This window comes from Hakea prostrata, chromosome 7 (genome assembly GCF_041222555.1).
Source record: "Hakea prostrata isolate BN-2017 chromosome 7, UWA_Hpros_2, whole genome shotgun sequence".
NCBI lineage: Eukaryota > Viridiplantae > Streptophyta > Magnoliopsida > Proteales > Proteaceae > Hakea > Hakea prostrata.
This window is the reverse complement of record NC_142606.1, coordinates 62,401,784-62,545,962: the sequence shown is the minus strand read 5'-3', so window position 1 is coordinate 62,545,962 and position 144,179 is coordinate 62,401,784. Positions and strand designations below refer to the sequence as shown.

General features: G+C 37.2%; 4 protein-coding genes and 3 non-coding genes across 11 annotated transcripts in view; 1 reads left to right on the top strand and 6 right to left on the bottom strand.

Annotated features, from left to right (window-relative positions):
- Positions 1-6,279: 6,279 nt before the first annotated feature.
- Positions 6,280-6,352, bottom strand: TRNAA-CGC (transfer RNA alanine (anticodon CGC)). The gene has a single exon. It is a non-coding gene; the product is annotated as a tRNA-Ala (tRNA).
- Positions 6,353-6,902: 550 nt separating this feature from the next.
- On the bottom strand, positions 6,903-6,975 carry TRNAA-CGC (transfer RNA alanine (anticodon CGC)). The gene has a single exon. It is a non-coding gene; the product is annotated as a tRNA-Ala (tRNA).
- A 26,257-nt stretch (positions 6,976-33,232) lies between these two features.
- On the bottom strand, positions 33,233-33,305 carry TRNAA-UGC (transfer RNA alanine (anticodon UGC)). The gene has a single exon. It is a non-coding gene; the product is annotated as a tRNA-Ala (tRNA).
- Positions 33,306-51,684: 18,379 nt separating this feature from the next.
- LOC149011622 (putative polyamine oxidase 5) lies at positions 51,685-53,523 on the top strand. Its single transcript, XM_089164400.1, is given in 1 exon segment — positions 51,685-53,523. A coding segment is annotated over 1 exon segment (1,698 nt). The 5' UTR covers positions 51,685-51,825.
- Positions 53,524-57,643: 4,120 nt separating this feature from the next.
- LOC149011621 (uncharacterized) lies at positions 57,644-91,461 on the bottom strand. Its single transcript, XM_089161417.1, has 6 exons — positions 90,657-91,461; positions 59,552-59,604; positions 59,305-59,392; positions 59,098-59,196; positions 58,869-58,996; positions 57,644-58,783 (listed from the first exon to the last, which is right to left on the bottom strand). Exons 1-6 carry the CDS (start codon positions 91,380-91,382, stop codon positions 58,747-58,749), a joined length of 1,131 nt encoding a protein of 376 aa, XP_089017543.1. The 5' UTR covers positions 91,383-91,461; the 3' UTR covers positions 57,644-58,746.
- A 14,694-nt stretch (positions 91,462-106,155) lies between these two features.
- LOC149011620 (beta-galactosidase-like) lies at positions 106,156-114,875 on the bottom strand. 2 transcript variants are annotated; one of them, XM_089160557.1, is made up of 19 exons: positions 114,457-114,875; positions 114,241-114,336; positions 114,037-114,149; positions 113,844-113,910; positions 113,662-113,754; positions 113,424-113,567; positions 113,022-113,110; positions 112,836-112,941; positions 112,657-112,744; positions 112,129-112,247; positions 111,879-112,043; positions 111,253-111,428; positions 111,007-111,116; positions 110,773-110,882; positions 110,554-110,664; positions 110,355-110,465; positions 109,990-110,195; positions 109,571-109,907; positions 106,156-106,732 (listed from the first exon to the last, which is right to left on the bottom strand). In XM_089160557.1, the coding sequence occupies exons 1-19, from the start codon at positions 114,637-114,639 to the stop codon at positions 106,706-106,708; spliced, it is 2,451 nt and encodes an 816-aa protein (XP_089016683.1). In that variant the 5' UTR covers positions 114,640-114,875; the 3' UTR covers positions 106,156-106,705. The 2 variants fall into 2 exon arrangements, with proteins under 2 accessions (XP_089016683.1, XP_089016682.1); XM_089160556.1 differs by lacking the exon at positions 106,156-106,732 and adding an exon at positions 107,740-108,298.
- A 21,661-nt stretch (positions 114,876-136,536) lies between these two features.
- The window catches only part of LOC149011619 (uncharacterized), an 11,584-nt gene continuing 3,941 nt past the window's right edge, over positions 136,537-144,179 (bottom strand). For 2 of the 4 annotated variants that reach the window (XR_016174480.1, XM_089162015.1), the window contains 4 exons: positions 140,834-140,889; positions 140,461-140,616; positions 139,174-139,277; positions 136,537-137,693 (listed from right to left, as the gene is read on the bottom strand). Coding sequence is in view for 1 of the 4 variants with exons in the window: in XM_089162015.1 (XP_089018141.1) it covers positions 139,259-139,277; positions 140,461-140,616; positions 140,834-140,889 (231 nt within the window). In the remaining 3 variants the exon portion in view is untranslated. The remainder of the gene's footprint in view (positions 137,694-139,173; positions 139,278-140,460; positions 140,617-140,833; positions 140,890-144,179) is intronic. The other 2 variants (XR_016174481.1, XR_016174482.1) reach the window with 2 other exon arrangements.

The following is a 144,179-nucleotide window of genomic DNA, read 5'->3' as shown; positions in this document are numbered from 1 at the left end:
CCACCACCACCACTACCACCACCACCATCATCATCATCATCTCGACCAGTCTGACTAGGCGGGAGTGTGTCATCTGGATCGTCATCCTGCCGCTCCTCCGTGCCTGGTGCCATCATCCAATCCTCATCAGCAGTGGCAGCTGCCTCTGCATGTCCCTGACCCTCTTGAGTGGCCATATACTCATTCACATTAACCCCTGAAGCTTTAGCTAGTTCTGGGTTAGGCCTCCCTCCAGGTTGGTCCAATACCGGCTCACCCCTGTCCAACATCCACTGAGTGAGGGTATCTTGCTCATCTTTGGCCACATCAAATATATCATCGAGATTGATGTATTGCCTATTATTCTGAGCCTACTCCCTGGCATATTGCAGCTTCAACCTCATATTATAGTGAATAAATACGAGGTCATTTAGATGCTGGCTTCCCAACCGGTTCCTCCTCTTGGAGTGGACCATGCTGAATGTACTCCAATTCCTCTCACATCCAGAGGCAGAGCAAGTCTGAGACAAGATCCTGATTGACAATCTTCGAAGGTTTGATGCATTGTTGCCATAGAGATACCGCCATTTAACTGCATTATCACAAAAACATTAAGTTAGAACTCAAAAGTCAAAACATTAATGCATCTAAGGATCTAACTATATAAGTATCTAACCTGGATCACTGGTTTCTCTGCCCCATACAGCAGCAGCTCCACTCAAAGACCCAAATGCATCCCTAAACAATTTGATCTGCAATAATACAATCATTAGTATTGATTGGTTATCTAAATTATTTAAACAATAAATACAACTCACTAATCGATTGAAATTCCAAATGTCTCACCTCATTGTGGCAAAATGATTGGAGCATCTCATCTGGTTCCAACTTCGTTATCACCTGTAACAGGGCATCCAATAGGTTTGTGTCCAACCCTAAATGTTGACTATATTGATACTTAGGGTTTAGAAAATATGCTGCATAATTAAAAAAGCTTAAAATTAGTACCAAATACCAATACCTACAATGCTACAAGCCCACAAGTCTACAACTACAAATCAACAACCCAGAATATTTACTTACCGACCCTATGCAGAGGATGCATCAGATGAGCTGTCCATCGTGCATCGATAATATCTAAGAAAGCCCGATGTCCTCTAGGGTTTGCTACCCTTATAGCATCCTTCATATGCTCAAGGGATGCATACAAGTGGGGCATAATGGGTCCCCTCAAGGAAGAGTCCACCATACGCAAGACCTTTACAATAGGATCTATGGTCTGCAACACCACAGTAACACATCTCCAGAAATCATCAGATGATATTGTGTATTGTGCCTCACACCCATTGGCCGTGCTGAATTATCACAAACTCATTAAGTCAATAGACAATAGATATCATACAAGATAATCATAAACTCATAATATAAATATAATAACTTATAAGATGAAATAGTAGATAGTTATCTTACTTGGATCCAGCCCAATCAAACCACTCTTGCGATGCAAACATGGATCTGAGGCCCGACTTCTTATCTTGCATGCTGCTCAAGGCGACGAAATTCGTTGCAAATCGTGTCAGACTAGGTTGCACCAACTCACCTCCACATGATCTCCTCATCATTGCCAAAGCAACGTTATGATTGTAGATGAAGTTGGTTACCTGCCTTGCACTCTCAACGGTGTTGTGGACAATGCTAATTTTTCCAATGTCCTTCAACATTAAGTCAATTGAATGTGCAACACAAAGTGTCCACAAAAGATTATAATCAAGTGAAGCCATCAACACTTCACCGGCCTTCTTAAAGTTGGAGCCATTGTCATTGACAATTTGCACCACATTTTTCCTACCAACCTCCTCGATCACATCCTGCAGGAGACCCATGATAGATCTATGGTCTTTCATATGACCAGTAGCATCGACTGATTTCAAGAAGACAGTTCTCCAATCACAGTATACCATGAAGTTGATGATGGACTTTCTCGTCGGGCCGGTCCATCCATCAGACATGATGGTGCATCCATAAGTATCCCAAAAGGGTTTCATACTATCAATATACTCTGCAGCTCTTGCTTCTCCTCTTGAAGGACGTTGGTCATCAACTCTGTAGGGTTGGGACCATCATATCCAGGGCCTGCCGCTACAATAGTATCAATCATATTCCTATAGTATGGACCCTGTGCTGTGTTTGCTGGGATGTGATTGTAATAAATCCACTTTGACATTACTTTCTTTACCTTCTTTGCCATACCTTTCCATGCACCAGATATCTTGGGCTGCTTGGCCCCTTTTCTCCTGAATGTATCAGGATCCTGCTCCATGATCGGGTCTTGACGGTGTGGATAATCAGATGGTTGCCATGGCAGTGGCACTAAACGGTCTGAACCTGATGTATGAGGGGCCCGCTGACTCTGTGATCTGCCAAACATGCCAAATACACCACCCCTCCCCCCAGAATCAGAAGGTTTAGCCCCTGCAGGCCTAAAGGGACCAACTCCTGTAGCTCTAGCTCTGGCCATATCCTGCTCTTGATGGTGCAATCGTCTACTCTTTGCCATGGCCCGCCGCATATCCCTCTCCTCCTGATCTCTGTCCACATCAATAGGATCAACATCCCTATCATCATCTGAATCATTCACGTATTTTGGCGGTCCCCGCACTACATCATCTAGTGCTCTGTTGACTTTCCTATGATCATCTTTCTTCTTCCCCTTCTGTTTTTGTAAATCCATGAGTGCCTTGATTACATTTGGATGGGCCTTTGTGCATGTAGTCACATCCTTTGAACTTCTAGTGATGTGACCCTTGAACCTACTGATGCCACCTGAGTATATTTTTTGTGACAAAAATTACAATCTGTTTTATTTTTGTCTCTATTAATAGCAATACAATATTGCCATGCTGGATCAGTCCTCCCTCCTACTGCTGATCTCTCAGGCTGTCCCTGTTCCTGTCCCCGTCCACCTTGGAAAGACCCAGTTCCCCTTTGACTCCCACTCGCAGACATGATGATTGTTGCATTCAAATAACATTAACAACATCATCATAATTGTTTATACACAAATAAACAATCATATATGAAATTATGAATATTGCATGTATGATATAATTATAAAAATAGGCTGTCCATATCAAAACCGGCGATGAAGCCACATGGGCAACACAACCAACAATTGAAAAATACTTACATAATTATTCCATAATTTTCAAAATATTTTTCCCTATTTTCCCCCAATTTTTTCCATTTTTCATAATTATTGATATTTTTATTAATAGTTTAATATTTTTTTGAAAAATAAAATAATTAATTTTTGGGTCAAAAAATATTTCGACTCCGTGAGTCCGTAAATCGGCTCACAGAGTTCCACATATTTTTTTTCTATCACCATACAACCACTGTATCACTTAAAAAGTAATCATACAAGATAATCAAAATATCATTTTTTACCCACAAAAATTAAAAAATAAAATACTTTGTGGAAAAGATTCCGACTCCGTGAAATCGTAGATCGGCACATGGTATTCAACACATATTAATTTCAAAATCATCCAACATCATATAGCATGCATTTTGTCAAAAATTACTTGGAGAAGAATGGTTACCTGTTTGATGAAAAAACTCCCAGATCTGTGCGAAATGGCTACTGATCGACAGAAACAACGTGATATCCGGCAACAAGGAAGCAAGATGTACTCGTAGATGTCGAAGATCGGACCAAAATATGGTGAAAAGTGAGAAAAATGAGAGAGAGAAGCTCTGGAGAAGTGAGAGAAGAGAGAAAATGAAAAAAAAAATCGAATGGGAAATTCAGGCGAAATTCTCTCGAATTCCCCATTTTATCGCCAGAAGTTGGCGATATATCGGCAACTTCTCGGGATATATTGCAAACGGTTGAAATTTCGACCGTTAGCGATATATCGCCGAGAAGTCGACGACATATCGTCGACTTTTGGCTTTATTGGTGTCGCTGGGGGGTGTCGTGTCATCCCCCAACGACATGTTGACATATCGCCGACACGAGGAACCATGGTTTCAACCATGCGAATATTCATGTAGCACAAATTGGGAGAAAATATCTAACATTTTTGTAGTAATGTATAGATATTCACTTTTATCATTATTTGTAGTCTCAATTTGATAATTATTTTGGCAAATAGCTTTGAAACTTAATAAGTTTCTTTGAGACTTACTACAAAATAATGAATTACTTATAGCCAATTTCATCTCCCAGATATAATAGATTAACTCTTCCAAAGCTTCCATTCAATGTTGTACTACCGATTATTATATAAACATTGGCTTCCGCATCATCTAATAAAAATAATATATATATATATATATATATATATATATATATATATATATATATATATATAAAGCATATAAGAGAATATTCACATTCTTCATCAAAATGAAACAAAACACGTCAAAAGATATATAGAAATCACTAGAAAAAAATTAAATTTAAGATAAACAAACATATGAGATGAGATTTGAAGAGAAAATAATTACAAACTAATATAATATTAACTTTATTTTATTTGAACTCGACTTACATAATCAAATCTTCAACTATTATCTTCAAAAGAGTTTACAACATTTAAATGTGTAGTATCTTGTGAAGCCATCAAAATCATTCTTTTTATAGACAAAAATTGTTCAAGCATCATGATTTTGGAAAATTCAATTTATCTCTACATTGTTTTTATTTCTTTAATTAAGACTTGACAAAGCTAAATTAAATATTGTGGAGTACGACAGATACATGTCTAATGGCTTTCATAACACATCGATAACAAATATTGTCTTCACTCCTTGAAGAGTTATATTGAGAATCCTTATTATTCTCTTATTTATTTCCATCATAATAACGATAATTATTTCGGCTTTTGCCTCGTTGTCTTTTAAAGTCATGACCATAGTTATAATTTTATCTTCTTTCAGGCATATCATGAATTGCTACATTCACTTCAGGGAATGGAGCAGAACTAATAAGACGAGCTTCATGACTTTTCATTAATAGTCCATTATTTTACTCAGCCACAAATAGGCATGATATCATTCAGAGTATTTCTTAAAACTCCTTTTACCATATTGTTATTGTAATAATAGATTTGAAGCTTGAAAATTTGCTGGCAAGTCTTTATCAATAATATTTTCTCTACAAAATTTCAATAGATAATTAATTTTTAAAACTACTAAACTGTATTTATTTACAATTTCAAATCTTGCAACTTCATGTGCATCTGCAGAACTGTATCATTTACAGTTTCAAATCTTGCAACTTCATGTGCGCAAAACTGTACTCATTTACAGTTTCAAATCTTATAACTTCATGTGCATCTGCAGAATTGTACTCATTTATAGTTTCAAATCTTGCAACTTCATGTACATTTAACAATATTTATGGTGCAAGCCTAACTAACAACCACTATATACAATAAATAAAATCATTATTGGTTAATGACAAACCTCAACTATTAAGGCAACCTAATATTTTAATTGTTTCTTATATTCAATAAAATACATACATTTTTATCACGATACACTTACATTATAAGATGGACAAGGTAAACTCCATTGTTTACAAAAACGCACGACGAGGTCGATCATCTTTTCACTTTGGAATAGAAAGCATAATGATATATAGCTTTTCGTCTTTCTTCTCAAAATGCAATACTTTGAGCGGAGTTGTTCACAATTACTTCAAGCAGAATCGTGCTGATAACGTGTTATAAAATAAAGAGAAAATATAGAATACAAAGAAGAAAGACAAGATTAGTTCTACACTTCTATTGAATTAGTCATTACATATTTATAATAGAACTAGCATCTTCTCTGATATGGTAATATCAAAAGTCTACAAAGAAATACAATATATGATTCTCACACACAATAAGATAATCTTGATATGGAAGGATAGATTGCCACCCAAAATAGAAGGTGCATAGAATGGAAATATTGATTGCCCATATTGTGTAATGAGATGGTTGTGAAGCATGGAAATATTGACTGCTCACATTGTGTAATGAGATGGTTGTGATCTTCACCAATATTGCATCCTGAGGTAGTTGAGATCTTCAGTTGGAAGTACAATCTCTTTGGGGGTAATGGACATCCATTAATAAATATTATCCTGAGGTAGTTGAGATCTTCAGTTGGAAGTACAATCTCTTTGGGGGTAATGGACATCCATTAATAAATATTATTTATAACAGATACCTTTTTTTTTTTAGCCAAAAAAAAAAAAAAAGTAAGTCTTGCCTAATAATCCAAGGATAGGTGCAAAATATTATAAAGTGGAGGTGCGGGGAATCGAACCCCGTGCCTCTCGCATGCGAAGCGAGCGCTCTACCATATGAGCTACACCCCCAGTTGATACCTTTAAATGATGATGATGAATTGGTGGATTTGATAAGCTAGTCAATTGGTTCTTGCACAATTGTTGTTGCGCAGGAATGAATGAAACAATAGAATACTGCTTACTTATAGCTTTTTCTCCTTTTAACACCATTTTTATGAAGAGAGCTCTACAAGCTTTGTTTTAGTAGCCCCTCTCAGGTTGGGCTTGCAACCAAAATAATATAATCTTGATATGGAAGGATAGGTTGGGCTTACAATAAGATAATCTTGATATGGAAGGATAATTGCCACCCAAAATAGAAGGTGCATAGAATGGAAATATTGATTGCCAACATTGTATAATGAGATGGTTGTGATCTTCACCAATATTGCATCCTGAGGTAATTGAGATATTCAATTGGAAGTACAATCTCTTTGGGGGTAATGGACATCCATAAATAAATATTATTTATAACAGATACCTTATTATTTTATTTTTTTAGCCAACAAAAAAGAAAAAGAAAAAGAAAAAAAAGATTAAGTCTTGCCTAATCCAAGGATAGGTGCAAAATATTATAAAGTGGAGGTGCGGGGAATCGAACCCCGTGCCTCTCGCATGCGAAGCGAGCGCTCTACCATATGAGCTACACCCCCAGTTGATACCTTCAAATGATGATGATGAATTGGTGGTTTTGATAAGTTAGTCAATTGGTGCCCAGAAATGAATGAAACAATAGAATACTACTTACTTATAGCTTTTTCTCCTTTTAACACCATTTTTATGAAGAGAGCTCTGCAAGCTTTGTTTTAGTAGCCCCTCTCAGGTTGGGCTTGCAACCAATAATAATTCATTGCCCATGGACCTGAGCATCTGATGTCCATTTAAACTTTGACGTGATGATGTATAATTATGGGCTTGGTTGAGCCCAACTTTGTAGGGCTTGCAAATCTTAATTGTGGCCCAACCCATGGGATAAAAAGTTCCAACACAGGCATGGGAGGTTGAAGACTGTCACACTCCACCCAACCGGATCCGGTCATACTCGAATAACCGTGGGGGTGATGCACCGCAAGACCTAGGTTCAGTGACAATTCCATACAACATATGATATAATATAATTAAAATGATAAAAATAATCAAGTTCAAATATTAAATCCAAAATCCGAAATATCAATTACAATCATCCACGGTTCAAATCCAAAAGACATAAATATCAGAGTTTAATAGAAAATAAAATAGTTTGTTCGCAGAGGAAAGTCTCTAAGGAAGAATCTAATGGAAGGCGACTCCATAAGAACAATCTTCACACGAGCATGACACATCATGTGCATCCACATCTTCTCTGATCATGCTCTAATGGAAATCTCCCGACGATGGATCTTCCATGGGAGTGGGGTCCTCATAACTTGAAGAGAAGTCTAAAAATATACACAAATAAATGAGTGAGTTCATAGAACTCAGTGAGATCAACTAACATCGATGTCATGCATTCATCCATCATTCATAAACATAAGAAAATGAAGTGATTAATAATATAAATAAAATGATGCATGCTTATAATATGATGTTCCTAACTCTATCATGTAGTCTCTATAGTAGTCACACTTTAAGTATAAACATCAATCTCCTTTGGGCGGTCTCAGTCACTCTCCCTCAACAAGAGACGTCTATTGGGTTATCCGCGGTTGTTGGGTAAAGTCTTATCAAGCCATGGTTGGCCTGTAGGTCACCACTCTCTCACATCCCTGTTTGGTATGAGATTTGGCGTGTGTAAATGATAATCTTAGGCCCAATGCAAAGTCATATGGTCTCGTACTACATATAGTCTGGATATCTTCCCTCATGCCTAGTGCCTTTTTGGTTCAATACCTTCCCACCTATGAATGGAATCCTCAATGAGAGGCATCTGTTAGATCTTATTCTTTAACCCAGTGGTAATCCACATATAATAGACAGAATGCTCTCCATGTCCTCTTATGGATTGGTTACCAGTCTTGAGCGCCCAAGAGCCCTTATCTATTATTGTGGTAATGTGAGGATTTGCTCCTCTAAAGTATATTATTCACAAGACCCCAATAGGTTATTTATAGTTACGACCTAGTTAAGTCCTATACTAAGTAGGAAAAGAAAATATAAAACAAATAGAAATAAAACTCTAGACTTATTAGAAAAACTAATCCTATTCTAATTAGAAAACCTCAGTCCATGTTTTCAACACTCCCCCTCAAGTTTGAGCATAGATATTTATCATGCCTAACTTGTTCATAATGTAATTGAATATCTTTGTGCTCAAGCTCTTTGTAGACACATCATCCCGTTGCTCGTTTGAAGTAACAAATGTGATATGGATTAGCCCAGCCTCAACCTTCTCTTTGATGAAATGTCTATCAATCTCCACATGCTTAGTCCTATCATGCTATACTAGGTTATGAGCTATCCTGATTGCTGAGTTACTATCTGAGTATAACTATATAGGAACCTCCAAATTTGTCCCAACCTCTTGAAGCAGCCCTTTAAGCCATAGTACCTCACAAATGCCTTGAGCAATCGCCATAAACTCGCTGTCGATAGTGGACCGCGCAACCGCAACCTGTTTCTTGCTTCTCCAAGTCACAAGGTTACTTCCCACATATACACAATACCCAGAGTAGACCTCCTATCATCTGGACATCCTGCCCAGTCTGCATCTGTATATGCCTCAATCTTCAAATGTCCATGAGCTGAAATTAAAATTCCTTTTCCTGGAGTAGTCTTCAAGTATCTCAAGATCCGATATACTGCATTCAAATGTGAGGAATAGGGATCATGCATATACTGGCTAACAAGACTAACTACAAATGTGATGTCAGGTCTAGTGTGAGATAGATAGATCAATTTTCCCACTAATTTTTGATACCTTATCTTGTCAACTAGTTCTCTTTTCTTTGCCTTCAAGTGTAGGTTAGGCTCAATAGGAGTCTTAGCAGGCTTACATCCTAGCATTCCAGTTTCCTCAAGAAGACCCAATGTACACTTCCTTTGGGATAGGGATAAATTGCTAGTAGAATATGCCAACTCTAAACCTAGGAAATATCTTAGTTTTCCCATATCTTTGATTTAAAATTCAGTTCCCAAAAAAGTCTTTAATGCTGAAATCTCATCCTCACTACTGCTTGTGACCACAATATCATCCACATATACTAAAATTATGGTAGTGTGGCAACCATCTCTTTTAATAAACAAAGTGTAGTATGCATTGCTCTGCTTATAGCAATTAGATATCATTGCCTTTTGGAACCTTAAAAACCACACTCTTGGAGATTGCTTCAACCCATATAAACCCTCTTTAATTTGCACACTTTCCTATAAGTCTCTGTAGTAGAATACGCAGGTGGTATATCCATATATACTTCTTCTTGGAGTTCTCCATGCAAAAAGGCATTCTTCACATCTAATTGTTGTAAAATCCACCCTTTATTATTTGCACATGAAATAATAGTACGAACTGAAATGACTTTACTCTAGAGTGGATCTCCATTTACTTTAGTCTTCCGTGAACTTTATGGTAAGATTTCAAAGATGACCTAGTATAAGATCCATTTGGGTTTGCATACTTTTTGTTTGGTTTGATCTCCAAACCATGTTAGACCATGATCTATTATGATTTAAGACCTTTATCTTCTATCCTCTTTACTTTAGAGTGAATTCCCATTCATTCTAACTCTTTCATGAATCTTGCGATATGATTTTGGAGAAAACCTAATGTAGGATTCATTAGGTTTTCATTCTCTGTGCTATGATTGATCTCTAAACTATGCTAGATAATGTCCTATCATGATTTTAAAATTTTATAATTAAACTCGGAGTAGTTTAAAACCCAAACGAGAAGTTTTTTATCGATCTGAACAATTTTTGTTTGTACAGAGCCTTGGTTGCCCCAGGCAACCCACTCAAGCGACCAAGCCTGGTTTTGGCAAATTAGTGGTTGGGTTTATTGCCTCGGTTGCCCCAGGCAACCCACCCACCCAACCCAAGTGGGTTGTTGGTTCTCTTTTCAACTCTAAACCTCTAGGGTCATTTCTAACTTTGAACCATCATGTTGTTAGGACTTTCTGACAAGCTTGAACTCATTCTTTGACCTAACTTACAAAGGTTGCATATCAATAGCAAGGTGAGGACGCTCACTTACACATAATCCTAGTTACAATCTTGTTTGTTATGGAACTTGAATATATCATTTTATATTGTTGTTATAGGGTTTAGGAATGATTACTATGACTATATAATTCTAGAATATAGTTGATCAATGATGATATGCATGTTTGTTAAATATGTGACTATTTGAATTTAGAATGAATTGTGACATGATAATGTGATTGTAATCATAATGTAATGCGAATGTAGGTTGTGATTGTGAACTGGGGAATACCATTCGGGTGTTTCTGTCTTGGGACATCAGTGGAAGTGCTATAAGACACAATCCTATGATGCCCTTGGCACTTTCCATGATCATTAGATGTCATAACTAGGAAGTCTAGTTTTGTTCGGTTAGAAATCCCGTCATATCATACCCTATCTGCATGGGTATTGATGCCGAGTGATCCATGGCAGCAATGTGGGGTGTGGACGCTCAATACCAGTAGCCAACCCGTGAGAGGACACAACCACATTGTGGGGGCCATTCATTGGTAGGGTTGCATTATAATAGACTTGAGCTCATGGGAGCTCAAGACCGGTAGCCAACCCTTGAGAGGACATGAGAGCTTCCCGCCCATTATATGTGGATGACCAATAGGGTTAAGAGTCAGGGTAGTCCGAATTGATTGGTGCCATAGGATATGATGACTCTAATAGGGAAGGATATCTAACCAATATTGTGAGAGGCATAAGGAGAAGTATCTAAACCTAGGTTGATGTGACTCAGTAGATGACTTGCACTGGGCTAGGTATAATCCTTACACGGGTCAGTCCTCATACCAATGGTGGTGAGAGAGCGATGACGTAAACCTCAGCCATGGAAATAGTCTGAGAGGGATGCCTTGACCCCTTAATTCTTGCTCATGATTTGACTATTGTGTGGAATGATTGAATGATTGTCTGAGACTTGATCTTCGGGGCTGTGGATCACACCTCTGAGTATTTGGGTAATAGGGTACCAACTGGGGGGATGTGACACTAACAAACAGCAAGATCCCATTATATCTTGCAGATAATGTTTTTTGTGAGCTCATAGGGTTGGCGGATCCAAAATAAGTCTGGCAAAGCTAGAGAGTAGGTACAAGTCAAACTCATTGACAAATTGGTTGTTTTGAAGAAATAGTTATATGATTTATGATTGTCAAAGGAAGAAAAGCTTGACCAGCACTTGAAATGTGAGATCTAGTAAGTCACATGCCCATGACTACTAGCCAAATTCAAGTTCTATAATGAAAGAATCATATCTATTCCATCTACTCACTTAAATTAGCTCAAATATAAATAAATCATTAAGGACCCTAATCTTTTTGAGAAGCCTATTCATTTGCAAAAAACTGAGTATAAAAAACCATTTGGCTTTTGCCCTTCTCTTTTTTCCCATTCAATAAAACAACGGGCAGTGTTAAGGAATTTTCTTTAAGATAATCCCCTTATAGCATATCATACCTTATTTTCAACCTTTTCTGGACTTATTTCAGGAAAGATCTCATTCAAATACTATAATGTGCTTTACCACTCTTTCATGGTTGTTGTGTCCAATAGCAAAGACCCAAACACCTAGAATTAACTTTGGGTGAGTTGAAGGGAAGCATTCAATATTAAGGGCATCTAATATTTTATGTGAGTGGTTTCAAGGGCTTAAGCCTTGAGGGATCTAATTTGACCTTACTTGTGTGGTGCATATGATGTGGAGATGTATGTGGTGCTCACCATTGGATGAACACTTTGTGAATTATATTCAATCTCAACCGCTTAAAACATGGTTCGTTTTATTTTAAAGAAAAACTGAGTTGGTTTCACTTAAGTTCGTTTTTTTTTTTTTTTTTGATACTGAAGATAACTTGGTATTACTAAAGATAACAGCTACAGTGTTTAGTAGTATCTATTACTACTAGTGTTCTCCAATATTCTACAGAGGATATATATGCAAGATACAAGAGCCACTGCTGGAGTGCAGGTTGACTAGAACCCTTAATGTTTATACCCTTCATATTACCTACTAAATTTACCAAAATCGGGACATAAGTTATTGGCCACGTATTGTGGTTTTGGGGTGAAAGTAGATCTCTCACATCGTTGTCATCACACCATACTTCTTCAATTTGAAAATTTCTTCGTTGTGCTTGGTCCATTCATCCTTTATCCCAATTAGTAGCGCCTCTATAACATTCCCTTTCTAAGATCCTCCTATACTGATATACATCAGTTGTCTTTTCCAAAATTGCCCCACACTCCATCCAACGTTGTTTAGAACTGTGTTATGTACCCTTGCACAAAATAAAAAAGATATGTGGATTAAGTTAGTAATGGAATTACAAAAGCAGAAATTTGGTTTAAAACTTACAGCCAAGTTGTCGGTGGGTATTGTGTCGACCATTTCCACCGGGTTTAGTTTTAGACCTTGGATCCAAACCGAAGTGTTATGTAACACAGTGTTGGGGTTGGGTTTGATTTTATTGAAGACTGAGTTATTCCTCTCTTTCCATACAAAGTAACAGGTTATTATAAAAATCGACACCATCCAAATTTTAGTAGGTCTTTTAAGTCCTGGATTTATGAGAAAGGAGGTGCATATATCCCTGAGAGACATTTGAGTCAGCCTTTCTGTTTTGAGTCCTAGTGGCCTTGCTGCCCAAATGCGTTTTGTCCAATCACATAAGACAAAGACATGCCACAGAGTTTCCACACTCTTTCCACAAAGTTCGCATGTTGGATTCACCATCATCCACTAAGTGAGTGTTTCTTTAATTGGTAACCCTGCATTTATCAAACGCCAAAAGAACATTTTAAATTTGGGGTGAAGGGGCAATTTCCAAAAAAACTTCCACCATTTTTTAAGTGTGGTTGATGTGGATGTCTCTTGTGTTTGTGAAAGTGTTTTCCCTGCTAATTTGACAAAGAATTCTCCACTACTTGAGATAAGAGAATCCAATCATCAACTTCATTTGTCAGAGATATGTTTGAAATGCCATAGAATTGAGGGGTTTGAGGAAGAGGTAACTCCCTGTGTATAGGACTAAAAGATGTAGCCACTTGTTCAATAGTTGAATTCATAGACTAGAGCTCAGTGTCGGGTGGTAAGTATGCTTGAGCTGCTAAGTCTTTAATCCATGGATCAAACCAGTAGCTTATATTTCTCCCATTTCCTACCTTGCGCCAAACCATTTTTTTTAGACTAGGCAGTATTCCACAAATACTATTCCAAGTCCAAAATCCCTTTCTTCTCATTACCTGTGGGTTAAATGGTGCAGTGTTTGGGAAATACTTTGCCTTCAGTGTTTTTACCCATAATGCTTCTGGATTTTTCAGCATTCTGCACCCTTGCTTAATTAACAAAGCATTATTAAAGTCCTCCATTTTCTTGAAACCCCGGCCTCCTTTTTCTTTCTGTTGACAACACTTATCCCATGCGATAAGCCTCAGTTGCCTTTCCTTTGTTGGGTTCCCCAGCCAAAATTTTTGGCATAAGGAATCAATTTTTTTGCACATTATAGTTGAGAATTTGAAGCACTGCATGTGGTATAACAATTGACTTTGAAGGACCGATTGTATCAGTACACCCCTTCCTGCAAATGAGAGGTTCGCCGCTTTCCACATGGCCATTTTCTTCTTCATTTTGTTGGTTATAAACTGAAGATTTTTTATTTTGGACCGACCATGTATGAGTTGCGATCCTAGATAAACTAAATCTTTTTTCATTTCATTGATTCCCAATGTTTGTAGGATTGCATTCTTTTCAGTAGATGGCATATTTCTGCTAAAGAATGCCCCACTTTTTTCAAAATTGATTTCTTGGCTGTGATGTCAGAAAACAGTTCTAATACAGCTTTCAGAGCCAAGATGTCTTGATTTTCTGCTCGGCAAAACAAGAAAGTATCATTAGCAAAGAAGAGGTGAGAAATCTCAGGGGCGCTTCTAGACACCTTAATTCCTTTAAAGAGATTTAGAGTCCTATATTCATTCAACAACCTAGAGAGGATTTCCATAACAAACAGAAAAAGATACGGACTCAGTGGGCAACCTTGACGTAAACCTCTTGTTCCCGAGAAACTGAAGTACGGATTTCCATTGTGTTTAATGGAGAAGGAAGCAGTAGAGATTAGACACTCAATCATTTGGCACCATTTTTTTTTTATCAAAACCTAGGAACTCAAAAAAATTTGAAGGACATTCCACTCTACTCTATCATAGGCTTTTGACATGTCGAGCTTCAAAGCAATAATTTTTTTTTTCTCCTCTGGTTTTACTCAAGAAGTGAAAGATTTCTTGGGCTAACAAAATGTTATCCGAGATTTGTCTATTTTCCACGAAAGCTCCTTGACATGGGGAAATGAAAATTTTCAACAGAGGTTTTAGTCTACATGCAATTAACTTAGCCACAATTTTGTAGCTAACATTACATAGACCAATTGGTCTGAAGTCGACAGGCGTTCTAGCATGCTCTTTCTTGGGAATAAAGCAGAGAAGAGTATGATTAGCACCAAAAGGTAGTGAAGAATGATTGAAGAAATTAAAGACGAAATCATCGAGATCAGAATTAATTAAATCCCAATGTTTCCATTAGAAAAAAGCATTAAAGGCGTCCATTCCTGGTGTCTTGTGGGGATCCATTGAAAAAACCGTCTTTTTGATTTCCTCAACAGTTGGTGGCCCCGAGATCCCTTCTAAGTTTACTACGTTGGACATGTTCGGGAAAAGTCTTTCAATGAAAAGCGGATCCAAAGGGTTTGAGGAGGTGAATAAATTTTGCATGTGACAAGAGAAAGCATCAACAATTTCAAAGGGAGTACTTACAAGTCGACCATTGTGTTCGATGTTCTCAATCTTCCCTTTATGGCAGTAGATTTTTGAGGATAGATGATAGTACCTGGCATTTCTGTCTCCATCCTTTATATATTTACCTCTTGATTTTTGGAACCAAAACTACTCTTCTGCTTCCAGTGCCAAAGAGAGGGCTTGTTTTTTCTGCGAGATCATATCCCAATCTGAACATATTTGGTTCTCCATTGCCTTAATTTCCACAAAAATGTTGTCAATGTTGCCAAACACATCTTTGTTCCAATGGTTAGAAATTGAGAAAGATTAGCAAGTTTATGGTTTAGTGGAACATTACCTTCACTTACCTGGGTTTTTTTGATTGCAGAGGTAAAGAGCGGATGGCAATGCCAAGCCATTTGAAAGTGAAACAGCTTTCTTCCCTGAGGTTTGTTGTTATCCAAGCACAGTAGAATAGGGTTATGATCTGATCCCGTGGCTGGTAACTTCTTTAGATTGGCAATTTGAAAAAGTGCGATCCACAACGTGGATGCCCAGCATCTATTTAGCTTTTCCTTGATTAAGTTGGGAGGTTTTTGTCTATTTAACCAAGTGAAGGAGTGGGTTGGGGTAGGGATTTCTCGTAGATCCAAACTGAAGACAATATTTTGAAGAGCAGGGAGTGTAGGGGATGGTTTGAAACCGTTTCCCAATTTATCTTCCAGTTTCATGACTTCATTGAAATCCCCAATAATTATAAACAATTTGGTCACAATTTGGATGAATGAGAGGTGTGTCCAAAAAATTTTCTATTGCCATAGGTAGGAGGGGCATAGATGAATATTGTGATCCAATCTCTCCCTTTGAAAGAGCAATTGATACACATGAAAGAATTGTCTTTTGATAAGACAGTACACCCAATTCCATTTTCTTGTAGTGTCCATTCCCCCTTCATTCCTCTCACTCCCTGACTGTCGGAGAATCCAATAGATGAATAATTCTTCAAAAGCTTCTCCTTCATTTTTTTTGAAATTCTCATGATTCACACATTTTGTTTCGCACAAGAACACCAAGTTGGGATTGTGCTTGTTAAGAAGTTTAGACAAGCATTGGGTTGTAAAATTTCCTTTGATGCCCCTAACGTTCCAAGACAGAATTTTCATTTTCAACCGGAGGAAGGTAACCAACAGAAATAAAGCACACACGATCTTCAAGTTATGAACAACCAGTGATTTAAAAACACATAAACTAACCAGAACGCAATCATGGAAAATCAGTAACAGTACCGAGTAAAGGTAGCAATGGTCAAAGACAAGGTTACAAAGACAAAGAATACAAAGAAAGTAGCAATAACGAAATAGAGGGATGAAAACAAGTGTATAATGAAACAGAAGATGAACTCCAATTTCAAACAACAAACATAACACCTAAAAGATAGATAGATAGATATATGTATATATATAAAAGAGTACAATACAACAGAGCTTACAAACTTTATTAAGAAAGTAACAAGCATCAAGATTTGAACCAACTAACAGGATAGCGAGGAGAAGCATGAAGTAAACGATGAATTGATCAAAAAAATCAGAGTAGAGGTGATATGGGAATACCTGAGGGTCGATGGGAGCTGGCCAGAGTCATAACCTCTGGCTAGTTATTTGCTGAGTGAGTGTTGGTGTGGTTTTCATAGCTCTTCTCATTTTCAGACTGCTTTGGGCAGTTCATGGCATTCATTTGGTTGAGCTGCTAGAAGATGTGATGACAGGCATTGATGAGCACATTTATGTGTGAAATCTTAGGGCATAAAACATGCATTTTACACACTTAGAGTGGAGCTACCTTGGGTTTTATGTTGTTTTTGCAGATTTTATGAATTTCTAGGACTTTAGCGAATATCTGGAGTTTTGGGTATTAAACATGCAGTTTTACACGTCAAGAGGTCCGTTCAAATTCTCAAGTGCGAAAGTGGGCCTGATTTGGAGCATGATGGGCTAAAAATGCGATTATGGGCCAACTCCAGAATATCTTGTAAAATTAGATTAGGATTTTTATTTTATTTTTTCTTTATAGTAATTGAGAATTGTATGGGCCCACAAGTAGTCAAAGACTAGGATTTTCTATTTTAGAAGATTTTATTTTGTTAGATTTTATTTATTTCTCTAATTAGTTTTTTTTCTCTCTCTTCCCACTTTCTATTATTTTCATTATTTTATTTTATTCTTTTTCCTTAATTAACCCAAAATCGTTTTTCTAAAAGTATATATTTTTTCTTCCTTCTTTCCTTCTTTCCTTCTTCCACTCTTTCTCTTTCTTCTCCACCTTCTCTACGTGTAACTCAATTTTAACTTTTATTTTTTTTTATTCTTTTTCTCCACTTTCCTTCTTAACGTATTTCTATTTTTTATTTTATTTTATTTCTCCCCACATTCTCTCTCTCTCTCTCTCTCTCTCTCTCTCTCTCTCTCTCTCTCTCTCTCTCTCTATCTTTATTTCTAACGAATTTTGCTCTTTCTTTATTTGTTTTCTTTTTCTATTTTACTCTTTTGTTATTATTATTATTATTATTAGCATTATTATTAGGTATTATTATTTTATTTCTTTGTTTGTAAATTATTCTCCTTCTTCTATAAATATTACCTCCCTCTAAGGTCTAGTACACACTTTACTTTCTCTTTAGTTTTACTTTAGTCTTGCACTTTCTATTCTCTTTATTTTGCTCTAGTTTTCTCTAGTTCTTTGATTAATTTGTAGGCTCTAGTTCTAGTTTTTAGATTGAATGTTTAGGAAGATTGAAGTCGTGTAATTTTTCTTTTATGCAAGTGTAATTCCTTTAGTTTTATCAATGCAATTTCAAGTTCAAGTTCAAATTCAAGTTTCAAGAGGATTCGCTTTCTCTCTGGATCTAGCAATTGCAGATCTAGTTTATTCTAGATTTGGTTGTTAGGGTTGGTTGAGATTCGAATCGTTTATTCAAGTTTTGTTTGGAAGATGCAAGTAAGTAAGATTCTTCAATAGTCTTCTCTCCCCCCCCCCTCCATTCCCGCTTCTATCTACCCCTCCATATTCTTAATTTAGGATTTACTTTCAACATTATTTATTGTTCTCCCTTCCCGTTAGCTACACAATACTGTGCGCTTGCGGTTATTTTATTTTGCAAACAAGTTTTTGGCGCCGTTGCCGGGGAGATATTTGTTCATCTTATTTTTCTCATTCTTAGGAAAATCGAAGTGTTTAAAAAAAAAAATTCAAAGATATTATTCTTAACTTGAGTAGAAACAAAAACGTATAGTAGTCCCCACTCTACTACAGAATCCTCAGGATTCGATTGTAGGTAGCTCCGAAGACTATACGGATTCCCTTGCTGTCAAACCTATACAGCGCTCAGCTATATGGCAACCTTACGGCTTTGGAATCATTGTTTCAATCTTTGTGAAAAGAAAAAAAAAAAAACTCATATTCCGTAAGAGCCTTTAATTGCATTAGGAGGTTAGTGCATGCGTGTTTGGACTCGTGATTCCACCAACCGACTTGTTCGAATATCTACTTTGACCATGGGCGACATATCTCCACTTAAGAGTCTTAGGGATAGATTTTACCCAACTCGGTCTGCACAACCCTCCTGTATACGTTTACCTAACGTAAGGGGTAACAACTTTGAACTTAAACCTAATTATTTGTCTATGTTACCCCAATTTCATGGGTTGCCTGATCAAAACGCATATTTGTTTCTTAGGGAGTTTGAGGAAGTTTGTGTCCTTATGAAGGTACAACAACTCACTGATGATGCCGTAAGACTACGGTTTATTACCTTTGCATTAAAGGACCAAGCAAAAAAGTGGCTTTATAGTCTACCTTTGGATAGCATTACCACATGGGAACAACTCACTGTCCTATTCTTGAAAAAATTCTTTCCTTTCTCCAAGACGAATAAGATAAGAAAGGACATTCTTCAATTTCGTCAAAAACCCAATGAGTCTTTTGCTAAGGTAATGGAGAGGTTCCAAAGCCTCCTCCAAGAATGCCCTCACCATGGTTTAGAATTGTGGCATTTATGCCAAATAATTTATGAGGGTATTGATTATCAAACTAAGCAACTTTTGGAATCTATGTGCCCCACAGAATTTACATCGTTCACTGATGATTCCAAAGCTTGGGAATTTTTTTTAGACCTAGTAGATAGAACTAGAGAATGGGAGTCAACTCAAGAATCTGAAAGGACTAGTAGGGGATATTTTGTTGATAGCCAAGTTCATAAGGATGCATAAATAGATAGTCTTTTGAAAAAGCTAGAGACTTTGGTAGTAAAAGCTGCACCACCACAACCAAATCAATCACTTTTTGTTGACAAATCTGTTGCTATATGTGCATCGTGTCAGTCTCCTACACATGTAATTGAGGAATGCCATAGCTATTTTGGAGGCCAACGTGAAAATGTCAATGCGATGTTCCCAAACCCGTACAGTACACATACAATCCTGGGTGGAAGAGTCATCCTAATTTCTCATGGTCTCAAGGGCAAAACCAAAATGGCAATTATTCCACACAAAATCAATTTGGTGCTCCTCAAAAACAAAGTGCACAATTTTTTCATAATCAAAATGTCCAGTTCCCTCAAGCCCCAAATTTTCAAAATGCCAATCTAGCTAGGCCTGTCAATCCACCTGTTGTGCCTCATATGCCTCTCACTGCACAAAATCAATCAACACTTGGTTTCAATAGAGGTAATAATCCAGAGTTTTCTCGTCTCTCTTCCTTAGAGAAGAATATGGAAGTACGTTCCAACACCTTCATGACTTCTATGCATAATATGGAAAGACAAATTTTCACTCTTGCAAGTACTTTTTCTAAGTGAGAAAAGGGTAAAATGCCTAGCCAACCTGAGTTAGATCCTAGGATTCAGATTCAACAAAGACCATCAAATTTACCAAATCAAGTCAACCAAGTTGAATCCTCCCCTTCTTCTTTAGCTTCAATAAATTCTGTGTCTGCATTGCGAAGTGGGAAAGGGTATTTAACAGGTGAGTCACATATTAATGGAAAGAGCAAGAGTAGTGACCACTGTGATGAGGAGAATGTTCAAGTACCTCCTAAAGAGGGTTTGTCTGAGAAACCCATAGAAGTTGAAGATGAACCAACTACTATAGCCGTACCTAAGTTTGTTGAACCATTAGTTGAAACAATGAGAAAAGAGCAAATTTCAACTGAGAGTTATGTTCCTAAGGCCCCTTTTCCCAGCCGTCTAGTTAATAAGAAGAAGACTGCAACTATGGAGAAAATTTTTTATGTCTTCAAAAAGGTAGAAGTGAATATCCCTCTTTTAGATGCCATATCCCAGATCCCCGCTTATGCGAAAATGTTGAAAGATCTATGCACTCATAAAAGAATCAATAGTGTTCCCAAAAAGGCGTTCTTGGCAGGTAACATCAGTTCCATAATTACTCAACCTGTAGCAGCCAAGTATAAGGATCCAGGGAGCCCCACCATAGTTTGTGTCATAGGCAATACACACATTGAACATGCTTTACTTGATCTTTGTGCAAGTGTGAATCTTTTGCCTTACCATGTTTATAAGCAACTAAGATTGGGATAATTGAAAGCAACTAAAACTACTATTCAGTTGGCGGATAGGTCAATTAAGATTCCTAAAGTGATGGTTGAAGATGTTTTATTGAAGGTGGGAGAATTTATTTTTCCAGTTGATTTCATTGTGTTAGATACTAAACCTTTTTCAATCAAAGATGAAATCCCAATAATTCTAGGAAGACCGTTTTTGGCTACTAGTAATGCTTTAATCAATTGTCGTAATGGCCTCTTACGATTGTCTTTTGGAAATTGAACTGTGGAGTTTAATATATTCAGGATAGGGAAACAACCACAAATTGAGGAAGAAATCAATATGCTTGAGGAGTCTTTGGATTTTCCTAATGATTTGATTACCAACTTTGAGATTGATTTTGATCAGGAATTTCAAGAATGTATGGATGTGTTGGAAGATGATAGTAAAACCTTCTTTTCTAAAGTCTCAAGTTTTCACATGCCTTTGGAGCCTATTAAACCCCCATCCATCTCCATCTCCATTCCTAAATCCTCAATAATTGAACCTCCCAAGCTAGAATTGAAAGAGTTGCCTTCTAATTTGCAGTATGCTTTCTTGGGACAAGATAATATTCTTCATGTCATTGTTGTCTCTGATTTAAATTCTAACCAATCAGAAGAGTTTATCACACTGTTGCATGCTAATAGAGAAGCGTGGAGTTGGTCTCTTACTACTATCAAAGGTCTAAGTTCTTCCTTCAAACAATCTCATATTCATCTTATGAAGGATGCCAAATATTTTAGAAAACCTCAGTGTATGATGCGTATTTTGTTTGACATTGTGAAGGTTTTTCTTAAAGTCTTTAGGGATGACTTTTCTATTCATGGTTTTTCTTATTTGGAGTGTCTTCCCCATCATACATTGATATTGAAGATAAGGCTAAAGCTTCCAATGATAAGAACATTTTGATTGAAAGGTATACCCCTCTTTTGCCTTGTCCTTGTTTATCTTTTCATGCATGCATTGAGGACATTGCATTACTTAAGTGTGGGGGAAATACCTTCTTTGTGAATTTTAACTTTGGCTTTTGGTTAGTGTACATACTATTTCAATTGCTATGATGTGTGAAATGAGAGTGATTTTGGTACCCATTGTGAACACATAAAAACCCTATTGAGAGGAATGTAACTTGTATGTATGTTGAGATGAGAATTTCCTTAGAAAAATAAGAGGCCCTTAACTTAAGGCATTGGACCATTATGGGTTTTGTGGGTCCTTGTTCTTTGGTTAGAGGTTGAGATCGATTTTTTTGTATGGCATGACAAAAGTTCAAAAAGAAGTGAAAAGAAAAGAAAAGAAAAAAAAAAAAAAAGAGTAGAAAGTAAAAGTTGAATTTCTTGGAACTAGACAGGGCACTCCGACTCAGGAATCGAGGTGACTTGATCGAAACTCTTAGGAATGATATTATTGAAAAGAACTCTCGTATCACTGTCTATGTGAGCATATGCAAAGCTACAAAGTAACTTGGGTTTCTGGTGTTTGCTCCACCATGTCATTCAAGCCAACCATAGTGGAGTAAAGTAGAGTTCACTACTCAAAAGAAAGAAGAAGAAGAAAATAATAATAATAATAATAATAATAAAGAGAGAGAAATAAATGCAAGTGGCATCAATGCCTTGGTAGAAATGTTTGGTCAAAAATACTTCAAAACCTTAGTCCTTGGTCCTCTTACTCTATTAGTGGTTTTGCTTAAAGGAGACGTGTACTTGAAAGATATAAGGTGAATCTTTGATTGAGATATATGCTTAGTCTCAAGAATCAATATGGGGTAATAAAGTTCAAGTGTGGGGGATCTTAAATCAATGGTGAGGAAAGTTGTCATAGTTATTGATTCTGTATAAGTACTTACCAATTGTTAGAGTTGAAATTTGCAATATTTTATTTTGAGCTGAATTGGAATTTTGGATGTATATTCTCTGCAAACATCCACGAGACAAAACTCGTCCTCTAGGGGTAACCTAGCGGTTTAAAGGCTTGTTGCACATGCTAAGTGTAACCGTGATTCCTACGAAAGTGAGTTAGGGTTTATTTTGTTGCATTAGTTTTTTTACTTTCATTTGTATTTTTCTTTTTGCTTGAGGACAAGCTTAGTCTAAGTGTGGGGGAATCTGATGAGCACATTTATGTGTGAAATCTTAGGGCATAAAACATGCATTTTACACACTTAGAATGGATACCTTGGGTTTTATGTTGTTTTTGCAGATTTTATGAATTTCTAGGACTTTAGCGAATATCTGGAGTTTTGGGTATTAAACATGCAGTTTTACACGTTAAGAGGTCCGTTCAAATTCTCATGTGCGAAAGTGGGCCTGATTTGGAGCATGATGGGCTAAAAATGCGATTATGGGCCAACTCCAGAATATCTTGTAAAATTAGATTAGGATTTTTATTTTATTTTTTCTTTATTGTAATTGAGAATTGTATGGGCCCACAAGTAGTCAAAGACTAGGATTTTCTATTTTAGAAGATTTTATTTTGTTAGATTTTATTTATTTCTCTAATTAGTTTTTTTTCTCTCTCTTCCCACTTTCTATTATTTTCATTATTTTATTTTATTCTTTTTCCTTAATTAACCCAAAATCGTTTTTCTAAAAGTATATATTTTTTCTTCCTTCTTTCCTTCTTTCCTTCTTTCCTTCTTCCACTCTTTCTCTTTCTTCTCCACCTTCTCTACGTGTAACTCAATTTTAACATTTATTTTTTTTTATTCTTTTTCTCCACTTTCCTTCTTAACGTATTTCTATTTTTTATTTTATTTTATTTCTCCCCCACATCTCTCTCTCTCTCTCTCTCTCTCTCTCTCTCTCTCTCTCTCTCTCTCTCTCTCTCTTATATATATATATATATATATATATATATATATATATATATATATATATATATATTTATTTCTAACGAATTTTGCTCTTTCTTTATTTGTTTTTTTTTTCTTTTCTATTTTACTCTTTTGTTATTATTATTATTATTATTAGCATTATTATTAGGTATTATTATTTTATTTATTTGTTGTAAATTATTCTCCTTCTTCTATAAATATTACCTCCCTCTAAAGTCTAGTACACACTTTACTTTCTCTTTAGTTTTACTTTAGTCTTGCACTTTCTATTCTCTTTATTTTGCTCTAGTTTTCTCTAGTTCTTTGATTAATTTGTAGGCTCTAGTTCTAGTTGTTAGATTGAATGTTTAGGAAGATTGAAATCGTGTAATTTTTCTTTTATGCAAGTATAATTCCTTTAGTTTTATCAATGCAATTTCAAGTTCAAGTTCAAATTCAAGTTTCAAGAGGATTCACTTTCTCTCTGGGTCTAGCAATTGCAGATCTAGTTTATTCTAGATCTGGTTGTTAGGGTTGGTTGAGATTCGAATCGTTTATTCAAGTTTTGTTTGGAAGATGCAAGTAAGTAAGATTCTTCAATAGTCTTCTCTCCCCCCTCCATTCCCGCTTCTATCTACCCCTCCATATTCTTAATTTAGGATTTACTTTCAGCATTATTTATTGTTCTCCCTTCCCCTGGATCTTTGATCAGAGATGCCTACAGTCATGCCTCTCTTTGGTTAAGGCTTCCTTTTCTTTTTATTGCTTTGTTTATTGTTTTGTTATTTACTTTCTGTTATTTACTTTATGCCTATTCATTCATTATCTCGGACCACATAACCGGAGCAAGCCTACAGTCGTGCCTCTGCTTCTGGTGACGGGTGGTGTTGCATCTGCATTTTTTTTCCTATCTTTTATTTATGCATTAGTTATGTTTGCTTTATTTTTTTCGTTTCAATTCGATTGCATTAGATGTATGGATTAGGATCGTTGGTTTAGTTTAAAGTAATTAGTTAACAAAAATTGAATCATTCCACTCTCGCATTACTATTAAGAAGTTGAATTCTAGGTGGCATATCTCCCTGAGATCGACCCGTTAGCTACACGATACCGTGTGCTTACGGTTATTTTATTTTGCAAACAGGTGTCCATCTCATTTTTGAAGTGGTAGAATACAGTTAGTGGTTCAGCACAATTGTGGAGTGTTTGGTCCAGGTTAAGGCAAAGTGAAGCAACATCATTTTGGGCTGAAGAAACTTCAGATACTCTTCTTCTTTTAAGTAGATTAGGACCAACATCAGTTATGAATGGACTATGCCTTGCTCCAGCACCATCAGATTTCCCATCAGTTAGACAAGTACTTGCTTCCTGCCCCTTGGCCTTATTAGTCATGCTTGTCAAGCTCGGTTTGACAACAGCTTCACTCTTATTATCATTTATACCCGCTGCAATAGCTTGGAATCGGTTCTCAATGCTTTCAATTCTTTCCAGCATTGGAAAGGATCGAGTTGGTAGTACCTTGTTCTTGTTTCTTCTGTGCATCCATCATATTTTGCTGAGTGATGAGGTGGTTTTTGATTAGAGCTTCCATTTCAAACTGTCTTTCTAAGAAGATTTGCAGGACTACTTGATTATCTTCTTCCGGTTCAGTCAAGACCTGCTTACCTTTGCTTTTTGGTTGTAGAATTTTTACTTCTTCATTCAAGTCACTCGACTTCCCTACAAATGACCTTGATGCCTTGTACCTATCAGCATCATTTTTTTGTTTATCCTCTGTAGATTTGTCTAGCTCTTTTCCCATTTGTTCTGGGAAGCTTCTTTTTGCAGAGATTGTTTCTTCAGTAGCTTCTGCATTGTTGGCCGATCCTTCTTCATCTAGTACATCTATCTAGTCCACTTCAAATTGGATGTTGGGAACCAGCTGAATACCCCCCACATCATCTTCCTCCTCAAAATTGTTATTTGAGGCGATCGGCAGTGGTATAGTCAGCATACTCTGGATGAAGGACATGGTCATCACCTTTGGAAAGCCTCCGGCCAATGGTGTTGTTGTCACTCCCTCATAAAGTCCTGAATGTAGTGCATCATCAGTTGGCGACACCTCCTCTGTTCCATATTTCTTGCAGAAACCCGTTTGGTGAGAAATTTGGCCACACCTAAGACACAAAACTTTGACTTCATATTTTACATTCAGTGTAACCCATTCATTTTTTAAAGTTCTGAATGTGGTTTTAGTCTGCACTTTTTTATTGATGTCAAAAACGATTCTAACTCTCACAACATTCTCTGGTAAACCAACCTCTCCTGAGTTCAGCTGGACTTTTAATATTCTTCCCACTTTAGAAGTAGCCATCAGAATTCCTTCATAATTCAAACAATCAACTCTTCCACCACCAAGCTGTATCCAGATAATAATTGGTGGTAAGAGGGTGTTTTTTCGACATTCTAGAATGGGATCTAAAGCCAAATGCAAAATGTGGTTTCCACACCACCATGGAGACAAGGACATGACATGGTTTCTATGAGCCTTTGAGGCAAACATAGCCTTGAAGTTCTCCCTTCCAATACTAACAATGGAGGTGGCTCCAAGAGGAAGCCAGAGGTCCAATAGTTTTTTCTATGTTGCAGATATTAATTCCCTGGGGAAGCCCAAGGCATACCCGTAGAGAAAATAGCCACAAGAAGGATCATCAGAGTGGTGAATTTTCAGCAGCCGAGCTTGACTACCTGGAGGTTCCACTGCCTTCCAGGAGTCACCATCTATACCTTTTCTTGTTTCAACAGCTTTGGCAGAGTAGCGAAACACTCCAACAGCATGGAGAGCAGCAAAGGATGAGGGGCAGAGTGGAGGATAATTTGGATAGCCACGCCCATTCTGTCTGTTCATTTTAGCAAGTAAAAATGGTTGTTTTTCACTACAATACTGATGTTCTGTTTTTCACTTTAGTTGGTTAAATGTGCACATTGTGTTTTGAATTATTTTGGTTTGACATCTCACAATTCTAAAACCATGGTTGGGAACCTTTTCAATTGTAGTTAGAGACCAATTGATCTTGGTTTGAAATATAATTTAGCTATTTTCACAAGTTGCCCAATCTAAAAAATCGTCAATTGTAGATTTAATGTTTTTGCTTCATTTTATCTCACTTCGTCATGCCCTAAAACACGGCTCACTCTGCAAGTTTTGAATAAAGAAAGAATAATTGAATAAAACTCAAATAGAAACCAAAGAGCAAGGAAGATCGAAAATCAACTCAAATTAGAAACTGAATATCACCTAAAATCTTTTCAACTTAATCCTTAACTTCACTCACTTTGTTAATTGCTTCTTCTCTTTGAGGTCTGCAGCAACCTACAACAACTAAGAGGAGCAAAGCGACATCAACAATTTAATTATGCTTTGAGTAAGTAAAGGTTGTATGCAAGGTTTTGCTTTTCTTTGTGCCTTCTTTCACCTTTAACAATTCAACCTTTAATCCTTCGATTCGTTCTTTCAAGTAGAAAACTGATTGAAAAGGTCGTATCCCTTTCAAAGGTGGAAATGGTTTCTATTTTTTACATTGATTGTATTTATGTAAAATATTTTTACTGTAGTATCTAAGTTCAATGAAGCCAAGATTTCTTCATATGAAAGATTAACATTTTCTGCTGAATTATTTTAGTAAAAAAAAGAGAGAGAAAATCTCGGTTTGGAGTATGGATGTTCGTTGGGAGCAGTGTCCTAATAAACTTGGATTAGATACTTATGGTATTCAAATAAAATTTCCAATTGTTTGCTATTTGGTGACTGTGATAATTTGTCTTATCTTCAAACGAGTGTTCCTTAATTGGTTGACTATGGTTCTGCTAGTACTATCCAAATTTAATGATTCTAGTCACTCATAATAGGTAGTTATTACTAGTAGTAACACCCAAAGCGAGAGCAAACAGAGCCCACCAAACACCGCCGAACCAACCCGCCACGCGAACGCCCAGCCCCCCCAGCCCCGCCGCGAGGCGAGAGACCAGCCCGGCGTCTCCCCCCTCCCGCACCGACTCGAGGCATCCCCCCCGGTCGCACACCGACGCAGCCACCGCTACCCTCCGCCCGACCCCACACCACCCCCACCCCCCCGCCGCCTCCCCCGGACGGGGAAAAAAAAAAAAAAAAAAAAAAAAACCCCCACCCCCCGCCCCCTCCCGTTAATCCCCCAGACGCCGGACGGCCCACAGACGGGCCCACGGCTCACCCCACTACCACCGCTTGCGCATCCCGCGGCCAATAACCGACAGGGCCCAGTCGGGGAGTTTCGGACCACAAACAACCCGGGCAGACGGACACACACGAACAACCCAACACGGGACAAGCGGGAGCGACAGGCAGCGGCGAGCGGATGGGAGGTTCAAACCCCCGCACCGGCTACCAGCCACACGAGGAGGCCGCCCGGGCGGAGCCCCCAGGGGGAGAAGCCCCCAGGGGGAGTGTCAAGGGTGGGACGGACCATTTGGGCGACCCAACCCACCCGGGCGGCCCCGCGCAGTGGCATTTGCCGCTCCTGGTTCGGTCCGAACCTGTGTACTCATGCATATGTGTTTGTACTTTTTTTAGCTATCTGAATGAAGTACTGTTTACCACAAAAAAAAAAATTACTAGTAGTTTACCCCTTTTGTTGTCTTCACTAAAAACACCAAATCAAGGCCGTCTGCCAAGAAAATTGATTAGTTGTTCATAGGAATCCGATGCTTCAAATTAGACATGGAGTTAAGATCCCTTAATATTGTCTATTGTAGGCATTAATATGGAGTCCTGGCCCAGTTTCAAAGATTAAAGCTATTGACTTTTCCTAGCCATTAAGGGTTCATATCTCATGTGATGTCATCATAATTACCTAGTCTTTTCTACTACTCAAAGCTACTAGAGTATTAACTACTACACTCATAATTCAAAAAGATCCATGCTTTTTAGTTACTACTAGTCCGCTGCAAGATCCATGCTTTTAGAGGTTGGTACGGTGTTTCAAGATGTTACACATTTAGGAGAGTGCTAAGGGAGTAAAGTGTACAGGAGGGGTTTCAGGTTATGGCAGAGAAAAATGAGAAACTTCGGATCACAATGAGATCTAGAGAATTCATACTTCCCCAAAAGGTGAGGGCAAGAGCTTCATGATTAAGTCCCTCAACCCCACCCATACATGGTCTAGAGATACAACCAAAGTCTATACCTTTTACAAGCGTTGCTCCAAAAAATATCAACAGCAAGCGTTTGATCTTATAAGTGATATCAAAGCTAGGAGGTCACGAATTTAAATCCCCAGTGGTGCTATTTGGGGGGGATTTTAGGGCCTTGTTGAGCTATGCTGAAGTTCAGTTATCCAAAAAATCTCGCTTTGGATCTTGGGGGGGGGGGGGGAGGGATTATTGGGACCTATCTAGGTTGTGTATATATATATACTTGGTTTTGGTTCATTTTGTAAGTGAAGTCATTTGGGTTTGGATTTCTGTTTTGGGTTATGTTCCCTCTCTTCTTTCTCTCACGCGAACGGAGGTTCAAGACTCTCTGCCACTGCTGTTGTTCGAGGTGGGTTTCTCTAGAGACTTGATGTGGTTTCAGGCGTGGATAACATCAAGTGGATTGCTACTCTGAGCTCTCTCTTTGCTCTACATTTTCTCTCCAAAATCTGTAATAGATGTAGTGTTTAGACTCTTTCTTGAGTCCCAAATATGTAGATGTTAAGTCGAACTCCGTCATCATATTGTGTCTCTTCCTCTTGATTCTCTTTGCAATTACTGGTTAATCATTACGCAATTACAACAAAATGGATTACGGAGAAGCTATTTGAAGAGTTGAGGGCTGACCCAAATATGTCTACTGTTGCAATGGGAGATATATTAAACAAAAGATATGGACTTCAAGTGCCATACATCAAAGGGTGTCAATTGCGTGCCGAAATCGTTTAACCTTACCGTACCATTAAAAAATCGGTACGGTACGTACCGAAATCAAATTTCTTTGGTATGGTTCCGGTTTTAGGTACTCATACCGTCGGTACATACTGAAATCGTACCGAATTGGTACCGTACCAAATTAAGAGATATAAATTGTAATTTTACACTTAAAACACTTAACCTTTTCCATATCCCTAATTCGTTATTTCAATTTTTCGTTTCATCATTCACTCCTCTTCTTAGATTTACTTGTTTTATCTCTATTAATTAGATTTATTAGCTTTATCTATGTTAATTTCAAATTATATCGATTGGTTGATTACAATTTCATTAGGATCTTAATGAACTAATCACAAAAGTGGCATAAGTTCATTCGTACCAAAATTGTATCGCACTAGATATCGTATTTAAACCGTTTTCCCGTACCGATTTAATATTTTGTAAATGTATTATCTTTTGAACTTCAAGTTCATTAGGATCCTCGCACTTGTAGTTAAAATATGAAATTTAATAATTCTTAACAGGTCAGCAAATCTGGCAGTTGATTCATAATATTTTGTAAATGCATTATCTTTTGAACTTCAAGTTTACATTGCTCAGTGCGAGGATCTAATAGGATAATGATAATGCATTACAATCAATCTCTTGTTCCAACTGTTTATTCTTTCTCCCTCATGTTGGAAAAACTAATTCATCAAAATAATACTCAACAAGTATTGTTATAAATAAATCTTCTATTCATTGGCAAGATATTGAATTATAAGGAGATTCATATCCAACATATATTCCCAACTTTATTTGGGGACTCATCTTTGTGCGCTGTGGTGGAGCAATTGGAACATAAGCCGCACATTCGAAAATTTTAAGATGATAAATATTTGATTTCTAACCACAAGCCAATTGTAATAGGGAGAATTTATGACAACCTTTTGGCCTGATGTGTACAAATAATAATTTGTTATCATAACAATGGTTTGTGGAGCTATTTACTTGGAGACATTTAATAAATGATTTTACCAAACCATTTTGGATATAAACATGAACAACATGCTATTCAACTGTGATCTCAGTTGTTATACAATAATCATAAAGTCTGAGATGTAAATTCATCAACATTATCAAGAGAAACTGTCTTTATCTTATAATCTATAAATTGTGCTCTTAATCTAATTAATTGAGCAAACAATTTCGCAAATACCAAATGTAAGTTCATAATGAACATACATACATGTGACTATTTTAAAGATGCATCTACTAAAATCATATTTTATCTGAATGATCCACATAATGGGTGAATGGACCCATATATATGTTTCAAAAATGTAGAATGTTCAATCTCAACTTTAACTGATTAATATCTAATAATAAATTTTCCTTGAGAACAAGCAATACAAGAAAATTCACTTAATTAAAGAATCTTCAATAGATGACAAATGAATTTTCAATAAAAAAAAATTTTCGCATCATACTTGATCCAAGATGGTCCAACCGGTCATGCCAAATAATAAAACTATTGGAATCAATGTTCACTTGATTTACCCAAGCATGTGTTTCAACCATGCAAATATTCATGTAGCACAAATTAGGAGAAAATATCTAACACTTTAGTAGTAATGTATAGATACTCACTTTTACCATTATTTGTAGTCTCAATCTAATAATTATTTTAGCAAATAGCTTTGAAACTTAATAAGTTTCTTTGAGACTTACTACAAAATAATGAATTACTTATAGCCAATTTCATCTCCTAAATATAATAGATTAACTCTTCCGGAGCTTCCATTCAATGTTGTACTACCGATTATTATGTGAACATTGGCTTCCACATCATCAAAATGAAACAAAATACATCAAAAGAATTACAAACTAATATAATATTAACTTTATTTTATTTGAACTCGACTCACATAATCAAATCTTCAACTATTATCTTCAAAGGAGTTTACAACATTTAAATGTATAGTATCTGTGAGGCAATCAAAATCATTTCTTTTATAGGCAAAAATTGTTCAAGTATCATGATTTTGGAAAATTCAATTTATCTCCACATTATTTTTATTTCTTTAATTAAGGCTTGACAAAACTTAATTAAATATTGTGGAGTACGACAGATACATGTCTAATGGCTTTCATACCACATCGATAACAAATATTGTCTTCACTCATTGAAGAGTTATATTGAGAATCTTTATTATTCTCTTATCTATTTCCATCATAATAACGATAATTATTTCGGCTTTTGCCTCATTGTCTTTTACAGGCATGGGCATAATTATAATTTTATCTTCTTTCAGGCATATCATGAATTGTTGCATTCATTTCAGGGAATGGCCGGAGCAGAACTAATAAGACGAGCTTCATGACTTTTCATTAATAGTCCATTATTTTACTCAGCCACAAATAGGCATGATATCATTCAGAGTATTTCTTAAAACTCATTTTACAATATTGTTATTGTAACAACAAATTTGAAGCTTGAAAATTTGCTAGCAAGTCTTCATCAATAATATTTTCTATACAGAATTTCAATAGAGAATTAATTTTAAAAACTACAAAACTGTATTTATTTACGATTTCAAATCTTGCAACTTCATGTGCATCTATAGAAATGTATTCATTTATAGTTTCAAATCTTGAAATTTCATGTGCATCTACTGAACTGTATCATTTACAGTTTCAAATCTTGCAACTTCATGTGCAAAGAACTGTACTCATTTATAGTTTCAAATCTTGCAACTTCATGTGCATTTCAGAACTGTACTCATTTACAGTTTCAAATCTTGCAACTTCAAGTACATTTAACAATATTTATGGTGCAAGCCTAACAACCACTATATACAATAAATAAAATCATTATTGGTTAATGACAAACCTCAATTATTAAGGCAAAACCTAATATTTTAATTGTTTCTTATATTCAATAAAATACTTACATTTTAATCATGATACACTTACATTATAAGATGGACAAGGTAAACTCCATTGTTTACAAAAACACGCGAGGAGGTCGACCATCTTTTCACTTTGGAATAGAAAGCATAATGATATATAGCTTCTCGTCTTTCTTCTCAAAACGCAATACTTTGAGCTGAGTCGTTCACAATTACTTCGAGCAGAATCATGATGATAACGTAATATAAAATAAAGAAAAAATATAGAATAAAAAGAAGAAAGACAAGATCAGTTCAGCACTTCTATTGAATTAATCATTACATATTTATAATGGAACTAGCATATTCTCTGATATGGTAATATCAGAGTCTACAAAGAAATACAATATATGATTCTCACACACAATAAGATAATCTTGATATGGAAGGATAGATTGCCACCCAAGATAGAAATGATTTTCACACATAATAAGATAATCTTGATATGGAATGATAGATTGCCACCCAAGATAGAAGGTGCATAGAATGGAAATATTGACTGCCAACATTGTGTAATGAGATGGTTATGATCTTCACCAATATTGCATTGAGATCTTCAATTGGAAGTAAAATCTCTTTGAGGGTAATGGACATCCATAAATAAATAATATTTATAACAGATACCTTATTTTTTTTTTTTTAGCCAACAAAAAAGAAAAAAAAGGAGTAGTAAGTCTTGTTTAATCCAAGGATAGGTGCAAAATATTATAAAGTGGAGGTGCGGGGAATCGAACCCCGTGCCTCTCGCATGCAAAGCGAGCGCTCTACCATATGAGCTACACCCCCAATTGATACCTTCAAATGATGATGATGAATTGGTGGATTTGATAAGCTAGTCAATTGGTTCTTGCACAATTGTTGTTGCGTAGAAATGAATGAAACAATAGAATACTGCTTACTTGCAGCTTTTTCTCCTTTTAACACCATTTTTATGAAGAGAGCTCTGCAAGCTTTGTTTTAGTAGCCCCTCTCAGGTTGGGCTTGTAACCAATAATAATTCATTGCCCATGGACCTGAGCATCTGATGTCCATTCAAACTTTGACGTGATGATGTATAATTATGGGCCTGGTTGAGCCCAACTTTGTAGGGCTTGCAAATCTTAATTGTGGCCCAGCCCATGGGATAAAAAGTTCCAACACCGGCATGGGAGGTTGAAGACTGTCACACTCCACCCAGCCGGATCCGGTCATACTCGAATAACCATGGGGGTGATGCACCGCAAGACCTAGGTTCAATGACAATTCCATACAACATATGATATAATATAATTAAAAGGATAAAAATAATCAAGTTCAAATATTAAAATCCAAAATCAAATATCGATTACAATCATCCACGGTTCAAATCCAAAAGACATAAATATCAGAGTTTAATAGAAAATAAAATAGTTTGTTCGCAAAGGAAAGTCTCTAAGGAAGACTCTAATGGAAGGCGACTCCATAAGATCAATTTTCACACGAGCATGACGCATCATGTGCATCCACATCTTCTCTGATCATGCTCTCATGGAAATCTCCCAACGATGGATCTTCCATGGGAGTGGGGTCCTCATAACCTGAAAAGTCTAAAAATATACACAAATAAAGGAGTGAGTTCATAGAACTCAGTGAGGTCAACTAACATCCATGTCATGCATTCATCCATCATTTCCACATCATAAACATAAGAAAATCAAGTGATTAATAATATAAATAAAATGATGCATGATTATAATATGATGTTCCTAACTCTATCATGTAGTCTCTATGGTAGACACACTTTAAGTATAAACATCAATCTCCTTTGGGTGGTCTCAGTCACTCTCCCTCAACAAGAGATGTCTATTGGGTTCTCCGCAGTTGTTGGGTAAAGTCTTGTCAAGCCATGGTTGGCGTGTAGGTCACCACTCTCTCACATCACTGTTTGGTATGAGATTTGGCACGTGTCAATGATGATCTTAGGCCCAGTGTAAAGTCATATGGTCTCGTACTACATATAGTCTGGATATCTCCCCTCATGCCTAGTGCCCTTTTGGTTCAACACCTTCCCATGTACTACAAGCGTTGCTCCAAAAAATAGCAACAGCAAGCATTTGATCTTATAAGTGGTATCAAAGCTAGGAGGTCACAAATTTGAATCCTCAGTGGTGCAATTTGGGGGGGATTTTAGGGCCTCGTTGAGCTATGCTGAGGTTTAGTTATCCAAAAAATCTCGCTTTGGATCTTGTGGGGGAGGGGGGGGAGGGATTATTGGGACCTATCTAGGTTGTGTATATATATACTTGGTTTTGGTTCATTTTGTAAGTGAAGTCATTTGGGTTTGGATTTCTATTTTGGGTTATGTTCCCTCTCTTCTTTCTCTCACACGAACGAAGGTTCAAGACTCTCTGCCATTGCTGTTGTTCGAGGTGGGTTTCTCCAGAGACTTGATGTGGTTTCAGGCGTGGATAACATCAAGTGGATTGCTACTTTAAGCTCTCTCTTTGCTCTACATTTTCTCTCCAAAATCTGTAATAGATGTAGTGTTTAGACTCTTTCTTGAGTCCCAAAGATGTAGATGTTAAGTCAAACTCCGTCATCATATTGTGTCTCTTCCTCTTGATTCTCTTTGCAATTACTGGTTAATCATTACACAATTACAACAAAATGGATTACGGAGAAGCTATTTGAAGAGTTGAGGGCTGACCCATATATGTCTACTGATGCAATGGGAGCTATATTGAACAAAAGATATGGACTTCAAGTGCCACACATGAAGTTGTGGAGGGCAAAAAGGTAAGCAAGATTATGGAATCTAGGTAATCGTTCAGAGTCTTATGCATGGTTACCTGCATACGGCAAGGAGGCCGATTTCTCTTACTAATCCAAGAAGTGTGTTCAAGCAACAGTATGAGAGGAGGAATGATATGAACACTAATTCAGTGTTCCTAAGATGCTTTATTTGTTTTGATGCTTGTAAACAGAGGTTCTTTCAAGGTTGTAGGAAGTTTATCGGCATTGATGGTTGTCACCTGAAAGGCAGATTTGGTTCCCATTGGCATATGGAATAGTTGAAGTTGAGAACAAAGAAAGTTTGTCTTTTTCCTACAATTATTAAGGCTTGCATTACAGGATACAAGTAATGATCCTTCTTTGACATTCATGTCTGTTGTGCAAAAGGAATACAACTATTCCTAGGTCTCTTGTTTACGTTAAAATTGAGTTTGATATGATTACAAATGACTTGCACTTACAAATGTTTGTTTGAATTGTATGCGTATAGGGGTTGGCAAACATCATAATCAAATTTTTCCTGATGCAAATATTAGGTCATGTGCAAGACATTTGAATCAAAATTTTAAGAAAGTATACCCCCAACCAGGAGGCATTATTGGGCAGTTTCTCAGGCATCTACTTTGGTGAACTTTAACTAGGCAATGGAAGCCATCAAGTCAATTGATAAGCCAGCATATGAGTGGTTAAGTAAGAAGCCACCTTCATTATGGTCTAGGCATGCTTTCCATCCTTGATGCAAGAATGATGCTATTACCAACAATATGACCAAGAGCTTTAACAATTTGTTAGGTAAATGGAGGGGCAAACCTATATTGACTTTGATTGACAACATTAGGATGAACATGAAGGAGAAGATGCACACACGGTGCCAAAAAGGATGTACATATGAGGGTCGATTAACTCCAAATGCAAAGACTAAGATTCAAAAATTGCAACAAGATTTGAGGCATTGCAAGGTGTTCTCTTCTTTGAACTTTGAATATGAGGTGCTTGATAAATTTGGAAGAAAAAATGTTGTGAAGTTGAATGAATGGAATTGTAGTTGTGGGCTTTGGCAACTAGTTGTCATTTTATGTTTACATACTGTTGCAACAATTAGTCACTTTATATATAATATTGAACAATACATTGATGCAGAATAACACCTGGATAAGTATACTTTGATATATGTTCATATGATCCACCCCATACTAGATGTAGAGCAAGTGGGGAGCAAAGAGCCACAAAATGAGATTGTACAACCTCTTAACTCTAACGAAAGGAGCAGGTTGACCTCGTAAGAACAGAAAGAAGGACCCTGATGAGGACAAAGAGTCCTAGATGTAGCACTTGTAAGCAGATTGAACATAATATGACTACTTGTCAAAGGGCTACAGTGAAAGAAAAGAGAGCTTCAACTAGTAAGGTATGCAACTCAGCTAAACTAGTTTTTTCTACCAAAAACAAAATGCTTAATTTAGTTATCTATTTTTGTTATTCATTGTTATGCAAAGGCAGAGAAAATCAAAGGACCAACATGCTGGGGATAGTTCTCAAACTGTAATTTTACATCACAAATTTTCAGTATTTATCAATGTATCATTAATCAAATAAATATGCCTTCCTTTTTTCTTTTTCTTTTTTTTATTTAATGCAGACAAATGTTAGTATTTCCAAACTAGATGAGGTCAACACATCATAGAGGGTCACTAGATCCCAAGCTGCTTCAACCACCATTGCTCCACTTGAATCAGCCCAAGAGAAATTTAGAGCCAAAAGAAGAAGACAATGGGAAAGGAAGAAGGCTTTGAAGGACAACTAGATGACTTTATATGGTTTATAGCAGATTTGAACAGTATGGTTGGGTTACTTATAATTGGATATTTTTCACTGTTAATGTGTTTTGGGTCAAGAGACTAAGAGTGTGGATGGAATTATTAAGTTGGACATTTATTTATGTTTTGAAAACAGTATTTGTTGATACTTATGGAGTCTATCAAGTTTTTGAGAGTTCGGTTTTGGAATTAATTGTGTTGACAAAAATTGCTTTAGAATCAACTAAGGGTCCACTTCAAATCTTAATTATACATGGTTCTGTGCATGACATTCTAGCTACCAGGTCCAACCAACTCTGACAAATTCTGATCTGAGTGGTCTTTATGGCCTAAAGCCCTGGGCAGGCTCTCCACAACCCAAAAATTGTGAAGAGTTTGACATCTCAATTCTTAGATTCGATGTGGAATTACCCTCTTCAAAGTACTCAATCACAAGGAAGGGATTAATGTTGTCACAACCAAGGTTTAAAGTATCGGTATCGAGTATCGTATCAGTCAAGTGATTTTAAGAGACATATCGTCCTATATCGAGTATTATATCGCTCTGACTAATGTATTTTAGTGTAATTCAATGGAGAAACGTATCGAGATATATCGTATCGGTTGGGTCAAATATGGATACGTATCGACTAGTATTGTGTAGTATCGTGAGATACTTTAAACATTGGTCACAACATTTAGGTTCATTTATAATTGTTGTCCGTTTTGACCAAAACTTGAATATAATCCTTTGGATTACCCAATGTAACAAATAGAAGCAACTAATAATTTGAAAGAACATTAAGGCAGTTGGTAATGCACAAGAATGAACCAATGAAAATTTTTTTAGCCTTTGTTTGTCCATACATTTTTATGCTAGAAACAAAATCTAATGAAAGGAGAAAATCTTAAATAACCAACATTTTCACCTTATTTACAGGTGCTAGCAGAATACAGAAACTCTGCAAGTTTTACTCTTCTCTGTGATTCGCAGGAGTTGAAAATCTAAGAGAAAAACGAACAAGATATGGAGGGATTTGGATATAGTATAGAATGAAGTAAGGATTCTCAAGAAGTAGAATTGAAATAATATTCTACCCAAAAAAAAAAAAATTTTGAAATAATATAACAATTTATTTTCCCACGTGCTACTAAGAAAACGAATACATCATATTTTCAAGATTCTGTTGACACATATTTGAAAGATCTCTTTACATTTCTTCTTTTCAGAGTAGGGTTCAAATGAAGAAAGAAGATGTGAGCCCAAATCGGGTTTGGATTTTGTCCTTTTTTAAGTCAAAATAAATTAAGTTTAGGGTAAATTTGATATTTAATTTGATTTTTATAAATGGGGTAGTATCGTTTTTTGATTTCTTAATTTTAGTGGAGGACAAAGTATGCATTATATATTCAAACTTAATAGCTACTTAACACCGTTATAAGGAAGGGGGACAACAACAATTTCTTAAAAAATAGAATTTTATTAGTAATAAAATCAAAGTACATGAAGACAACGTCAATTATCCTTTTATTAATTTATTTATTTGTGACAAGTAATTTTATATATTGAGGATGAAGTAATCACATAATATAAGGTGGCACTTAAAAGTGTGGTTCATCTCTCCTGGCAGCCTTACAACCACACATTATATGGGGCTCACAATTAAAAAATAATAAAATATTAAAAAATTAAACCTTTATCACCCTAACCCTGTAGGTCTCCTGTAATTCCTGGTCAACAGTTGTTAGGGGAGTACAGAGTGTTTCCCATCGGAGAGACAATCCAAACTCGAACTTAGTCCTTAATCCTAAAGAAATTTGAACCCAAACCTTCTACTTGAAGATGCTCGATTTTTTTTATTTTTTTTAAACCATAAAAGCCACCCTTTAATTGTTTTAACCACAAAGTTAAAAGTTAAAAACACAATTGTCTTAACCTTCTATCGATCTCTTTTTAAGTGATGATGGTTCCTTCTCAACAGAAATTCCACTAATATCCATTCCATTTGGGTGAATTATTATTATTTTTTTTTTAATATAATTTTTAAATCAGTAAATCAAACCTGATGAATGAGTAAATCTAGAGGTCTTAGGCAAGGAGATCATCTATCTTCTTACTTCTTTGTTCTCTATTCGGAGCTGCTCTCAAGTCATTTAGAAAAAACCAGATTGAATAAGAAGATCGAAGGTATTAAACTCTGCAATAGAGGGAAAAGTATCTCTCATCTAGCATTTGCGGATGACCTCATTCTTTTTGTCAAGCAAATGTTTCTGAGGCTAATCAATTTCTGAAGATCATAAATAGATACCTCCAAGCTTCTAGTCAATAGTTAAATAGACCAAAAACCAGAGCTCACTAAAGCAAGAGTACACCAAACCAAACTAGAAATCTTCTTGCTGAAAAGTTCAACATCATCCCAACTTCTGATCTTGACATCTATCTTGGCATCCCCTTATTCAGTGGAAAAATCAAACATCATCATTGTCAAAGTCTTATTCATAGAGTTAATCTTAGACTTCAGGGGTAGAAAGCAAAACTCTTAAGCTCAGCTAGAAAAACTGTCCTTATTCAATCAGTCACTGAAGCTCTTGCGACTCACTATATGTCATGCTTCATCTTGCCAAAAAAGACCCTCAATGAGTTGGACTCCTCAAATAAAAATTTCTTTTGGTCAAATGGAGATAAATCCCATTTCCACTCTATCAACTGGAAAACAATCTGTAATCCTAAGAGATTGGGAGGCCTCAACATCAAAAATACAGAAATGTGAAATCTTGCTCTTATAGCTAAAAGAGCTTGGGAACTTACCATTGGTAAGTAGTCAATTTGGTACAAATTAATGAAGGAAAAATATTTCAGAAATTGCAACTTTCTACAAGCCAGCTGCTCCTATTAATGCCTCATGGGGTTGGAAATCTATTATCAAAGCAAAAGACTTGATGTTACCTGGCATTTTAAAAATGGTTGGCAATGGAAACAATATTAATCCATGGATGGATAAATGGATTCCAGACACTCCTGCTCTTCAAGCCCCCTACCTCTTCAAGGTGAGACCCCAACTTCTGTATCTTTCTTTATAGATACCAACTCTAACAAATGGAATGAGATCAAAGTTAGAAATTGGTGGCCTAATGATCTGACTAAAAAAATTCTAACCATCCCACTATCATTATCAAATTGTCAAGAAAGAATTCTGTGGGAAAAACCTCTACTGGTTTATTCACAGTAGCTTCAGCTTACAGATTTTTCATGGATAATCATAACCATAGTTCTTCAATACCATGGCTTGTCTTATGGCACCTTCCACTACCCCCCCCTAAAGTCATCCACTTTGTTTGGAAACTGCTGCATGAAAAGCTCCCCACCCCAGCTCTTCTGAATGAAAGAGGGTTTGAAATCCCCCGGATTTCTACCCCTTTAACCCGTGGTTTCAAGACCGAGATCCCGGGCCTTGATTCGGGGACAATCGTGGACCATTCAAGTCAAGTCCAAAGGATTGGAAATGGAACCAATGTTGGTAGATGACCCTTGTAATAACTCAAAAACTCTCCTAGAATCTAAGTGAAGAGAGAAGATTAATCATGATAGTGTAAAAAGGGTGATCTTAAAATGTCCATAGGTCAATGATGGAGAATCCGATTGACGCGAATAAGGTAGCAAATCGAAGATCGTCGAAAGACCTTTCCAACGAGAAAAAAATCATCCAAATCGGAGTTCATTTGGGGGTCCAACCATGGACCATAAGTTTGGGCCATTTGGGTGAACCAACCCCTACCCCATTTTCTATTTGGGGGCAAAATTGGAATTTTGGATTTTTAAACCCTATTTATGTTTTATCTCATCCGTAAACGCATTTTTAGAGGCTAGAAAGAGGCGGAGGCTTTGGAGAAAAGGAGAAACAAAAGAGAGGAGCGATTTCCATTCTTTCGAAGGTGTCTGTGATTGGAATCTTAGCAAAATCACTACAAAATGTTAGTTTTCTTTAGCCCTTCTCTTTAATCATAGTTGGCAAGAATTTATCTTCACTTCTTTTGTGGAGATCTTGAAAGGGAAGGTTGTTAGGTATCTTGTATTGGGAATAATACTAGGATGTAGCCACATGGCTACATTCTTTCATAATACTAGGATGTAGCCAATATCTTGGATGCTTTCCTTTTTGTGTTAATGTCCCTTACTAGTTTGTGGGAGTAATTTTTCTTCTCTTCTTTTGAGGGATCTATGGAAAGGAATAATAATAGGTATCATACAAGCTTATCTTTTCTTATATTAAGGTTCCCCTTGAGTTTGGGAGTAATGGTTTATCACCTTGCAAAAGATTTTAGAATTTGACTCCTCAGGTCACACACGGGTGAATTAGGAGAGCCAAATTTGGGGCTTTTTGAGATGAGTCAAATTTGATCAAATTGAAAGTACTCGTAGGATCCTTTTGTTGCCAATTAGACTTTCCAAAAGTTTTGCTTCATTATAAACTTTGAATTTGTGGCAAATTAGTGACCATTCACTAGTGACCATTTTTAACCTAGTTTTCACATTTTGGTTTTCGTGGGAAAGATTTTAGAATATCCTTTGAAACCCAAATTGGCTCTAATTTGTGATAATTATTTATTTTGCATGAATAGTTAATATATCTTTAATCACTAATTTGTGGGAGTGGATTCTTGGATTTGGAGGAAGAACAAAGTAAAAGGTGAGAAATATACTTAACTTTATATTACATGTGTAATGATGTTAGTAATGATGTTAGTTACTTTTCATTATTGATATCTTGTATTGTTTTAGTATTATCTTGTGGTTATTATATGTCTTTTGTTAAATATGAATTGTTATAATTTATGTTTATTATTACTTCTGATGTTGCTCCTTGCTTTGAAATCTATTATTGTTGTTATGAAATGGAATGGGATAGTATGAGAGGAGAAATATTATTATTTCTTCTACCTTGTATTTTCTACTAGGGTTGTGGGTTCACCCATTGCCCAAGTGACATTATATGATTGCTTATATTGTGGTTGGGAATGGGGAATGCCCTTTTGGCATTTCTGTCATAGGATACCAGAGGAGGCGGTATGACACGCATTCCTATGGTGTCCTTGGCTCTTTCCCGATTATTGATTTACATATTTAGGGCATGTCTAGAAGTGTTTGATTAGATGACCTCATGAGTACTACTACCCTTTCAGCAGGGGTATTGAAGCCGGTTAACCCGTGATGTTAGTGGCTGGGTCATGTGTGTCAAGTAGGCCCACTATCATCATAGAGAGGTAGGGTTGCATATAATAGATAAGGGCTCATGGACGCTCAAGACCGGTGAAATGACCCGTGAGAGGACATGGAAATCATCATGTCCATTATATGTGGATGACCACTGGGTTAATGAATGGGGTCCAACAGATGCCTCCCATTGAGGATTCCATTCATAGGTGGGAAGGTATTGAACCAACAGAGCACTAGGCATGAGGGAAAATATCCAGACGATATGTAGAACGAGACCGTATGACCTTGCATTGGGCCTAAGATTATCCTTGACACGTGCCAGATCTTATACCAATGGTGATGTGAGGAAGTGGTGACCTAATCCCCGACCATGGCTTGACAAGACTTTACACAACAACCGCGGAGAACCCAACAGACGTGCTTGAGTGCCATGAGGGAAGAGTGATGAGACCGCCCAAAGAAGACTGGTGTATGACTTAATGCGTGTCTACCATAGAGACTTCATGATAGAGTTAGGAGCATAATCATTCACATATCATATCGTTGTCATTAATTACATTATTGATATTCATATTATATGTGTGGTGTGAAATCTTGTGAATGAATGTATGATATGATGTTGAGTTGACCTCACTGAGTTCTTTTGAACTCATTCCTTTTATATGTTTTTTTCTATTAGATTATACTGATGGTTATGAGGACTTCTTCCAAATGGAGGATTCGTTGCTAGTATATATTCTTGGAGTGACAGAAGAAGAAGTGGATGCACATGGAGCTTCATGCCAGTATCAAGACTGTTCTTTTGGATTGGATTCCATTAGAGAACTAGTTTAGTTTATTTTTCCGTTGCGAGATAAAACTACTCTGTTTTCTTTTCAAAACTCTGATGTTATATTTTTATTTTGAAGTAATGGATGATTGTAACCATTATTTCAGTTTTGATAACTTTATATGAGAAACTTGATTTATTCTTGTCCATTTAATTATATTATATCATGTTTTGTATGGATTTGTCACTGAACCTAGATCTTGAGGTGTATCACCCCCACGGGCATTCGGGTATGACCGGATCCGGCTGGGTGGGATGTGACAAAGGGTGTAGAATCAACGACACTTGCTCACTTTGCTCCCAAGAAAGAGCAATTGTAAATCATATCTTCCTACATTGTTACTTTGCCAAACAGGTTTGGTCAAAGCTTAGATTTGTTGGTGGAATCGATCCACAAATCTTGTAGATCAAATTTCTAGCTACTTGGTTAAATTCAGCAAGAACATCTTTGAAATGGATGAACTCATACATCTCTTGTTTATGTTATGGCACATCTAGCTAGCTTTCAATAATGCTGCTCAGTCAAGACCTTTCAACAATCCATTTCATATTTGGAGATTTGCTCGATCTATAGCAGCAGAACATTTAGCCCTTCAATAGCAAAATAGAACAAAAAAAGTATTCAAGAACATCAAATGGACAGTGCCTCCTATGCCCTTCATTAAAATCAATGTTGATAGAGCTGCAATCATCAAGGATTCCAACCACAACCAAGCTGGATTTGGTGGTATTGCTCGCGATCAGTTGTGTCATACACTCTTCAGCTTCTACTGCAAATGAGGTAACTCAAAAGCCATTAAGATGGAAGCTGCTACAATCAGAGAAGGAATGAAGCTAGCAATCTCACATAATCTGAAGAAAAAAATGATTATTGAAAGTGACAATGAAATTGTTGTTAGTTTGATAAACAAGAAAGCTGAATCACCTCCTTGAAAGATTAACCACTTCATCCATGATATCATTAGACTTTCTGTTCAGTTTGAAGTTTTAATTGTTTCTCATACTCTTAGAGAAGGTAACTTTGTAGGTGATAAATTAGCTTCTCATGCTGCTGTCTCTCAGATTTCTTCTTTTTCTTACCCCTTTTTGTTCTTTGGCATTTACATTTTGATGCTATTGGACATTGGTAGTTTGTATCATAGGATTTCTCTTTAAATAAATTCAGTTCTTCACCAAAAAAAAAAAATTAAAATTAAAATTAAAAAAAATTCGGTAATTTTGTGGTACATTTCCAACAACCCATTTTTAAAAAAAAAAGTTTTTTAATTAAAAAAAATTCGGTAATTTTGTGGTACATTTCCAACAACCCATTTTTCGAGAAGGAATCAAAATAGCGTAGTTGTCAAGGCAACCATACATTACTCATTAGTTATTACATGGTTATCGAAATCCCAAATCCCAATCCTACCAAAAGAACAAGAATTCCCAGGAAGGATAGCCTTCGAATCGACATCTGCTATTAGTGTTTGGTGTTTGTAGTTGATTACACACCCCATCCCCATACATACATACATACATACGCACACTGACACACCACGCCTGGCACGTTTTCCTACGTGGCACTACCTGCCTCCTCGGCAGATCTCCTCCCCCGGGGCCCACCGAACCGCACCACCCCACTACTACTTTATTCATTTATGAGGCTTCTCTTCTCTTCTCTTCTCTTCACCCTCCCTATATATAATAGAGTCGCTCACCAGCTCGCTCGCATGGTAGTAGTAGTAGTAGGACTAGACTCTAGAGATATCTCTACCAAGTACTACCAAACCAAACCAAAACGCCGTTTCTTATCTCTCTCTCTCACTTACGCACACTTAAACACACGCAGACATGAAAGAAATTCGGGAACGTTCTGAGTGTGAAGGGCACGAAGAATCAGGCGCAAAACGGCCGCGAATGGTGGCGGTTTCTGAGGCGGCTGAGGAGGAGGAGGAGCTGTTGTTGCTAGATGACTTAGCTGGGGAAGAAGAGATGATGCTGATGGAGCTGATGGAGATGCTGGAGAAGGAAATAAGCAGCAGCAGCAGCAGCAGCAGCCCCAGCTCTGTTAATGATAATAATAATAATAAGAATGGTAATGCCAAAATGAATAACACTGAGTCGAGTAGTACATCGTCGTCGTCTTCTTCTTCTTCTTCTTCTTCTTCTTTTGTTACGATCAACGGCAACAACGAAGAGAGCTGTGGGCCGTCCTTCTCTGATTCCTCATCCACTGTCATGGCCAGTATCGATATGGGAACTACTAGTAGCATTGGCTTTAGCTTTTCCTACCTCGTTAATGGCTTCAGATTTTTTACTGACGACTACCAGGCTCCGCCGCAAGTCGCTGAAATATCTGTTTCCACCATTTCCGGTGACGACGACGATGAGTGGTTGGATCGTGTCCTTATCAGTGGATCTCCTTTCGAGTTTGACCAAGACTAGCTAGTACTATATTCTCTTTCTCTTCATTCTATGTCTTTTCTTTTTTTAGGGTTTTGTTTTGAAGCTTTTCACATTTTCTATTGAGAACGACAGAGTCATAATTAAGGCTGCTCTTCCCTACTTTTCCTTCTTCTTCTTCTTGGTTCCTGTGCAGTGTTGTTGAACAGAAAATGAATGAAACAATAGCGATAGACTACTACTGCTTGCTTGCAGCTTTTTCTCCTCTACTCCACCATTTTTAATGGAGAGAGAGAGAGAGAGAGAGAGAGAGAGAGAGAGAGAGAGCTAGAAGAAGCTTCTTTGATTAACAGTCCCTCTCAGCATTAGTCATTCATGGAATGGAATTGGGTTGGTCTGGGCTGCCTGCCTGCCTCAATACCCATGGGCCGGGTGCCCATTTAAGCTATGATGTTGTCATGATGAATAATTACGGGCGTCGTTGGGCCCAACTTCGCAAGGTTTTCAAATCTTAGCATTGAAATGCCCAGAAGCCCATGATGTATAAGAGGCCCAACAAGAGCCCTGAGAGGGAGGGAGGGAGGTTGAAAACAAGGCCCATCCATCTATGAACAAAATAGGAACAACTTAACTACTCAAGGATTAATCCTAAGGACCCTGAAGGTTTGGTTCAGCTTGACTAGAATATCAGATTAGAAACCTAGAAATTCAATAACAATATCAAATGGAGCTAAGAGTATGTTTGGTTCGAAAGAAAAATGAAAGGAATTCTTTTTAACCTTCCTTCTATTTGGTTGCAATTGGAGTAATTGGAAATTCATTTTACCAACTTGTTTGCTTGGCTGTAAAACATTTTGAAGTTTCATGATTATGGTATTTCGTTATAAAATATTTGTTACGCAACATATTACATAAAAACATTACACGCTCTAATTCTTCTCAATGTGTGGCTACGTCTAGCATTAGGTTTTTCACTATATTCAATGTTCTGTTATAAGAGCATATATATATATATATATATATATATATAAGCGCTTAGAAACCTTATGTCACAGCTATTCAGGGATTCAGGTCTAAACTGTAAAGAAACTCCGAGGCCCACAAAAACATAGACCCAGTATGTCCATCGGTAACACAATGAGAAGCATGAGTCATACTCAACAAATTTATTTTTTATTACCCAACACTCTCTATTAAAAGTAGAGAATAAATTACTTTGTGATTTTGATAAGTAAATTAAAATTACATCTTCTTTTACAATGTGAAAGTTATTCTAATTCATGCACCCTGCCACCATGACTATTTTAATAGTTGAACAAAGCTATTTACTATTTATGATCATGCCCACTAATATACACGATCGTTTTCTTTTACTTGCATTTTGTAATGTTTTAAAATAATAGTGAGAAGAACTCAATAAAATCAAAAAATTAACTGCAACTCGAAAAACGATATGGAACAATTAAAGGAAACAACTATTGACTTTGACCACAAAGACTGTCTCATTATTATTTTCTTAAATTAAATAAATTAATTAGACAATAGCTACCTCCAAGTCCAAAATCCTAAATAAATCTTTGTTTAAACTTGTGCTAATAAATTAATCATATGCTGCCATTCATGTTCCAAGATCTTAGATGATTTTAAAAGCAATAAGAGATGAGAAGATCATTTTTCTTTGCAAATGATAAGTACACAAATGCACAATTTTTTATGAAGATGTCAATATTATACAGTTAAACCCAACTGAAAATTAATAGGAAGAATCCAAGGTTTAATTAGCTCTTTGAAATAATAGCCTTTTGGGGCTCTTTGACTTCCACTGTTCACTCATTGACCAAATCTCCCAAGCCTTTGGTATAGATTCTCATAATTTTATGTCATCTTTCAAAGGTATTGCAAGTACAATTATATAAAGAAGAAAATTTTATTGCATTATAGCATGGGTGTTAGAAATTTACAATCATCAAATTTTATGTACTTTTTTTTGACTTCTTCTATATGTCGTCATTTCTGCAAGTGTCAGTCTAGAAAACTGTGGCCGTAAAAAAAAATCGTATTGTATATCATTGATTTTAGTTCTGAATTCAATGTAATTAATTATTGCAATTGACTCTTTGATTTCTATTTTAAGTTTTTCCTTTTCTATAATTAAGTTGTGATATAGTTGGAAATGACAATGTTTATATATTATAATAGATTAGTAGTATTTTCGTTGAAAAAAAAAGGGTCATTTTCATCTGGACCTCCTGAGGTTGTGGTTTATGTCATTTTTAGTCTAAATAAAATTGTAGAATGTCGAAAGCGGATTGCAAGCATCGAAAATGGAAGAGATGGGCGAATGCAGAATGTCGAAGAGGAAACAAAGCGTCTTTCAGGTATTCAAAATCAAGGAAATTCCATCATGGAAGCAGCAAGTGACTATCAGGGCTATGGTGGTGAGTTTACTTCTGAGTGTTATGTTCACTGTCATTGTTATGAAGCTTAATCTCACCACTGGAATCATACCTTTCCTCAACGTCAGTGCTGGGCTTCTAGGTTTCTTCTTCATCAAGACATGGACGACGTTGTTGCAGAAAAGTGGTTTTCTCAAACAGCTTTTCACCAGGCAAGAGAATATCGTTAGATTGTTCTATGAAGGATAGGTGATTCTGCAATCGCCGGCGGTACGACTGCGACTCGCCTGAGAGGCTGAAACTGTAACAGAGTGTTTGCTCCTCCCATGTGCTTTGTTTAATGGAGTAAATACCCCCATTCTTTTGATTTTCGTAGTTGGATTTAATTGTGAAGACATGATACAAATCTTATGATAGAATAGATAGATGTGAGGGTATTTTAGTCATAAAAATCACAATTTGTCTTTGATTGATCTTATTGGATATCTCAGGGGAGGCAGATGCAAAGTGTCCATTTATTTGGACTAAAAATGACATAGACTAAACCTCAGGGGGTCTAGATAAAAATTACCCAAAAACAAATATTACCGAACATGAGAATCTTTGCTTCTTTATGTTTCAATTTGATTAGAATAAAAAATAATACAAAATATTCTAACCCATTTAGAATTTTAGTCCATTTCTTCAGTTGGTAAATCGAGTTTAGATCAAGAGAGGAGGTCAAAGTGGATGGTCCCTCTCTCTATTCAACAAAGATTAGTTAGAAGAATTGTTCCACGTATTATTAGTTATGTGATTAATTCCGGTTATTTCCTTGGTTTTCAATCATTTTATTATTTTGAGAATCACATTTATTGAGAATAAGAATGAAGTAGAACATTAGTATCTGACTTACAAACATTATAGAAATAAAATATCGGTTAAAAGTCATATAATTTCTAACCAAGTAATTTGTGTGAGTTTATAGGTCAGGCTGGTCGCTGGTCAGCCATCACTGTCTTTTGTAGATGAAAATTTTATTTCCATAACAGCCAAAATCGATTTTTTTTTTAAATAGTCATTTTTTTAGAAAATAGAGACTTATATTGAATATAAGAGGGTGTTACATTATGTAGAATCGCATATCTTTTAATGGCAATCATCTCAGCCTGAAGAATAGATATGTTCTTCATTCCACTAATAACAACAAATACAACATCATCAGTAGAGCCTCTCCCTATTATACCAAAACCACCAAAATTTCCTCGTAAGGATCTGTCACAATTAATAAAAACAATTCCAAATTGTGGGGTAGTCAAAAGTGAACGATCTCTCGATTGAGTGCAAAGTTAACTTGAGTATTCCAGGAAGCAAAGAAAGTTTGGTGATGAGGTGAATCAACCACAAATGTTTTGATGTTAGAAAATCGGAATCGGATATCACACCTGGTAACTATTTGAAAAAAGAAACCGATGGATGATTCTTCTATTTCGTTTAGCCCAGATATAGTAAATGGTTGTGATTAGACTAAACCGGTGTATATTAGCTAACACATTGTCACCAGTGAAATGATCACATAATCATTGAATTTCATCTGTCCACCCGAACGTTATTGTTCTGTGATAGCCATGAAGATCCATATATATTGTCAAACTACAAATGAGTATGGCATTTAAAAAACAGGTGATCATGGAATTCAATTTCTATTTTACATAGAGGACAAATTGGATCAGTTGATCTAACTCCAAGATATGATACAATCCTTAGTTGAGAGTTGCAAGAGGCATGCTAACCAGGTGATGAAGGCATATCATTTATGAGTTGTGGGGAACCAAATTAAACGATGCCAAGAAACTTTCGGTTGTTGTTCTCGAGTTAGATCATAGGCATATCGAAGGGTGAATTTGCCTGAGGGTGAATTTGCTTGAGGGTGAATTTGCCTGAAGGTGAAGGTTTCAAAATAGGAGTATCTTCAAGTATTCTCCTTAGAGTCTTGATGCTAGAAATATCATTCCATTTGTGTTACAATATAGGATCATGTATATGGTTGACCCAAACTCAATCATTTGTGAGAATATCCTTAACATGGAAGTATGGGTTTCTAGCCAGTGAATCATCTGCAACAAATTCAAGACTTGGGAGGAGCGGATCATGATGGTCCAACCATCTTTAGGCCATGGATCAAACCATAGAGATAATTTCTCTCCATTTGCAATAAGGTCACGGATGTATCTACTTGCCTTATAGTTTTAAGAACGGCGGTGAAAGATGGTGAGCAGTTTGAAGACAATGGGAGTGGCCAGATAGTGTGCTTTCGAAGCCATTTCTGATGAACAAATCATTTTCAACATGATTCTTTATTGGTGCAGAGAATCAATAATCGTTTGGTGAGAGCAGCCTAATTCTACTCACGAATGCTTCGAAAAATGTTTTCTCTACTAATGGATAAAATACAAGATCTATTTGTTTAGTTTCTTCCTAAAATTGTTTGGAAAAAAGCTTGCCAAAATTGTATATCTTGAAATAATAATTTCTTGAGCCAATCTCACAGTATGGAGAGTTTTGTCCGTTTCCATTGCCTGGTTGGTATGTCTTTGTAGTCTATCAAACAAATGTTCCACATCAACACCATATTTTTAAAAAAAACAAAAAACGAAATGACTTCTTTTTCTTCCACTCGATCCCATATTTGATAATATCTAATGCATCACCCTAATTGTTGAAAGTTATAATTTTTTTTTTTTATTTTTTTTTTTTTTGGCTTTAGTACCGACTGAAATGAGATATTTGTGAAATGTTTCTTTGTTTCTCAATATGGGTTCTCTCCCTATTACTAAAGATATAAGTTTTCACATAATTTTTTTTTGTTCTTATTTTCTATAATTCCATATTCAGTCATAATTATCACATCGCAACTTTATGGTTGATACTTGAATACTTTAATTAGGTCCCATGGATTTTTCCTTGTTGGAGTAAATATTATCTAAAATGTTCAATTGCATGCTATAACTTAAAATAGTAATAAAAAAATTATTATTTCACAATTTCTAGAAAACCTTCTACATGATTCTTTCTCTCTCCATTATATAAAATAGTATAATTTACTTATTATTATTATTATTTTTTGGAAGCTGAGGTTCATCTGGGTTAGCTTGCGCGCACTTTGATTACATCTTCAGAGGGGGAGACGTTGTTTACAAGGATCAAATCCATGATCTCTCCACTGAGAAGTATGAATTTTTACTACTCTACCAATAGTGCATTGACATCCTGAGTCTTCTACAGAAACAATAGTTGAAGAGAAACTCGATACTCTAATCCTTAGATAACTAGAATTCTACCTCTATACAAGTAATTTATCAAAGCCAATTTCAATAACAATTCAATTCCAATCAACCTTCAATTGTATAGATTTGCCAACTATAATAAAAACCCAAGCCCAAGATTCACTACCAACCAAAATAAGATATTGTGAAATAATTCTTCTTTCCATTTTCAATAGAAATAGAAGTAACCTTCTATACCCTTCTTGGTTTCCTTCTTCACCTTCTATTATCATCCATCATAATCACTATATTAATTGGAAACTTTGAGTCTTGGAGAAGACAACTTTGGGGAAGGTGAACCCCAAATCCCAAATCCCTAATCCCTAACCCATCACCTTAAATGTGTAGTTAATAGGCTCCAAGAAAAAGGAGTGTCTCAGTCTTGAGCTCTTTATAAAGTGAAATTAGTAAACTTATGATAAACTAATGATAAATATCAACTTCTATTCCTTGATAGAAAAAAGCTCCTCCTCTGCTTCACTACTTATAAATCCCTGTTGGAGTTAAAATCCAACACTCTTCTCGTGGCTTCCCTCTCTCCTCTGTCTCGTTTCTCTTGTCTCTTCTCCTCTTTAGCTCATCTCCTTCTCTCAGTTTGTTTGTTTTGTTGTGTGCTTGTAAAACCAGAAACTATGGTGGCTAAAAAACCCAGAATCGTTATCATTGGAGCAGGAATGGCAGGGGTAACTGCTGCTCATAAGCTTTATAGTGCCACTCCTTCTGCAACAGAGCTATTTGAGCTCTGCGTTGTGGAAGGAGGAGACAGGATTGGTGGGAGAATTCACACATCTGAGTTTGGTGGTGATCGAATTGAGATGGGTGCTACCTGGATCCATGGAATCATAGGAAGTCCCGTTCATAAGATTGCCCAAGAAATCCATGCCTTGGAGTCAGAACAGCCATGGGAACGCATGGATGGGTTCTCTGAAGAACCAATCACCGTCGCTGAAGGTGGGTTTCAGCTTCATCACTCTATCGTCGAACCCATTTCAACTCTTTACCGAAATATGATGGATTTCGTTCAGGGGAAGCTCAGTGAAGCACGATCCACAGAGAGTAGCTGCAATGGTGGTTTTGATGTGGATTATCATGCAATTTCAGCTCAAGCTCTTGAAATGTGCTCCGGTGAGAAGGGTCTCAGCGTTGGTTCTTTCCTCCGACGAGCCCTTGAAGCTTACTGGGTTTCCTCGAAACAGAGGAACGAAGTCACAGGGTATGGTGGTTGGAGCTTGAACCAGCTGCAAGAAGCGATCTTTGCGATGCACGAGAACACGGAGAGGACTTACACTTCGGCTGCTGACCTCTCAACTTTGGATTTTAATGCCGAGAGTGAATATCGTTTGTTCCCAGGGGAAGAAATCACCATTGCCAAGGGTTATTTGAGCATTGTGGAGTCACTAGCGTCTGTACTTCCCAAGGGTTTGATCCAACTAGGTAAGAAGGTGAAGAGGATCGAGTGGCAGCGTGGAAGTGTCGAAAGGTCGTCGGAGATGGAGTCAAATGGGGTTTGCAGCAGCAGTAGCAACAAGCCTGTGAAGCTCTGTTTTGATGATGGTTCAGAAATGGTTGCCGATCATGTAATAGTGACAGTGTCCTTAGGGGTTCTCAAAGCTGGAATTCGAGAAAAATCAGGTATGTTCAGTCCTCCACTTCCTTCTTTCAAGAGGGAAGCGATTTCCAGGCTTGGGTTTGGTGTTGTTAACAAGTTGTTTCTGCAATTTAGTCAAGGAAGCGAGAATCTTGAAACATTTCCCTTCCTGCAAATGGCGTTCCACCAGCCTGATTCAGAAACCAGAAACCAGAAGATTCCCTGGTGGATGAGGAAGACAACTTCACTCTGTCCAATCTACAAGAATGCTAATGTAGTCCTTTCTTGGTTTGCGGGGAAAGAAGCTTTAGAACTTGAGTCACTCAAAGATGAAGAAATTCTAAATGGAGTCTCTGCTACGGTCTCTAGCTTCTTGTCAGATTCTGAGCCTCAAAACAGCAATGGTAATCATGACAAGGAGATAAAATTCACCAAAGTTTTAAGGAGCCAATGGGGAAGCAATCCTTTGTTCTTGGGTTCTTACAGTTATGTAACAGTGGGGTCGAGGGGGGATGATTTGGATTTAATGGCAGAGCCTTTGCCACAAAGTAGTAACAGTCAGTTCATTGAAGAAGCTTCTTCTCCTCCTCTTCAAATTCTATTTGCAGGAGAAGCTACTCACAGAACACACTACTCTACCACCCATGGAGCTTATTTCAGTGGTCTAAGGGAAGCTAACAGACTCCTCCAACATTATCGCTGTGGTGGGGTTGCATGAGCTCTTGCACCATTACAGCAGTAGAGTTCTTAAAAGATATTCTACTCTATGGCAGAGCAGGAGTGGATGGGAGAGGTGTTGGGTATTTTTTTTTCTTCTTTTTTAATGTATTCAATTGAAGAACCTTCTTTTAGATCTTTATAATTTGCAGTTAAATTACTTTTTTCTTTCCTTTATATTGAACACTTCTGTTTGGGAGTTTCTTATCTGATCTTATGATCTTCAAAGCTAATTTAATTGATCATTTGAGATGATGTTTGTCATTTGTATATTAGAATAGAGGGAGTAAACAAAACAAACGAAAAAGAAAAGCAAAAGCAAAAGTTAGAGCTTGCTATCTTAATCTCATCTAGTGATGTCTCTCTCACTCTCTGTTCTTAATTCCTTTAATTGGGCAGGATCCGATAAACCCGGTCCTTTCCAGCTTGGGATGTCATCCTTTACTCTGCAATTTTTGTTGGCCATTGGAGCAGCTTAGCAAGAGGTGACATGAAGGAAAGAACAGCCATGAATACTACTTAAAAAGGTTACAAGGGACTGGTGATGTGGGATGGGACTCCTTTGTTGGGAGAGGGAACAAAAATGAAAATGACTAGTCAAGATCAAAGAAGCTTTTCATAAACAATAAAGACTCCATTATTTGTTTTAGTTTGGCACCTACCTCCTCGCCAAACTCACAAGCTGTCTTCTTCTTCACCTTCTTTACCCTGCAATTCTCGTGGGTTTCTCAATTCTGTAAATCTTTTTTGTTGATTTTTTGTGCAAAAGTGCACAACAATCTGACACTGGGTCCTTTTCTGATTCAGCAATCCGTGATAAACAAACAAATGAGAATCTACATCTCCCAATATCCTTGTCCCTCCTCGGCTCCTCCTTCCCAACAAGATGTTCTCTTTTTAGGGAAACTAGGTGAAGGTGTAATAAAAAGATTTCTATGACATTAAGTGTAAAGCAAGAATGATTAAGGACAGATTACTTTGCATCCCAGAACCTCTACTTACCTCTCACCTCAAAACGAAGAACTTAGGCTCAATTAGTCCAAGTAACACTCATTGGGTCATCATCTTTTACCTCCATATGGTCCATAGTTGGAGTTTCACTCTCAGAGACCAGTTGATGTGGTCCACAGTTGGAGTTTCACTCTCAAGATAACAACTGGTGTCATCTTGTATTCGATGCATCAACGGGGCAGTTTGCGATGAATATTTTCTTACCACTGTCAGCTGTAATTTGTTAATCAAGCTGCTTTTTGCCTGATTCATCCCAACAATAATGAAACACATACGCGAAGAACCCCAAAACTAGAAGAAGAGAAGTTTCATTTCCAAACATGCTGAACAAACTCATTGCCCACCCACTGCCCCCTGTAATTCCCCATTTTTGAGTTATGGATTCTCTTTATGCAACTGTTAGATATCTCTGATTCTAGAGAAGGATGGTCTTTCTCATGTTGGTAAGACTATCCTTTTTAAATGGTTCCTCATCATGCCAATCCCTGGGATTTGTAGATGGAATGAAATCTCCCCATCTTTGAATAGATCTTGAGAGACATAGCTGATGTGCTTGGACTGTTAGAACTGAAAGAAGATGATAGAGGACTAGAGCTCAGACACCATTTCGAAGGTCCAACACTGAGACTTAAGGCATTATGTGGAAGGGAGCCGATGGTGCATCATCTTCTCTCCTCCCCTTAAGAAACTACTCCTTTTACCCTCTTGTTCAGTCTGTAATTATCTTATGCCAATAGCTTACTAAAAACTAGTGGTATGCTCAACCCTCCCTCTCCCTAAATGGAATAGCTACTCAAGCATGCTAAGGCATCAAAGACCAAAATGAACCCTTAGCTCATTGAAAAATCACATCATCTCAACATGTCCTTAGTTCCAATCCTTGAGTTAAAAGAAAGAAAGGGGGGAAAAAACAAACCTTGGTTGAACAGGAGTAGTCTGTGGTTGCTCAAACCATGACTCAGCAACTGCTCTGATTGAATTATTTGGTCCCACATTTGTCAAAGGGATCAAGGATGCTTTCAAATCCATATATATATCAGAAAAATGATGAGGTCTTGGAATCTATTAAACAATTTGAGATATGATCTCACATGTGGGGGATTGAATAATGGTGAGGTAGTGTCATATGGGGACTTCAGTTCCCCAATACTAGCAACAAAGGAAGATTGAAATTGACATTTTGCTTTTTAATGCAAAGGACAGTTCAGCGGACCATTGGATCAGGATCTGGTCTAGATTTCAATTGAAATCTCCATCTCAACTACTGATTTTTAACAATCGATATTTTGGTCAAAATCTCAATCTGACAACCGACTGTATTGTTGAACGTGTGTCTGTACGTTAAATGCGCAGGACACAAGCAAAGTCCTAGAAATTGGGTCTCGAGGGAAGAGATTATTTAACTATGTTATCGCTTAAGTATCTTATGCTTTACTTTTAAAAATCAAGACATGATTGGTGGAATGAGAGCCAACCATAAACACTGCACACTGCCCTATGTCCCATGTGTTGGTATTATGTGTGGAGACTAAGATAGAGAGAGAGAGAGACAGAGGGGGTGGGGGAATCTAGGTTTTCTCACTCTATAGGTACAACTCAAGTTGCCTATGTAGTAGGTATGGCTTTGATGGGCCCTACCCTCTTTCCCTTTTGATGTCTTGTAGCTTTTCCTCTCTGAATCTTGGCCTTGCCCACCTAAAATAACCCCTAAGCATCCTTCAAATGATTCCAACATTCTACAACAAAATGTACAATTTATCATTCATTCATGATAGCATATGGATTACCCAGAATCCTTCTTTCTAGTATATTGACCTATTACCAGTCAAAAGAAACAATCACAGTAAAAAGGTTCAAATCTCAAGCTGTTGAAGTGGGGGAGGAGCTGGACACACAAAAGTTCAGTTTGGTTTTTTTTGTTTGGCAGTTGTAGTAACTTTGAACTTTGAACTTTGAACTTTGAACCTAGAACCGTTGGTTGTTGTTTGATGGACAGCTGCCTTTCTACCTTTTTTCTAAAAAATTATTGGAAGGATTAAGAGAGCCCCTTTAGTTTAAACTTTATAAATGTTTATGTCATGTTGCACAATTTTCCTCTACAAAAAGGGAAAGAGTTTCTCACTTTATGTTCTAATAATTAGTGAGGGTTCATTTTAAACATTTTCATGTTAAGTTTCAAATATTTATGATATTAGTTTCAAATCTCTCATTGGTTGTAATGCTTAAGTTCTTTCTTATGAAAATAATAAATATGGGAAAAAGAAATATAGTGCAAGATCTACTTGGAAGTTTGGCTATCAACATGATTACAGGTGGGGATAGATCTCCATCTTTCGTGGTATACGTGACCCGTATCTTGGTTAGTCGAAGTCTGTCTTCACTTTTACCACGAGAGTTGAAAATCTAAATTCTCCATTTAATCATTCATTGGTCATTTAGAAAAAGAATAGCATAGAATAATTCTATATTCAAATGGATGTATTTGGAAGCAGAGCAGCTTAAAGAATACTCTCCCAAAATCTATGTACTATTCAAATGAAAATATATGTTCTAAATAATAAAACAAAAATTATATTAAAAAAAATTCATTTCAAAAAATATGCCACCCACTAAGTAGACAAAGTCGTACACAAAATCACTAGATTATCAATACTATAAAGTCCCCTACCACCATCAATCTTTGCCTGCATCGAGATCAGAGGACAAGAAGTTGAAAAATAGAGGACTGACATGAAAACAATGGAGAAATGGAGTCAAGTGGCCCATAGCTGAGAGACATGTCTTTGAATGGATACTCAGATTCTTCAAGAACAAGAACAGAAACTCCCAGTCTTTTTTCTTCCCTGGTTAATCCATATTAAGGGGTTGCTCTAATGCAAAGATCAACACCCCTCAAAGAAGATTTATGGAATCATCTTTCTTCTGGGCTCAACTATCAAAAGGAAGAAAAAAAAATGACAATAATTCAAAGCAAAATATTGGATTCCTTGTGTAGAACATGTGAAAACTAACCTAATTTTGGATATCATCTTTTGAAACTGAATCCTACTGTTAAACGTGGGTAAGGATTGGAATTGAGAATAGAGAGAAGATCTTGTCTGGATTACAAAGAGATACACTATAAAGTACTGCCAGAATTCTTGCTGGGTTAAGCTATTAAGTAGTAGGGGCCATGTTGTGACTTGAGAGAGAGATGGAAGCATAAATATAAAGTATTTTTGCTTACGTGCGTGAGATGATGATGGTGACTGAAAGTATAAAGTAGAAGATTGGAAAGATGGAAGATCTAGGTGTTCCATTTTACCCTTCATAAAAGAACATCTAGATATGATTCGTACTTGAAAATATCAAAAAAGGCCAAAGGGATGTCTGCTGAAGATGTGGAAATGCCACACTGGAACTGATTTAACATAAAAATCTGTGTGAGAAACCCAAAGTATTATTACTAGCAAACTGTAGTCTTTTCCTGTCCTTGTAATATATAATTTGGCTTTAGAAACATTATTTGTTTCTTCAAATAAACAGGGCTCCAAATCAGCCTGTTTTGCTTGGCTCTGATCGAAACTGTTTTATCTTTATCTGCAATTCTGGATCACTTTTGTGTTAAATCATTAGTTCTAGGGCATGGGCAGCAAGGGATAACTAGTCTTGCCATTACATAGCATGTGACCTGATCCATACTAGGTTTATGGGTTCTCACAGAATATGGAAATTCTGGCCAAGACCTACAGATCTGGAATGAAATTGGCGGGAACTGATTCAGATACCAAAACCTTGTTTTGAACCCTCCACCTACATATGGCAGCTCAGATTCGGATTGCGAGGTCAAATGCTTGCTTTGTAAGAGCATTTGGCAGCTGATTGAGAGAAGTTTAGAACGCATTGCATGTTTGTCAGCTCATACTATTTCCACATGAGAATCTTCAGCCTGGAAAGGGTTCAAAATTCTGTACATGTATCCAGGGAGTTGGATTTCAGATTATCAATGACCTGCTCTATTACCAAAATGCGAAATCTTGGCCGTTACAGGGGATTAGCTTTGAGTGGCAAAACCAAACACCAACAGAGATGAAAATCAAATAGGTACATCCAACCCACCCAAAAGGACTTAGCAGAGAACATGTAACCCAAAAACCCCACCTGTGCAAAACTTGGGGGTGTCAGATGTACATACTGCTCTACAAGATGAATCAGGGAAAATAAGCAGAGCATCAGTCAGCTGAACGAACGTGGTGATTTAACTTGTGGATAACCTCAACTTTCCATTTTTTTGCCTGCAAAAGTGTGGTAATAATGCAGTTTAGTGCTAATCATTATCTATTAGCTATTCATTTTGATATTTGTACTTCAATAAATTACCAAAATGCATCCTTCTTTTCTTGTGCTAGTAACTCCTCAAACGAAATATCCGCAAAATCTGTGTCTGTGCTTTCTATCGGATGATCAGAAGCAGCCTCCAACTCCATGAGGGAACCAATTTCAAGCATCTAAAGAGGTTGTAAACAATAAGTAATTCTACAGAGCTTTCTTGGCCAAATAATGAGCAGTTTTACATAACCAATGAATAAAAGCACAAGGGCTTTATTACCTTCTTGTATGCTGGAGAAAGCTTTAGTTGCTGTTGCAGCCGATTATAGACAACTGCATCCTCCTCTAGCCTTTTCTGTTCCGCCTCTAGCTTGTAAACCTGCAATATATTTACGCACAGATATATTTTAGAGATCACACCGAGAGCAAGTCCAGTGGAAACTACTTCCTTCCTCACACTAGCAGCTATGTATAGAAGTATGTCAACCTGCTGACTAAGACGATCAAATGAAGACCTGTCTGCCTTGAATAGTAGAGCCTTTGTTATTGAAAATTTCCTTTGATTGACCTCAGATCTGTAGGTATAACAGAATATAATTCAGGATTCTACGCTTGAAAAAAAAAAGTATTAAATCTACTAGAATTTGAAAACAAAATAATTAACAATAACTTCAAGAAAGAGGCATATAAAACAACTGTACCAAAGCTTCTAACATGAAGATTGAATTACATACTTGTGCTTTAACTCATTCCTGGCTTCAATCAAGCAATTTGCAAAGTGGCACACCTGCACAATTAGACGCAGGTTATTTTAATATTCTCACAGAAAACCCTAGTCACACTCCAGTTACTTGATTCAAAAATAAACATACCTATTATATTTCTAGAATTTTAATTTTGCACATATGCAAGGAATAGAAATTCAAGTTTTTCCTGATCACACCATACAACCCATTTTATTACAGTTACATATTCAGTAAATCTGAAAACACCAGCAACATTAGTTCTAATTCACATGCTCCAAAGCAACAAGAGTAACTACGGAACAACCACACTAAGGTGGATCTTCAGCTATATATTTTAGGTTCTTAGGTGGAGTCAAATGCACTGAGACTTGCAAAATTCAAACAACTATCAAGAGAGGACCCCTCCGTTGAAAAAAAAAAATTATCCAAAAATCGTCAAGCTTTGACTAACTTATCTTTTCATGACTAGAACAACTACCAAGTCTCATCACAACAAAATGCCGTAGCTACTAAGTCTCTTAAAGTTATCTTAGGTCTGCCCCTAGTTCTTCGAACTCCTTCAATCTAGATTAAATCGCTTTTTTACATACAAGGGCATCAATCGACTTTCTTGTAGCTTAAGCTTATCATTCATCGAAGCTACTGCTAGACCAGCTCTAATATGGTCATTACATTATCTTATATTTTCTAGTTTTCCCACTCATCCATCTTAGCATCTTCATTTCTGCTACATTGAGTTTATCCATATACGATGTTTCTTAATAGCCTAATACTTTGCACCATACATCATAGCTGGTCATACAATGGTCCTATAGAATTTTTCTTTGAGCTTTACAAGAATACGTCGATCACACAAGACCCCAAACACACCTCTCCACTTCATCCACGCAATTTTATTTCTTCAGAAAACATCATCCTCTATATCACCTTTTTTTTATTTATGATTGAGTCAAGGTACCTAAAATGATAATTTTGTGGAATCTCCTTAGTACCAAGCTTCACCACCTCATCATTCACACAAAGTTACACACTAGATATTCCGTCTCCATTCTACTTAGTTTAAAGCTTTGTGATCCCAAAGTTGCTCTGCATGATTCTGACTTGGTTTTAGTCCCTACTTGTGTCTCATCTATTGACACAATATCATCAACAAAACACATACACTAAGGAACCTCATCTTTAATGTCTTTGGTTAACTATCTACAGTAGGTGCAAATAAATATCGGCTTAAAGCCATGGTTCAAGATCTCGGTCTCGAGACGAGATCTTAGTTGAGTCTCATGAAATACACCAACTTAACCGAGATCTCGATTTGACCCAAGATCTCAATCCACCCCATGCTTTAAAAACCAGATACCATGCAAAACAGGCCAAGATCTGGACCTACCTCGCCTCCCAACTTGCTGACAACATACAAACCTCATTTATTGCAGGACATTTTGCCGGATTGATGTCAGATCTTGACTTGCAACAAAGTTTAGCACATCCACATCAAGAAAAGAAGATTAAATAAGATCATTTTAAAGAGTTCTTCAACCAAAGCCACAACATCTATTCATGGGCCCAAGCCCAAACTGCAGATCCCCGTGTACATCGAGGGGAAGGTCGTTGGCAACAAAATGTGAACTGACTGTGGTCCAATATTATGCTGAGTTGTGATCTCTTTGGCAGGAGTTGGGTCATTATGGGGATTATCACCCCACTAATCCAGATGATGAGGCTACTTATAGGAAGCATGTTGATAAGATTTATGTATATGACTTCTTGGTAGGTTTGAATGTGGAGTACAATCAGATCAGAGTGCAAATCTTAAGTCGTTCTCCCTTTCCTACACTAAAACAGTCTTATGCCCTTGTTCAGTGTGAGGAAAGCCGTCGATTAGCCATGCTTCATGCTCCTATTGTGGAAAAATCAGCCTTACAGTCTGTTAGCACAAAATCTTATTCGGCTAAGGAGATTGTCAAGTGTGAGCACTGTCACAAACCATATCATACCAAGGGCAATTGTTGGAAGCTCCATGGGAAATTGCTGATTCTGAGCAAAAAAGAGCACAAAGAAGGGGAAAACCCAAGGTTAATCTCTCTAAGACAGTTTCCACAACACCCTCTGCAGACATTGATTTTTCACAAGAGGAGTTAGCTACTCTGCGATGTATTCTACAGTCTTTTACTACCGGTACAACCTCTACTACTACTTCTTCCACTACCCATGCCAACTCCTACCTTGCTACTTCAGGTAAAACTTTACAAACTACCATGTTTCTTCAGTTTCTGCTCCTTGGATCATTGATACAAGAGCCACAGATCATATGACAGGTTCATCCTCTTTTTTCTTACAATATACTCCAACTTCCGGAAAATATAAAGTTTGAATTGCTGATGGCTCCTATTCTTCCATTGCTGGAAAATGGACCATTCAGCATTCTCCATCACTTTCTATGTCTAAAGTTTTACATGTTCCCTCTTTCTCTACTAACTTGCTCTCTATCAGTAGTCTTACACATGACTTGAACTGTAAAGTGACTTTTTTCCCACTTTATTGTGTCTTCTAGGATCTGGTAACAGGGAAGGAGATTGGACGTGGTAAACAAGACAACAAACTTTATCTGTTGGAGCCAATTAGAGGATCTACTTCTGCTCTAACTGCATCTTCTACTTAGATCCATTCGTTAATATCAAACCTTCAGCAGTGACACCATAGGCACGATCACCCCCCTTTAGGAACTCTTAAGAAAATATTTCCTAATTTAGTTTCTTCTTATAAAAATGATGATTTTTTTTGTGAAGCCTGCATTTTTGCGAAGCAGACTCGTTCTACTTATTTACCTTCTCTTCATAATAGAAAATATATTCATTTTGGACTAATTCATACTAATGTGTGCGTCTATTATTGGCCATAGGTATTTTGTTACTTTTATTAATTGTCACTCTCGTTCTACATGGATTTATCTTTAAAAAAAAATATGAAGTTTTTCGATGTTTTTGTGATTTTCATAATATGATTAAAACTCAGTTCAATGCCATTGTCAAGATCCTTCGCAATGACAATGGCACAGAGTATATTGATGGTGAATTTCAGAGATATCTCTCTAATTCTGGCATAATACACCAAACCAATTGAGTTGACAACAGCTGCCCAAAATGGGGTTGCCGAAAGGAAGAATCAACATCTTTTAGAGATAGCCCGTTCACTTATGATTGCTATGAATGTCCCTGACCAATCCTGGAGTTATGCTATACTCACTACCTCTTACCTTATGAATAGGATGCCCAGTAGGATACTTGGTTTTAAATGTCCTAATGAGCTTCTCTAGGGAGCCTCTTCTTTTGTTATTCCCCGAAGGTTTTTGAATATGTATGTGATGCCAGAATCACAGCCCATCAAAGTAAGTTGGCTCCCCGCGGCCTACGCTGCATTTTTCTGGGGTATTCTGCTACTCAAAAAGGTTCCAAATGTTATCATCCTACTTCTAGGAAAACCATTGTCTCCATGGATGTAATTTTTAATAAGTCTTCCCCTTACTACACACCTCTTCAGGGGCAGAGTCCTAGAGGAGAGGTGCTCTTTCCAACTCTAAACTTTTCTATCACACCACCATAACACAACTTAGGAGTTCAAGAAGTGTTTCCTGACCCGGGGGAGACTTCGGCCAGTATACCTGAGGACTCTAATTCCCCCCCCCCGGTTTTCTGAACCATGTGAAGAAACTAGTCAGGGAGAGACCACTCCTGTGAGGCACACTATTGAGGTCTTTCAAAACAAGATTGACCAGAATAAGGAGATGCAGACTTATCAGAGGAAGAATTACAACCGGTCAAAGCAAGTGGAGAAAGGCGACACATTACCACTTCAATCTCCTGCTTCAGAATCAAATTCTACTATTCCCCTTTGAGGTATCTTCTTATAATTTTCCTCTTACTGTTAGAAAAGGAGTTAGATCTTGTACTCAACATCCCATAGCTAAATATGTTTCTTATGACTCTTTGTTTGACTCTTACTGTGCTTTTATATCCTCTCTATCATCTATATCTATTCCTAAAAGTTGGCAGCAAGCCTATGCTAATAAGAGATGGAAGGCAGCTATGGTAGAGGAAATGTAGGCAATGAAGAAAAATGATACTTAGGAGCTGGTTACACTTCCTCCAGGAAAAAAACTCGTGGGTTGCAAATGGGTGTTTGTGGTTAAACAAAATATGGATGGATCAATCGACAAATTGAAGGCTAGACTAGTTGCAAAAGGGTTTACCAGACCTATGAGATTGATTATCAAGAGACTTTTGCCCCTGTTGAGAAACTAAACATTGTTAGAGTTTTATTGTCTGTAGCTGTGAACAAAGACTGAGACTTGCACCAACTAGACGTAAAAAACGCCTTCTTACATAGGGAGTTAAGAGGAAGAAGTCTATATAGAAATCCCACAATGTTTCTCCAATAACAACACTGCAGGGAAAGTTTGTCGGTTGAAGAGGTAAAATTATGGGTTAAAAGAGTTTGGACGCCTCCAAAAGGCAATGACTTCTATTGGGTACAAACAAAGCAATGCTGATCATACACTATTTGTCAAGAAGTCAAGTACTAACATCACACTTCTCATTGTTTATGTGAACGATATTGTCATCACAGGGAATGATGGTGAAAAAATTCAAAGTTTGAAGGACTTTCTTGGTAGAGAGTTTGAGATTAAAGATCTAGGGAAGTTATAGTACTTAGGGATTGAAGTGGCTCGATCAAAGAAGGGTATATTCCTATCCCAAAAAAAGTATGTCCTAGATTTATTATCAAAAGTGGGAATGTTAGGGTGTAAAACAATTGATACCCCTATTGAAGCTAGAGCTAAACTTAAGGAAAAAGAGGAAGAACCAATGGACAAAGGAAGATACCAAAAACAGGTAGGGAAGCTTATTTATTTATCCCACACCAGGCCAGACATAGCTTATACTGTGGGGATAGTGAGCCAATTCATGCATAATTCATATTTAGCTCATATGAAGGCTATTACCAAAATACTGCAGTATTTGAAGGAAACTCCTGGAAAAGGAATACTTTTGTCACCCACTGATAATCTAAAGAGTAGAAGCATACACTGATGCAGACTAGTTTGGATCTCTTGACAAGAAGTCCATTTCAGGTTATTGTACCTTTGTTGGTAGTAATCTAGTTACTTGGAGAAGTAAGAAACAGATGTGGTAGCTTTATTTAGTACCAAAGCTATAGAGCTATGGTTCGTGAAGTGTGTGAGCTACTATGGTTGAAAGGCTTGCTAGAAGATATTGGAGTCCAAGTTCCAAACTCTATGATGCTATATTGTGACAATAAGGCTACTATTAGTATTGTTAATAATCCTGTGCAACATGATCAAACTAAGCACATTGATATTGACAGGTTTTTTGTCAAAGGAAAGCTAGAACAAGGGCTCATCTGCATGCCTTTTGTGAGGTCTAGAGACCAAGTGGCAGATGTTTTCACTAAGGGTTTGAAGGAAGGAGATTTTCTTCCTATTGTATGCAAGTTGGCATGACTAATATCTATGCCTCAACTTAAGGGGGAGTGTTGGTTGAGTTCTACTATGAGTTCAACTCTATTAAAGTTTTTGTTCATGTAAATTTCTATTTCTTGTTACCCAAGTAGGGTATTTATGTAATAGTGTTATTTCCACTTTATTATAAATAGAGGGCTAGAGATCACACTGATCTATTAAGACATTCTACCATAATTGGCTATGTCAACAATGAGCCATACCCAAAACTTCTCTTATAAGCTTATGATGGTTGTATTATTCTATCTCAAAAGTCAAGAATGCGATGGTCTATCGTACTCGTATAGATGGAATTCTATTGGTATTTAAGTTATTTGATGTATCTTATCACTTGTTTTTCATTTATGAGTCCTAATGGTTCTATATTTCATATTTTTTTAACCTTGCATATTCATTCCTGAAGCATTTTAGTTTCAAACTTTGGGTCAAGTTAGAAGTCATACTTAGGGTTGTCTTCTCATAAATATAAGGCCACCATTGTGGTTAGAAGGCTTAAAATAGGCTAAATACCAACTTTGAGCCCAACCTGACCCTTCCCTCCAAGGTGTGCCATCAAGTTCACTCAAGTTGGCCCAGGAAAAATACCAGATCTCGAGCGAGATCTTGCCAACTCAAGCTAGATCTTGCTTATTCTCAAAGGCAAGATTACCCTTGGGAGTGAGATCTTAAACCTTGCTTATACCCAATCCTTTGATATAACCCAACTATAATTGGGAAGTCACCACCTTGTCCCCCTACTATTCTTACACTAATCACAAATAACCATCATATATATCTTTATCCACATCTTTACTTGCAACATTTCTCTTCTTTAGTACTTGCCAAATTAAAGCTCTAGGGACTCTATCGTAAGCTTTTTCTAGGTCAATAAAGACCATATAAAAATCTTTCCTGCACTCTCTAAACCTTTCCATAAGTCTCCAAATAAGGTAAATAGCTTCTGTTTTAGATCTTCCCGGCATTAAAACAAAACAAAAAAATATATATAGTTCTTCGTATAAGTGGTTTTTTGTCTTAAACGGGTTTGAATACTCTCTTCCATAATTTCATAGTATGACCCATTAGTTTTATGCCTCTATAGTCATTACAACCTTGAATATCTCTTTTTTTTTTGATAAATTGGGACCACGATGCTTCTCTTCCATTCATCTGACATTTTTCTTGTGCTCATAATCTTATTAAACAACTTGGTCAACCAAACTAGCCCATAAGTTCCCAAGCTCTTCCATACTTCTAGTGGAATTTCATCTGGACCTCATGCCTTGCCTACTTTATCCTCCTTAGAGCTTCTTTTACTTCAGACATTGAAATTCTCCACATACATGTTCGAAAATTGATGTCATGGCGAATGGTGTAATCATCTGAATCACATACCTAAAGTATGTTCGTTAGTAGGCTAGAGAAAGACTTCCCAACTCTTTTTGATTTCCTAAATTGCTTTTCATCCCCAATGGGAGGAAGTTGTCTTCTATATGATATGTTGGGTTAAAAGAATTGCGATGAGCACTAAACGGTACCTCCAACGATGTAGTTTGAGTTAGTGTGATGCATGCTAGTTTTACCATATATGGACAAAATTGTGTTAGTACAGCCGCAGCCAAATGGCGAGTTGTATTGAACTGTTTTGATAATGGAAGTGTTTAAAATGAAGGATACAGTATTAAATTTTGAGAAACTATTGCAATTTGTAGCTGCAATGAACTTTAGTATGTTGTTGATAGAAGCATTAGCCGATATGAAATTAATTATAAAATTAATTACTTTTTTTTTAAAATTAATGGAGCAAACCTAAACAATATTTACAGAATTACCATGCTTGCTGGGGACGATTGCAAGGAATGGAGGGAAAACGTAAACAACTTTGATAGTTATGGACAATGATCTTGCAATTTCTGAAGGGAAACCTCCTCTTCTTAAGGAATCAAGTACACAAGCTGAAAAGGATCATTTTAAAGAGTGGGAGCAATCCAATTACGATTTGTCTTGCCATTATAAAAGGCAAAATAAGCCAGATCATTAAGGGATCAATTTCCAGATAGTGACACAGAAATTGATTATCTTAAAGCCATATTTATCAAGTCCATAACTATGACCCCCATTGGAAAATCTAACTCTATAAGAAATGACAAAACTAAAGGAGTATCATGGAGAAACATAAACAACCAAGACCACCACAAATGAAGCTAAGTGGTGCATCTATAGGCTACCCAAGCACATTTAAGAGAATACACAGAACTAAGGACCCTCCATGAAAGACCAAACACAGGAGAATACGACAAGAGATTCAAAGTCACCACAAGTTGATGTAAACACATCAGGATCACAAAGTTTCGATTGAACATATAGATAACAATGATATGATTGCTGACCCATTTACCAAAGGAATTGAATTTAAGATTTTTGTAGATCATAGAAGGAACAGGACAAAATGGGAAACAAACAGACAAAGGATCAAGAGAGGATAAAAAAGTACAACCACAGTTGTGCACATCAAAAACAAAGCCAAAAGTCTAAGCAAAAAAAACCAAACACTTCATCAGAAAAATCAGAATAACACAAACAAAAAAAACCATACAAAGTCCAGTAGATACAACATATACATGAAGGAAAAGTTAACAAAAACTAACCCAATCGTTAACTTTTCCATTAATTAAAACCATAAATAAATATACAACATCAATTAATAACCAAAATCCATTACACAACAAGCCAACCAAGGGAGAAGTGCAAGGGCAACATGCACATTGACACAGATCCAAGTTTCAAGTGTTTTAATTGAACTTGCATTGAAACAATCTAGACTTCTACCTAGTTAAAGTTTAATTAGAACTAATGTTAGTGCTTTAATAAAACTAATGTTGAATTTATTAAAGCTTGATTAAGTTTAACTCACTCCTGGCTTCAATCAAGCGATTTGCAAAGTGGCGTTAGTCACAGGTTATTTTAATATTCTCATGGTGAAGTCTCACACTCCAGTTTCTCAATTCAAAAAGAAAAATACCAGTTATATTTCTAGAATTTTAATTTCTGCACCTGCAGTGAATAGAAAATCAAGTTTTTCCTAATCACACCATACAACTTATTTTATTACAATTACGTATTCAGTAAATCTGCATAAACCTGCAACATGGCTTCCAACTCACATGCTCCTAGGCAATAAGAGTAACTGAAGAGCTACCACAATAAAATGGATCTTCAGCCATATAGTTTAGGTTCTTAGGTGAATTCAAATGGATTAAGACTTACAAAAATCAAACAACTATCAAGAGAGAGAACCCTCCATTAAAAAAGTAATTCAGAAATCTCCAAGCATATTAATAACTTAAATCATATTTTCATGACTACGACAACTACTAAGTCTCATCACAACTAAATTTTTATAGCTACCTGGATGCTTGCCCTCTAATCAGCTCTACTCTAAGGCCATAATTGGCACAAAGCCTAAGCTATGTATGTGTACCCTCAACAATCCTATGGTCATTTTAGGTCTGAGCTGACTGTTTTAGCTCCTTCAACCTAAATCAATCCTCTTGCTTACTGGTAGCATCCAAAGGCCTCCATCGAACTTGGTCATGCCATATCAAACGGCTTTCTTGTAGCTTATCATGTGCCAGCGCTACTCCCAAACCAGCTTTAATGTGATCATTCCTTACATCATCCTTCATAGTTTTTTCACTCATCCATCACAACATCCCCATTCCATTATATTGAGTTTATCCATATGATGCTCTTTAATTGCCAAACACTTCAAACCATACAATATAGCTAGTTGTCCAATGGTCCTATCAATTTTCCTTTCAAGTCTTAACGGAATATGATAAGCCCCTGATATCAAGAGTCTATATTCGACAAGGAAAGCACTCCCAAGGAAACGATTGACAGTTTGAAGAGTGAAGAGAGTCCTGTCGTTTTCAGCAGAGTCCTATTGCATTCAGGCGATTAGCAAATTTGAAGCATGAAGAGTCCTTCTGCGTTAAGGTTATTAGAATTAGATTTAGAGAGTCAAGAGTCATAATACATCTAGGTTAGAGTTACATTACAGTTAGGTTACTTTTGAAGAGTCCTACTCGAAGTAGGCTGATTTTGTTAATTAATTCGATAGGAATGTAATTACTATAAATAGGGGGGAGGATGAGTAGAAAGGATATAGAGAGGAGTTTATGTGAGAGCCATTGCTCTTGGGTAGCCATAGGAATCACCTACTGCTGGTAGAATGTATTGTTTCTTATTCAACTTTTATTCAAAGTCCCTTTTTTCTTCTTGAGTTATTCCACCTTGTTAAGTAGCCTCATTCAGGTACCTAACAAATTGGCATCAGAGCCATCGATTCTAGGGGAATGGTCAAGAGTCGAATGGAGCAGAGGGTAGAGGAATTGGAAAGTATCGTGAAAGAGATTCAAGGTCAAGTGGGACTCCTAGCACAAAACATAGAGAAAGGAGAAAAGGCCAATGACGAGTTCAGAGATGAATTAAGGTTCATGTTATCGCAAGGAAAATCAGCAGAGATGCATACCTTAATGCCGGAGGTGACTACAACCGATGGAGTTCCAGATTACAGCAAGCGTACGATCGAACCAGAGAAACCGAGAGACTTCCTTCCTAGACATCTTGAGATGCCAATTTTCACGAGGGAAGATCCGATGGGATGGATCGCACGAGCTGAAAGGTACTTTGATCTGTACAAACTCAGCGATGAAGAGAAACTCAGAACTGCAACCCTTTGTTTTGAAGGTGCAGCACTAGGATGGATACGCTTCCGAGAACTGCAGCAGCCATTGTCATCATGGAGAAACTTGAAAGAATCGATGATCTATCGATTTAACTCAGCACAGCTGAAGACTCCCCAAAAAGCATTGATTAATCACAAGCAAAGTGGAACGTTTGCAGCATATAGAGAAGGGTTTGAGAAATTAGCAGCAACAGCCGGAGCGGTAGATGGAGAATGGTTGAAGGGGGTGTTTTTCGCTTGTTTTAAATGAAGAAGTAAGGGCTGAAGTTCGATTATTTGGGCTCACCAATTTGGGCCAAATAATGGACCTGGCCCAAGCCGTGGAGGACAAAAATGGAGTGGGGAAAAATAAGAAACCTTTTTTGGCCCAGCCCACTCAATCAGCCCAAAATCTAACCTCACATTTTATTAACTTCAGCCCACCCAACACCAATATAAAAGGAACCAATACGGTTCAGGGAACTGGAATGAACCAAAGCTTTAACGGTTCGGTTCGGCCAAACCAAAGAAGTGAACCCGCGTCTTCCTCTTCACAATCTCGACCTACAACTACAGCTGCGAAGGGGAGCTCAGGACGCTCACATTGGTTATCCCAGGAAGAAATCAAAGATAAAATGGACAAAGGGGTATGTTTCAGGTGTGACGGCCCATACTCCAAAGGCCATCGATGCCCTCTGAAGCAACTAAGGTTTTTGTTACTCCACGACGATGATAGTCCAGAAGTTGCAGCAACGGAAGGAGTGATCAATGATGACGATATGGAGCCGGTGCTTGAGACGGAACTCTCTCATACCTCTTTGGTGGGGATTGATTCACCACACACTGAAACTAACGGGACAAATAAATGGCTATGAAGTCATCATTCTGATCGATTGTGGAGCAACGCACAATTTCGTCGCTCAAGAGTTGGTGGAGCCGTTGGGATTGGAAATCCAGAAAACAAAATTTCAGGTTGCTTTGGGCGATGGGACGATTAGCAAAGGTACGGGGATTTGTCGACAGATTCCGATTCAGCTGGGCAGCGAGGTCTTTGTGCAAAATTTTTACCCTTTCAATTTGGGTAGCATTGATATAATCTTGGGCGTAGAATGGCTGCAGACACTAGGGGAAGGACGCAGTAATTGGCGCTTGAGAACCATGAGCTTTGAGTGGCAGGGACGACCCGTGAAACTAAATGGGGATCCAACCTTGCTGCGATTAGAAACAACATTGAAGAGTGTGCTACAGTCGGTTCAAGAAGGCGGTGATGGATACTGGCTACAACCTCAGCATCCCGTCGGAGACGATATAGAGGTACAAGAGAGTACAGCAGTGTCACATTTATTAACTAACTTTGCTCAATTATTTGCTGAACCAACTGAACTTCCGCCACCAAGAAGGAAGCAAGACCACCAGATACGGTTAGCCGAGAGGAGTAACCCACCTAATATTCGACCCTATCGTTACCCACATTCTCAAAAGAACGAGGTCGAAAGATTGGTACAGGAAATGTTAACAGCAGGATTGGTACGACCTAGTGTGAGTCCTTACTCTAGTCCAATACTGTTGGTTCGAAAGAAGGATGGCGGATGGCGTTTCTGCGTGGACTATCGTGCCCTAAATAAACTCACAGTTCCTGACAAGTTTCCCATTCCTGCAATTGACGAACTGTTGGATGAGCTAGGCGGAGCCACAATGTTTACCAAGCTTGATCTGAAAGCAGGATACCACCAGATTAGAATGACGGAAGGTGATGAAGAAAAGACGGCTTTTCGTACACATAATGGGCATTACGAGTTCCTGGTGATGCCATTTGGGCTCTCGAATGCTCCAGCCACATTTCAATCACTAATGCATGAGGTATTTCGAGAACACTTGCGAAAATTTATTTTGGTGTTCTTTGACGATATTTTGGTGTATAGTAAAACCATGGAGGAACATGTGGCCCATTTGCGAACCACCTTTATACTTCTCACACAGCACCACCTCGTAGTCAACCAAAAAAAATGCATGTTTCGGGTTGCTACACTGGAGTATTTAGGACATATCATATCTAAAGACGGAGTCACGGCGGACCCACGAAAGATTAAGTGCATGGTGGAGTGGCTCCAACCTGCCAATCCTAAAGCCTTGCGAGGGTTTCTAGGATTAACCGGGTATTACCGCAGATTCGTCCGAAATTATGGTAAAATTGCCGCTCCACTCACGAACTTATTGAAGAAAGATGCATTTCAGTGGGGTAACGAGGCAACGACGGCGTTTAATGCCCTCAAGACAGCCATGACAACCGTTCCAGTATTGGTGACGCCAGATTTCACAAAAGAGTTTTTGGTAGAGACTGATGCTTCAGGTTTTGGGCTGGGTGCGGTTTTGATGCAAGAGGGCCATCCCATTGACTACTGGAGCCAAGTGTTGTCCCCTCGCGCACAAACCAAGTCTGTCTATGAGAAAGAACTAATGGCAATAGTACTTGCCATTCAAAAATGGCGTCATTACTTGATGGGGAGACATTTCAAAGTACGAACGGATCAGAAAAGTCTGAAATATTTGCTGGAACAACGCATTGTGGCTACTGATCAACAAAAGTGGGTCTTGAAACTTTTGGGATTTGATTTTCAGATATTGTATCGTCCGGGCAGCGAAAACAAAGCCGCCGATGCTCTCTCGCGAAGGTCGCAGGATGATAAGCAGCTTTATTCGATGACAACAGCAACTTGGCAGGAAAGTGAGGGACTAGATACAGCGGTACACGCCTCGGACCGTTACCAGAAGATCGTTCAAGCCTTGCTGAAGGGATCCCAGGACTACCCCAGCTACCAGCTTCAAAAGGGCACCTTACTCTATAAGAATCGATTAGTCATCCCCGATGGGTCACCATTAATTCCCAAATTACTTTCAAAGTATCATTCTACCCCATTCGGTGGGCATTCAGGGTTTTTGAGGACTTACAAAGCGATTAGCACTGTGGTATACTGGGTAGGAATGAAGGCTGCTGTCCTCGAATTTGTGGCTAGTTGTGATGCTTGTCAGCGCAGTAAATATCAAGCCATGAAACCCGCTGGACTCCTTCAACCACTACCAATTCCAGATCGCATTTGGGAAGACATTAGCATGGATTTTATTGGTGGGTTACCCAGGACTAAGAGTGGAGATACCGTGCTTGTTGTAGTTGACCGGCTATCCAAGTACGCGCATTTCATCGCTCTTTCACACCCTTATTCCGCCAAGGATGTGGCTATCTCGTTCAGCAATGAGGTTATCCGCTTGCATGGGTTCCCTCGAACCATCATCTCCGATCGAGATCGTGTCTTCCTTAGTAATTTTTGGATGGAGCTTTTCAAATTAGCGGGTACCAACCTCAAGTTCAGCAGTGCCTACCATCCTCAAACGGATGGTCAAACAAAGGTGGTAAATTGCAGCCTTGAAATTTATCTACGATGCTTTTGCGCTCGCCAACCGAAGGACTGGATTAATTGGTTACAGTGGGCCGAATATTGGTTCAATACGACGTTTCATTCAGCCACAAAAATGACTCCCTTTCAGGTTGTGTATGGACGAGACCCCCCCTCTCTTCTGTGTTGGGAGGATGGTCGATCTAAAGTGGATGAGGTTGATGTGTTCCTCCGAAAGCGCAATCAGGTGTTGGAGGATCTCAAAACAAATCTGCGGGTGGCCCAAGATAGGATGTGCAATTCCGTGGATTCAAAGCGTAGGGAAGTGCATTATCAAGTGGGGGATGAAGTTTTTCTTAAGCTACAACCTTATCGCTTCCAGAAACTCGCTAAACGGCCCAATGAGAAACTCAACCATCGCTACTATGGGCCGTACCAGATCATTGAGCCAGTGGGACCAGTCGCCTATCGTCTACGTTTACCTGATGATTCACGGATCCACCCGGTGTTTCACGTTTCACAGTTGAAGCAGGCACTGGGGCAGCACATTAAGCCGCAGCCGCTTCCAACTTGTTTGCAGGGAAATGGCGAGTTGCAGCTCACACCCGAAGCCTTGCTCAACATTCGTTTCTCTACTCAAGGGTTGCGGGAGGTTTTGATTCAATGGAAAGGACTGCCACCTTGTGAAAATACTTGGAAATCTTATGTTGAAATGCAGTCCCACTTTCCAGATTTTCACCTTGAGGACAAGGTGAAACTTTTGGAGGGGAGTATTGATAAGCCCTTGATACCAAGAGTCTATATTCGACAAGGAAAGCACTCCCAAGGAAACGATTGACAGTTTGAAGAGTGAAGAGAGTCCTGTCGTTTTCAGCAGAGTCCTATTGCATTCAGGCGACTGGCAAATTTGAAGCATGAAGAGTCCTTCTGCGTTAAGGTTATTAGAATTAGATTTAGAGAGTCAAGAGTCATAATACATCTAGGTTAGAGTTACATTACAGTTAGGTTACTTTTGAAGAGTCCTACTCGAAGTAGGCTGATTTTGTTAATTAATTCGATAGGAATGTAATTGCTATAAATAGGGGGGAGGATGAGTAGAAAGGATATAGAGAGGAGTTTATGTGAGAGCCATTGCTCTTGGGTAGCCGTAGGAATCACCTACTGCTGGTAGAATGTATTGTTTCTTATTCAACTTTTATTCAAAGTCCCTTTTTTCTTCTTGAGTTATTCCACCTTGTTAAGTAGCCTCATTCAGGTACCTAACAGAATATACCAATCACACAACTCTCTAGAGGCACCTAGCCATCACATCCATTCAATTTTAATTCTCTGAGAGACATCCATTTAACACCTTCGTCATTTATGTTCGAGACAAGACAAATAAAACAAACACTTCGTAGAAATTCCTTTTGATTAATTTAACCACCTTATTATCCATCCTAAAGGAACCAAGGATACACACGAGATACTCTATTATTCAACTTTTCTTAAAACCTTTTGATTCCAAAGTTAATATCCATAACTCTAATGTGGCATTAATCCCTGCTCTTTCCTCATCTATCAGAACAATATAATCAATAGAAAGCATACAACAAGGCACCTCATCTTGAATTTCATTGGTTTAGTCATCCATAACAATAGTTCACTCACAAACACATATTGTCCATATATATACATGAACCACTTCTGATGCAGAATTGGCAGCATATACAAGGAAGAGAAAAGCCCAATGGTCAAGCCCATCAAAGCCTAAAGATATGATCCAAAACAACCCATGGCTTGCATGGGCTAGGACTATTGTAGTGGGTTAAAATGAGCCCATGGTTTCATGGGCTTGGATTACTTTAGTGGGAGAAGACCAGCCCACATATTTTGAACTAAGCCCAAGTCTAGTTTTGAAAAGTCAATAAAAGGAGCTAGTAGTGGGGTGTAGTAAATGGATGTTTCCATTATTGTTTTGACTAGTGGTGTTGTGTAGTTGAGTTATTAATAAGTAGGTGGTGTTAGCTAGTGGTTGGATGTTACCATTAGTGTTTATGTCTCTTTAGAATGCTATATAAAGAGACTTGTGTAAGAGGTGAAGACACAACTTATGAATTGAAATCAAATTGCTTGCTAGCATTCCTCCTTTTTGGAGAACCCTTGTGTTTGATCAAGGTAGGTTGGTGTTCGATCCAATCGATCCACCTTGCGATGTGAAGCCCAGGTGTTACATGTTACATTGTTATTGTCACTTTCTTCATTATAGTTATGCCCATATTTGAAGATCTATTCAGCCCGTTATAATACCATTCTAGTTTCAGCCCTCTTTCTATTTAAACTCTGTTTCACTTCAAGTCCATCAAATTTGCAATTGTCTCCCTGTGAAAAGGTCCTATTTGGGTACTGCTTTGATCAATCAAATTCGATATCTACATTATTTGGTATCATAGCCATGACAGGGAGTAAAACTTATGGACTGGATATTGACCTTATGGCACAAATGATGGGGATGTTGCAACAATTGAGCAACCAACTCACTACAAGTCACAAGCACGAGGAAGAGAGGCGCTCAGCAATGGAGGCTAGAGTTGTTGCCTCTACTCATGCTCCACACCCTCCACCCATCAAAGAGTTACCTAAATTCAATAAGCATGTTGGTGATTCTCAAAAGGTAAAGCTTGAACACCAGGGGTTCATTCACACTAGCCATAACACAGGGCTGGTATTGGCTCCTATTACGAGAGAAGTTACCCCTCAACCTGAAGTGACATTGCCTCCACTTACCAAACAGTTACCTTCTGATTGTCTTAAGGTGATTCCAAATGAGTTGCCTAATGAGCTACCTCTTATGCACAATATTCTGCATGCCACTGATTTGGTATCAGGTGTTCTTGTTACGAGAGAAGTTACCCCTCAGCCTAAGGTGACATTCCCTCCACTTATCCAAGAGTTACTTTCTAATTTTCGTGAGGTGGTTCCTAATGAGTTGCCTATTGAGCTACCTCTTATGCCCGATATTCTGCATGCCACTGATTTGGTATTGGGTTCGGTGTTACCAAACCTACCGACCTATCACCTCAGCCTAGTGGAGCACAATGACTTCAAACGACAGGTGGATGAGTCGCTACATAAAGGATTCATTCAAGAGAGCTTAAGTCCTTGTGTTGTACCATCATTACTCACTCCAAAGAAGGACGGCTCATGGCGACACCACTCTGATGATGGAGACACTGAACAAATGTTGAGGTTGCCCCAACTCAAACCACCAATCACTAACATCATTGAGGAGGTTTTGGATGACTCTTACAAAACCACTTGTCGTGGCACTGGATACCATGCTTTCCTCGTCAAATGGAAGAATCATCCATGACATGAGAGCACTTGGATTCATGTTGGCAGCCTCGAGAAACTCGATCCCGATTGATGTGAGCGTTACATATCATTCATCCATTTGTCGGAGACGAATGTTTTCAAGCCAGGGAGAGTTGATGCAGAATTGGCAGCATATACAAGGAAGAGAAAAACCCAATGGTCAAGCCCATCAAAGCCTAAAGATATGATCCAAAACAACCCATGGCTTGCATGGGCTAGGACTATTGTAGTGGGTTAAAATGAGCCCATGGTTTCATGGGCTTGGATTACTTTAGTGGGAGAAGACCAGCCCACATATTTTGAAATAAGCCCAAATCTAGTTTTGAAAAGTCAATAAAAGGAGCTAGTAGTGGGGTGCAGTAGATGGATGTTTCCATTATTGTTTTGACTAGTGGTGTTGTGTAGTTGAGTTATTAATAAGTAGGTGGTGTTAGCTAGTGGTTGGATGTTACCATTAGTGTTTATGTCTCTTTAGAATGCTATATAAAGAGACTTGTGTAAGAGGTGAAGACACAACTTATGAATTGAAATTAAATTGCTTGCTAGCATTCCTCCTTTTTGGAGAACCCTTGTGTTTGATCAAGGTAGGTTGGTGTTCGATCCAATCGATCCACCTTGCGGTGTGAAGCTCGGGTGTTACATGTTACATTGTTATTGTCACTTTCTTCAGTATAGTTATGCCCCTATTTGAAGATCTATTCAGCCCGTTATAATACCATTCTAGTTTCAGCCCTCTTTCCCATCTAAACTCTGTTTCACTTTAAGTCCATCAAATTTGCAATTGTCTCCCTGTGAAAAGGTCCTATTTGGGTACTGTTTTGATCAATCAAATTTGGTATCTACATTAACTTCTCTTCTCTAGAACTTGGCAAACTAGATCCCTAGGGACTTTATCATAAGCTTTTCATATGTCTATAAACCATATGGACAAGTGGACAACAAAATTTAAATAGGATCATTATGCTCTCCGGATACAGGGAAACATATAATTCAATCAGGTCGGTACCACATTACAAGTCCAAGTCATGCCAGTAAGTACTCGAATTCAAGTGTGCAGAAGGAAGGTACCAACAGAAACCTGCTTGTCAAGTAGCACCCTCAAGAAATAACCTTTACTGTAGCTTACCAGTCATCATCCACACAAACCCTAGTTACCAGTTCTTTCATACTACTATAGCATATGAGCATTTGAGTTAAACTGACACCGCAATCCCTCCAATTCCCAACAAATGTTCTGTTGACTACCGTATACGATCAGTGGAAGATAAATTAAAAGCCCATCTGAAATCACAAATGTCTACCATTTTCAGGATAGAGAGGGATCAATAAAGTACTAATGATTTAAAGTCCTTCCAGCTTTAAATATGAAACCCGATAGATACTTCACAGCCTCAGATTTTTGTACTCAGAACTTCAGATTCAAAATTTGAATTTCAAAGGTCAAGTTAGGGTTTCAGCCAGGTGGAGAGGACTCAAATCTGCAAGTTCTGATTGCAGAATTGTTCCTAATAATCTTCTATCTATCTGGGTATGAATTGAATGGCTAGGGTTTAACAAATCAGAATTCTGCTATTTTAATTTTCAGCAACATCTCAAGGTTGAAGATGAAATGCAGAAATTTTAAAATTAGGGGAAGAAGATTGATTTGAAGAAATTGAAGGTGGGCCTTAAACCTAGGGCTTCTTGCAACTCTAAGGGAAGTGAAAGGAACTTGATAGGGGCTGGGAATGAATTAGAATCTGCTGCTGTGGGGAAGAAGGGGAAGGTGGGGAGTGTCGTGGTGGCTGTAGGACGGGTTGGAGTTTGCAGGAAACCAAAGGGGAAGGGGCAGGTGATAATTGCGGGGGGGGGGGGGGGGGGAAGGTTCTCTAGGCTCAAACATGAGGGGGGGGGCAGGAGAGACTATGTTGTTGGTGGGGCTCATGTACGGATCTTCTACTTACTTGGGGATCAACAAAATAGACAGGAATGTTGAAGGAACTTGCTGGATTTACTGAATTGATCTTCTGAACTTGATTATTGACTGCTTGAAACAACTTGAAAGCTCTCAATAGACAACTGCAGGGTCCCCCTCAAAGGAACTCTGCCACTAGCTCAGGCAATTAACACTCAAATTCTTTAAAAATTCATGAAATCTGACTATTACAATGCAAGAAGAGGTTACTTATTACCTAAAATAAAAGACTCTAACTAGGGTTGGAAATCCCTAAAGAGATAAGGAACCCAACTCTAGACCAAAACACTCAAAACATAATCAAATTACTACAAGACCACAACCCTAGGATTGGAATGTTATAAAGACACTTGACTTAGGACTCAAACTAACACTTTCAAATAAAAACAAACTCTAAAGATAAGACTCCTTTGGATAAGGAATCTTATGTTATCCACAACTAACTAACTCAACACAACTTAAACTCTCAAACAACTTTCAAACTACTAACTCAAACAAAAAACCAAAAGTAGATCCATGACTCTTGGATCGAGGGGAATCTACCCAAACCCATATTGAGGCCTAAAAGGGGCTGAAAATTCCCAAAATACCCAAAAAAGGCATTTAGCCATCTTGGATTGGCCATTTGGATCTGGATTTTGGAACCCTATTATTATTAATATTATTTTGGGCCGGGGGGTCCTTGTGTTCACATCAATACTCCCCTTCTTGAAAACATTCATCTCCTAATGAATGCATTTGTCATGTACCACAAGATCCATCCTCTGGAGAGCTTGCATGTGAATTCGACCTCTCATCTTGCAGTTAGGAGGAAGTAGTACATACAAGACCACCAACACTGCTCCTAGACAAAATTCTGGAAGAATGAAGGATCGAGGATGTGACCGTCAAGTCTAGGAGCCTCTTTTTCAATGGAGCAAGAAGGCATGAGGAAGTGGCTAGTGAAGCTCTTGGAGTCCTTCTCTGTCACCACCTCTAGGAGTAGCATTGCTAGGGCTTGGTAAGCTCTTGTAGTATCCCTCCTGGGAAGAAGTGTAAGACCCAAGGGAGGGCCTGTCTCGCAAGGAATTGGGGCTGGTATAGCCCCTGAGGTATGGGGGCAGCATGTTCTCCATGGTGCAAGGAACATAGGGGGTCTTCAGTGGTGTAGGTACCTCTTTATCTCTGACTGGTGCTGCTGGTTTGGTCATGCTTCTACACTCTATGAGGCATCTTTGTCAATCAACATGTGCTGGACTTCAATGAGTTGAATCTCCTTTTGGTCCCTCACTGTTCTAGCCTTAGGCTCACCATCGAACCCTCCTACTCCTAATCTGGTTGCAGGAGATATGGACAGCAGCTGTATCTCTTTTGTAATCTCTCTAGGACCTTGATATTGGTCTAAGTAGGCTACCTTGTCATTGTTGTCTTTGAGGGCTGCCTCTGGTCACCATGGGGTCTCGGTGTCAAGAGTTGGTTGGTGCATGTTGGGGACAGCAACTCCCCTTATTTGAGGAGACTCCTTGGCTAAGTGCTCTTCTACTCAAAAGTCAATTTTATTAATCTTCTCTAACAAATCTTCTGGAGGAAGTTTCTAACTGGGTGGGAATGATCTTCTATCTAATGTGGCATGTTCTATAGAGTCACTCAAAGTGTTGCCTTCTATGTCCAAAGCTTCCTGAGTTGGGGCTTCTGGCTTCAATTCTTCCCAGACTAGAAGGGACTTGACTTCAGGCTGATCTTCACTTTGAGGCATATGGCTGAGACTATGCTGATGTGCTTGGCTAGCTCGTACCTTTTTTATTTCTGTGGGTAGGTTTAGTGGTAATAGAACAATTACAAGACCATTGCGGCAAAACTGATAGACATTCTTTCTCCCCAATGGTTACATCATTGTCATACAACCAAGTTCTCCTAAATACAATGTCACGCACCCTCATAGGAATTACATCACACCAAATTTCATAGTAAGCATGAAGACTGATAGGGACTAAACATCTTTGAGAAACTTTTATCCTATCAACATTCAAGAGGGAGACACTATAGGGGTGGGAGTGCTCTTCTAATTTCAAATTGGCCCTTTTTAAGAACGCATCGGACACCAACTTGACACTGCTACCACCATCAATGAGTACTTTGCATGTACGATACTTGCTTTGACTCTTGTGTAAAAAGGACAGCTTCTCTTCCAATCTTTGTCTTCATCTTCAGAAATAAGGAATTTGGAGAGGAAGTTTACCAATGGCCCATAGTCCAAGTAACCTCCAATGCGAAGGCTGTAGGTCAATTCTTCCATGCCTATGGCTATTAGGAATGCATCAATGGTGGTGTTTGGATTGCTGGAAACTGCAGCTCTGATACCAATTGATGTAACCAAGGTCTAGTGTTAGGGGTATTTTGTTAAATTCCATATTACTTAGCGCTTGCCCAAGAAGTTCCAGCGAAAGGGGCAAGGATTTTAGGGTTTCTAATGTGGTTTGGAACCTGCCAAAACTAAATTCCAGATCTGAATCCTTTTGTACTCACAATTTCAGATTTGAAATTCGAATTTCAAAGGTCAAATTAGGGTTTCGACTAGGTAGAGAGGACTCAGATCTGCTAGCTCTGTGATTGCAAAATTGTTCCCAATAATCTTTTATCCATCTGGGTATGAATTGAATGGCTAGGGTTTAACAAATCAGAATTCTGCAATTTCTCAAGGTTGAAGATGAAGTGCAGAAATTTCCAAATTAGGGGAAGAAGATTGATTTGCAGAAATTGAAGGTGGGGCTTAAACCAAGGGCTTCCTGTGACTCTGAGGAAAGTGAAAGGAACTTGAAAGGGGCTGGGAATGGGCATTTCAATGGGATTAGGATCTGCAGCCGGGGGGAAGAAGGGGAAGGCAGGGGAGGGTCATGGTGGCTGTAGTTGGGATCGGAGTTTGCAGCAAACTAAAGGGGAAGGGGCAGGGGATAATTACAATGGGGAGGGGAGAGTTTTCTAGGCTCAAACACAAGGGGAGGGGGCTGGAAAGGCTACGGTGGTGGTGGGGCAGGTGTAGGGATATTCTACTTATTTGGGGATCAATGGAATAAGCTGGAATATTGAAGGAACTTGTTGGATTTGCTGAATTGATCTTCTGAACTTGATTTTTAGCTGCTTGAAACAACTTGAAAGCTCTCAATAGACAACCGCAGGGTCCCCCTCAAACGAACCCTGCCACTCACTCAAGCAATTAACACTCAAATTCTTTAATTCATCAAATCTGACTATTACAATGCAAGAATAAGCTATTTTTATAGCCTAAAATAAAAGAATGACTGGGTTTGGAAATCCCTACAAGATATGGATCCGAATTGTAGACCAAAACACTCCAAACAAAATCAAATTACTAGAAGACCACAACTCTAGGATTGGAATCTTGTAAAGACAATTGACTTGGGATTCAAACTAATACTTCCAAATAAAAACAAACTCTAAAGATAAGGACCCCTTTGGATAAGGAATCTTATCTTATCCACAACTAACTCAATACAACATAAACTCTCAAATAACTTTCAAACTACTAACTCAAAACAAAAAACCAAAAGTAGATCCATGAACCTTGGATCGAGGGGAATCTATCCAAACCCATATTGAGCCCCAAAAAGGAGCTGACAAATGACCAAAACACCTTTGGGGGGCATTCAACCAGCTTGGATTGGCCACTTGGATCTGGATTTTGGAACCCAATTATGGGGGAGTCCTTGTGTTTGCATCCTCCGCCAAATTAAGATTGCTACAAGAATAATCCCATGAAATGGTAAAAAGAAATGGTAAAAGAGAATCCCAGCCTGCTAAAGGTAAGAAGGGTGACCGTGTCAGGTTGCCAGTCAGCATTCATGAAAGTTTATCCAAATATAAAATTAATAGTCCCTCAGGGATAGAATCTCTCCCATCCTTTGGGTAGGAGCTTCAGTTATGATTTATGAATGAGTAGTCACTCTCGAATATGATAAATAGATCCAGAATTACTAGGTATAAAAAATAGATGGAAGTCATGCACTGGTTAACTGCTTCCGACAGAGAACCTCAAACACGACCCAATCCAACTATTTCAGTTTCACCGTTTATCCCAACATCCAAGCAGAAAGCTATGGGAAAACCGTCAGGTCTCAGGGTTTTGTCTGCATTCATGTAGAAGCAAAATTTGCAGCATAAATTTCTTCCCTTCAAATATGAAAACTTATTTTTGGTGACAAATCAAGTCCTTTGGTTCCTCTCTCACTATTATTTGAATAGCTTTAACTCACGTGAAGAAGCCAAGGATTAGTAGAAGAGCAGCTAGAATCCTAAATTGATTCTGTATGCTACTTGCCACAAGATCAGTGACAGTAATAGACAATATTTGAAGACGTCAGCTGATGTGATTAAGATTGTCCAAGTGGGACAATTTTGCCTCAGAAGACTCCATCTTTGCCCATGGTTGTGTTCTATAGAACTGAGACTTCTTATTTGTGGGTTTATTGATGTAATGGGCCCAATTCATAAGCTTGTAAAGTGGGAATGTTAGTGCACAGGATTAGTAGTTAAAACGAGAGTTTAGGATTCTTAATAGCTAGATAAATTCTGTTTTGAGTTTTATATTATTGAAATCTTTATAGAGTGATTAAGAGTCATTTCAAGAGTCAAATAAGGAATTTTATGTCTATATGTAATGACTCCACCTCTGGTTTGGAAAGTTAGCCAGTTAGCAATTCAAGGACCATTGTCATTATGGGTAAATTGACTGGATATATAAACAGTGATAAACAATAAATCCTCATAAACTCATAACATATTCTATATCAAAAATCAGTCAGCGGAAGACTTTAACTTAATCCATCACCAACAATCTATTATAATCGTTTATGAACCTAAATGAAAAAGTTTTTTACTGGTGGCCGCCTTAAGTAGGGGTGAAACTTTGTCCCCCTTACGTTGAAAAAATTACTGGTGACCCACTTTTGACAAAAACCAATATTACTCATTACCCACTGTCATCTCTCATACCTTTGCAGTTAACTTTGAATTTATAAAGACGTTACTGCCCTTAAGGTGGGTAATATGACCATAATGCCCCATCCTCTCACTCACATTGTCCCTCTCCACTTAAATGATTCTCACCTCCAATGCACATATCTCTCTGCACCGTAAGTCCCTCTGCAACTCTCCTTCTCCTACTCTGACAACCGCAAGTCTCCCTCACCACCCTCTCCGGTCACAAGAATCCACCACCATTCAAACATTGCCCTTACTGTTCACTTTCTTCAATATCTCAGGTGCCGGAATTCTACTTCCTCCAACTGAGACAGATTCAAGCCCAACACAGTACAAGTATGGGTATTTGGGGTTGTTTCCTGCAAAAACGATGCACACCAATTCTGTCTCTGATTATGAGTTCAATTTAAAACCCTTCTTCAACTCGACCAATTAACTATCTACCTGCATTGGTTAGCTTGTTAGACTCGAAGGTTGGCGCCGCCGTTCTTAACTTTGCTGAATCACCAACTTTAATTTTCCTCACTACCATGTTACATGCATAAACCCAAAGTGAATTTGGCGGGACAATGAGGTGAATGGTGGTTTTGACATGGTCCTTCAAAACCCCAAAAGTGAATCTGCAGAAAACCTTGATCCATGGATGAAGTTTTTCATGACAATTTCAGGATTTCTCAGGTTTAGTCCAAAAAATTAGGGTTATACATTGCAACCAGCCCATTTATACATTGCATTCAAGATGGATCAGATGTCCTTGATATCTTCCAAAATCAGTTAATGTGGCAGAAAATTTTTCCTCCGAACCAAATTGCATTGCACACTAAGCATTTGTGCTTGATTTCAACCCCTTCCTGGTGGAGGCAAAAAATTGCAATTTCGCAGCAGCATTTTATTTGGAAGAACAATCAATCGGAGTACAATTATAACCGATATTTTTCTACTTCCTCCAATAATCTGATGAATGTAAAATTACAAGTGAGATTGTAAAAGCCATGAAAGAAACTAAACCCAGTTGTCAGTCTGAGGTTCTCACCAGGAGTTGAGGTAGAAGAGTGAATATCTAATCTGATTTGTCCAAGAACATGGGTTTCTTTTGTCTGGAAAGAGACAAAGAAAAAGACGTGGCGAAAAAATTATAGGGCTTTGTGAGTTAGCGACCAATTTCTGTAAAGGACCAACAATTAATCAATTCGCTTTCCAGTTCAAAATTTGAAATCCACAATTGAACCTACAGTTCTCACTCCTCAGCCACCACATCTGTTAGAAGCAGCAGCAGAGTGGCTCGTGATTGACTCTCTAACTTAGACAAGATAGAAATCAAGGAAAAATCTGTGTCTCAAAATCCTTGTTTTTCTCGGTTCTCTGCACTCTGAAGAGAGAAAAGATAAAAATGCTTAAATCTCATCCAAAATAGAATTGAATGTTTGACACATTATGGTCGGAGAAGGAGAGTTGCAGAGGGGAGTTGCGGTGGAGAGAGATAGGTGTGTTGGAGGTGAGAATCGTGTAAGTGGAGAGGAACAGTGTGAGTGAGAGGGATGGGGTCACTACGGTCTTATTACCCCCCCTTAAGGGCAATAACATCATTTTAAATTCAAGCAAAGGTGTGAGAGATTAACAGTGGGGAATGAACAAGATTAACCTTCGTCAAAAGCAGGTCACCAGTAATTTTCCCAATTAAAGGGGGGAGACCAGAGTTTCACTCCCACTTAAGGTGGCCACCGGTAAAAAACTCTAAATGAAATCCTTATTACAATTGCTCCATAAACCACATATTAACCTAATGTAACTGATGGAGGCTGACGTAACCAGGCCCAGGCCACATAAAATCCGTCAAGATTTGGACCACAAACAGGCTGGCGGAATTCTGTCCAGGGGTATTTTGGTCATTTTACCCACTCTTTTGGAGCCATAGTAGGGCTGGTCAGATGCAAACTACTGTCAAGAGTCCATGTCTACTTTTATTGTTGAGTTTGGTTTTGTTTTGGTCAAATTATTGAAAAGTTCTAGTTTGGGTAGGATTCCCAATTAGAGAGGGATTCCCTTAGTTAGAATCCACTCCTTACAAGGATTCTAGATCCACTTTTATTTTATAATTTGGATCATTCCTTGATGAGTGGTGATTTATCCTTGTAGGAGTGAAAAGTCCTTAGTCCAATAGAAGTCTTTCTTTACTTTGTTTTATAAGTTGGAGTCCAATCTTAGAGGGGCTTCCCTCTTAATTAGGAGTCCCTATGAGTTTGCACTTCTATTTAAGAGTCCTTGTTTGTTTCATTTTCCAATTTGAATCTAAGTAGGTTTCTTAAGTTGAGTCCAAGTTGGTTTTCTTTTTAAATTCCTAGTTTAATTTTCCTTCTGTTTAAGGCAATAAATAGAGCCACCCCCATGTTACAAATGAGATTTGAAGAATTAAAAAAACAGAATTGAAGGAAGACTGAGTGAAGTCATGGGTTCCCTAGGAGGGAAGCCCACGGCCGATGTTACTTGTTTTTCTGCAATTTCAAGTTATCTTCATCTTCTTCTACTTGTGGCAGCTAGGGAACATCCCATTTCAGCAACTTTCGAGTGACCTTCCTTCCCAATCAGGTAAGTACAACCCTAGCGCCTTCCCTACCCTTAGCCACCCTAAAACCATAACCCTAATGCCCCTATCACCCTTTTTCTATTTTTCTCTAGACCTAAAATTCAAAGTCAGGTTTACTAGAATCTAACCGTTAGATCTGTCCCAAACTTTAGAAAATCATTCCCCACCCTAGTGAACTTCCCTCCCAATTTCAGCCCAATTGGACCAATCCAAACCCTAATTCCACTGAAACTCTCACGAGTCCCAAACCCTTCAACCAAACCATAAACCCTTTTAGGAATACCTTCTGCTACACCTTCTCTACCTCCCCTCCAATCTCTAACCCTAACCAAGAGGCCTAAGCTAAGTAGGAAACCTAGTTTTGAACTCTAGCTTGACAAATAATTCTGCAAACTGAATTCGGATAAAATAGAATTATTTTCTTAAAATTTCAGACCTAAAACTAACCTGGCCGGACCCTAAAACCTTTCCCCACTTAACCGAGACTTCCCGTATTCATATCCCCAAGGTTTGGAAGTCAAACAAGCTCATCTGCAGTCATATTTGGTCAAGTACAGCTGCTGTCTGTTGAGAATTGACTAAGACCAGACCTGAAATAGTGAGATTTAACCCTAATTGTACTACTGGTTCCATTTAAGAGGATCCTAAAGACTGGCCCAGACCCTGGGTTACATCAATTGGTATCAAAGCTAGCATGAATCAGCAGTAGCCAAAGCCAGGGACGAATCAACATACTGTTACGAAGGAGGAACACAACTCGAAGACTCCTATGATGAGGGATACCTTGACTACAACCCCTTCCATCAATGTCATATCAAAGATCCTCACAGTGGAAATAGAAGAAGACTGAAGGAGAAGTTGTATCTTCTACACCAGGCTCAAATCAGGTGAATATAAAGCTTTGGGAATTGTTAATAGCAGTAGCGGTTCTAATGCAGTGTTTGAGGGGTTTTAAAGAGGGCTAATCTTAAAACTGAGAGGCATCCCCAACCCTATAGAGTCTCTCTTATAAAGAATAAGAGATTAGAAGGTGTCTAGTTCCCATCAATCTCCATTCCTACTCTGAGGAGGTCTGGTGTGATGCAGACATGTAACACCTATGAAGTTTGTCTAATATTATTTTAGGGAGACCCTCGTTGTATGATAATGATGTAGCTATCATGGGGAGAGAAAATTCATACATGGGCCAAAAAAATTGTATTCTTGCCCTTGAACCTAACAGGAGAAATCAGGAAGACACAGGCCCTCAGAGCAACTTAAAAGGACTCCAGTACCAAAATGGAGCACTTTTTGGTTCCATCCCCCTAATCTGAAGGACCCAGTTAAGAAGGCAACCAAAGCCTAACTCCATCAAAGGAATCTAAAGGAACCCAGTCAAGAAGGCAACCAAGGCACCGCCACAAGCACCAAGGTTAAAGCTCCACAACCAGAAGGTGAACCCTCTTCACCAATCCGGAACCTTCTCCCAGAGTGAGTGCCAGAAGAGGCTGATATAAACCACAAGGCTCAAACAGTGAAGGATTAAAAGTTCACTCAAGCACTTGAAGACAAGGTCATGACATCTGAAGATGTGTTACAATAAATTACAAAGATGAGGTCAGAGAAATAACACCATCCAAAGAAGTTTCTACAATAGATTAAAGGGTCAAGATCAAAGCCACAAACCCAACCGTAGATGTACCTACAGAAGACTCCAATAACATGGCTACCAATTTTGAGCGAGTATATTGAATTTGTCTCGCCCCCATCATTCTTTGGAAAGTAACTCCCTAAAGTTGAAGACTTAATTCCTAGTGCTCTGACATTGCAAAGTTCTGCCTAGGAATGGTTCACGCTATTGCAAACAAGTTGTTTCCACCACTACACTACAGAATTCGTGGTCGAATTTTTTCTACCGACTTGGAGCCAAAGAATAACAAATTTAACATGCCCCTTGGTTCTTGAAGAAAAGGCCTCTAGACTCAATGACTACATTCCTCACATTCTCACTTTGCCAATATTTTGCCTAGGAGCAATACAAGCAGGCAACACACATGCTACTCCCCTACCAACACTGCAAGATGCAACGACGAGTTCACATGAAAGATCTTTAGACAATTGATCCTAAATTACACGATAAGCACATTCATCAAGAGATGGATGTTTTCAAGAAGTGGAGAGCTGATGTAACCAGGCCCAGCCCACATAAAATCCATTGAGATTTGGACCACAAACCTAGCCCCATTGGCACACCAAGGGTTGGCGATATTCTGTCCAAGGATAATTTGATCATTTTACCCTCTCTTTTGGAGCCCTAGTAGGCCTAGTCAGATGCAGACTACTGTTAGGAGTCCATATCTACTTTTATTGTTGGGTTTGGTTTTGTTTTGGTCAAGTTTTTGAAAAGTCCCAGTCTGGGTAGGATTCCAAATTAGAGAGGGATTCCCTTAGAATCCACTCCTTACAAGGATTCTAGATCTACTTTTATTTTATATTTTGGATCATTCTTTGATGAGTTATGACAGGATCCTTGTTGAAGTGAGAGTCCTCAGTCCAGCAGACTCAGGATCCTTGTTGGAGTGAGAGTCCTCAATCCAGTAGAAGTCTTTCTTTTATTTTGGTGTATGAGTTGGAATCCAATCTTAAAGGGGATTCCCTCTTAGTTAGGAGTCCTTAAAAGTATTTGCACTTCAATTTAAGAGTCCTTGTTTGTTGTGTTTTCCAATTTGAATCCAAGTAGGTTTCTTAAGATTAGTCCAAGTTGGTTTTATTTTGGAGTCCTAGTTTAATTTTCCTTCAGTGTAAGGCTATAAACAGAGCCACCTCCTCATGTTACACATCAGATTTGATGAATTAAAAAACAAAGTTGAAGGAAGATTGAATGGAGCCATGGGTTCCTTAGGAGGGAAGCCCACGGATGATCTTATTTACTTTTTTCTGCAATTTCAAGTTCTCGTCATCTTCTTCTACTTGCGACAGCTAGGGAACATCCCAATTTCAGCAATCTTCAAGTGATCTTCCTTCCCCATCAAGTGCATACAACCCCAGATCCTATCCCTACCCTTAGCCACCCTAAAACCATAACCCTGCCCCTATCAGTCTTTTTCTATTTTTCTGAATTTCTTCGTAATTTTCAAACTTTTTCTTAGACCTAAAATTCAAGGTTAGATCTACGACAATCTAACCATTAGATCTATCTCAAACTTTAGGAACATCATTCCCCTATCCTTAGTGACCTGCCCTACCAATTTCAGCCCAATCAAACCAATCCAAACCCTAGTCTAACCCTAGTCCTAATTCCTCTGAATCTCTCATGACTTCCAAACCCCTCAACGAAACCCTAACCCTTTTAGGATTAGCTTCTCCTACACCTCCTCTACCTCCCATTCAGACCCTAACCCTAACCAAGAGTCCTAAGCCAAGTAGGAAACCTAGTGTTGAAGCCTAGTTTGAAGAATGATTCTGCAAAAACTAAATTCTGATCAAACAGAATTACTTTCATCAAATTTCAGACCTAAAACTAACCTGGCCGAACCCTAAAACCTTCCTCCACTTAAGCTAGAATTCGCTATTCATATTCCCAAGGTTTGGAAGTCAAACAAGCTCATTCACAAGTCATATTTGGTCAAGTACAGCAGCTTTCCATTGAGAATTGAGATCAGACCTGAAATACTGAGGTTTAACCCTAATTGTACTGCTGGTTCTATTTGGGAGGATCCTGAAGACTGGCATAGAGTCTAGACCCTAGGTTACATCACAGGTCCAACACCAAATTGGTCTATTTCCCTCTAAATCGACACCAAATTACCAACATATCAGAAAGGTAATCTTACAATTATTACCTTAAATCTATCGTTGTACCTAAAGTTTTCATTCATACAATAGGAAAGTGTTCTGTTTGGTAGGCAAGAAACATAACCATTAAGCTAAAAGTGTTTTCTATCGGGAAGCAGTCGATGTGCATTTGTGGGAGCAACAAGAGTGTCAATTAATAGAGATAATAGAGAGACGATCATTCTGCCTTACATGTTTGGATGCAGACACAAGGATCTACTATAAGTTCTATTTTTATAATTAATAAGGAAATTAAAGAGAACGCTATCTAGACCTCTAAAGCCTTCACAGAAAAGATAACCAATAAGAACATGCTATTGCTGATGAAAATTGTTCAGCAAGCTTGATATCTATGCAGATTCAAGAAAATCCCCAAACCTTGGGGATGTAGAAGGCCTTATGACACTGTAAAGGATATCATAGCATAACCAGACTCATCTGAGACAATTAAACAAAATTTCAGAACATACGCACATTAAGATCAGAAGAACACGATCAATACGAGATAGATTATCAAGCATAACATTTGATAAATTGTGGAACTAACAAAAAGAATAACAATAACAGCCAGTTAATTACAGAGCCCTTAAGAAACCTAACGAAGTATGGTTTCTGTCCCACAATGAAGAGCTAACTATCAAACTAGATGGCACACCCAGTTATTTGGATCGAACAAAGAAAGTAAAGAAGCTCTCATAAATTGCCGCAATATCGGTTTAGAAATAAAAATGGAAAAAGCAAAGTAAGCAACATTGGATGAAGTATAACTTAGAACCTGAGTCAGTGTTAAAGCTTGAGCATCGTGGGCCTTGACAAGCTGATCATACTGCTGTTTGATCTTCTTCTGCGTAACACTGGAGAGCGAAGTGAAGGGATATAAGTCATCCAAATCATTCTTATCCTGCGGAAGAGAAGAAAATCCATCTTCAGCACTATCCTTGACCAGGGAATTCTGACGCTTCTTCCTAGCCCTCTTCTTCTTTTTCTTCCCCCTTGAGTCGTCAGTTTTCACCGTATCCTCGGAGATAGAATGAACATCGTCGCTGTTTAGCTTGGATACATCAAAGAGCTTGAATTTCCCACTCTCATCGGAAGGCAAAGGAGAACGAACAGAGGAAATGAACGACGCCAATTTGGAAGGATCAGAGGTGAGAATCTCTAGAATTAACGGATGAATCTGATCGTCCTCACCCGTAGTATCCGATGAAGGGTACCTGAAGTTGGGTTGAGGGTTTTGAATCGATTTCTCAGCTGTTGATGCTGGTTCTTCTACTGCTACTTTTTCTTTTTCTCCACCTTCTTCTTCTATTACAACTTTTGTTCTCTTTAATCTTTTGAATATGAGGAGGGAAAGTATCAAAAGAGAAACAAATGAGAGGGCGATGAAGAGAGAGCAGAACATTGGAGCTTGAAAAAGTAGCAGATGATGCTCTATTAAATACGAGCAAGTGAAGCGAATTGAAGAGAAGGTGGTGGACACCATGGTTATGGTACGCGTCATTACAGAGAAAAACCAGACTTAACACAGGAGAGGGTAATGAAAAATCAAACTCTTCCTATCGTCTAGTTGTTCTTACACGTCTGAGCGGTTCAGAAATCCGAATCACTATTTCCACTTTTGAAAAGTCTTATTCTTATTTTTTCTCTTTTCTGGCCAAAGCTTCTAAATTCCTAATTAAACTAATAAAAGACAGTACAATACAGAAAATAAAATACCTAAAATCACATTTATCGTATCGTTTTGTATATACTTTTACGGTTTTACCAATCCGTTATCGTAGCGTTATGGTGCAAATTACTGTACGCTTTATGCATATGCAAGTAGGCCAGATGTAGCGCCGATACGCGTGGGCCAAGCGTAGGTCGGATGTAGCGCCGGTATGCGTGGGCCAAGCCGAGTAGTCATTGTCTGTTTTTTTTCTCTTGCTCTTGGCTTTCTCCCTATGCATGCAAACTACTGTATGCCATGTGTATATGCAAGTATGCTTTGTACATATACAAGAAAATTATAGAGGGCCTAAGAAATGGTAGAGACACAATTGTAAGAATGCCACTTTTATTTCTTGTGTCTCTCTCTGTCTGATTATCATGGCAACATTGCATCATCATCCTCAGTAGCTTCTCATTGGAAACAAATTTGGAACATTCCCACTCTTCCAAAGATAAAACACTTTATTTGGAAAGCATCGCATGAAGTTTTGTCGGTGTGTGATACTTTATTTCATAAAAATTAATCCCCATCCCCAATGTGCCTTGTATGTGCTTCTTCAAATGAAACTATATGCCATGTTTTATTTTCATGTCATTTTGCAAAAGAATGTTGGCACATGTCCCCCCTTAGAATTGATACCACTGAGTTTCATGGCTCTTCTATGATTGATTGGATCAATTTTATCCATACCAAATTTCATGCTTACAAGGAGATGCATATCATAGATGTTCTTTGGACCACTTTGTCTTGGTGTATTTAGAATACTAAGAACAACTTTATTTTTTATGGCAAAGGCATTTCAATTCCACATATTATGAATTGGTTCTCTTCTCAGGTTAATGAAATTGGTGAATGTCAAGACAATATCATCTCTTCTGTTCCAAGAAATTTCAATTTTCAAAACAACAATCAGCCTCATTTATTATCTTCTCTTGATATACATCAGGTTTACACAGATGGGGCATGGAACAAAACTACTTTACAGGGAGGTCGTGGAGCTTTCCTATGGGATGCAGCTGGATGCTTTATAGGTGCCCAAGCTAAGATCTGCTTTAGCGCTTCAACCATTACTGTGGAGGCAGAAGTTATTAGAAATGGACTTCATCTAGCTTTGACCTCTTATGTTGATAGAGTTATTTTATTTTCAGATTGTCTCTCTTATTTCTATTTTAAATGGTAATAATCAGCCCATTGATTGGGTGAGTACGAGTATTATTAGAGAAATTCAGCAACTTGTTGCAAATTTCTCCTTTGTTGATTTTAGGTTTATTAGCAGATCTTCAAACTCTACTGCTGATACTATTGCTCGTGGAGCAAATCTTTTTGCTCTCTCTAGGTTTTGGTGGTTGGTTCCACCTTGTTTTATTTGTGTAAACAATACTTCTTCCAGGTTTATTACCTAGGATATGTTAATATAATATTTGTAGTTGTTGGGAAAAAAAAAAAATGCCACTTCAAATCCTTCATCTACGAAATTAAGAAAATAAAAGAAAAGATAGGTCGATAACTAAATTTTTGCCTTACTAGGGTTCTCTTTCGGATTCTCCTAAAAACATAAAGAAAATTTAATAAGATTAGAGTGAAGCTCTTACCATATTAGAGACAGAGATTTTATTGATCAAGCAACAAATTTACAAGGACACACAGTCATGTTTGTGGTTCTTTGGAACACTTCAGAGCAATCCTAAGAACCAAATTGTCCAATATAGATGCGATCTAGGGTTTTTATAGCTAACAGATCTCAAAAGTCTTATAATACAATTTGATTTGTGACCTGACAAAAAGAGGAAAAATGACACTATTATAATTTAGGGGACAGAAATGCCCCTTCGATCATTACACTATTTACAGCAATATTCCTCTAAAGAATTTCTCTTTTTCTGATGTTGCTGTCTTTGTACAGAATTTCTAAAATATCAAGAATCTGATGACGTCCCATTTTGCTCTTGGAATCTTATATTTCCTTCTAAGTTCTCACCGAGGCATTCCACATAGTGTGACTACTGTTTTCTCAATTGGTTTGAACCAAAATGTTAATCCATATTTTACAAGCAGGGTTTTTGCTTGACATGCTTATTACCCACAATGTTGCGTTTGTTTGCAAAGGTGGGGTGGGGAGAAAAACACATGTGGGTCCCATGTGTAGTGGGGTGAGGGAGAAGGAAATGAAAGGAAAGGGTTTTGTGGAAAAGTAATGGTGGTGGGTCCTACTTTTTATTTTTCCCAACTTTCCCACAAAGTCCCACCAAATATGTGGGGTTTTAAAATGGCTTAGGGTGGGAAAGTTGGAGTACCACATCACCAGACAAGTTTCCTTGATTCAAGGAAACTTGTCTTTCACTTTCCCACCCCAAACAACCAAACAATCTACCATTTTGGAATTTAAGGCTGCGTTTGTTTGCAAAGGTGGGGTGGGCAAAAAGGGGTGGGAAAATAAAACATGTGGGTCCCATGTGTAGTGGGGTGAGGGAGAAGAAAACGAAAGAAAAGGATTTTGTGGAAAAGTGATAATGGTGGGTCCCACTTTTTACTTTTCTTAACTTTCTCACAAAGTCCCACCAAATATGTGGGGTTTTAAAACGGCTTGGGGTGGGAAAGTTGGGCTGCCACATCAGCAGACAAGTTTCTTTGAATCAAGGAAACTTGTCTCTCACTTTCCTACCCCAAGTAACCAAACAATCTACCATTTTGGGATTTAAGGGAAAAGTAAGAAATCTGCACTCTTTTCAAGAATTTTCCCACACCACCTTTATTCCAGCAAACAAACGCAGCTTAAGGGAAAAGTAAGAAATTTACACTCTTTTCAAGAATTTTCCCACACCACCTTTATTCCAGCAAATAAACGCAGCTTAAGGGAAAAGTAAGAAATCTACACTCTTTTCAAGAATTTTTCCACCCCTTTTTCCCACTCCACCTTTATTTCCTGCAAACAAATGCAGCTAGTATATTCAAGTTAATGCACCAAGTTTTACACTGGCTTGTCTAGTTAACCCAATATTTAAAGAATTTGGTTCTAGCTCAAAACTTGTTATAAAGCCCGATTAAGGGCTTAGACCAGTGTTTTACATAGAGGTTATTCCCTTGAGTTACCCTTTGAGCCAGGTTTAGAGCATCACAATAGACTTAATGTCTTTCTGCTAAAGACAACCTTTTTAGACTGAGTTGTTCTCTAATAACCTTTTATGGTTGTGGCCAAGACCATCTGGTTTTGTTATAGTCCAGATAAACCATGCCCAAGTTTTACGATATTTGGTTTGATCAGGCTATATGCATGGGAGCCACCCTCTGTTGGAGTTTACATTTCAAGAAGATTCTTTTCTTTTTCTTTGTCTTTCTTTTTTCAAATTACTTTGAATTCTAAATCATTTGGAGAAAGGATATGAGGTGGCTGTGACACCTGTGGGTCTTCCTTCAGTTCTAAGTTTTTGCATGATTTCTTCTATCAGGCCATCTTTGAATCTTTCTAAAAAAAGATTTGGATTAGAGAATTGAGGAGTTCTACCAACTGTAGCTTCTTTAACTTCTTCTTCTAACTTTGAAAAGCATTCATCATTTCTCTTGAGACTTTCTTTTAGAGTATTTCTTTCTTCTTTCAATCTTAGATTCTCTTCTTGGATTCTTGCAATCTCTTTCTCTTTTCCCCATTAAAAAAATGCAGATTATTTATTTTGGTAGTTTTCATTGCTAAATCTTTTTTTGCTTCAACATTCTTTTTCCTGATGCTTTGTGGTCATAAAATTTATGTGCTACTGAGCTCAAAGTTTTCAAAGCTGGGGGAGTTGCCTTGAGGTTTGGAGAAATGTAATATTCTGGGCCAAGTTTAAGTCGAAGCTTCCTGTGTGGCTTCTTCAAGTGTGGAATATCCTTTTTAGATGGGCTGTTGGTAATCTTGGATTGCTTTTGGTACTTCTTTCCCAATCTAAAAAGATTCCTCTGATCTTCCTTTGAAAGACAACATAAAACTACGATTTGCCCTTCTTGGTTCTCTTCTGATGGAGTAAGAATGCAATAGCATTTAGAACATTGATTGTTGCTGGTTTGAGTTTTTGTTGGCCAATGCTTTTGTTGATTGTTTGACATGCATTATCCATGGCTAACTTTTCTTTGAGGGATATGGAATATTGTATGTTGAATTGCATGGTTGTTTCTTTGAACAAAATTTGAGGTCCAATAGAAACAGTTTCTGGTGGTGAGACTAATTTGGAAAATCATGCAAAGGTGGTAAAGCCGTCGGGGAGCACTTTGTGCTACCCCGATGGGGAGCTGATCCGGACTCTTCTCCAATAAGGCTATTACAAAATCTTCTTTCTGCATAAAGACTTTAAAAGTTCAATAGGACCATTTCCAATCTCTTAAGAAAAGTCTTGCTCCTTCTTTTGATCTTATAATCAGAGTGTTTAATATTGATAAGACTATATCTAATAGCAATTTTCTTCCTTTACTTGTATTGATAAAAACATATTATATATTTAAATGTACCAACAATTTTTTCTCTCTAATTATTCTGAGGGCTTTATTGTAATTATCTTCAACCATTTATAAAAATGTGTTAGACTGCTAACATATTGACATTTTCTTTAAAAAGTCTAAGTTGATATTTGAATTCTTCTATTTCATTTTCTAATTGTTCAATTTTGATTTTTCATAACAAAACATATGAAGTTTTTCTTTTATATCAGTTTAATTCTGTTTCTAATACTAGGATATAATCCTCTAAATTTCTTTTTCTTCTTTTTTATTTATTTTTTTATTTTAGGTTTTTCAAATGTCTCATTTTAAAATTTGGTTTAATCGGGAGAGAATATCTGCAATTTTATTTTCATTCCTATTTATATGTTCTATTTTTATTTTATATTCTCTATTATGGTAGTATGTTCTAAGTATTACCCATCTTCTTTGTTTTATCCTATTTTCATTTAAATTGTTATAAGCTTTTACTAAGGCTTCACAATCTATTCTAAGGGTAAATGGGTTATTTGTTAAGAATATTTCCATACTTTCTAATATTTTTATTACTGTTTCAACTTCATATTAAATACTTATTAGTCATTTTATGAAAAATATTTTTGAGCTATATCTATAAATTTGTTCAGAGGATTTTGGGGCATATCCATTTGATTTTATTTTCAATATTGCTCCTCATCCTTCTTCACTCCCATCTATTTCTAAAATCATATAGTCCTTTTTTGTTGGAAGTCTTAGTAAAGGTATATTTTTGAATAAGTATTTTATTTTTTGTATAAGTTTTTTCATATTGTTTGTTTCACCTATGTTCCCCTTTAGGAGAAGTTTTATAGTATAGAGGTCCTAAAATTTTTCCTAAGTCTTTTATGAAAGGTCTCGTCTAATTGGCTAAATCTAAGAATGACCTAATCAAGATTATTCCTTTTAATATATATGGGAATGCTAAAATTTTGGTGGCAATAAGTGGTTGAAGATTTAGTGTGCCTTCTCCTAATTCTATTCTTATAAATTTTATATATGTTTTCCCTATTTCCATTTTCTTTTTTGATATTACAATTTCATGTTTCATAAATTATAAAAATATAATTTAAGATGACTAATATGCTTTTGTGGAGTCTTACTATAAACCAATATATCATTAATATAGATAATAACAAATTCTTTGTGTATTAAAAATATATTATCCATTTTTTTAAAAAAAAATAGAAGGAGCATTTTTAAGTCCAAATGACATGACTAACAATTTATAATATCCTTTTCAAATTGTAAAAGCAGTCCATTTTATGGATTCTTTATGCATTTTTATTTGATGAAATCATGATTTACAATCAACTTTACTAAAAATCTTACAATCTTGAATATAACTAAGAAGATAATTTCTTGCATGAATTTTGTAAGCATTTTAATAGGTGTTATCATTTAATCTTTTATAATTTATTATCATTCTAGTTATGCATATTTATTTACTATGAAAGCGGCAGAAAAATGCCTAGAATTGAATTTTCTAATAAGTTCATTTTTCACTAATTATTTTATATGGAGTTTAAATTCTACATCATCTTTGGGAATATATTTTGCTTGTCTAGTATTCATTCTATGTTTTAGATTAATAATTTCTAATTTACATATTGGTTTATCTATTTTTCAATGTTTTAATGGATTTTCATTACTAATTGTTTCTACTTTTCTAAATCTCTTATTACTTGTTGAATATCATTATGTTTTTTTCTAATTTATTGAATAAGCTTCTTTCTGATACTAAATTTTCTAAGTTTATTAGTTTTATTTGACAAAAAAGTTTCAGAGTCATATTTTATTGTATTATAATCTATGTTTGTCTCTAAATATTGTATGGGTGGCAAATGACATTGGTTTCTAGTGTAAGCACAAGTTTGGGTTTGGTTTGGTGTTTGTTTTTATTGTATCTTAACGGGGGGGGGTGATGACTACCAAAGCAAGAAGGGGGAAAAGGTGCCAAATTAGTATGAACTCGGATGTGTGTTTAGGTCTGGGTTGGGTAAGAATCATGGTACAATGTTGGAAAAAGAGCTTGGCTTCTTTGGTAATAAGAGTATTTAATATGGTATTTGGTAGTGTGGGAGTATTGGGTATTAGGATAGAAGCAAGGGTATAATAAGGAGGTATTTGGTCAATTCCTTGATTAAAGGGTGGATCTGGGTTAAAATGTGGCTCTATATCATCTTTAGTAATTTAATCTGAAGAGAGAAGGTTTTTGGTGCAACTGTATCAATATGAGCTAGCTATAATGTATATTTCTTTGTTAGAATGTTTTAGTTTTAATTGAACATTTACTAAAAAATCATTTGTGCTTAAGTTTGGAGAGCATTGAAAATCCAAATTTGGGGATGCATGATTATGTTTGTATTCTAATTGGATAGGAAGTTGAGGTTGTAATCGAGTAATCACAGCATCCATCGTTGTATCTAGTTTTGTGGGAAGCTTTCAGACCCCCGGGTCGTTGGGGCGTTCACTTGAGTCTTGCTGTTGTTTCTCGATTTTGGTTTCTAGGTTATCTAACTTTTTATTAATTATAATATCTTCAAGTAATGTTTCTATTTTAAAAATGGTATTTGGTAGTGTGGGAGTATTGGGTATTAGGATAGAAGCAAGATGCCATGGTTCGAGTGCACAGGATCACAAAAAGTCGATGAGATCTATAGGAAAGAAATAGAAGAGATCGGGGCGGGAGTACGTGAGATGCCATGATTTCCGCATATCACAAAGAGAAATGAAAGATAGAAAAGAGAAAGGAAAGAAAAAGAAGAGATTCGCTGGCTCTAATGGTTTCCATTTCTGCAGAGAAAGAGAAAGGAAAGAAATAGAAGAGAAAGGAAAGAAATCGAGTCCGCCATGTTTCCGTTTCTGCAGAGAGCCATTAGCCATGTTTCCGTCTCCAGAGAAAGAGAAAGGAAAGAAATCGAAAGATTGCAGGTCGATAAGATATTTTAATATTTTTAAATGAGAGAGAGAGAGTATTTAATGCGAGATTTTCAAATTTTGAATTTTAAATTTATTTGATATTTTGAGAATTTATCGCGATATATCGACTTTTTGCCGATATATCGCGATATTTCGACGAGAAATCGTCGACTTTTAGAAAAAATCGTATCGCTGGGGGGTGTCGTGTCGCCCCCCAGCGACACTCGATTTATCGCCGTGTGTCGGCGAAATATCGCCGACACATGGTACCATGGATAGAAGTAGTAGGTATATCTAAATGTGATAAATGTTGTTGTTTTTATAAACAAAATTTACAAATTTTTGCAAAACAATGATAACATTGATATCTATATTTTAGTGATGAATAATATTTACAATCTTTACATGGTCTATTCATATTTCATTTATTTTGTTCCCATTTGTGATTTAAGCATTTTCTTTCAATATCTAAATTCAGGTAGTACATGGAATTGGTATAGTGGGGGATGAATTGATTGTTCTAATCATTATTCATGTTCTGATTCACTTTTAGAGAATTGTATGTTGTATATAATTTCTGAATCTGAGACCTCTTTTTCTAAAAGTGTCATTTTAGTATTTTGTACTAAATAGGATTATTTAGCATAAGTATTTGAAAGTTTTGGACAATTATTACTAAAATGTCGGGTCTCAGCATGTATAACATTTGAGTATTGTTTTATAAGTTCTTCGAGGATTAAATCTTTAAACATGCCTTTGAGAATCTTAAAATGACTTTCTACTTGTGGATTGTTTTAGGGTATAATTTTTCTTTTGGGTAACTCTTCGCTTAGAATGACTTATTTGTGTTATTCGGTTTATTTTGTTTTTGTTGAATCCTATGGAAAGGAATATTGTGTTTTGGCTATATTGTTGTTGTACATATATATTATCACAGAAACTATGTTCACATTTAGATTGTCTTTGGGCTTAACATTTGCAACACATATTTTTACAATATGTCATGATAAAATAAACATTTTTTCCTATACCATTATTATCTAGTGCAACTTTTAATTCTAGTGTCCATGAGTTATATTCATTTTCCCATACTACCTATATTTGTTCTCCTAGTACGCCGAGTAATTTTAAGAATCACTTATTTTCTATTTCTTTATTAAATGTATTTCCTGATTTCATAATAAAATATACATAATCATTTAGAAAAGGTTTTATAAATTTATAATTTGATTAACTCATTTGTTCTAATGCTTTTACGGCTTCTCTTTGTTCATCTAATGTTCCAAAATTTAAGTTTGTTCTTGTACATAATTGTCCTATAAGGTTTAGAAAATTATTTGGGTTATTGTTTATATTGAACATTTGTCTATAATGGTCTAGAAATACAACTTTAAATATTTTCCATAATACTTTTACTGATCCTCCTAGGTATGATTCTAGTTTAGTAAACATTTTCTCTCGTAAGTTATTTGGATCCCATCTAATAAAAAAGATGTAAGCTAACTATAGATTTTCAAGTATCTATAGCACTTTGTCATATAGTTGGGGATCATGTGCTGTAAGGTTTAATATTGGGATAATTACTATTGCCCCCTGGGGTTGGGGTTTTATTAAAAAAAAAACCTTTCCTGGTGAAAGAGACGGAAGCCCCCTTCAACGGGTAGTGGTTGTTAACAGAACAAAAGTAATGTTTTTTTTGCCGTTCATTAAAATTGTTAAGTTAAAAAATCGGACATACCCTCATTTAGAAACTGTATTGAATGTCAATTATGCCTTAAAATCTACATTTTAGGATAAATTGTGGCTTTGGGGGCCTTTGGTCAGGCTAGAAGGTTTTCTTTTTCAACTTTGAGTTACATGTGTATTTCCTAATATTTGAGGTCTATTTTAAGGGCGTTGGACTCGGTGGAATTCTTTTAGACGGATCGAGGAGATTCGTAGTTTCTTGTTGGTATTGATTTTGCAATGAGTTAAGTATTGAAATCAATTGTGAGGTTCTTTTGGGTTTTGAAAAAATTGATGCAACACATCGGTAAACTAACAGCTAACGGAAGGGGGCATTAGTAATTTTAGATGAAGTTAAAGGTTGGATTAGCAATTTTAAAAGTAGAGGGGAGTAGTATGAAATCTAGAAAATGGAGCTCCAGTAATGACACTTTGGCAAAGGGGGTGAAAGTAGACCGAAGAAAAAAAAGATTTTTTTTGGTTTTTGTGTTTCGCATCAAAACAAGTTGTTTGCAAATTTGGAAAGAAGCGGAGTTGACTTTGGGCTTTGGATTTGGTGAGTCGGCGAGGAGATTTCGTCTGTTGATGATTCTGTGAGTCCGATTGTCAACGGTGAGAGAGATGGAGCCACGTCACGTCGTATAGCGGTGATGAACTATATGGGACACCCCAGGTTAGGGGTGTGCGCCTTGCTGGTTTAGTGATGGCGGTAACAAAAGCATTCCTGGAGCGTATGTGGGTCATGCGTGTATAGCGGCGATGAGCTGTACGGGACACCCCAGGTGGGGGGTGTGCGCCATGCTGGTTTAGTGATGGCGGTAACAAAAGCATCACTGGAGGGGATGTGGGTCATGCATGTATAGCGGCGATGAGCTGTACGGGACACCCCAGGTGGGGGGTGTGCGCCATGTTGGTTTAGTGATGGCGGTAACAAAAGCATCACTGGAGGGGATGTGGGTCATGCATGTATAGCGGCGATGAGCTGTACGGGACACCCTAGGTGGGGTGTGTGCGCCATGTTGGTTTAGTGATGGCGGTAACAAAAGCATCACTGGAGGGGATGTGGGTCATGCATGTATAGCGGCGATGAGCTGTACGGGACACCCTAGGTGGGGTGTGTGTGCCATGCTAGTTTAGTGATGGCGGTAACAAAAGCATCCCTGGAGGGGATGTGGGCCATGAGGTAAGGTGTGGTGGATACACAGAGACGGGTGATTGCAGAGAGATATCATCAACGTTTTTCTTCAAGGTGGTTTGTAGAATTCAAGCCAAGTAAAGATTGTTGGGTTTGGGTGTCTTGTATTCTGTGGGTCCATGTAATTATGGTTTTGGTTGTATTTGTAATCAAGATTTAAAGTATCTCACGATACCATACGATACAAGCCGATACGTATCCATATTTGATCCAACCGATACAATACATCTCAATACGTCTCTCCATTGAATTACACTAAAATTCATTAGTCAGAGCGATACAATACTCAATACAGAACGACACGTCTCTTAAAATCACCTGACCGATACGATACTCGATACCTATACTTTAAACCTTGTTTGTAATTGAAATAGGATTTGGGTCAATTACTAATACTAGGTAAAATTGTAATTACATTAGGATTAGGGTTTTAGATTTCCTTATAAATAGTCTTTGTGGGATAACCTATAGGTATCAATCTCTATAAGAGATTGGGCAATCAATCCCTATAGGGGATTGGGGAACCCATCTTGAGGATAAGGATTGGGGGCAAGCAAAGGGTAGCACTTTGTGGGTGTGAGAGTGGTGTGGGGTTTTTTTGAAATAGTGGAACTCCTTTTCTCTTTGGTGGACGTAGGCATGGTTTTGCTGAACCACGTTAAATCCCTCTTGTGTGCTTTGCTTGTGGTCTTCTCTGTTCGTGGTTGTGCATCCATTATCCCTAACATATTACACATAAATTCTACCAAAAGAAATAGATGGAAAATATCTTTGGATTTTGATGTGGATCAATTATACTTTTGGATCCGACTAAGCCTCCTCTCGTATCCGAGACGATGAGTCCTGCAAGAAAGGTTAGATGCGGGCCGGCTTGTGTGCCGGGCAGCCGCCTCCGATGGCAAAGTCAGATAATGAACAGAGTGAGGTCTCGTGCAAAAGCCACACAAGATTATACTTAGAGTGTATTGGATTCTTACCAGAGGGGTATGTCTCTGCTTTTATATTGTAAGTGTTACCTTTTATGTATTTGGTAAGTTAGCCCGACAAGGGCTATTGTTTCTCCTAGGCAGTGGTGGAGCCACGTTGGGACCGGAGGGGGCCATGGCCCCCCCTCCGGATTTTTTGAAATTGTAAATATCCTTGTTTCTCTTCTTATTTCTCTATCTTTAATGTGAAATACCACTATTTGGCCCCCTCCAAAAATTAAAAATTAAAATTTAAGATAAAGAGGATGGGTACAAATGTCATTCATAATATTTATCTAATGGTTATCATTAAATCCCTAATTTTAAGGAATAAAATGTTAAATTCTAATAAAAAACTAACTCACGATCCATGAATTTCTCCCTATATATTCTCTCCTATTTTCATTTCTATTTATTCTCTCATGAATCTCCTCTTTTATTCCTATTTTTTCTCTTTTTTTTTCTCACACGTCTTACAAAATATTGAAGTAGTTAGCAAATTTTGGAATTTTCTTAAATCTTCTCCACATCAGGATATTCACCCTCTCTTTCTCAAATTATTCCTTTCTCTCTCTCTCACACTCACGAATTTTCTATTAATTCACCTAATTTTTAATGTAGACTCCACTTTAAAATATAATAATATATTCTGAGATGAGACCTACAGTGGGTCCCACATTGGCCCACATACATTCGGCCCCCCCAATGTTCAATCCTGGCTCCGCCCCTGCTCCTAGGATTATGCTTCCTTGTCGTTGGTCCCATTCAATCAGCTGCTGAGTTGACCTTCTATATCAAGGATGATTGCTATATATGTGGCGTATATTACGCTTTTGGTCATGGATGATCGGCATCTTTCCCGATTAACTAGCATGTGGAGCCCCATCCGAGCCAGACCCGGTCGGGTAGAAATCTTCCGTATCAGATGCCACAAAAATATGCACTCCTAATATTGTATATTTGCCTAGCTGTAAATGGATGGAACAATATCTTTGGATGGTGGAGGTCATGCAGTAAACAAATTGAACAATTCTATTATTATTATTATTTTGGTGAACAATTCTATTATTCAACCATCCATTTTATCTGTCCCTGTTGTGCAAATGGTTCAGAAAGCTGGATTATAAATTTTTAAATGAATCTATATCCTACAACTGAAGCCATTCAAATGATCTAGATAAAATAGTGTGCATTCATTCACCACCTAGTGGGGGGCATACTAGCTCAAAAAACCTACAAAGTATATAGATTTCAGATGCTGTGTATGTTTCTGGTTGTTTAATATAACTTTCTTCCTCTAAGCACCATTAAAAGACATTGTATTTACACCAAAATGTATTACCATGTTGTAAACTCATGTGACAAACATAACTAACCTTAAAGAATAGATTCTAATTACCAAAGCAAGCATGTCAAAATGACAACCAACCTAGCTTTAAACTTATGAAATATGAAAAGGATTCATCCAGTTTAAATCTCTACTAAAATATGGCACCTTGAGGTAGCTCGACCATTTCTTGATTGAATCTAGTTCACTTTTATAAACAATCTGAACACAATCTAACGGTTAGCAAAGATGACAACTGAGCAACCAATTGGAATTTCTTAAGAGAAAACAAAAAGATGCTTGAAATATTAGGTGAGGGGAGAGCTACCCCCTTCTCCATCACCTCTTCCTCTTTTCCATCTCACAAAGATTTGCAGGATCCAAACTCCGTTCTTGCCAACTTATGCATGCCTCGACTACTCGTCAGGGTAGCTTTTTATATACTATATATGTCACATAATTTAAATTTAGGACAGAGATTTGTTTTTTGTCTTAGGGAAATTCAAACTCTTGACCTGAGACGTTAATTTTAGTCAATTAAGTTGACCGCTTTTGAGGTTTTTGAGTTCGATTTTTAACATGTCACAATGAGATAGGAGAGGCAAACATGCTTAGATTGATGGATATCCATCCAAGTGGCAAATATATTTCATTTAAGAAAACCTAATTTTATATATTCTATTGATTTTCTTTGATATTCCACCTGAAATCATTTGGAATTGGTCATTGAAGTGTTGAATTACTACTCAAAAATGATATAAATCGTGAATGTCTATAAATATTGTCTTTTAACCGATTTCCTCTATAACCAAACAGAGCAAAAGGAAAACTCGGTCGACAAAAATGGTTTTCAGAATTGAAAAGAAACTGTACCCGAAAGAAGAAAAAAAAAAGGAGGAAATTTAAAGGGCTTTATTGGTATCTAAAGGGCTTTAAATTGGGCTTTAGATTGGGCTTGGACCAGCTTAAATGCACCCATGTTTCAAATGCCCCGGTTTCAGCGGCTAACGTGCAACCACGTATACATCACTTTCAGCCTTTCTGGATTTCAATTTTGCTGATTTCATTTCGCAAGCTCCGAAAAATGGAGTCTTTGATTGATAATAAATCTAGGGTTTCGGTTTTGGATGACGCACACTTGTTAGTATGCCTCAAAGCACTCTTATGTTTGTCATTGGTTTCACTTGTGTGCTCTTAATGCAATTCGTTAAATAACTCTCCAAAATTAGAAACATCTCCCTCATGTTCTAATCATCCAAGTTTTTTTTTTTTGCTGCAACCATTGGATATCTGGTTTGCAGGTCAGCAGATCAATTTTTTTATGACGAGTGTTCCCAATTGATCAAAGTGTTTGTGGATATGCTTTGCAAATCGGAGAGGCACAGTAGGTTAAGGGAGGATGCTGGTATATTTCATTTCTCTTATACCTGATGCATAATCAAGATTTGCAGCTGTTCACCAAAATCACCTTAACATGCTGTATATGCTATCAGGGTCATGCAATTTTAACTATGTTTAGACGTTTGATATGGTCGCATTAACTCCTTAACGTATCTTCTGGCTTGATCAACCTTAGTTTTGTTGCTCTGGAATCATCAAAATTCAACAAGATTTGTTACTGGTTGCCCTACTTAGACTCTGGTAAGTGTCTATTCGGAAGGATTCAGTAGCATATGCTTCAATTAGTAATTAATTTAACTCAGTGAATGTTGAAACAGTCTGATGCCATCATCCATTCTTGGTTATGGTTATTACAAAAGATTTGGAAACCATGTTCGTCCAGTTATCTGAGCTATAGATGCGTTCTCTTTATCTTGTTACATACTTTGACAGTTGACTTGGTGTTGACTGTTGAGTTGTGGGATGTGTTGTTCAATATAGAAGTTTGATACTCCAACCCTGGCTAAGAATCTGGAAATATAGGGGGAAGGTGAAGTAAATTCTTGCCCAATAGCGAACAAGCATTTTTATCCAGTTTGATACCTTTTCTCTACTGTTATGAAGCAGGGCATAATGATGGGTTTCCTTGATGCTGGCTTGCTTCTCACTGGTAAAGACTGTCAAGAAAGTTCATGTTAAAATGCACCTCAAGGCTGGACAATGAGCAAACACATCATGTAGGAGCACATTCTGCTGCTGGTGCGAGGTTTCGTGCTTGGAATTTGATCTGCTGGTTTAATGTTTGACTGAAATATGAAGACCATGGACTTCAAACAGAAAAGTGCACTAGTACTAATATGGTAGGCTGCAAGAAAAAGCTCAAGAAGCCTAAATTCCATGACAACCAGAATGATTTTCAAGCCTCCAAGAAGTATAATGACTGGGCAATCAGTTCTGACTCACAGAATTCCATGATCACCATGCAAGGTATTAGAGTAGGACTGTTCAATAGTTGTACATCCACTGGTGCAAAAGTGTCACATATATTTAACCCCTAGAATATATATTTCATACAGATTAATACCTTTGGGCAGCTTGATTGGTAGTTTCTGATACGTTAGATGAAGGCTGCTGGTCCTGTATGCTGCAAATGGTGAAACCCTTTGGTCAGTGGAAACTGTAACTACTGAGTTTAACAATATAGATAAGATATTTAATTGCATTATGGTGATCAAGCCTCAATTAGGTTGTCTGAAGAAAGTGGTAAATGGAAGGAGGCTGTAGCAGGAGTTTCTCTTGCTTTTGTTATGTACTTGTTTAATGTTGGTGATGATATATCAATATCTGCATTTGAGGTTGAAGAGAGCTGTCTCTTGTTTTTCCTGCAAGCTGAATAGTCAATGGCATCGGGTGCTTGGTTAAGTGTATCAGGAGCTACTCCCAACATAGAATTGATGAAAATTAGGGGAAGGTTCTAAGCTACTCCAATAGAATTGATGAAAAGCATGTTAGAAGCATCAAGTTCCAGGAAAACTCACTGCTGAAATTGAATTAGATAATGTTTTTGTGTTTTAAGTTATAAAATATCTTCATTTTCAGATCTATTCTAAAGGTAAGATTGTAAACATTGGTCAAAATGTTGCAACAAGAACATTTATCTTCCAATGTTTTTCTAGCTACAGTGGTTGCACAGCAAAGGGCTTTTGAATCTCTGGAGTTGCAGTCTTTCTGAATATATCGTTCTCAGGGTAGCATGGTAACTCTACTCGTTGTCTTGTTTATTATTCCATTGTCGAATGGCTGTATGTTTCTGGTCATAACTCAAAATGGTTGTTGTTTATAAAAATGAATCTGGTTATATAGATATTGTAGAGCAACAGCAAAGGGTTACTCTTACCTGACAATCCTTCTCTGAAGATTAAATGGGATTCACCTGCTCACATAATCATTCTTGGAGTCGGTGTTAATCAGGCCATTGTGATGCTAATGACTAGGATTTCTTTAAGTTAAACATTGATGATGAATTTTGAGTTTGAATAGTCTACAGTCTATTCAAAATCAATTCTTGAAACTAATTTGATGAAATTTTTGCATTATAATAAATTTGCAGGATGTTGTCTTATTGGAGATGCAAAATACAAGAACAACCTCTCAGCTTGTAGAACTTGAAGACAGACTTTATTGATATTACAATGCTTAAAGGCTTTGAAAACACTAGATATTTTATACAAATATAAAGTAAAAGGAAAAGAAAAAAAAAAAAATTCCCCATCACAATCCTACAACTCGCCCCTATTTCAATCCATGGACTGGAACTTTTTGCAGGCTGCTTGACAAACAGCATCCACCTTATGTACATGATGTTATGTACATGATGTTTCTTCCAGCTCATCTTCACAATCTATACGGGCTCTGGCAAAATGGTGTGTTGAATGTCAACTTCACCCTGTCTCAAAACCAAAGCCAATGGCCTTGACAACCAGATACATGTACACTTGAATTACCAAGAAAACCTGAAAAACTTATTAAGATTTTGTGCCAAAGAAGATTAATTTTTTTTTTTTATCTTTATTTGATGTATTGTGCTTGTTGACAGCCATCAGCTGCAGACTGCCTCCACTGAGAGCTTCTTCCTAGTGTTTGGGCAGGGATCCCCTCCAAACACCTCTGGAGCAATTGTCACTGAGCACATTTGCTGCCCAATGCACCTCTGCAAAAGAGCCTTATCATAAGAGAGAGAGAGAGAGAGAGAGAGAGAGAGAGAGAGAGAGAGAGAGAGAGAGAGAGTCGAAGCTCAATGAAATAAGCAACAGTTCCTCATTAAAGAAAGGGAGTTGGGTGGGGTGGGGGGAAGGTGAGGAGGCTTTTGTGTCTGTCTCTTCTCCCTCCCCCCTTGAAATGTCTCCTGCCCCTGCTGTACCATGCTCCATCCATGCCCCCGTTGATGCACAGGAGGTATGCCTATCGCTCCCCCCCACCCAAAAAAAAAAGAAGGAATAGAAAAGAAAAACGATAGTTGAGTATAGGTTAGATAAATTTTTCATCAGTTATTTGATAAATTTATCAGCACTAAGGTTTAGCACTAGATATAGTAATAGCCGGGTGCAAAAACCTGCCCGAATTTGGCAACTCACATATCCAAATCCACCCCCCACACCCATGGAAAAAGAAAAGAACTTGGGCCATTTCTGAGATCTCTAATATATAATATTTCTGTTTTTTCAGAAGCCACAAGGTTTCCTGCTTGCTAATTTTTCTATTTAGTTTAGAGGTCAAACTGGATAATATATTTCTTTCTACTGTCTGCATTGTCAGAATTTTTAGTTTTTTATTTTCTTCTTTCTTCTTTCTTCTTTCTTTCTTTCTTTCTTTCTTTCTTTCTTTTCTTCTTTTTTTTCTTTTTTTTTTTGTTTTTGTTGGGGGGGGGGGTTGGGGAGAGGGAAGGAATTAGGGAGGAGAGAGAGATGCAATTAAAACTCTCATCTCTGGAGGTAGTACACTAACCGAGGAACTTAAGCCCAGAGTTCAAGTAATTCTCTAATTCATAGTCGGCCTTCAAACGGCTTCACTTGGCCGTTCAGCTAGTGGACATGCAACAATTCTGACTACAAGTGCACTGACTGGAACGGATACTCCACAAAATTTGGACTAATACTTGTAATAGGTGGTCACAGAAAAGTGACAGAAGGCATTGGAAGTTCACACCTCAAATTAGTATCTTGGACCTCTGGCTTCCCCTGAAAATCGCTTTCTATTGGAAACCAAGTGGACTACAAACTGCTGACAACATTGCTATGGTGTTGTTATGGGCTATCTATTACTCCAGCATTCAGTCTCACTTTGTTTGGTTTCCTGATGGCTTTTACCATGTATTGGCCACTTTCCGCTAAGTTTGGGTTTTATGTTTTACATTGTCATCCTAAAGAAAATTTCTTTGCAAGAAAATAAGAAAAATGAGATAGCAACACAGAAATGAGCCTACCTTTTCAAAAACATCATATGACTTGTGAGCATGACAACTGCCTTCCTGGAAACTTCCACATATCCCTTGTGGAGTCCCAAAGCTAGCAAACTTTATTGATGAGATCTTCTGTCCTGGTGCACACCTAAGATGTGCCTTGGGCCTGATGGGTCCTTGTACTTTACCAGAGGCTAGCATATGAAAACTTGTATGCGTCGGGTGCCCTTCAAAAATATCAGCACAGACACTTTCTACTGTTCTACTGACCAGAGAAATACCAGATGGATTTCCACCCCATTCTTCAAATAGAACCAATAGGTTCCCAGTAGGGTTTAGCCATGAACGTGGAACATGATACCTGATGTCAGCAGCAGTGATCAGTTCTTAGTGAGTGATCTAACCTCATGATCAGTGATTAAAATTAAGTAAACTTGTCTCACCATCTTTGGGAGGCCTCTCCACAGTTACTCTGGCAATTTTTCACATTATAATATCCTGCATAATTACAGCCACCACAGGTACCAGATGCTTTATATGCTGGCCAGTAGCGTCCAATGCTCTGTCCATTTATCCAGATTTGACCTTTTCCCATGGTGTTCATATCTAAAGCCAATGGCTCATTCCCAGCTGGTGCATTGAAAATAGTCTGGAAATATAATCACAAAGGTATATTTTAGCAGAAGGTATACTTTTTACACAGATTCATAACAACGTAAAAAAATTTCACAAAAGTAACATGAAGGCCTCATAAGTCATAACAGAGATTTGTTACTGAAAAATTTCATAACTGAGATTGTGTTCATACCTTGTACCATGTCAGAGGCTGCTTTTGAGCAACTTGTGATCCTTGCACCCACTCAACAGAAGAACTACCACTGACTGTGTGGAGTCTTAGATCTTCTCCTTTTAGGCCAATCTGCCAAGCACATCAAAAGAAATCATTCCCTTTTCCAATTCTAAGCAAGGATACTAGAAATAAAAAGAATTGATATTTAACAACAAACCTTGTAAGACCATTTCTGCCATGTCAGGTCTCTTGTCCCCTCATTGAGACCTTTCAGTGTAACTGGACCGAGCACCCCAGCATTCCAAGTCTCAAAATGGATTCCAACATTCTAATTTTCAATCAGAGAAAGTTGAAAAAGTTTAATGCAGTCAGAGTTTTCCCACAATCAGAATGCTCAGAGCACATAAGGGCAGCAGAACAGGGACAAAGAACAAACCGGGAGGCCGACAGATAAACTTAGCAAAGAGATCTTGTTGATGCCAGCTCTCAGCTTCACACTCTCACTGAATGTCAGTTTTGGATTCTCCAAACTACCATAGGCAGTTCCTGCAAGAAAACAGGCAAAACTGTTCATCAGAAATGCAGGGGATACGATAGGACTATAGTCCAGAAATTATTGTCTTGTAAAGGGTTCCATGTTCTTTGTAGAACTTCGGAACAGTGTGCCCACCTGATAGCTCACTATTAATGAAAACATGCAAAGCATGGCCTGCTGACATCACCGTGAGGACAGGATAGTTTCCATTCTGCAGAAACCCTTCATTGGGATCTATCTTAACACTGGATACAGAAAGGAAATGAAGAGAAGATAAGAGACAAGAAGCAAATTTTGATGGAGGAAAATAAAAAAGGATTTGAGGGAAGAGGGGAAAGAAACCAGAAGAAGGTCAGTTAATAATGGGTTATAACAACTCACTCTGTCATGTACCACAAATAGTCTGTGGTATCTCTAGTAGTATATATCTGCTCCTGCAACCCAGTGACTGTAAAAGAACTGTCAGAATCAGTGGCTGTCTCTTCATTGTATGATTGCCAAGAGAATCCCAAACTTGTTAATTGAGTCATCTTCATCTGTGCAAATTGGGCCCCAACCTGTACAGAGATAACATCTATCATCATTAATCTTATTTCCCGCAACCTTTCAAGACATCAGCATCTTCTGAACTTTCAAGGTTCTTAACCCTGTTGAATGGAATTTTTTTGTCATCAATAGATGATGAAGTGAGCAACATATTTGCTGAATTTTTGCTTCAAATGAACCACCGTGTAGGTCAGAACATGATATGTTTCAAATCTAGGCATTCTGGAAACTCTGCTTAATAATAAGATACCAATATCTTTTGAAGCACTACAATGATGTAGTGCTACATTGGCTAGATTTAACATATAAATCACATTCTTCTCAGAAATTAAAGTAATTAACCCATGTCCAGCAACCCATAAATCTATAGCATGGTAAATTGGGTAAGCATCAGCACCTGTTAAACATGTAGGAGAAAAAGATCAAAAGAAGCTAAACTGAGCGTAGAGCCTTTTTCTTACCCTTGCAGTGTTGAAAACAGTATTCTTGCAATCAGGAAGAATGCTTATTGACCAAGGAGGCAGGTTGTAGTGCCTATTCCCAAAAGAAACTGTGGCCTGAGAATTTGAGTCATAGTTTGCAAGGAATGCAGCACAAGCTCCAGAACCTGACTTGAAGACATGAGCCTGGATGAAAAATAAAATCTGGAGTCATTGCCAATACTAGAACTAAAATTGATTATCAAGTTCCACAGTGCTGAACTGAAGTAACCTCTTGATTGGTCCCAAGCTTTTCCACAGTTGGATTGGCAGAAACCAAGGCCTGTTCACAGAGCTTGATGGCTTTGTGCAGATTTCTCAAATGACCCCATTTAGGTTCCCTTAGTAGTCCTATGGACATAATGAAGAATTTTATTACTTAAAATTGGACATGATAAAATGCATATTAGTATAAATAACAGATTTTAAATGGAAAATTCTTTTTCACAAAGCAGGGATTTAAAGTTTTAACAATCAAAGGTTCTTATTCCTAATTTCAGCAAACACAAGAAGTCACAGAAAATTAAGTGGAAATACATAGTTCTATACGAAACAGAGATCAGATATACCGGCTAAAACTGTCATAGTTCTACACGTATACCAATAGTGGAAGGGACGACCCACCATCCAATTAGCACTTTTTTCTTATACAGAAGAACAAAGATCATAACATTATATGGTTGTAGGGGCATTCTGTGGTTGATATCTTGACAGAATTAAGGAATACATCAGTCTAACAGGCTAAATGCTGCAGGCATACCATATTCATCAATTGGAGCATCATAATCATAGCTAGTAGCGATGAAGGGACCACCGGCCGTCCTTCCGAAGTTTGTTCCTCCATGGTACTAGAGCAGGGAGAAGAGAATAAAGAGAACTTCAGTTTTCAATTAATTCTAGGGTAGCTAAGTATCAGGAAGAAATGGCTTGGAAGTGTACCATGTAATAATTAACGAATGATCCGCCTTTCTGTATAAACTTGGCAACTGAATATGCCACATCTTCTGCTGGTCTGTGAGGAACTGGACCTCCAAACTCGGTATACCTGGACATGCAACAGATGATGGACAATTCAGCTCCTAATACTGACTTCGAGTACATGGGAGGTATCAGTAGACAACTTACCAGCCAGTCCAATTTTCTGTCCATATCTTGGGTTTGTAAGCTTTGTTAGGAGAAAACCAGTCACAGTAGAAATCATTGCAGGTGTTTATCTGTTACAGGATCAACAACTAAAGATAAATAATGGGAGTTTACAGAGAAGAGGATAAGAGGAAATACAGATATCTTGAAGTACAGAGCACTCAATACAAGAACAGAATAACAGATTTCAAAACCAAAATTTTCAATGATTGGTAAGAAATAGGCCCCTGAACATTTTGTAATAGAAAAGTACAACATTTCTTTTTGGATGTTTCATGTCATTTTTATAGTCTCAGTGCTTGTGATTTACCATTTCTTAGTATGCGAAAAACCACTACAGATAGCTACACAAACAAAACAGATAGATACTGTAGAAGCACTTACTATGGGATCAGGGGCATCATCTTCCTTGCACATGACCCAGGGGACTCCAGTGCCGAGGTTCACAGCCATTTTTGCTGCCCATTGAGCATATGCCTTAGAAGGATTTCCAAGTTCATACTCTACAGGTCCATATTCGTTCTCTATCTGCAGAAGCATTCCGAAAGAGAGGGCACCTCTCATCTATCATATTCAACAAGGGACAATGGAAAAGATTACAAGGATGAGATCTTAATATTACCTGAGACAGAATTATCGGGCCACCCTGAGATTGAAACAAACGTTCTGCTTTCATTATATCCACAATCTTCGTTGTGAACCTTTGCATTTCCGCCTGCATCAATATCATAGAAAATGGCTTTGAGAATTAATCAATGTAACAGTTAAGAAAAGGAGAGACAGAAGGAAATTACAGTATCCAACCTTGAAAGGCCCATTGTCTGCTCTGAAACTCATTCCTGGTATGTATTTCAGCCAAACTGGGAAGCCCCTGAATCCATAAGTACAGATTGGCATAACAATTCAGTACAAGCACAACTCAGAAAATGGGAACAGAAAGAGTTTTCTTATTTTCTTTGCTCTTTTTTTCTAGGCATCTGAACATGTTTTTCATTACCCAAAGTTCCATTCTGCACATATATAGGGACCAATCCGGAGATGAACATAAAGGCCAGCTGCTTTCACGAGCTTGATAAACCCAACCAGATCATACCTATCCTGGAAGTAATACTACAAAAACAAGGTTTGGAGAAAATGAATACTAAATCCATCATCAAAATAAAGAACACTACGAATAGAAAAAGATGCAGATTTCCATTACATTGCCCCGAGTAGGTTCGTGTCCATTCCAAAAAACATAGGTTTGAATAACATCCAAACCTCCATCTTTGGCCTTCTGAATAAGGTCTGGCCACATCTGCAATCAACCCAATTGTTGGGGAAAATGTTGCAGAGCAAACCCAGAGAATCAGTAAAGTGATAAGTAAGAAATGAAGTAGAAAATCAGAAAAACACAGGAAGAACATTGTATGAATACCTCAGGAGTACTTCGTGGGTAGTGAATAGAACCCGAAATGAGAATCCTTCGTTGCCCATTGATGATAACAGCTTTGCCATCGTAAGTCACAGAAGCTGTAACAGAAGAGAACCACGAAACCAAGAGCAGAAACAAGAATGCATTGAATCCCAATGCGTTCCACATGGGAAGTTTGAAACTCATGACCTCTAGCTTCTCAAGGCGGCGTTTTTCTTCCTTTTCACTTTCTTCTAATTCCCCACTTCTTTTCTTTTCTATTTTTTGATGTTCCCAAGGCACCTGAGCAGTGAGCGAATGAAAAAACAGGTAATGGGTTTCTACGTTTGTCTCTATTCTCTTTTCTTTGACACTTTCTTCCTCAAAGCTGCAGAGAAAGATCAAGCAGAAGCTAAAGCTGGCTTGGATTGCAAAAATGTGGAGGCTTTGCACCTGCTTTTATATTGGCAGAAATGAAGGATGAGGGACCCAAAAGTTAGAATGGATTTGGGTAGAGAAGCCTTACATGTGGCATGTGTACACAAGTTTGAATTAAATTAAAAAACTGTAAATGGAAAGTTGTAGAGCCTAATCTTGTATAACCCATTAAACTTTTGTCAAAAATGGTGGCTTCAAGTGAAAAATTTTCTTCTACAAGAGTATGAAAATAGCTCATGTACCTGTTATCAAAATTTATTTTTCCATTTATAAAAAGCTCCCCCAAAGAAAAAATTTATTTTCTTAACCTCTATGGCTCTTTCTACTTTATTGATCCAGGTAGAATGTTTGTTATGGTAAATGGGTTTTATGTGTAATCAACATTTAAATATTTGCTTAATCATTTCCTGTTTATGTATTGTCACGGGTCTCTATCTGTTTATCACCTTTTACATGTTCATGTCACTTTCATATCTTATTCAACAAGAGAATGAATAAATAATTTGTTATGAACCCATTAAAATTCTGATAGTAACTTGCAAAAACAGAGGACCACTTGTTCTTTTCTGTGAAATTAATTGAGTGCAATCTCTGGTGAACTCTTTTTATTTAGAATCATTTTCTCTCCTTTTTTGAGGAAAACATTGAATAGTGATGAGGTCCTTCAGTCCATTGAGAACTCATCAGCCTTATGATTTTGCTTTAAAAGCTTAAATGTGCTGCTGTGCCACATAGTGTTTGAAAACAAAAGATTGAACTAAGGTGATCCTCATTAGAACATTTCTAATGGGAAAGCTTAGATTATGCATCAAACATGAAATACAATTGAATGCATGAATGAATTAATTATCTAACCAAGTTCTTCAATCATATTATAAAGAAAAGGAAAGTTTCTAATAACATAATTTAAAATACTTAATCTCTCTACATGGATGGTGTGATACCATAAAGGCATATATTTTAGGTAGGTAGTCTAAGTCTTGGACTAACTAACTAATCCATTTTTATTTAATATGTTAGCTTCCCTTTAAATAAAGTTTGAAACACCTAAGAGTGGAATCAATGCAGAAGTAGGTCTTCTTGTACATAACAACTCTATAATGGGTCAGGAATATATCAACTTAACAAATCCAATTAATGCTTATTTAATGTTGAAATTAATAGTGGGTGAAACAAAAAACATTTATGTATCCCCTTTCAAGTCTTACTATAGTGAGAGTTTCCTACATGTTGTGCAATTTTTGTGGTGTAATGTGAAAGTTAGTTTGGCAAAATCAAAAAAGAAAGTAAAAGAGGTTTACTTCAAGGAGGAGAAAGAGAAGAAAAAGGAAAACTAGATGTGCAATTATTGATTTCTATTTTTATTTGAGATAGTACATTTAATTAAAAGAGTTAAAAGGTCAAGTTAAGCTTGCATGAATTAATTTTATTTATTTAATTTATTTCCCTAATCCAATATGCTTGATGAACATCACCTAACTTTCCTGAATCTTTAAGCTTTTCTATACTTATCCATGAAATTGATTAATCAATCATGCATAATATGATCATTTAAATTAATATATAAGGCTTAATAATGGATAAACATATGTGAGTCTAATCACACCATAATTGGATTTGTGTCACCTGCCTAAATGAAAAGAAAATCTAAGAATTAAAGTGCCTATATCTCTATGTAATAATGCAATTCATGAGCAATTAATTAAATTTAAAATATTCACAAAATTGTGATTAAGAGCAAATTCATTAAACTTCATTGATTCCTTTCTTCCTCTCCTCCTTGTCTTGAAGAAGGGAGTTGTCAGTTACTATGGTGTTTGTGTGGAATCATTGTACAATACCAAACAGTAACAGATTTTACTTTTAAGATATGAAACAATACAATCTTCTTATAGACAAACTAACACTTGTTACACCAAAAAGAAAAAGAAAAAAAAAAAAGTGACTTTTGTTTGCTTGACATTATTGAAAGGTGATCAAGAGTCTTTTCTAAGAAGAAAGATGTGAAAGCAACCAAAATGGTGATAAAATTTAGAAGACCGTAAAGGCGCAAATGTGTTTCTATCACAGTGGTGGTACCCTTTCATGCATTGAATTCGTTTCATTGTTTCCCACTCTCTCCTCCAACAGCCCCTTTCTTCTCATCCCGTGAGCCCTAAGGCCTTCCAATCCTTGTAACCGATATGATGATCGATAACATAAAAAAAGACACTTTTAAAGATCTAAGAGAGAGTTTTATTTAAAATGTCTATGCAAATGGTCTCCAGGCTCCACTAGATACATGGGGATGGATTAGGTGATTGGGTTGGTTCTATTTTTTTTTGGGTATGATTGGGTTGGCTCTATTCTAACTACTATGTGAGCTGTTGTGATATAACTCATCATCATGGTATGTAAACCCAAAATTTTCCATACTTTCTACATCTAGTTTTATATTCTTTGAAATCCATTAAAACCAAGAGATGACCCAAGGCATTAAGAAGCTAAGGAAGTATCTAATTTGAGTTATTCCATATGGTAATGTTAATGATTCTTAAAGATTAATGGATTCATGTTGTGGGTTTCCTTTAGTCTTCATATAGTTTTTTCTTTGAACCAACTCAAGAGGTCATTCTAGTGGGTGCCACAACACCGCACAAGGGTAGCGTAGAGTTACCTTTGCTCTCACTCCTTCACTTTCTCCCAAATAACACATTTAAATGAAAGGATTCATCTCTCAACGTTAATATCGTTCTTATATTGCCCTCAGAGGTTGATGAAGTACTGGATTTCATCTTTGTAGATGGAAGGAAACTTTTTTCCTCTTTTTTTTCTTCTAAAAAGTAAAACAACATAGGCACTCTCTCCTTCAGCTTCCTTCTCCAAAAAGTCTCATTTTCAAAGTGGGGTATCTCATTCTTAGCAAGGTTGCAATATTCTTTGAAAATGGGTAGATATAATATCAATATCATCAGTACCATATTTATCTTAAATTTATGTCATTTTCTCTATAACTAAATAATATTTAATATAACTATAAGTTAAAATACTTCCAAAAAAAAAATCCCCTTTTTAATTAGAAAAAAAACCCTGGGCTTCCCTTTCCCCCCCACTACAAAAAAAGGAAAACAAAACCCCTAAAACCCAAATACCCAAAAAAAAAAAAAAGAGGGAAAAAAAATTTTTTTTAAAAAAAAAAAAACAAAACGCCCCAAAAAAAAAAAAATAAAAAAAAAAAAACCCCCCCCCCCCCCCCCCCCCCCCTTAAAAAAAAAAAAAAAAAAAAACCCCACCCCCCCCCCCCCTTTATGTAAAAAAAGGGGGAAAGGGGAGAAGGTAAAAAGGGACCCCGGGGGGGGGGAGAAAAAAAAAAAAAAAAAAAAAAAAAATAATATTATTAATAATAATATTAAAAAAAAAAAAAAAAAATACTCCTCTGCCGTTGCCCGGGGTCCCAAGCCCGGGTAAAGGAGGAGGGTTGGTGCGTCAGGTCGGCAGCCGGCACCGGAAAAAAATCTAGCCAAACCTTTTTTCATGGATTCGACCTTATATGATAAAAGCATATGCTAGGGCGTTCCCGACAAAAGAAGCGACGCGCTACACTATGGCCCGGGTGTAGTGATAAGTGGGCAAGGGTTAGCTAGGGCGTCCCCTGTAAGCGACGCGTCGCATCGGCGCCCGGATGCGGTGATAAGTAGGCAAGGGTTCCCGCGCCGTGGACGAGTGCGGGTAAAGAAGCTAGTCCATAAGCATAGGATTAGATTGGCATCTTGGAACATAGGATCTCTAACTGGTAAGAGCTTAGAATTGATAGATGTTATGAGGAGAAGAAGGATTAATGTAGCTTGCATTCAAGAGACTAGATGGAGGGGTAAAAAAGCCAAAGAGTTGGATGACTTTAAACTTTGGTATACTGGGGATAAAACAAATAAAAATGGAGTGGGTATAATAGTGGATAAAGATTTAAAAAATGATGTGGTGGATGTTAAAAGAGTGGGTGATAGGATTATTGCTATCAAGCTTGTAATGGAGAAAGAGTTAGTAAATATAATTTGTGCATATGCACCTCAAGTAGGACTAGATGAAAGTCTAAAGCTAGAATTTTGGGAAAATATGGGTGGATTACTGCAAGAAATTCGTCAAGGAGAAAAGATTATCATAGGAGGTGATTTAAATGGACATATTGGAAAAGATCAAAGAGGATATGAGAGTGTTCATGGAGGTTATGGTTTTGGAGAAAGGAATGACGAGGGATTTAATTTTGGATTTTGCTACTGCTTTTGATCTATCATTATAAATACTTACTTCAAAAAGAGAGATGAGCATTTAATTACTTTCAAAAGTGGACAGCATAGAAGCCAAATAGATTTCTTCCTAACTAGAAGGACTGATAGATTGTTGTGCAAGGATTGCAAGGTGATACCGGGAAAGCAATGCACAACATAGACGGGTCTTGGATATGTGCTAGCCCAAGAACACATAAAAGGTCTAAGGTAAACCATCCCAGAATAAGATGGTGGAATTTGAAAGGAGAGACCTAAATCCTTCGTTAATGAAGTAGTCAAACAAGGAAAATGGGATTTTAAAGGGGATACCAATGCAATGTGGAATGAGATGGCTATGTGTATTAAGAAGGTGGCTAAGGATGTCTAGGTGAATCAAAAGGAAAGACCATCTTATAGAGAGCGTGGTGGTGGGATAGTGAGGTTCAAGCTGCCATTAGGAATAAAAAGGCTAGTTTTAAGACATGGCAAAGAACTAAGGATGTTGAGGATCTTCAAAGGTATAGGTTAGATAGAAATGAAGCTAAGAAAATTGCGGGAAAAGCAAGGGAAAGAAAGTATGAAGAGTTATACAATAAGTTGGGCACAAAGGAAGGGGAAAAATCTATTTATAAGATAGCTAAGATGAGGGATAGGAAGAGTAGAGATCTTGACCATGTTAGATGTATTAAAAATGGAGATGGTAAAGTATTAGTTTGTGAGGAGGATATTAAGAAAAGATGGGAAACCATTTCTCTAGTTTACTAAATGAGCATTCTTCAAGCACTTATGTTTGGACGATTACACTTTTCACCAAGGCACCGGTGTCCGAACTTATATACGTAGAATTTCGATGTCCGAGGTAAAAGAAGCTTAAGGAGGATGAAACTCGGCAAGACACAAGGTCCCGATGAAATCCCAATTGAAGTATGGAAGAGCTTAGGAACCCATGGACTAGTTTGGTTGACTAAGTTGTTTAATAAGATTATGAGCACGGGGAAAATGCCGGATGATTGGAGGAGAAGTGTTGTGGTTCCAATTTACAAAAATAAAGGAGATATTCAAAGTTGTAATAACTATAGAGGCATTAAATTGATGAGCCATACGATGAAATTATGGGAGAGAATAATTGAAACCCGGTTGAGACACTTAACTACGATTACGGAGAACCAATTTGGGTTTATGCGGGAAGATCTACAACGGAGGCTATTTACTTAATTAGGAGACTTATGGAAAGGTATAGAATATGTAGGAAAGACTTCATATGGTATTTATTGACCTAGAAAAAGCTTATGATAGAGTCCTAGAGCGTTAATTTGGCAAGTACTAGAGAAAAGAAGTGTTGCAAGTAAATATGTAGATATAGTTAAGGATATGTATGATGGTTCGGTGACTAGTGTTAGAACAGTGGGGGACAAAGTAAGGAATTCGATAACAGTTGGGCTACATCAAGGGTAACTTTAAGCCCATATCTATTAGATTGGTAATGGATGAATTAACCAAAGAATTCAAGATGAGGTCCCTGGTGTATGCTTGCGGATGATATTGTGTTGATTGATGAGACCAAGTGGGGATTAATACCAAATTAGAATCATGGAGAGTAGCTTTGGAATCAAAAGGCTTTAAACTTAGTAGATCGAAGACGAATATCTAGTTTGTAACTTTAGTCATGATCGGGCGATGATGAAGTGGTGATACTTGACGATAAAGAGATTCCTCAGAGTGATTGTTTTAGGTACCTAGGTTCAATCATAAGTAAAAGAGGTGATTTAGAAGATGAGGTTTCCCAAAGAATTAAAATAGGGTGGATGAAGTGGAGAGGTGCATCCGGGGTCTTATGTGATCGGCGTATTCCATTAAAGCTAAAGGAAAATTTTATAGGACGTGTCCGAAGCTAGATGACGGTGCAGTGTGGGGTAAAAAGAATCAATAGATAAACCGGAGCAGAAATGAGAATGCAAGATGGATGAGTGGCAAAACTAGGATGGATAAGATAAGAACGATCATATTAGAGTTGGTCTGGGAGTTGCTCCCATAAGTGATAAGCTTAGAGAAAGTCGTTTGAGGTGGCACGGCCCTTCAACGGAGACCTATAAATGCTCTGTTCGGAGAAGTGATATAATCCATATTGAAGGAACTAGAAGAGCAGGGGTAGACCTAAGATAACCTAGGAGAAGTGGTGAGAAAGGATATGTATAGCTTAGGCCTTGATCAGCATGGCCTTAACAGAACTGATTGGAGGGCAAGAATTGTGCCGCCCATTTAGTTGGGAGGCTATTGTTGAGGCCGTATTTACTTATTTGTGTAATGGAGATATCGTTTCGCATTCTTGGGAAATATCATGATTTGGGCTTGTTTAAGGTATCAAAGTAGCTAGCAAGGACACTCCAAAGATCATTTACCTATTTTTTTTGCAGATGATGTGTTTATAATTTGCAGGTTGCTCTAGATTTGTTCCCAGTTCTTTTGGGTTAGAAAATAAAATTTCAAAAAAGTGGTGATTTCTTTAGTTCAAATGTTTTTGGAACATACAAGAATCTTTATCTGACTCTCTCTAGGTATTTCTCTTACGGAATTATACAGTATCTTGAAAATTACATCTAGAATTGCTAACTTACAATTTCTTATAGATGAAATTTCTTCAAGATTTGATACTTAAGAAATCTAATTCTCTTAGTTTTGCAGGGCATTGAACTCTAAAAAAAATTATGCTATCAGCTATTCCTTCTTATTAGTGAATGTTTCACATTACTTTTAACATGTTTACTTAAAGTTGGATTCCATTGCCGACCAATTTTGTATTGGTCACTCTGGTAAGTACAGAACCAATTTTCTAGTCACTCATGTCTACTTAAAAGGTAGATGCTCCTCTTCTGAGGATGGGTAGATCAGATTTCTAACAACTATAAGTTTTGATTACAGTTCTTGATCAAGGACTTCATATGGCATTGGTATTATGCTTGGATGTGAAAGTTGTATCTATATAAGGACCAGCTTCTCCCTATACTAGTTTACTTTTGAATCTATCTACATTAGCATTTCATATATCGTTTTTGTAATTATCCTCAATTTGTCACTTACATTAACCACATCGACCATGGCTGTTTCATTTAGGTTCTTCTTAGTTGTTTGGTTCGATGTCCAAAGATAAATTGATGTAACTAGTAACAATCAAATAATAATCTCTTACCTTTACCTAATAAAATGAAAAAACAATTTTAATGTTCCCCGACAAAAGGCCAAAACAGCACGGGGCGACAGACAACAGGGGGGAAGAAAAACGATAACCCCGGAAAAGCCAATATTTTCGCCACAATGTGGGGCTTATAAAATTTTTGGGGTCCCACCTCGAATTATTTTATTATATTAGAATAGACCACATATTTTTAGGGTCCACACATTTGAAAAAAAAGGTAAAATTATTGATAATAATATTTTTTTTGGACAAAATAATAAATTAAAGAAAAAAAACAACCCTAGAAAGTTATAGGCAAACCAAAATTTTCTTTGCCAGGAGATGCAAACCAATTTTTAAGTTAAGAGATGCAAACTAAGGGTAGTTTTACCTTACTAACTATAGACATTTTATTCACAATATAAAATCAAATAATAAAAAATTGAGAAGAAATAAAGAAACGGATAATATAAAATCAAATAAAAATAATAATAATAAACGAGAAAAAAATAAACGATAAATAAATTGAGAAAGAGAAAGATTACCTAATTGTGGAGAAGATATTTTTCCATTTTCCCTTAACCCACACTTATAGAAAGGGAAGAGAATAAATAGGAAGAAAATAGGAGAGAGGGGAGAGACGAGAGAATAAAAAGGGAATGAAGCGTCCAAAATATGATTAGCCCTGCGATGCTTGAGGAAACACCTACAAAACAGTGTTAGACGTGGCCTGACTATGAGGTTGGGAGGCCACCTCCGAAGGCTAACTTAGTTAAGGAATTGATCACAAGACTCTAGCTAGTTGCAGAGCGCGCATAAATTGAATACCATTGTAAGCGAAACGATTCAGATACCTCTTCTGGGCGTGGGTGTCTTGTTTAAATACACTTTACCTCTCAGTCCTGACCGTTAAATTCCTTCGCCTTCTTTCCTGCTGACGTCCGATCTTATGGCTTTTACCTTCTCCACGACCAGTTATCTAACTTTGCACGATCTCCACTCTCATAGATGGAAGTTACTTGTTAAGATTTGGTTATGTGATCCCGTAATCTTCGGGATCACGTTCTTATCCATACATAACTGTTGAGTAATTCATCATTCCGCAATTGTTGGGTCTTGGTTAGGGACCGGTCTCGACCATGTTATTATGGCTGCTAACTGGGGTCGATGACCCAACCACGGTTCAACCGGGTTCGGTATTATTTTATCCACATCAGTTTCTAATTAGGAATGACATATTAAATACTTAATAAGAGTTTTGTTTTTTTAAATTTCCTTTAACCCACGTTTATATAAAAGAGAAGAGAAGAGAATAAATAGGAAGAAAACATGAGAGAGAAGAGATGGGAGAATAAAAAGGGAATTAAGAGTTAATTTTTAATTAGGAATGACATTTATACCCATTATATTACCTTTAAAAGTTGTTCTCAATATTGGGAGGCCAAATAGTGACATTTCACACGTGAAAGAGAAAAAACTGGAAAAAAAAAAAGAAAGGAAATTAGTATAAAAACTAAAAAAATTAAGGAATTAATAAAATTTAAAAAAAACCGTGGGCCATGCCCATGGCCACCCCCGGCCCCAGTGCAGGTCCACCCCTGTTTTATCTATCAAATTAAGCATGGATATACCTTTTCCTTTCCTCCTCCACTTATCTTGTGATAGGGATTGATTGAGAAATACATGCATGGATGATAATTCCAATACATATCAATTAAATTATCATCACTTGGATAGCTTATAGCTATAGAATTCATGTGGTTCACTCAAATTTTGTGAACCCACATTTCACAAGTGAGATTAAGATGTTCAAATCCAATACAATTTGCTCCTTTTTCTAATGGATGAGTTTGCCATATCACATGCAGCTTTTGGGTTCAAAGTTATCTAGATTTTGGGGGCTTGTCATGGGGTAGTTAAGTGGGGACAAGTTGATTATGTGGGCCATGTGTTGTTTGTTAAGAGGGAAAAAGGAGAAAAAGTTAATGTCTTGTCTTTACTTTATGTATGAATAGAAAATCAAGTTTCCTTGCAATTAGGAAATGGGATTTGCTCATCAGCTCCTAACTAAACCAACCCTACCCTGATCAAAACCCTAACTGAACCAGCCCATGCTATGTTTATATAGTTATCCTCTAGAGGGGGAAGATGACCTGCTGACATACATAGGAAGTGTAAAACAACTCTAATGGAGTTGGTTCAACCGCTACTTACTTCAATTAAGACCCTTCAACAAGTCCAAAACCATATCCCATGACAGTATCTGATTCTTCCAACCATTAAATGTCTCTATTTATAGTTCCAAGTCTAGTCATAGTTCAACAACAAGTAAAATTAACTAAGTTAGGTTAGGTTAGTAGGGTTTTTTAAGTCAAACAGTCAATTTTTACCCTAGTTCTGATCCCAACCACAAACGAGTAGAACAATTTATAATTATGTATTATTTTCAGAACAAATAATTTTATATATAATGGGATGGGAATATTACATAATATGTCGTCGGACATAATCGAACTCAAACAATCCTATAATGTGGTAGGGTTAGATTAGCTCATGTAGTGCTAAGCATATTAAGACCGAACACACTAGAACTGGATGGACCAGGTCCGACTTCTCCAAAGAAACCCAAGAAAATTAGCCTCTAGCCTGTATGATGTGGCCACATCAGGCGGCAATTTGGTCGGGTCAAACAGTGACACCAGAGGAAGAAACGGCCTATCTAATGATGGCAAGATATGCAGCCGAGATTCTAATGGCAAACAACTTGGATATAGCCGGCTAGTTACTTGCCTATTTTGATGGGGCACGCGTACCCGAAAGGAAGGAGCCACATCCGACAGCTAAGATATTGAGGCCAACGAGATGGACGGGCATCTAACGGATCGAATTGGAAAGGCAGTCGATAAAACCTGAACTCTCATTGCCTAGCAGGCATAAACAATTCACTCTTGAATCACTTACACTTTGAGTGCAACCAAGCTTAAGGCAATTTCACTATTGTGTTATTGGCTGACTTGATTGTCGGAGGCGGCTCCCCAACCTACAACAGGTCAACTTGCACTAATCCTTTTGTGCACAGGTCGAGTTTCACGGTTGGGACATCGGTTTTGGATGCAACAGGTCACATACTAAACTCTGACCAAACACTAATCCAACCCTGACCCTATTCTCGGATCAACCTCACCCCTAGGGTCAGAATTATACGCCTAAACCCAACTGAAGTTGAAAGCTAATTTAGGCTATTAAGGCAAAACTTGCACTGATTGTAACCAGATCTTAACTTTATAATAAATTAACTTACTTAAATTTCCTTATCTGAGTTTGATTGACACAAGACATATGTAAAGATCCAACAAGCTTACTTGATGCTCTTAAAAAGCACGTAAACGTTTTCTTTTTCCTCTCTCTTTTGAAAGAGAAAGTTTTGTTATATATCCAATGCTTCTTTCAACAACAGGAACAGGATTTTATATATCTTTGATTCCATATCTCATGTCAATATCAGTACCTTATCCATCTTTTGTGGGGGTGAGAAGAATACTCTCTGAGGGATAGCTAGAGAGAGAGATGAACATGAAATATAGATAACAATAATGCATGCATGCGTGCATCTACAAGTCATAGCCACGCAAGGAATCAAGGTTTCAAGCTCAGATAACGCAGTGAAGTTTCAAGGTTGGAGCTTGAGACTTGGATTGAACCTAGCTAGTTAGCTTATCTGCTTCTCTTTTTTTTATAACATTTGATGGATAAGTTTTGCCACGTGTTATGTGTGTTTTGGGATTTAAACTAATTAATCTAGATTGGGGGCCAGTTATTGGTAGTTGGGTGGGGTCAGGTCGGTTATGTGGGCCATATATTGTTGGCTAAGGTGGGGGAATAAAGAGAGAAAGTTGAATGCTTCAAGCAATCCTCATCTTTAGCTACATTTCATAAGGAAAATAAAAATTCTTCCTTTCTTTGATTCTAATTTAATTTTTTGGATAAACCACTTTTCATTTGAGAAGCACAAAAGAAATACAAAAGATCCTGAGCACAAATCCTCATCGTTAGCTACATCTGAGTCCATCATTTTCTAGATATTTTGCATTGTTTGCTATCGAGCAGGTATTTCCTGTATGTCGGATCATAATATGTTAAACTTTTGAGATCCCATGACTGTGATCTCTCTTGCCCTTGTTTAATTACTTCATAATGAATTAGGTTTTGGGTTTCTAATCATGGTGTGATAGCAACCATGAATCACTCGGGAATTTCACTTGGGTTATCATCAGATGTCTGTTTTCTTTGCTACCTATACTTGGATAAGTCTCGTGAAACATCATATGCATACATAGATGCATGTAATGTGTTCACTAAGAATCTATCTCAAACATTTGTAACTCGAACATCTTTATCGGCCATGATTGTTCATACATATTTAGATCAACAGGTAATGTTCCACCCAAAAGTCTAGTAGTGACTTCAACGTATCCAATCTTTCTCTCTCTCTCTCTCTCTGTCTTTTCATTATTTATCTAAATTTATTAGATACCCACTAAACCCCCCTTCTCCCGTTTTTTTTGTTTATTGGGTTTCAAAGATACCCACTATTTTAATTACAATAATTAAAAGAAGGTATAAAAATTTTCACACCACACCATGGGGTGGCTCCATCAAGTAGAGTTACTTGAAAGACTATCTTTGGTTGCTTGATTCACATAAAAGAAGATCGAATCAAAGGGAAAGAAAGACTATTTCCAGTTGATTTAGTTGTTGGAAAAAAGTGAAGAAAATAGATTTTTTTTCTCCATTTTTTTTTTGAGTTGCAATAGAATTTTATTTTGTAACAACATAAAAAAGAAGTTAAGAAAAATCGATCAAGAAAATAGTAGGATTGAGATGATTGTTTTGAATTTTTATTGATTTTTCATAATTAGTAGTAGTTGCTTCTCCTAATTATTTTTGTTATGTCAATTGAAACCCTATATATTATAAATTAAGGAGCTGAAAAGTATAAAAGAATAATTGTCTGTAAAATCAATAAAAGAAAACATAATATAAAAAAAGATGTGACATTTGAGAGTGATCCAACTTTAGTGTTAATGTTATATATCCAATTCCACTGAATCAAAAGTTGAGTGGTAGGCAAGTCCAAAAAACTATCTTTCCATTATTTCAAATGTTTGTTATGGTACATTTCACATGATTGTAATGGGATGGCTAGGGATGAAAATCATGTAATTACTATTATATTATCATATTCATTTTTTAAATATCTTTATGTAACCCATTAACACATTACAAGAGTTAATCAATTGGATATGCTTTGTTGCTTCTAAAAAGATAATATATTATTAAAATGTGACAAGCCAAGAAAGCATTCTCACATTTTTTGCGTGAAAACATTTTTTTCTTTAACAAGAACTTTTAGAAGAGGTTTCTGAATCTAGATTTTATACTTGCAGATTGTGCTTTCCTCACACCTTTAACTATACATTTAGGAAGAAAATTCATCCATAGTCTACCTTATCAATACTTAAAGGTAACCAACCCTCTTTAAATATATGACAGAAAAATATGAGGAGAATACGATCCTTTACTCTCATGAACGAAGATCCTAACTTGAGGGTTCTATGCTAAACCCAATGTGCACAAGCATTCAATGTATTTCTCTTCTTAAATAAGATTTTATTTTTCTTAAGGCTTTCAAAAGTATTCCAACCTTATAGATACTTGTTCAATGGACACAAATCTAGCACAAAGGGACCACATAGAAGATAAACATATAAGAAGAAGGATACATAACTTTTTTAAGTAAAATGAAGTTCACCAAATGGTGGAGAGAGGAAGACACTCTGCAATGCCGTCCCTATCCGGCAGTTGAAATTGTTGAATCTCTCAACTCAGTTCCCGTTGTAATTGTAATTAGTTGGGAAACAACTTCTATAATTATAGCTTAAGAAGGACTAATGATGTGTTCTAGTTATAACAACTCATGTCATTTACTGTTATTAACTAACTCTGCCCACTGCTATATCAACAGATTGAACCCTCTCTCTCATGCTTCAGTAGTTGCTGAAGAAGAAGAAGAAGCACATCAACTGACCTTGAACAACCCTACTTGACTTGTTGGTTGAACCACCACTGACCACTGGATTCAATTAAAACTGTTCCAACAAGTCAAGATCTACATATGCCAGGTTCTGGACTTGTCCGTTTGTGATGCGATGGAACCCAATCCAACTACTTCCTCTCTCTACCCACCATTTTAATGTGATGGATTCCCTTATGTGGCTTCTACTTCACACCAAGAATAGAGCTACCATAAAAGCGAGTAGTTGTTTCTGAGATTTCCAAGCCAGAATAGTATAGATACATTGGGAGTAGTTGTTTTCTGAGATTTCCAAGGCAGAATAGTATAGATACATTGAATCTTTTTCTTTTTTCTTTTATCAAAATCCCAACTCTTAAGCTTTTATGCCACATGTTCAAAGCCACTGAGCTCAAAACCCAAAAAGGCTAATATTATTCTAAAGGGGGTTTTAAGATAAAGCAATGAAATCCTCCTGGTAACAGGGGATGTATCCGTTTACCAAGAAAACCAAAAACAGGGGCTGTATCTTTGACTTCTATCCATAATAACAACACTTGTGATTTTAAAATTTTTTGAAAACATGGTAAACCCGAGAAATTAAAGTGTTCTTGATTGCAAAATTACTGTTGATTATAGATACTGATGATTACTATTAGCATTCTCAAAGTTATCATGAACTATAAAACACAATCTCCCTTTGTTATGCCATAATTTCTCGGGCTAATGAATCGGAATGAACCGCTCAAATTGGTACTGCAGGTTTTGGTTTTTATCCAACCAAAGGAGCAACACACTTGCTTTGTTCTACTTCATTGGAACCACATTGCATGTTATGCATTTGCTTTTGTTCGCCTGTGTATGATACAAAGGGCTGGATAACAATGTAAAATAAGATAGTATTTTCTTACAAGAAAATCAATTAATAAGATGTCAACAAATCAAATAATTTTTTTTTTTTAATTCTTAATAACTACATCATAAAAATATGAAATGTTATCTTGTGGTGGATGTCGGAAGTTTAGACAGGAAGTGCAGATAGCTTCCCATAATATTTGATTATCACGTGATGTCTCCTCTCAACCAGCCTAAAGAAAAGTGAAACAGATATCAAAGAATAAACAACACATACATTTTGTAGAAACAATAATGTCCAAGTTATATAAATTAAACAATCCTTCAAAATATGGCTTGCTTGGACAAACTATCATTTTGGGCAATGAAGGACAAGATCAAAATTCAAAGGATGACGCTAGACAATTCCTAGGTGTTGAAATGAAATTCAACACCTAGAATCCATAATAGGTTATGAATTATTGAATTTTTTATTTATTATTTTAAATAAAAAATAAAAGTGATAATAGATACCAAATAATTTAAAATAAGAAAAATCTCCCATAATTGAGAATAATAATAGACATAAAAAAAGAGCCTAAATTGTGAACATAAGATTCCAAAGTCATAAGTGGTTATCAATATGGTTGATTAGAATTTAATTTTCATTCAAAAGTCTACCAAATACAGTCTTTAATAGGTTTTCAAATAAACAAGCAGACCATAATTTGAGAAGCACAGAGAATGTGCAAACTTGGGTTTTCCCTCTTTTCTTCTAAGTCCACAAATGCTGAATTCTTGACTTCCAATTTCTTATACATATTGGTGCGTTCAAAAACTGATCATTCTTTAGATTCTTGATCAATGACCTGAAAAATTGGATTAGATGTGGCTAATTGCAGAGCTTTAATTGAAAACTATAATGAAAGGAAACGATTCAGATACCTCTTTTGAGTGTAAGGCTTTAGTTTATGTAGAATTTACCTCCCTTCCTTGACGATTGGATTCATTTGTACCTCTTCTTGATGGCTGTTCAATCTTAGGGTTTTTACTCTAATTGCATGTCTTAGTTTTGCAGGGCGTACGTAGAACTCTAATAAAATCTATGTTATCATCAGACAAATTATCTTGTTATAAAATATAATTCCACTTGGATAGAATTTTCTGATACTTCTCTTCTTTACTTACGTTAATATTTATATTCCTTCCAAGACATATGAGTTTTCTGAACATGTACATCGTGTATTCATCTCTATCATGGCAAGGATATGTTTTCTCTTTCCTCGTTATTTATCGTTTGATAGATAGAGATTGATTGAGATATACATGAAAAAATATACATGTATGCATGCATGATAATTCTAATTAATTTATCTTCACTTGGATAGCTTATAACTATAGAGTTCGTATGGTTCACTCACTCAAATTTTGTGACCCAATAATTCCACTAGTGAGATTCAGATGTCCACATCCAATACCACTTTGCTCTTTTCTAAATGGATGAGTTTGCCACATCTTATGTCATCTAGATTTTGGGGGCATGTCATTTGGTAGTTAGGTGGGGTCAGGTCGGTTATGTGGGCCCGTGTGTTGTTTGTTTAGAGGGAAAGAGAGGGAAAGTTAATGTCTCATCTTTAGTTGTACATGCATGAATAGGAAATCAAATTTCCCACTGTAACTTAGAAATGGGTTTTGTTGGATCAGACCTTGACTTTGTACTTAGGAAGTTTAATCCAATTCATTGGAGTTGGTTCAACCACTAACTTCCTTCAACTAAGAACCTTCAAGGAATCAAAAACCATATACTATATCAGTATTACATTCTTCCAAACATTGAATGTCCCTATTTATGGTTTCAAACCAGTCTCCATTTTCTTACACCCAAAAAAAGAAAAAAAGAAAAGAAAAAACCAGTCTCCATTCAAAAAACATGTGACACATGATATAATCTTAGAAAAGAGTGCTTAGAACTAAATAAGGGGTCTTACATGGTAGTATTTTCGGTGTTCACTACTATTTGGATGCATATTTTGTGAATTCTATTCAATTCCAATGGTTCAAAATATGGTTTAGTTCATTTTAAAATAAAATCGGTTTTGTTTCACCTAAGTTAGTTAAATGTACACATAGTGTTTTTGAGCGGTTGAAATTTAATAAATTCACGGGGTGTGCATCTAACAGTGGACACTACAAGCACCACTGTATCAGATGCACCACTGAAGCACAATCCCCAAAACAAGTAAAACAATGTTAGTTTGGATCAGACTTTTTAGTCAAACACTCAATCTTGACCTTAATCTTGATCTAACCACAAAAGAACTGAACAATTCATAATTTTCTATTGTCGCTATACATTTACCAAAACAATTATATAACGTGGTAGGGTTCGATTATGTCAAATGCTAAACTCTGACAAAACGCTAATCCAACCCTAACCCTATTTTAAGATCAACTTGATGTAGAAGACAAGACCCAATCCACGGAACCGGATGATTAAACAAATCACCCAAATGAACAAAATAAACCAAAGATCTTGTGCAATATAAATTGAAAGACAATCACAAAGCAAATAAACAACAAACCACCACAAGAATGAAAAAGAAATGCAAATAACACACAAGAATTTTTACGTGGTTCACTAACCCGAAATAATCGAGATTAGCTACATCCACGGGGAGGGATTTCACTATTTTAATTTTCAAAATAGTACAAGATTTGAGTGTGATACAATGTTACCTCAACCGGTCACATAACCTCTCAAAGCTCCTTAGAATACCCTTCCACCTTAAGCTCTTGAAGAAAACCCTTCAATCCAAGCTCAAGCTTCAATAGAGTTGCAATGGAGAAGAACACAAGAGAGAAGAAACCCTTTTCTTGCAAAACCACAAGAAGAAAAAGACCTCAAAATCTCAATCCCGTTTTTGGACAAAAACCCCTTTAGAAGTCACTAGAAACTCGTTTTTGTCTCAGGACTACGACCAGATATAAGAAACGATGTCATGGCTTTTAGACCGACAGATCTGGCGCGACTTCACGAAGCAAAATTTATTGATCAAAAGAGACCTTTTATTCGTGCTATACCGGTTTCATCTCAACCGCCTCTCCTGCCTACTCCACCAGCACTATTGTCAAACAAAAAGCCTGCACTGCTAGGACCATCACCAAATTCATTACCGATTAAGAAACTTTCCCCTGCTGAGATGCAGCAAAGGCGTGAAAAAGGTCTGTGTTACAATTGCGACGAACGATTTGTTCCTGGCCATCGCTGTAAATCTAGACAATTGCTTTTGCTTGAGTATGATCAGGATTCAAGAGGGGAAGAGGAACAAACTGATACAGAACAAGGTGAACTAGTGAATGAGATGACTGAACAGGGATTCACTACGGAGTTGTCGTATCATTCCATGGCTGGTATATAAGACCCTCTTAATGATACCAAACACCTACCCATGTTAAATACTAAGTGGGACCCACCAAATTCAAAATTTGAACTTAAACTAGGATAAAGTGATTTTCATCACTAAACCCAACACTTGACTCACCTCTAGGTTCAAAATTTTACTCCTAAACCCAACTCCAGTTCAAAGCTAATACTGAGGCAAAACTTGCAGTGATAATAACAAGATCTTGTTCACCCCAAGAAAAGAAAGAGGAAGCAAGCTGCTTAACTTTATAATAAATCAACTTAAATTTCGAGTTTGATTGACACAAAACATATGTAAAGACCCAACAAGCTTACTTGATGCTCTTAAAAACCACGTAAACGTCTTCTTTTTCTGCTCTCTTTTGAAAGAGACTGTTTAATTTGTTGTATGCCCAATATTTCTTTCAAAAGAATTTTATATATTTTTGATTCCATGTCTTATATTTTTGTTCCAGAATCTTTTAGTTCCGTTTCAACTGTAGGGATTCTTGAACCAGGGATTTGCAACAAAGATGATTAATGATAGTGGGCCGCCTCTAGGGATGGAAAACCACCTCCGATGATGAAATTAAATTATCTTAGGTAGATGCTGGAGTTGATGCCAGTCGTTCTTCTTCTTTATTTTTTTCTTTGCGTCCTTCACCGTTATATAGGAGAATGAGACATTATGTAGGAGAAGATTAATCCCAACCGTTCGATCCTCCAGATCCCTTAGTAGGAGAGAGAATCTTACTAGGACCAAGCTTGCAAAAGCAGCTTCGTATTTGGTGCATAATCATCCTTGGATGGCAAAGAGCTTTGTCAAGTGTTCCCTTCAGACATGACGTGTCCCCTTACCAAAATGGCGAAAGCCATACCCATAGCTCTGAGCATATTAGCATATCTCCTGAAAAATGCAGTTCATTTAATGTATAGGTCCAGAGCATTAAATACTGAATTTAATGTCCTAACACGCTTGCTTGCCTTCTCTAAGGGATGGCTTTGTCCCCACTTGTCATTGCCGATAAGTGGATGCCGAAAAGTTTGTTGAAGACTTGGACCTGACTTGGACTTGGCTTGGCCCTATCAATTGGTGAGTGCATCCCGGGAAGTTCACTTCGGTTACCTTCAATCTAGATGGTTCGTTCCGGTTCGATGATATATGGAATTTATTAATTTTCACTGGGAGACTCACCCACCACAGCCAGGTGTGTGACACGGGTCGAACATCGGTTTATAAACCGGAGTTGGCAACCAAAAAAAAAGGATTGGTATAAAAATTGTCACACCACACAACACATGTGGGTGGAGTTACTTGAAAGGCTATTTTGGTTGCTTGATTCACATAAAATCAAATCAAATCAAATCAAAGGAAAATAATGAGTTTCCTCAGTTGATATAGTTGTTATTGGAAAAAGTGATGAAAATAGATTTTTCTCCTAAGTTAACAAATACATTTTGGAGAGAGTTTTGAGTCTGGATCGTGCAGATTGTGCTCCCCCGACATCTTTCAGCTACATATTTAAGAGGGGCACTCACTTCTAGTCTACCTTATCAGTACTTAGAGGTAACATAGAAAAATATAAAGAAAACACAATCCTCTACCCTCACGAACAAAAGATCCTAACTCGAGGGTTCTATGTTAAACGTAATGTGCACAAACATCCAATGTATTTTTCTTCTTGATAAGATTTAATTTTTCTTTAAAGCTTTCAAAAAGGCTCCACCTTATAGGTAGTTCTTCAATGCACACAAATCTAGCACAAAGGGACCACATAGAAGATAAACATATAAGAAGAAGGATACATAACTTTTAAGGGGAAAAAAAGAAGAAAGAAAAAAAATTCACAAAATGGTGGGGAGATCGAGGAAGACACTCTGCAATGCCGTCCCTATCGGGCAGTTGAAATTGTGGAACCTCTCAACTCAACTCAGTTCCCGTTGTAATTGTAATTAGTTGGAAAACAACTACAATAAATATAACAACTCATTTCATTTACTATAATTAACTAACTCTGCCCAATGCTATATCAACAGATTGAATCCTCTCTCATGCTTCATTAGTTGTTTTCTGAAGAAGAAGAAGAAGAAGCAGAAGAAGCACATCAACTGACCTTGAACAGCCCTACTTGATAATTAAGTTAGTTGAAGTTGGAACCACCACTGGGTTCAATTAAAACTGTTCCAACAAGTCAAGATCTACATATCCCAGGTTCTGGACTTTCTCCATTTGTGTTGTGATGGAACCCAATCCAACTACTCCCTCTCCCTACCCACCATTTTAATGTGATGGATTCCTTTATGTGGCTTCTACTTCACACCAAGAACAGAGCTACCATAAGAGGGATTGAGTAGTTGTCTTCTGAGATTTCCAAGCCAGAATAGTATAGATACATTGCTGCATCTTTTTTTTTTTTTTTCTTTTTTTCAAAATCCCAACTCTTAAGCTATTATGCCACATGTTGAGGTCAAACCCAAAAAGCTTCATTCAGTACTAAAGAGATGGGATGGAATGATGACAAGAAGAAGAAGAAGAAGAAACTTGAGGAAAATTATTATTGCCTTCTTTTGTTCAGGTTTGAACCAGTCCCTGCTTTTTGGTTGTCATCGCTACACTCTGTTTTCTTCCTCTAGCTTCCATAGCAGGTGCCGGCTAAGATTATTTTAAAGGGTTTTAAAGATTAAGCAAGGAAATCCTCCTAGTAGTAACAGGGGATGCAACTGTTTACCAAAACAAAAACACAGGGGATGTATCTTTGACTTTAATTCATAATAACGACACTTCTTGAGATCTTTTTTTTTTTTTGGTTGTGGAAAAAGCTTCTTGCGATCAATTAGCATGAAATTATGGATTGTGTATGATACAAAAGGGCCGGAGAAGAATACCTTGAACAGATGGCTCAGCTACCATACCACACCTGAAATTGAATCACATCTTTCACAGTTCGCTCTTTAGCTGGGTTAGGGATCATGGATACATCCACAGGCCAACAAAACAGATCGGGGGGATTATGGATCGACAAAACCACGCACCGAGAGAAAAAAATTCACTAAAGGAAACTACACACCAGATGTCCAAGTAAAATCCAAAAAACACAATTAGCCTCAAACAAAAGACAATTTTAACCCTTTTTAAATTTTTTTTTTATCTCTTCTCTTTACAGTTTTTCACCTTCGTTTCTCTCTTCACCGGTTTTTCCTCAAGAGTTAAAATTGTTTTCTTCTTGATGCTAATCCTATTCGTTGGATTTTTTCTTATAGGAAAAAGTGATGAAAATAGTTTTCCGGCTTTTCTTCAAGAGTTAAAATTGTTTTCCACTTGATGCTAATTCTATTCGTTGGATTTTTTCTTATAGGAAAAAGTGATGAAAATAGTTTTTTTTTTTTTGGGTTGCAACTTGCAATAATGTTTTATGTTGTAAACACATTAAAAAGAAGTTAAGAAAAATAGATTAAAAAAAATAGGATTGAGATGATTGTTTTGAAATTTTTATTGATTTTTCATAATTAGTATGTTTACGCAAACGACAAATATCCAAAACATTTTACTTCAATGATACTTCCTTTTCCTAATTATTTTTGTTGCGTCAATTAAAATTCTATATATTATAAATTAAGGGGTTGAAGAGTTTAAAAAGAATAATTATCTATAAAATCTATAAAAGAAAGTGATCCAAACTTTAGTATTAATGTTATATATCCAATACCACTCAATCAAAAGTTGGGTGGTAGGCAAGTCCAAAAAACTATCTTGGCATTATTTCAAATGTTTGATTATGGTACATTTCACATGATTGTAATGGGATGGCTAGGGATGAAAACCATAAAATTATTATTATATTTTTATTTTTATTTTTTTATATTTTTGTGTATCCCAATAACACATTACAAAAGTTAATCAATTGGATATGCTTTGTTACCCCTAAAAAGATAGATTGCATTATTAAAATGTGACAAGACAAGAAAGCATTCCCACATTATTTACGTGAAAAACATCTTTTTCTTAACAAGAATATTTCAAAGAGGTTTCAGAGTTTGGATCTTCTACTCGCAGATTGTGCTTTCCTCACACCTTTTAACTACACATTTAGGAAAAAGATTCATCCGCAGTCTACCTTATCAATGCTTAAAGATAACCAACCCTTTGTAAATATGTGACAGAAAAATATGAGGAGAGTACGATCCTTTATTCTCACGAACGAAGATCCTAACTCGAGAGTTCTATGCTAAACCCGATGTGCACAACTATCCAATGTATTTCTCTTCTTAAATAATATTTTATTTTTCTTTAAGCTTTCAAAAGTATTCCAACCTTATAGATACTAATGGACACAAATCTAGCACAAAGGGACTACATAGAAGATAAACATATAAGAAGGATACATAACTTTTTTAGGTAAAAAAGAAGTTCACCAAATGGTGGAGAGAGGAAGACACTCTGCAATGCCGTCCCTGTCCGGCAGTTGAAATTGTTGAATCTCTCAACTCAGTTCCCGTTGTAATTGTAATTAGTTGGGAAACAACTTCTATAATTATAGCTTAAGAAGGATTAATGATGTGTTCTAGTTATAACAACTCATGTCATTTACTGTTATTAACTAACTCTGCCCACTGCTATATCAACAGATTGAACCCTCTCTCATGCTTCATTAGTTCCTGAAGAAGAAGAAGAAGCACATCAACTGAACTTGAACAACCCTACTTGACCTGTTAGTTGAACCACCACTGACCACTGGATTCAATTAAAACTGTTCCAACAAGTCAAGATCCATTACACATATCTCAGGTTCTGGATTCTCCATTGTGTTGTAATGGAACCCAATCCGACTGTACCCCGAGAAATCCCGAGAAATTAAAGTCCTTGTTTGCAAATTTTCTGTTGATTATAGATACAGATTATTACCATTAGCATTCTAAGTTATCATGAACTATGAAACACAATCTCACTCACTGGATTCGCATTGCATGTTTGCATTTGCCTTTGTTCCTTGGCCTGTGTATGATACAAAGGGCTGGAGAACAATGCCTTGAGCAGATGGTTCATCTACCACACCAAACCTGAAACTGAATCACATCTTCACACAGTTCGCTCCTTACCTGTTGGGGTGAGAACAAGGAAGGAACAATCACTCACAATACTAGAAACAGAATATATAACACTACATAGCACAAAGGAGGGCTCCCTCCTTATGTAGCTGTACTCAAAATTTTAAAAACATATGAGGGCTATCGCCCGTCCCACCTCCCAAAAAAGGAAAAAGAAAAGAAAAGAAAAAAGAAAAGAAAAAGAGGCCAGCCTAAAATGACCAATCCAACTGTTGTGCTGACTCTAGTCCATTTCCATCCATTTTCTCACCAATATGCAACAGATGTCCAAGCAAAAATCCAACGAACGAACAGGATTAGCCTCAAGTAGAAAACAATTTTAACCCTTGAAGAAAAGCCGGTGAGGAAGAGATAGAGGGAGGTGAAAAGCCGTAAAGAGGAGAGAGATTGTTAATGGTTAAAATTGTTTTGTACTGGGAGAGAGAATATTCATACTTATTCTCATAGATGCTTCTTTGGTCTATGATCAGCTAGCGCGCGGCCTTACTAATAATTCCCTTGCTTGGTTCTTTGCTTGCGCTGCAGTACAAGCCTCATACAGAGCTGTGCCCCTTTAATCTGATGAGAAGCCTCAAGTAGAAAACAATTTTACCCCCTGAAGAAAAGCCGGTGAGAAAGAGACAAAGGAAGGTGAAAAGCCGTAAAGAGGAGAGAGATTGTTAAGGGTTAAAATTGTTTTTGTTTGAGGTCAATCCTGTTCTTTGGATTTTTTACTTGGAAATGTGTCACACATTGGTGAGGAAATGGATGGAAATGGAGCGTCACAAATGGACTAGATGAAAATCCAGACTGGATAAAAATCCCTTGTGTAGTCCCCTGGTGCAGCTCCATGCTCTTAAGCACCACAATGACCATTTAACAAAATCCATAATGAACATTTAACACAACCAAGGACTTCAGCAACCATTATAATATTTTAGGAGGTTATGCAAAGATTTTTTTTTTTTTTTGGGTAGTTAAAAATGCCAAGATTCACTGCACTCGAACATAGGTCTAAAGTACTATTTCAGGCAAAGACCATACCAATAATTTTACTCAACAGACTGGAGTTAAAATAAGAACCCCACTTACTAGTTTTAGGTCCATGGAATTAATTGAAAAGGCAGTCCATACACTGGACTCTCTAAGCATTGTTGAAAATTGGGAGCCATAGTTCTTGATATAAGGATCAACTAGGGTAGGCCACCAAAATAATAAGTGAGGCAGTTGAGGATCCATATGAAAGAGGCCAACAACACAACACAACATACACCAAAAAAAAAAGGAAAAAGAGAGATTCTCATGGCTATAAAAAGTGCATAAGAAAAACTTGACTTTCTTACACACCCCCGACAACCCCTTACCAGAGGAAAAACTACATCCCAAGTATTGGTCACAATTGGTGATGAGACGCACAGAAGTGGCACAGTGATGTGAAAGGAACTTGTTTCAGAAATACATCAGCACACATAAGGAAGCAAATTCCACTTACTTTTTTTTTTCCAGGATCACTTGGGTAGAAGCACCAGCTGAGAACCCCAATTTCAGCATGAGTTCCTCTAAGCGTTTCACGTTAGTCAGGTAGAGAAATCCAATCTACAAAAGAATACATCTTGTTATTACTGTACCAGCCAGGTAACTACATACAGCAGTCATCATTCATGAGTTCTTCCAGTCTTTTTTTTTCCTGCTTATTTTGATGAAAACAGAAATCAATTAAAACAGGAAGGTCATACAACCAGAACAGAGAAGCACTACCGAGAGAGAGCTGCCATGGCTCCTCATTTACAAAACAAATTTCTGACAATTGTTCTCTACAACTAACTCTAAATAGCCATTAAACTGGTTGAGTTCTATTAAAAGATCTATCTGGTAGACTGGCCAAGGACACTTAGGAATAGGAAATAAGAAGCTTAGTTCCTCCATGCTGGTCCAGACTGAGGAACTCAAAACATTCAGGTTTTTTAACACCAGAAAACCTTGTTTCCACAAAAAAAGCACCACATCTAACGAGCTGTAAGAGTTCAAAGTCCCCTCCCCTTGTGCCACACAAACGCCATTCCAAGCCCAACCTTGTCTTTGCTCCCTTTTGTTCTCCACATCAGGTAAAAGTATCAATTTCACACAAACAAGCAGATACCAGGTCAAGTCATACTCTCATTAAAGGTTCAAGAAACAGCATACCAAGATTAAGTTATATCTGTCTCCTTGATATCCTCTCATATATGTGCATGTAAAATTGATGTAAGACAGAAATCAAATGGACAAGTCCAGAACCTGGGATATGCATGTAGATCTTGACTTGTTGGAACAGTTTTAATTGAACCCAGTGGTGGTTCAACTAACTTATCAAGTAGGGCTGTTCCAAGGTCAGTTGATGTGCTTCTTCTTCTTCTTAAAAGAACTAATGAAGCAGTCCAAGAAGAAAAATATATTGGATGTTTGTGCACATTACGTTTAGTATAGAATCCTCGAGTTAGGATCTTCTGTTCGTGAGGGTAGATGATTGTGTTCTCTTTATATTTTTCTATGTTACCTCTAAGTACTGATAAGGTAGACTAGAAGTGAGTCCCTCTCTTAAATATGTAGCCGAAAGATGTCGGGGGAACACAATCTGCACGATCCAAACTCAAAACTCTCTCCAAAATGTATTTGTTAACTACGGGAAAACATTTTCATGCAAATAACGTCTTCTTGCGTTTTAATAATGCATCATCTTTTAGAGGCGACAACACAAATCCAATTGATTAATGTCTTCTAATGAGGCATATGTGTATACCTTGTAGCAGAAGTCAGGCTGAATCTAATCATCCCAAGAAGAGTTCGGTTGCATAGAGAGAGAGAGAGAGACTGACTTTGAGATGCAACTTGTTGAACTGAGACATCAGTAAGTAATCTATTCAACCACATCATAGAATTTGATAATGAAGAAAACCTGCACCCAATAGTATAAGCTTGTCATTATCCAAAAAGAAACAGCATAACTCTAGACTGTCCTGTAATTAACTTATGAGCATTAGTGGGTGCAATGTTTGGTGAGCCAAACAAATGCAAGTTGAGGTAACAAAGTAGAAAATACCTGAATTATATCAGGCAATAATTTTATAATTCAGTACAAAGTCATATCATGTAGTCTAGTCTAAAAAGCATACTGCAGAAAGAAATGGCCGTGTCTTTGAGTCCCAGAAACGCAAGTAGCCATCAAGACCTGGGAAATTAATCAAAGCAGTACAGTTAACTTGAGAAGCATTTAAGAAACGAAACCCTAAAAGAATTAAACATCCATAGAAACAGAAAAACATTAACAGGTGCATTCACTCCAACAAATAGTGACCAACAAAACATTTTCATACAGTTGGGAATCGAAGAAACTACAAACTCATCTATGAAACCAGTTATGCTTTCATAAATGCTAGACAAAAATAATCTGTGTTGTCAACAAAGGCAAATCTGAATATGATATCTTGCACACAAAACAAATGCATTATTGAAAAGGAAAGAAAGAGAGAGTTACTACTGTCATATTCTCTCCTTTGTTTTCCCCTGTGAGTATTATTGAAACTTTCTCTTCTTTTCTCACTGGGTTCAGGGCCAAAAGAACAGTACAAGGACGAGGTGGGTCGCTGGTTACTGTAATAGTGAATGCAAAAAGGCCAAGGGATTATAGCTTTAGTGCCTATCAGACCAGCAAAATTAATATAGCTTTCAGTCTTTATAACTGTCCAATTAAAAACACTGACAAGTCATTCCATAAAGTGATTAGCAAGAGGATTCCTAAGACTTGAGGATGATCTTTGGGATAAATAATTTCTTCCCAGGGATTTTTAGATGCTTTTAATTTAGAATAATACACATAGAACATTGTCGTCGATAAATCACAAGCATTGAACATCCCAACCATGGGATTCTTCCAAAAGCCTAGATCAGAAAAAATAACTCAGTAAATCAAACCAGTGTATCCATTGGAACAACCTTCAGTGGAGCCTCTGTACTTCTATACTTAGAAGTCATAAACCTTAGTTGAAACTTCTTGTTTTGCTAAGATGCAGTCTTAATTTAATGACTACAAACAGTTATCAAAGGATTGTATGTGTAGTTAATTCTTTTTTAATTACAATTTAGAATTAGAATCTTCTGGGGTAGGTTTAGAAAGGACTCAATCTGTGGCTTTCAAAGGGGGACTAATGGTATAAGTGCTTTCATGTCACAATTGGCCCTTTCTATGGAGTTGCTGTTTGTATAACCCATGCTGAGATGATTATAGGGAGACCTGAACATTGGAGTTATGATGGGAATGTTTTCTCAAAGTAGTTGTTTAAATAGGATCAAAGCTTTTGGTATTTTAATGTACTCTGTTTTACCCCTGTAGTTGATTGAATTATCGAAGTGTAATGTAATACTGATCATAGATGAACGTGTAATTATTATCTTAGCAAAACAAGAAGGTTCAACTAAGGTTTATGACTTCTAAGTATGGAAGTACAAAGGCTCCACTGAAGGTTGTTCCAATGGATACACTGGTTTGATTTACTGAGTTATTTTTTCTGATCTAGGCTTTTGGAAGAATCCCATGGTTGGGATGTTCAATGCTTGTGATTTATCGACGACAGTGTTCTATGTGTATTATTATAAATTAAAAGCTTCTAAAAATCCCTGGGAAGAAATTATTTATCCCAAAGATCATCCTCAAGTCTTAGGAATCCTCTTGCTAATCGCTTTATGGAATGACTTGTCAGTGTTTTTAATTGGACAGTTACAAAGACTGAAAGCTATATTAATTTTGCTGGTCTGATAGGCACTAAAGCTATATTCCCTTGGCCTTTTTGCATTCACTATTACAGTAACCAGCGACCCACCTCGTCCTTGTACTGTTCTTTTGGCCCTGAACCCAGTGAGAAAAGAAGAGAAAGTTTCAATAATACTCACAGGGGAAAACAGAGGAGAGAATATGACAGTAGTAACCCTCTCTTTCTTTCCTTTTCAATAATGCATTTGTTTTGTGTGCAAGATATCATATTCAGATTTGCCTTTGTTGACAACACAGATTATTTTTGTCTAGCATTTATGAAAGCATAACTGGTTTCATAGATGAGTTTGTAGTTTCTTCGATTCCCAACTGTATGAAAATGTTTTGTTGGTCACTATTTGTTGGAGTGAATGCACCTGTTAATGTTTTTCTGTTTCTATGGATGTTTAATGTGTTTTCTTTTAGGGTTTCGTTTCTTAAATGCTTCTCAAGTTAACTGTACTGCTTTGATTAATTTCCCAGGTCTTGATGGCTACTTGCGTTTCTGGGATTCAAAGACACGGCCATCTCTTTCTGCAATATGCTTTTTAGACTAGACTACATGATATGACTTTGTACTGAATTATAAAATTATTGCCTGATATAATTCAGGTATTTTCTACTTTGTTACCTCAACTTGCATTTGTTTGGCTCACCAAACATTGCACCCACTAATGCTCATAAGTTAATTACAGGACAGTCTAGAGTTATGCTGTTTCTTTTTGGATAATGACAAGCTTATACTGTTGGGTGCAGGTTTTCTTCATTATCAAATTCTATGATGTGGTTGAATAGATTACTTATTGATGTCTCAGTTAAACAAGTTGCATCTCAAAGTCAGTCTCTCTCTCTCTCTCTATGCAACCGAACTCTTCCTGGGATGATTAGATTCAGCCTGACTTCTGCTACAAGGTATACACATATGCCTCATGGGATTGCAATACCAAGAAAGCTGGTAGGAGTTGTATCATTTGGGATGCAAGAGAGCGGTTCATAACAGAAAAAGTCAAGTGCTAGTATCAACAATAATAGTCATAACTCATAACAGCAACAGCAACAACAAATTTAAGAGAATTTAAGAGAAGACCATAATAACCCATTTCATATACAATAAAAGAAAAAACAAATTCTATGTTGCAACACCACATTGATGGAACTGATTTCAAAATTGTTGTATAAGACATGAATTCACTCCTAAAAAGTGCATTAACAAATATACGTCCATTTCATGTAGAGTTTGAAGAAACATTAAATAACTGCAGCTGAAGAGCATCAAAAGAAACATCGATAAGGGAACTAAGCCATGCATGATTTGGCTTTTACATTCTTCAATAAGATACATCATTTACGAAAGTTCGTTCAAATTAACTCCTCCATCCCAGGCATCCCACATTGTTTGTGCGAGGTCATCACGAAAATGTTCTGCATTGAAGGCAACATCATCATGAACTTGATGATTTTCTTCATCAGATTCTTCATCGCTCTCTAGATCCTCACTTGAGCTTGAATCTTCATCATCATCAGATTCACCATTTCCAACCCATTGAATTTCTTCTTCGAAAGTGTTTTCAGTAAGAATAAAATTATGCAGAAAAGCACAAGCTAAGGCAATCATCACTTGTGTTTTGAAGGGGTATTCTGCTTGGACTCTCAAAATCTTGAAACGCCTCTTCAACATACCGAAAGTACGCTCAATGACATTTCGTATAGAA

Coding starts and splice junctions, on each gene's coding strand:
- LOC149011621 (XM_089161417.1), bottom strand. CDS start 91,382: ATGACGCGTACCATAACCATGGTGTCCACCACCTTCTCTTCAATTCGC. Junction 59,393..59,551: donor AGGAATGAGTTAAAGCACAA/GTATGTAATTCA, acceptor TTATACCTACAG/ATCTGAGGTCAATCAAAGGA. Junction 58,784..58,868: donor GAAAAGAAGGATGCATTTTG/GTAATTTATTGA, acceptor ACACTTTTGCAG/GCAAAAAAATGGAAAGTTGA.
- LOC149011620 (XM_089160556.1), bottom strand. CDS start 114,639: ATGAGTTTCAAACTTCCCATGTGGAACGCATTGGGATTCAATGCATTC. Junction 110,665..110,772: donor GTTTATCTGTCGGCCTCCCG/GTTTGTTCTTTG, acceptor ATTGAAAATTAG/AATGTTGGAATCCATTTTGA. Junction 110,196..110,354: donor AGCCTCTGACATGGTACAAG/GTATGAACACAA, acceptor TTATATTTCCAG/ACTATTTTCAATGCACCAGC.